General features: G+C 43.7%; 2 protein-coding genes across 2 annotated transcripts; both read right to left on the bottom strand.

The window, feature by feature from the left end:
• Nucleotides 1-4487: 4487 nt before the first annotated feature.
• Nucleotides 4488-34490, bottom strand: LOC142193686 (Krueppel-like factor 15). The gene is made up of 3 exons (XM_075262678.1): nucleotides 34418-34490; nucleotides 9298-10354; nucleotides 4488-5078 (listed from the first exon to the last, which is right to left on the bottom strand). Exons 2-3 carry the CDS (start codon nucleotides 10239-10241, stop codon nucleotides 4904-4906), a joined length of 1119 nt encoding a protein of 372 aa, XP_075118779.1. The 5' UTR covers nucleotides 10242-10354; nucleotides 34418-34490; the 3' UTR covers nucleotides 4488-4903.
• Nucleotides 34491-53641: 19151 nt separating this feature from the next.
• On the bottom strand, nucleotides 53642-102063 carry SLC45A3 (solute carrier family 45 member 3). The gene is made up of 5 exons (XM_075264161.1): nucleotides 101977-102063; nucleotides 66601-67016; nucleotides 64981-65799; nucleotides 64624-64889; nucleotides 53642-54065 (listed from the first exon to the last, which is right to left on the bottom strand). The coding sequence occupies exons 2-5, from the start codon at nucleotides 66767-66769 to the stop codon at nucleotides 53670-53672; spliced, it is 1650 nt and encodes a 549-aa protein (XP_075120262.1). The 5' UTR covers nucleotides 66770-67016; nucleotides 101977-102063; the 3' UTR covers nucleotides 53642-53669.
• Nucleotides 102064-144179: the final 42116 nt, after the last annotated feature.

A 144179-nucleotide genomic window follows, 5' to 3' on the forward strand; every position in this document is an offset into this window, starting at 1 on the left:
CCCTTTAAACAAGTTTGCCTATAAGGTTACAACAATTATCAGCTTGGACTTGCCTCAACCAATGGCAGAAAACAATGAAGCGGAGAATGTAGAAGAACATGTAGCACAAAGCAGTGGTTCTTAGATTTTCAGTCGATGTTTCAGCAGCATACAATTGTATTTGATCATCCGTTACAGGCCAATGACATTTTACAAAACCATTGTACAGAATAATCATGTCATCCCTCCTATGAGAATATCAGCTTAATAGGGTATAAGGATCTGAAAAACATACCTGCTTTTTTTTCCCCAAAAACAGCACCACACCTGTCTACAGGTTGTTAGTGGTACTGAAGCTAACAGTGCATCGGGGCAGTGTCCTGGGGCAGATCTTTATCTCACTCAACACCCCTCCCAAACTAAAGGAAGATCTTGCTGCGATGCTCAGCCGCTCCAGAACATTCCTCCGATGCACCCTTAGTTCATTTGTATAGGAATAAGAAGCAGGGTTGGTGGTTGTTGTTGTTTTTTTTTTTAGACAAAGCACTATAACGGTACAGGGGCTTGGATTAATAACATTTTTTGGTGCTGACAGACTCCCTTTAATAAAGGCAATACCTTTCTGCTACAAAATAGCAGAATCTCTTACAACTAGCGTAAACTTAAAACTGGAAGTGTCAGTGTGTGAAAATGAATATTCTATTAAACCCTCTGTGTTCCAGCACTCATAACTTTCTACAATTCTCCTCAGGGTAGCTCTATGAGACCCTATATATTGTTGATACATATACAGTGTATTGAATCATTTTTTTTATTTATTTTTATGACATACACAGACCAGTATAAATAATGTCATCACTAATCATTGTGACCCTAAAATAACATCAATACCAAATTTAAAATTATTTTTCAGTACTTTTGCAAAACATTTAGATTTTTTTTTTTGTTAACGTGGTTGTGTGAGGGCTTGAGATATATATATATATATATATATATATATATATATATATTCTTGAGCGGCTTCGCGTTTCTAACATGTGAGATGAACAGAGAACAGCAGTTCTGTTGTGTTATGGGCTTATCACACAGGATAAATAACATCCCAATTTTACTTTATGGGTCATTACAGACACTGATTATACGATTTTTTTTTCCATTTTTGACTTTTTTTTCTTTTTTTTTTAACAAAATGAAGGGGGAAGAGGGAAGAAGTCTTTTTACTTTTCCCTTAAAACTACTTAGGTGCCATGGTTAACATTGAATACAGCATCTAAGGAGTTAAATGGCCAGGCTGTGGGGGCAGCAAACAGCCTAACTAGGCACAAAATCATGCTAAAAGTAAGACCCCCAATATCCTCACAGAACATCCCCCAATATCCTCACAGAAGTATGCTCTCTGATGGGAAGGGTGGGAAAAGGGGGTGATATAATGACCGTTATAATGAGTTCGTGGTACCTACACCTTCCTGAAGTCACAGGGAAAAAAAGAATAAGAATCCATTCCACCTTCCTTGCATGCTGTCTGTAGTATGTGCTCTCCTGCACACAGGCTGAAGTGAGACCCCCAGTGCAGGCAGCTCCCACTTCAGCCAGTGCTAGCTATGGTTCTCATCAAACTACAGGTGGGATTCTTTGCTTCAAAATCAGACAGAAATCACATTTCTAACCCTGTGAGGCCTGGCTCACATCTGAATTCGGTATTCCGTTCGGGGGGCGGAGGAGGGTCCCCAAGTGGACTCCCCAAATTGAATACCAAACACATAACAAGCGGTGAGCACACACATGGTCTCTGCGGAGTTATGCGGAGACAACAGTACTTCATGAACTAGTCTCCTCTCCGCATTACTCGTGCGGAGACCGCACTGAAACACACAGATCCCATTATAGTCTATGGGGTCCGTGTGCTTTCATAAGCTCACCGCTTGTCATGTGTTTGGTATTCCTCAAGCGGACTCCCCGAACTGAATACTGAACGCAGAAGTGAACCAGGCCTGACTCCAGCACTATACCCTGTGAGGCTACTTTTCCCTCTGCAGTTTCACTGCCCGACTTCTGTATAAACTGTTAGGTACTTTGGGCTGTAGAGGGGGAGGGGGTTAAGGAAATGCAATTAAATAAAGTTTAATAATTAAGTACAATATTTTAAAATAATATTTCCTGTTATTGTTGCCACCAAATAGGGGCACGTCAGCGCGTTAATGAAACAGTTACACTATCTCAGTGATCGGCTGGCACAGGAAAATGAACTACTGTGGTAGTGGCTAAATATATATTAAAGAGGGAGCCCACAACAGATACCCTCACGCTTTTAGATCACAAAAGAGAGCTGAAATGGTTAAAATTAAGCCCCCATTTAAAGCTAGTAAAAGGAATAAGTACTGCGTGTCATTTCCCAAAAACATGGTAAATATATTTAAATTCCACATAAGGCTTCCCCTTTGGGGTTCTTGAGAACATGCCATCTTGTAGAACATACCACTTTACAGCTGGGAACCTACTGAAACATCCCCTTTAAGTGCAGTTTGCCCAGTATGCCCAACTAACAAGAGGCAACATTGTTCAGACATAGCTTAGTGCATAGGGCAACTATATAACAATGTCATGAATTTGGCATTTCAAAACAATGCCACTTTTTTTTTTTTTTTGAACCAACAACATATCCCCTTTGTTCCATTACCACATAATTTAGTGGTAATAACTTAACGTAATACGTTTAACGAGTAAGTGCCAATAGAAGTGTTGAAGTATTTTCTGGAAGCTATGCTGCACTATGCACGATCAAGCTCACAGAACAGACTGGAAATGCGTTACCCGTAACAGAAGTGCCAATGAAAGAGTGTGTGTGTGTGTGTGTATATATATATATATATATATATATATATATATATATATATATATATATATATATATATTAATGTTCAAACTCCCTATGCATGAAACAAATACAAATGTTCCCTCCCTGGTCCTCAGGGAAAAACCCAATATTTAAACTGGATACACTGAAAATGACGCAATTCGGGCTACCTTATTTGAGGTGGGGAAAGGGGGAACTCTGAGGAGTATTAGACACCCTTTGGAAGACTGATTATTTTCTAAGACCTAAATCCCCCAAAAAAGGCAAAACCCCAGCACTGACACCCAAGGAGTATGCAGCGCCACTGCAGTATTCTGTCTACTGTCCGAACTGTACAACATATCAGTAGGGACATTATGGAAGACAAAACCTAAAGTCCTCATGTTTTATATACACTGAGCTTCAGGCAACATTCATAGATATATGGACAATAGTTTGTAACTTGTTTTTCGCATACAATGATCTGATACTGTAGATCCTGTGTCAGTCAACTAACAGGAGACTTGTAGAATTATTCAAGGAGATCTGAGGAACAAAGTTACATAAGTTTAACATTGAACTCAGTCATGGTACAAAAACACTGTATTATTAGATTTGGTTTTCATAGTGGATGGAATTCAGCTTGTCCTGATAGTAATACTTGAACATTATATACATGGAATAGACATGGAACGCAAATACCTGAAGAAGACCTGTTACAATGGGAGGACTTCATTCTATAGTCACAAATATGACCCATTGCTGCCCCTCAATGTGCAGATCTAGACATTGGGGTGTTCAGATGTTATCAAACCTTAATGTGTCACTTTATCTGAACACAAAGGGACGTGCTTAATAGAGAGGGCACAACTGTCTGTATGGTTAAGGATCAATCTACATGTTGCGGATTTATACCAATTTTGCATTGATTTTTGAAAAAAATCTGACATGTGGTTCACATCTGCGTTCGGTATTATGTTTGGAATACCAAACGCATTAAAAAGCGATGAATGAAAGCACACAGACCCCATAGACTATAATGGGGTCCATGTGTTTTCCGCACAGTGTCCGCACGAATCATGAGGAGTGAAAAGTAGTTCTTGAAGTACTTTTCTCTCCGCAAGATTCATGCGGACAACACACGGATCCCATTATAATTTACTTCATTCCCCATCGCTTTTTAATGTGTTCAGTATTGCCTTCGGGAAAAATCCCCAAGCCGACTTCCCGAACAGAATAGCGAATGCAGATGTGAACCAGGCCTTACCCATACAAGGGAAGATCTATAGTACCATCCAGACATATTCCATTGATAAAAGAAGCTATCCCACTATGACAGACCTTATTTAAGATTGTAGATAAGTAACAAGATTGAAATTATACTGTAGCAGTAAGGACATCTCCTTCACATGGGAAAAAAAGAAAAATTTAGTGTTACAACTTTTAAAGTGAAACTTTTTGTAACAGATTCCAGTGTGTATGGTGCAGCCGCTGGGTTGAAACAGTATACAGAGGCAAGTGTATGTTATCGTATACAGTATTGTGTATTGTAAGTGCGCAGGCATACATTGTACACACATTCTCTTATGTGATAACTTGATGCCCATCTTAATAATGAAGAAAAAAAATGAATGCAACAGCTGCTTTCACAAAACAGTGTCATAAAAGTAACAGCCTCTAAAATGTGTAAAATCTGTACAAAATTACAGATGCTTATGGCATTGTATATGAACAGACTACTTGGCAAGGTCTGTAAGTTAACCCATCAAAACAAGTAACAGTCAAACGAGAGAGGTAGGGCCATATTCACAGGGACTCATTGCAAAAGCCTCTATCCATAGATAAACTAGTGAATAGATGCAGAAATCGAAAACAGCCAAGTAAAACATAGCACAGCGACTTGGCTGGAAGTTATCGCCACAATCTGTGGGACTGAAAAAGAAATCACTTGTAGGCCCATATGATTCGGCATGGGTTCATCCAGTTTTTCCCACTGGTGTGTTACTCCATTCCTTCTTGAAGTTCACATCATAGACTAAGGGTTTGTTTTTTTTAAAGCAGCAACTTATTTCACTCTGACCAGCTAGAAGGTTAAGTGCTGGCTCGCGGTGTCCGACATCCACCAACTCTCTGACTTCGATGTATCTTCATGTGTTTGGACAGATGGTCACTGCGAGCAAACTTCTTGTCACACACTGTACACTGGTACGGCTTTACTCCCGAATGGGATCTCTTGTGCCTTGACAGCTCATCAGACCGAGAAAACCTAGAGACAAACAGAATGCTCAATAGCCTATCATTTCATAACAATCCTCCATGGATACATGTAGCCCACTAACACTGCACATCTCAACATTTACAGGTCTACACCTTTCTACCAATGCTAAACCTTGCTCAGGTTTACTTTTATTCATAACTGCAGTATAAACAATATTACAGAAGCACCTTAAGAAATGCCATCAACTGAAGATCAGTGGAGTCCAACACCCAAGACTCCCGTGGATCAGCTGGGGTGCCACTTCACTGTCCATGTCACATAGTCCGTTTGCCTCGGTCCCATTCATGAAAATAAACTGAACTGCGATACCAGGGCCAGCCACTACACAAACGTAAAGCTGTGAAGAAGCCGGAGTGCTCAACCAAACTCTGCAGCTGATTGGTGGGTGCGCCAGGTGTCAAACAACCCTCTGAAATTCAAGGATAGGTCATCAACAAAGCCTGGAAAAACCCTTTAAAGCTAGATATTTACATAACTTCCTCTCATGGTCTATACATACTGTGTTTGTGGTGTTCATTTGGCTGTATGTGCTAGAATTTTTGGCATCCATTGGAATGGCGCAGTTTGTTGTGCTATTCCATACAGAGTCAGTAACAAAGCCCTTGCATGCTCAAACAATATTATATGTCAGTAGTATATGCTGGAAAGTCTCCTGACATATACCGCTCACGTACGAGGCAAATATGGTGTAATAGATCATTATTTATTACTGCAGCCTAGACTCTGAATACACCAACCCAGATCACACTTTTTCCTAGAAAGATATCACCTTTATAAAACAGTGGAAGTCTGCACAACCTTAGTACGGGTAGGGGGCCACACGGTGGCTCAGAGTTAGCACTGCAGCCTTGCAGCGTTTGAATCCTGGTGTTCAAATCCCGCCAAGGGCAAAAAAAACCATCTGTAAGGAATTTGTAGGTTCTCCTCATGTTTGCATGGATTTCCATCCCATGTTCCCATACTGAGGGAAAAATGTACATTGTGAGCTCTATATGGGGCTCACAATCTACATATATTATATATACATATATAGATAGACATAAAAAACACACCTTACTACAAGTGAAGAGATTGTGATGCAAAGTCTTAAATTCAAGATAAAATCATAAAAGCCAGAAGTTTCTCTACTTTGTTGTGACTAAATACCACAATAAAATGAGAAACCAAAATGCAAAAGATCACTTTATACCTGGTTCACATCTGTGTTTGGTATTCCATTCGGGTAATCTGCTTGGGGACCCCCCAAACGGAATACCAAACGCATTGACAAGCGGTGAGCAATGAAAGCACATGGACACCATAGACTACAATGGGGTCTGTATGCTTTCCGCATGAATCATGCAGAGAGGAAAGTAATTAATGAAGTATTTACCTCTCTGCATGTTCCGCGTGGAAAACACACGGACCCCATTATAGTCTATGGGGTCCATGTGCTTTCATTGCTCACCACTTGCCAATGCATTCGGTATTCCATTCAGGGGGTCCCCATGCGGACTACCGAACGGAATACTGAACGCAGATGTGAACCAGCCCTAAGCAAAAATGCTCAGCATGGAAAAACAAACAACTTCAAAGAATGATCGTTTAAAAAAAATATAACAGACATATAAAATCAAACAAACAATCTTTTGTAACACTTGAGGTGAGGACATGGGCTTTAATTTACGGTAAATATAAAGCACAAAACATACTGTGTCTTTATCAGACAACTTTGGGAGTGTCTGCACCCTAGGACTTTATAATAGGGTTCACCAGGTGTCCGCTGTTTTTATATTGAAACTATTCGGCACTTTTCTCTCTGCCGATTTCTGCGGTGGAGTCTCCAACACTTTTTGCAAATACAATTACATATTTTGCGGGGCTTTTAAGACTTTCTCTAACCATGTTACAGTCTATTATCTTCATAGGTTGTAAAATAGATAAGGGTATTTTTGCGAGAACTTTTCATGGTCGAGTACTTGTCAGAAATCTAGTCACGAGTTCCTTATTGCGGACAGTTTATTTTCTTGTGCACATGGGATCCCTGTCTGAGAACCCAGCCACAATAAGGAAACCATTGCTGGTTTTTTGATGATTGTCAGACCATAGAAACTTCCAGAATTCATGGTACTATCCACAGGAAACCAATCATAAGACTTTCACCACTAAGTTGGTTAGAGAAAACCTTTAAAATGCTCAATTTTTAATTATTTATATTTGCAAATATGTTTAGCTTGTAATAACTACAAATTTAAATAGGGTTATGTTTAGGAAATTTTTTGATGTTACCCTTTGAGGTTGAGGTTACATGCTTGAAAGGGAATGGGAAAGCCAACTTTGCTGTAGGCTACAGGTTCTATGGTGGGGATGGACTGCACCTCAATGGGGAGGGGGGGGGAGGTAGGGTAACAGATGTAGAGGTCAAGATGGTGTACATATGGAAAGAGGGCTAAATACTTTATTCGGGGGAGGGGGGAGTTAGAATAGTCAGCAGGCAGTGGAAGAGTAGGGATAAAGATAAACCCATAAAATGCATGTAAAATGACAAGAACATAGTAATGCCTCTATACAAATTACTGGTACAGCCACAAAGACTATTGTGTGCAATATTGGGCCCCAGCTTACAAGGACATAACTGAAATAGAGAAAGTGCAGAGAAGGGCAACCAAAATTATTAAAGGGGCTCTATCACCTGGAAAAGTCATTTTTAACTAATCACATCCTTGCACAGGCTTTAGAAATGCTATTCCACATCTATCTTTAGTATGTAGATTGGCTCAGTGGTTTCTGAATAAGTCTGTTTTTATTCATATGCTAGTGAGCCTCCAGCCGGCACAGGAAGTTCCCAGCAGCCTCCTCTCTCCCATTATCTTCTATGTGTGTGCAAACAGGAATCTGAGTCATCAGCAGCAGCCTCCTATAGGAAACAATAGGAGAGGAGTGCACCATGTATCGTGCACCAGTCTAATTAGTATATGAATAAAAACGGACTTATTCAGAAACCACTGAGGCAATCTACATGCTAAAGGTAGGTGTGAAATAGCATTTCTAAAGGCTATGCAAGGATGTGATTAGCTAAAAATGACTTTTCCCGATGATAGAGCCCCTTTAAGGAATGAGTGGATGGAAGTACAATGATAGATTGAATAATTAACCCCAAGTATATCAGTTTAGAAAAGAGATGTTTATAGGGAAGCCTAATAACAATGTACAAATACATGAAGGGACAACACAAAGAACTTTCCAAGGATCTTTTTACTCCTAGGCCAGTGACATTGACAAGAGGACATCCTCTACGTCTGGAGGAGGGAAAGTGTCACCAGAAACATAGAAGGGGATTCTTCACAGTAAGAACAACGAGGCTCTGGAACTCTCTGCCCCAGGAAGTGGTGATGGTGGATTTATTGTGCAAGCTCAGAGAGTGCCTGGATGCCTTTCTCAAAGAGAACAATATTACGGGTTATGGGTTCTAGGTTTTCTTAAAGACTGACTGACTGCCAGATTGGAGTCGAGAAGGAATTTTTTTTCCCTGACATGGGGCAATTGGCATGAGCCTCATGGGGTTTTTTGCCTTTCTTTGAATAAACACTGTAGGGATTGTAGGGTTATAGGTTGGACTTGATGGACTGATGTCTTCATTCAACCTCATCTACTAGAGTACATATCTATGAAATATAAAAGAAAACCTTACACTCCTTTCTGCTGTAACCACTCAAAGCCTTGCCTCAAAACTGCAGCAAAACAAAAGCTTTTGGCCTGATTTGGCCTCAGTCCGTCGGGGTTTATCATTATTTTGTCAATAGTCCTCCTATTCATCAAGAGTAAGAGGGTTTTTCAACTGCAAATATATATATATATATATATATATATATATATATATATATATATATATATATATTTAAATGCCCTTACTACAGTGTCAAGTAGAGAACCACTGCAAAGTTAACATGGGGTAAATATGTGTTTACCCACCACCACCACTGTTTGTGCATACATAAGGAAAATGTTTGTTTTTGTACCGTGTTAGCCAGTGGGTATGAAATATAAAACACATAATGCATACATAGTGTACTCGTATTCTATAGGAAGGGCTGGTGGCACATATAGGTTTGGGTGATAGGAGGAAAAAAAAAAAAAAACAGAATAGGGTCATACACTGGATCTTTACAGACTTTGACCAAAATAAGTTACAATATACATTTTATTTGCACTTGTAAGGCTTTCTTACCTCCATCCACACTCTGGCCATGTGCAGACATAAGGCTTCTCCCCTGTATGGCGCCGAAAGTGGGCTTTAAGATGCGAGCTTTTGGTGTACATCTTGTTACAGCCAGGGTGACTGCACTTATGTACTCGGATCACAGCTGGAGCACCCTTTTGGATTTTTTGCTGCCCGTCACTAACAAATACACCTCCTAATGTCAATGGTCGGACAGCCACTGGTAAAGGAGCAATTCTAACGTACTTTTGGTCCCCAGGTGAAGTCGGCCCTGGGACTGGAGCCAGCGCCAGGTTTTGGCCTTGTACACTGATGACAAGTTGTGTGAGACGGACACCACCTGTAGAGCTCTGTGCCAAAGAAGCAGCACCAGGCACAGGTTGGATTTGGAGGATGACGGGAATACTGCCCGTTGTGGAAGGTGGACTGGCTGAAGTATCAGGAGTTAGTGGAGTTGAAACATTCTCAGTTGGTTGTGTAGTTTCAGTGTCTGAAGTTTGCTCATTGCAATTCTGACCACGTGTTCCAGGCACAGGCTGCTTGTCAGCCAGCTCTTCTCGGAGAAAATCCATATTATCTATTAAAAACTCCTCAATATCTTCGAGTGTAGGGCTGAAGTCCCCAGAAATCTGGGCACAAAAATCTGGCAATTTTAACTGTGCCATAGGGGTAGCCTCCTTTGGATCCTCTATAGCTTTTACCAATTGAGATAAAATGAGTCCTTCCACTTCTTTAAGGCCACCCTCATCTACACCTTTGTTCTGTATAGACACAGTATGGTTATCAAGCTGTTCTGCCACAGAAGGAGAGGAAGGACTGGCATCATCCTGCAGAAGGTTGAGCACCGATACATCTCCAGAATGTGGTATAGTCATGTTTTGCCCACACGGAGAAGTGGCATTAGAGAGAAGATCCGAGGCAGAGAGTGGCTCACTGCAGATTAGAGAGACCATTTTCCAGGCAGATTATCCCCCAAACCCCTAATCAAGTTGGGGTGGGGGATGGTCAAAAAAAAAAAAAAAAAAAAAGCTGTAAATTTTCTTTAACCGTGATGGTGTTCAGTGATCTGTAGACAAATAAAAACTCATTAGACTGAAAGTGTTATTATAAATACAAAAATGTCTCATCTTTACCATCTTTACCAGTGCCCAGTGCAACAGCAGTCTAGCAGTCAAGTTCTATTCGAAACGGCAGTTTCGAATAGCACGCACCCATAGGACTGAATGGAAGCGGCCGGCATGCAGACTTTGCATGCTGCTTAACCCCCTGCGTGCCGGCTGTGTCCATTCATTCCTATGGGTGCATGCTATTCGAAACGGGAGCTTCGAATAGAACTCACTCATCTCTAGACTCTTTACAACATGCACCAGAACATGACATCATACCACACAAATTAACACATGCTTAAAGTCCATGCCTAGCTTTGCAATAATATGTTCAAATACAGCTAATACAGAAAAAAAGCAATTTTGCAAAAAAAAAGTGCTAAAAACAAAAAAAACTTTCTACTATCGAATCTCCAGGCTAGCAGACTACAAGCAAAGTTTTTTCATACCCATGTCACTTCTTCTTACTATAAACCTAACAAATATGTATTAGCAAGATGTGAGATTTATTGGAATATGATTGCAATATCAGACTGCTTATGATTTGATTAAGTTAGCAGGTTACCCTGGAGACACGCAGGCCCTCATAAGACCTTTATGACATTTTCAATTTTATTGGCAATGATACATCATTTTATTTTAGGGCTATAAATAAATGGTTGCTAAAGTGAACATAGCCTTTAACCCTTTCAAGGCCAAGGATCTATGTAAACACATTAGGTTATCTAAGGCAGTGATTTTCAACCAGTGTGCCGCGGCACACTAGTGTGCCGTGACACATGGTCAGGTGTGCCGCGGGGAAAGTTCCCCAGACGCGTGCTAAGATTGGCACGGGAGACCTATTTTGCTGGCACAGCAGCCAGTCCCCGTGTAAATGTAGACGGAGCGTCCCTTCACTGCTCTGCTAGAGCTGAGGTGTAGGACACGCCCCCTTCTCTCCCTGCCCACCAATCAGAGGTGAGCCTCTCACTGCACAGGATAAGGGCTCCTTGGACCTGCTGTTACACGTGAGGAGGAGCTCCTGCCGTCTGCAGCCCTGAATAGGAGAGGAGGAGAGGAAGCTGAACAAAGTGAAAGTAAAAGAAAACACCAGGTTAGTAACTATTCTCATTAATGTCAGGCATTTGGGGTTATTACTTTAGTTTTAGTAACTCCATGTGCCTCACATTAATAGCAATTAACCCCATCATGTCCCTCATATTAACTCCTGTGTGGCTCACATAAGAGTTAATAACATGTGTGACATATGGGGGTACTATATAATGAAGATATTTACTTAATTATCACCTCCATATGTCTCACATATCAGTATCCCTTATGTAAAGCACACAGGGGGTTAATGTGAGGGACAGGATGGGGTTCACTGCTATTAATATGAGGCACATTGAGTTGTAACCTGTAATATACATGACCAGACTTTTTATACACAACTGTGGATAAGAGTACAGACCTATACATTTCTAAGGACCCATATATACAGCCATTCTTTTTGTGGCTGTGTATCTGGGCCAAATTGAAGAGCTGAAAATTATAGAGCAGGTCCTATATCTGTCCTATACTACCCTATATCTGTCCTATACCTACCCTATATCTGTCCTATACATACCCTATATCTGTCTGCATTTGTGGCCCTGTCAATTAATTTTTAATGTTTATATCAGTGAAAACCACATGCGTGCCACTTGTATGCAGAAGGCGTAAGGCTGAGGCCCCACGTTGCATAAACGCAGCGTTTTTGTTGCAGATTTTGCGGCAGTTTATTTCAACCAAAGAATCAACCATTTAGAATCTATATTATTAACTACACTCACCGGCCACTTTATTAGGTACACCTGTCCAACTGCTCGTTAACACTTAATTTCTAATCAGCCAATCACACGGCGGCAACTCAGTGCATTTAGGCATGTAGACATGGTCAAGACAATCTCCTGCAGTTCAAACCGAGCATCAGTATGGGGAAGAAAGGTGATTTGAGTGCCTTTGAACGTGGCATGGTTGTTGGTGCCAGAAGGGCTGGTCTGAGTATTTCAGAAACTGCTGATCTACTGGGATTTTCACGCACAACCATCTCTAGGGTTTACAGAGAATGGTCCGAAAAAGAAAAAACATCCAGTGAGCGGCAGTTCTGTGGGTGGAAATGCGTTGTTGATGCCAGAGGTCAGAGGAGAATGGCCAGACTGGTTCGAGCTGATAGAAAGGCAACAGTGACTCAAATAGCCACCCGTTACAACCAAGGTAGCCAGAAGAGCATCTCTGAACGCACAGTACGTCGAACTTTGAGGCAGATGGGCTACAGCAGCAGAAGACCACACCGGGTGCCACTCCTTTCAGCTAAGAACAGGAAACTGAGGCTACAATTTGCACAAGCTCATCGAAATTGGACAATTGAAGATTGGAAAAACGTTGCCTGGTCTGATGATTCTCGATTTCTGCTGCGACATTCGGATGGTAGGGTCAGAATTTGGCGTCAACAACATGAAAGCATGGATCCATCCTGCCTTGTATCAACGGTTCAGGCTGGTGGTGGTGGTGTCATGGTGTGGGGAATATTTTCTTGGCACTCTTTGGGCCCCTTGGTACCAATTGAGCATCGTTGCAACGCCAAAGCCTACCTGAGTATTGTTGCTGACCATGTCCATCCCTTTATGACCACAATGTACCCAACATCTGATGGCTACTTTCAGTAGGATAATGCGCCATGTCATAAAGCTGGAATCATCTCAGACTGGTTTCTTGAACATGACAATGAGTTCACTGTACTCCAATGGCCTCCACAGTCACCAGATCTCAATCCAATAGAGCATCTTTGGGATGTGGTGGAACGGGAGATTCGCATCATGGATGTGCAGCCGACAAATCTGCGGCAACTGTGTGATGCCATCATGTCAATATGGACCAAAATCTCTGAGGAATGCTTCCAGCACCTTGTTGAATCTATGCCACGAAGAATTGAGGCAGTTCTGAAGGCAAAAGGGGGTCCAACCCGTTACTAGCATGGTGTACCTAATAAAGTGGCCGGTGAGTGTACATGTATAATATGTACTGTTTTAGTGTCATTTTGTGCCATTTTGGTTGGTGGTGTGCCCCGGGATTTTTTTAAGTGTAAAAAGTGTGCCGCGGCTCAAAAAAGGTTGAAAATCACTGATCTACGGGGTAGAGCAGGGGTAGGGAACGTACGGCTCTCCAGCTGTTGCAAAACTACAACTCCCATCATGCATACTTACTCTGCTGTTCTTGGAACTCCCATGGAAGTGAGTGGAGCATGATGGGAGTTGTAGTTTCACAGCAGCTGGAGAGCCAAAGGTTCCCTATCCCTGGGGTAGAGCCTAAACTTGTGCATCTCAGGCCCTGCTTTCCATGGATTTTAAGCCACAAGTATGACTTTGCAGCGCATTTATTAGGTAAATTTCACATTTCCACCATTTAGTCTGTTGTTTTGATCTGTCATAGAATCAGAACAGCAGAATGAAAAAGTAATACAATTGTGGATGCAGATGGTGCACATTCTGTCTGCATCCGCAATCGACTTTAACGTTAAAAACAAGACGGAAGCTTTTTTTGGTTTTGTTTACTCACTTGTCAAATGTAAAAGAAAGTCCTGCTTGCATGAAGAAGCCTGTAATTATAACGTTATGGGATTTTTACAATATACCAGCTGTCTACTTCCAGAAAAGACACAGGCCTGGGGATATCATTTTTATTTTATATATTCGAGTTCTATTTCTGCTTTTTAAAAATGTCTGAACATTGAAAGGGTCAATTCTTGGGGGGGGGGGGGGGTGTCACAGATCATTCAATTCACTTATATTTCTAACAGCTGTTTGGACTAATTTACGGTTTGATACAAGCAACTATATATACATATATGCGTTCATCCAATATGAAGTCAGTAGTTGATGGTTAAAGACAGATGTTACATACATCAGTTGCATGTAATGCAGTCTTTTCAGGGGGCCTCATCCAAGTCCAGTATCTGTTACAAATGCTTCCCTAACACCACAGGGTATATATCATGTTAACAGAAATAAGCCATTGCCAATACTTTGTACTCATTCAGTCAAGCTCTTCTACCTTTATGTGTGTACTGTATTTTCTATAGGATTTCACTAATAATATGTTTAGTCTAGTTAAAGGGACTTGGATTGTCCGAAGGACCACTCCCTAAATATTAACAGATGTCTGTTCACAGAGTCTTTTATCTTTTTCAATAAGTCATATGATCAAAGTGTGACCCTTTCTTTCTAGCATAGGTTGTTATACAAACAGAAGAATTGCCTTTGCTGCCTGTAGATATTACTGAGGGGGCATTCACACTTACGCCCGGTGTCTGCCCTGTGTCACTGTCACTCTGCCGGGTTTCTGTACTCAGCCCCGAGAAACTGGACTGGAAACGGTCAGCTTTAAAACCCATTCATTTGAATGGGTTTGTAAAGGTGACCACGGGATCCGCCTGCAGCCTCTCTGCGGGTAAACAGTTTTTTGGTTTTTTTTTGGCTGGACACAAAGTCGTACATGGAGGATTTTCTGTCTGGCCAAAAAAACTGTTTCCTCGCAGGCGGACACCCACGGTCACCTTTCAAATTAATGAGTTTTAAAGCTGACCTACGGAAAGCCGTCCCCGGTCCAGTTTCTCGGGGCTGAGGACGGAAACCTGACAGAGAGGCACAGCGTGGACACCGGGCGCAAGTGTGAACGCCCCCTGAGCGGTACCATGTTGTCTCAGACTCATCAAAAAAGAAACAAGACAAAAAAATAAAATAAATCACACCCATTATCTTTTCCTCTACCCCATCTGTGAAAATTCCCTCTACATATCCTGCTCCCTAGAGCCCCCCTCCCCCCACTGCCCATATCCCCCCTCTCTCAGTCAGGTCACCATGCACCCATTTCCTTCCACAGTGTTATCAGTAGCGCTTGGTGCAGCTTTACAAGGACTTTTGGAGACATCTGCATAGTCTAAGCTCAAAAAAGGTCAACTTTAGTATTAGCTCGGCAGCGTTTTGCAGAAACCGGAAATTTACTACACATGAACAGATACTAGACATTGGTGACAGCATCAGCATATGATGAATTTACTTTTAGGACTATCTTGCTATTCAAAAATAAGCAAAAATACAGGGATGTCACAGCAGAAAACTTTTAACTAGCCCCACTTTATATATAAACGTATTCATGTTCTCATGGGTGCTCACTTGGCTACAGGTAATTTTTTTTGCCACAAAGTCAGGCAACAAAAAAAGTTAGCCAGAAGCGTCTTATGATGCATCAGGTTTATCATGAATCCTGGAATTTGCCTTACACAAACCGTATTTTCTGGACTGAAAAATTGTGTGTGCTGCGGGCCTTACAAGGTTTATAAATCTGATCCATTGTGTTTTCATATGTAAATGTGTATTTATATGTTGACAGAGGAACGCAGACAAGGATAACGCTTCAGAGGGTGCAAAATGTACTAGAAGAGCACCAAAACGTCCCGCCATACAATAGTGTGTATCTATCCTTCATGGGCCAAGACCAGGACCAACTCCTAATCCAGCAGACTAAATCTGGTCATACACATTAAAAGTTTGCCAAACCCCGCTAGCAATCAAAGATGTACGGAAACGTGGAATAAGAATCGCAGTCGCAGCATGCACTTATATTTTCTGTTTTGCACCCATGCAAGCGTGCAGTCTGTGTTTACATCGGACTGTATGTGTTTTTTAAGAACTGTGTGTGACCTTAGCCAATAGATAACGTCTTGACAAGAAGTGACAGGAGGTTGTGGGTTGACACTAGACGATCAGATAAATAAAAATGAATAAAACTTACCATGCTAAATACTGCATTCTATTCAGAAACACGTTGCATAACTACATTATAGAATTTGCTACGTCTTTAAGATGATTCAGCTGAACTGAAGTAACCCCCAAACTGAAAGCATTAATACTAGATGACATGTAAGAATCATCTGTTCTGCTGGGTTTGTCAGCCGTCCACCTGCATGGCCTCAGCATGTCAAGAGTTATATTCTAACATCCTGGAAGCTCAGGAAGTGGCTCCAGAAATGTGTGCTCAAGAAACAGCTGCTTAACCCTTGTAATAAAACTCGGAGATTTCATCAGCTGCCCCATAATAACTACAGCACTAGTCACATATGACCACCTTTTGTTTTAGCTTGATCACACGTCCAGGGCAAGGCATTAAACTGTGTCAAACTAAGGGGGCGTTCAAACTTGCCCTTTTTTTTGGCCGGACACAGTCAGACATGCAGAACTATGTGTGAATGGGTTTTAAAACTGACCACCGGGAAGACGTCCCCGATACAGTTTCGCCGGGGCTTAGGACAGAAACCTGACGGTATGATATAGAGTGCACAGGGGCGCAAGTGTGAACGCCCCCTTAGAATATAAAAAGGTCCCTATTCAAGAAAAAATTCCAGACGATCACAATACCGTGGTCATATCACAGCCATTGCTGGACTGACGCCATAAGAGGCTGCTTAAACCATAGCAGAGCCCAATGAGGCCCAGCAAGACATGACTCAAGAGCAGCAGATTACTTGTTGCTGGAGCTCATCACTGCTTTTTTTTAGTTTTCACACCAACATGTAATACGCTAAATAAATCATTTGCATAAGAAAACCATTCCTTCACACAAACACCACATACAGGAGCAGACAGAACATCTCAAAATAGCCAGCAGACATATGTAGGACTGTGGCAAAGTGCCCACTTTATGCTTATGATGAAACTCCGTACACGTTGCAATGCCACACACAAATTGCTCTGTGGGCAGAAATGGCGAGCTTAGTACTGTAGTCCCTATACAGAAAAGTGAACGGTTATTGCTTTTTTTAAATAAACGCAGTATACATTATAAAGTCATTTTGCGGCTTGTTAAAAGCTATACACCTAGCAGAATATGTTTTTATTTCTTAATAAAGTAAAGCACATGCTTTTACTTGTAGCTGTAATATATGATAGAGAGACATTTCAGGTAGAATAATTGTGTGCTTTTCCCTATACAGTGCGTAGGTTTTCAACATTTCTTTTTCTTGGCACTAAAAAGAGTCAGTGTGAACATACCCTTAAAGGGGTTGTCCCGTCACAAGGATCCTATCTATACTGCTTGTAAATGTGGATGTAAGACTTTTCCTAAATACATTGCTTCAGCAAAACTGCTTTGTTTGGCCACTATCTCACTTTATTCATTTTTTTGTGGCCACATCCCTGACCTAGCTGCTCCTGAGTCAAGTGATGTGTCTGCCTGCTCTCAGGGGGGAGGGAGGAGGGGCTAAGTGCACGGGAGCCAGCCTGGAGGGGGAAAGGGGGGGTAGTTTACCCTTTGGGGGACAGGTGAAGCCAGCAACAGCTATGCTTCTGCCCTGCATGAAGACAGCAGCGGCAGAAGCGATGCTGCTATTCCCGGGGGGGGGGGGCGGAGGAGCGGAATAACAGCATCGCTGCTGGCTTCATGCAGGGCAGAAGCATAGAGATGTTGCTGGCTCACCTGTGCCGGCATCTAACTCCCCGGCATCCGATGTAATAGGCGGATGCTGGGGACTGTTAGACGCCGGCACAGGCACATCGCTATGCTTCTGCCCTGCATGAAGACAGCAGCGGCAGAAGCGATGCTGCTATTCCGGGGCGGGAGGGCGGAGGAGCGGAATAACAGCATCGCTTCTGCCGCTGCTGTCTTCATGCAGGGCAGAAGCATAGCGATGTTGCTGGCTTCACCTGTGCCGGCATCTAACTCCCCGGCATCCGATGTAATAGGCGGATGCTGGGGACTGTTAGACGCCGGCACAGGCACATCGCTATGCTTCTGCCCTGCATGAAGACAGCAGCGGCAGAAGCGATGCTGTTCCGCTCCGGGGTCACATGCAAAGCCAAGCGGCGAGATGCTGCCGGCCCAAGCTCATACACCAGTCTAGCCTTCACAATGCTAATACAGACCCGCAGGGTGTCGGGTCTGTATTTGCATTGTGAAGGCTAGACTGGTGTATGAGCGCGCACGCAGGGCCGGCGGCATCTCGCCGCTTGGCTTTGCATATGTGACCCCGCCCACCAATGACGAGACAAAGCCGGAAGACAGAAGATTTTAGAGGAACGAAGATGGGTAAGTATGCGACGTGGGAGTACCCCTTTAAAGCAGATTTTGCTTTTTTTTTTTTTTTTTTTTTTTGAGCCAAAGCCAAGAATGGCTTCTAACAGAATGGGAAATATATAGACTAGGGTTAGGCAACCTTTTTCTTTAATCGGGTATGCAGACTGGTTTCCAGAGTGCCGCGCAATAATTGTAAGTCTGAGGGCCCCTACACTATAGTAATATAGCACAAACCATAACATAGGGGGGCTGCCATACTGCACTCCCAGCCACATGCGTTTACCACTATTTGCCTTGATACATCAGTACTTTCCATTAGAAGTGATGTAAACACATGTGTAACCCATGATTGGTGGTAAATGTATGCCACTGGTAGCAGAGTGAGGTAACACCTGTAGAGCAGTGACACACAATGTACCTGGATGCTACAACCACTCCCGGGTCGCCAGTACCTTCACTTTTCTGTAAGTGACGCTGATTAATTTCAGCCACATTTAATTCCTGGTGCGGTAAAAGCAAAAGCACAGCCAGGAATTAATGGGTGTCAGACTTTCCCCAAAAGTGACCGTACTGGTGCCCAGGGACTGGATTTGTTTCTAGCCGCATCTGGGTACATACTGCGTTATCAACCTAAAAAATTAATGCAGTCAAGTTTTCAGTGTTGAATGCAGGATCAAACAAATGCTCGCTGATGGTAACAGTCACATTGACAGCAATGAGGTAAAATAAAATCCACCCTGTTATCTTAAAATATTCCACAGCTATGTATTGTAATGTATGTATGCTATGTAAAGAAAATCCTGCCACTTTGGCAAATCTTGCCATTTACTTAAAGTTCCCACTTAACTCATCAAAGGAATGTAAAATACAAGTAACTTAAGAGCAAAGAGCTCAGATTACTAAAGTGTAGCCTGCGGTGTGTGCAGAGTCAAGTCTTCATGTGGGTACGTGCACAGACTAAAACCTAGCCGCTAATTTTGACTCAAGCAGGTTTCTTGTAACCGCCATGTGACTAGAGTACAGGCTTCCCCTCATTCACAGCAGCTGCTTACTGGATGGCATATACTACATGACACAGCTCTGTTCTATTATTGGGATAGTCAGGGCAACGAGACTGGATGTGACTCAACAAAATGAGATGACAGACATAAAATGCCAAACAAGAACATTTCATACACTGATCAGCTGGGACATAAAATCCACTGAGAGGTGAAGAGAATGTCATGGATTATCTTATTACAGGGGTTTCTGGAAGTAGATTAGTTGGAAGAAAATTAAAAAAAATAATAAAATAAAATTGGAAATGGGTAAATATAAGGATCTGATTCACTATGAAAAGTTCTAATGACTTGATGTCTGGATCACAACATCTCAAAAATGGCAGGTCTTGTGCAGTTCCCAATATGCAGTGGCAAATACCTGTCGGCAGAAGACGGAAACCCACAAAGCAGAGAATGGGCGCAGGTGTGAACCCGCCCTTAAGGGTAGGAAACCTTTTTTTGTTCAGCGTGCCGATTTAAATTTAAAAAAAAAAAAAAAAAATCAAAGTTGAGGTCCTCGGAGTACCAGGCAATAATCATAAGGCTGACGACACCTACACTAAAGTCACATAGCACAAACCACAACATAGAGGTGCTGTCATACTGCACTCCAAGCCACATGCGCTTACCGCTATTTGCCTGGATACACTTGTACTTTCCCATTACAAGCAAAGTAAGTACATGTGTAACCCACAATTAGTGGTAATGTATGTGACTGGGAGCAGAGTGAGGTAACACTGGTAGGGGGCAACACACAATGTACCTGGAAGCTGCATCCAGTCCCCGGCCGTTAGTAACTTGAGTTTTCTGTAAGTGAAATGCGGATTAATTTCAGCCACTTTTAATTCCTGGCGGTGCAGTAACAGCAAAACCACAGTCAGAAATTAATGAGTGTCACACTTACCCCAAGTGACTGGTGCCTGAGAAGTGGATTTGGCTAGAACTGTACCTAGGTATAGCGTCACCACCCAATAGAATCACACTAAGGCTGAGGCCCCACGTTGCAAAAACTCAGCTTTTTTGTTGAAGATTTTGCTGCAGTTTTTTTTCCCCGTTAAAGCCAAGAATGACTACAAAAGGAATGGGAAATATATAGGAAGCTCTTGTACTTCTATTTTCTGCTCAATCCTCTCCTGGCTTTGGCTCAAAAAAAAAACAAAAAACACAACAAAATCTGCAAAAAAATTAGAAATAAAAAAAGCTGTGTTTCTGCAACATGAGGTTTGTACTAATATCCTCAGTTGTGGATAAAAAGTCTGGTCATGTGCATTACAGTTTAGTAACTCCATGGGCCTCATATTAATAGCAGTTATCTCCATCATGTCCCTCACATTAACCTATGTGCCTCACATAAGGGATACTGATATGTGAGACATATGGAGGTAATAATTCTCATATCAGTAACCCTTATATGGGGCACACTGGGGTTAATGTGAGGGACATTATGGAGTTGATTGCAATTAATGAAAGGCACATGGAGTTACTAAAACTAAATTAATAACCCCAAATGCCTGACATTACTAGGAATAGTTAGTAACCCAACATGTACCTGTGTGTTTGTTTGTTTTTTACTTCAACTTTTCTCAATGGAGCTTCCTCACTTCCTCAGGGCTGCAGATTGCAGGAGCTCCTCACGTGTAGCCGCAAGGTCCAGGGAGCCCTTATCCTGTACAGTGACAGGCTCACCTCTGATTGGTGGGCTGGGAGAGAAGGGGGCGTGTCCTACACCTCGGCTCTAGCAGAGCACTGAAGGGACGCTCCCTCATTTACTACACGAATGTGCCAGCACAGTATGCCTCTCGTGCCAGTCTTGGTACGTGTGCCATGGGTTGCCGACCCCTGGTCTAGGTTATGTAGTGCTGGAGAACCTTGGATCCTGGCATGCATGTGGAATCTTCCTTTCATTTATACCACCTTTCTAATCCAAACTATCAAAATCTCAATCCAATCAAATATCTATGGGATGTGTTGGAGAAAAGTCAGACCAGAGAGGCCTCACCTTGTAGCCTTCAGGACTTAACAAATCTGCCCTGTGGTATTTGGTCTTGGTTGCAGATGCCACAGGACACCTTCAGACATCTTGTGGCTGCAAACCATTTGCCTCTCATCCTGTCACCATGTTCTCTCCTACATCCGAGGACTGATGAAGGTCAGAATGTACTGACCAAAACGTTTCATCTTTAATTATACGGATGTAATAAAACTGGAACATTTGCACAACTAATAGAGTGTCAGAGTTGCCTGCTTTATTTACTGTATGGCTGAATAATCCTCTCTGAGCGCCATTTCTTGTGACCCACCTAGTGCCGCATCATTACTACTTAGGGCGGGTTCACATCTGTGCCCGGTCTCCGCTTTGTGGGGTTCCATCTTCTGCCGACAGTAGACGGACACTTGGTAGTCAGTGTCTGCCCGTGAACGACTTTTGGTCTCTGCGGTGAAACGGTTTTGTTTTGTTTGTTTTTTTTTAACCGGACACAAAATCCTGCATGTACAACTTTGTGTCCTGTTAAAAAAAAAAAACGGTTTTGCCGCGGAGACAGTGGACACTTTGCAAATCCATTCAAATGAATGGGTTTGAAAACTGACTGCCGGTTTCCGTCTCCTGCCCAGTGTCTCGGGCAGCAGATGGAAACCTGAAAGTGGGGATTGGGCGCAGGTGTGAAGCCACTCTTATGGATAAGTACTGTCAGGGGGAAGGAGGGTTCCTCATAGCCCAGCTAGATTGTCAGAAACGCCCTTCTGACAGTGGTCAGAGATCAGTGCCAAAACTAACAGCACCGAGGCACATAATGGGAAAGTCAAAGGTGCACTGAATACAGTGCACTGTTGGCTTTCTAGCGGTATATAAAACCGCATGTGCCCGAGGACATGAAAGCTCTTCTTTAACACAGCCTATTTACAGTTGTGCAGCACCTGATTTTATGAATCCCTCATAAATCTGAATCCATGATACACAGCCAAAAATAGGATCTGTCCTACCTTTTGTGGGCCTGTGTTCACAGCCTGTGAAATACATTTAAATACAGATATTGCTTCCAAAACAATGAGAGCGGGTATATTCAATGCATCTTTCCTGCTGTGCAAATAGCATAGGTGTGAGCTACCTAATATTAGGCAGGATTTAATGTTACTGCCAGTCCCAAAAACTGGGGTGACCCCCTGCAGAAAGTAGTAGGAAAATTCTCTGCTGGGGTTTGTTCCTACTACTTATAAACTAGAATACACTGAAGAAAGAGTTCTTGTTTCCGCCCATATGACAGTCAGCAAACTTACAGTAGCTTTGATGTTTTGTTCATGTGTCAATCACTGCACATTTTACCAATATTTTAGGGGCCATACCAATCTGTTTGAGGGGTCCCTGATAACCTAATCAAAATAGTAGATATTGCCAAGAGAAGCAACTGGTTAGTCTTCATTGAACTTTAAGTAACAACATTAATGGGGCATTTATGGCAAACACAAAAAGAACCACAGTCTCATGGTTGTCTACTTTAGCGTGTGAACATGCCCATTGCCTTTCTCATAAACAGCAGATATAACAAAGGGTCACAAAGCCGCACTCATTGGTTAATGTTTGGTCCTGCACAGTAAATACAGAGGTTTCAGTTGCTCCTCAGTACAAGATGTTATATAACAGAATACACTCACTAGTTTTGTCGTGAAATTGCCTCAGACCTACACAGAAAATGCTTCTGCAGTCGTGAAACATTTCATATGTCCAAGGAAGCAATGGTACCCATTTCATTCATTTATCCCCCAAATGAAAACCAGTCGGGTGAGGAGTAATTTTGGGATTACAAGATGGTACATACCAGATATCCATGGTTGCCTAAAGTTGTGAACTTAAAGGGAATCTACCAGTATGGAAATGCATTGTAATCTGCAGGCAGCATGTAGCAGAGCAGATTGATTTATAGTTTTATCAGAAAAGATCCAGTATAACCTGTCATTTATCTAGTTCATTGTCTAATTGTTCTATGCTTAGAAGGTGTAATGGGGTCCAGTGGGTGTCTCTAGCAGTGACTGACCGAGATCTCAGTATGCGCACCCAGATAGGAGACTGTCAATTGCTGTTGAAACCATGCACTGGACTCAATTACACCATATTGTAGAAATAAATAGATGAATGACAGGTTATTCTGAATTTATATATTAATCTGCTCAGTTCAGCCCGCTCTATAACATGATTCCTGCATATTAGATAACATTTATAGGGGCACCCGATGCCATGAAAATACAAACCGTGCAGTGGGCAGATAAGGCCACAATGAGAAAATTAGTGGTCATATTATCCAAACAAATGACTCTCACCATATGAAAATCTTTAAAATGATGCAAAATTGTAGTTATTTATATTTGTAGAAATGTCTAAGGCTCCATGCACACAAATGTGTGCGCCGCCTGTGGACTCCATGGACTCGTAGTTTTCATTAATCAGCTTGGGCCATAAAACAGACTTGTCCTGAGCTCACAACCCCTTACACAGGCCCATGACAATACACAGGCATATGTGTGGGGCCACACGAATAGAATTGGTCTGTATGTTGGTTGTTAAACACACATGTAGTGCAGTGACCCAGAGCGGCCACTGATAGTGAGTTAGGGCCCTTGTGCGCCTGTGGCCAGTAGCTTACTCCTGGGCACTGCTCCCCAGCACCTCTGTGGCACCCCTGTCAGTATTTAGGCAGATGTATCTCTCTTTTATATAGGTTCTGATGTACTCTGCATTATAAATGTATTGTTATGTACTGTCACTTTAAGTTTCCTGTGTCTGCTAAACATGTGAGTTGTGAGCACCAATCCCTATCCAGTCCTCTCCCTGGGAGGAGCTTCCTTCCTCTCAGGCCTGCAGTCTAGACCTAGAGTCTAGGGAAGGCAGACATCCCTGCCACCAGCTCTTAGCTCCTGTGTAGGCCTCAAGCCTGAGGTCTATACACACTTGTTTTCTCTGAAGTTGCAGTGAGACTGCAGGTCTCAGCCGAGACTCCTGACAAGCTGAAATCCGGGTCTGGAAGATATAGCCCGCCGGTACAGCTGGGCTGAAGTGCCTGCACCCCTGAAATCAACTCCTGCACCTTCTACCTCTCCGGACAGAGCCCCGCGAGCTGCGGAAACTCTTCAAGGTCTCCTACCTCCCTAAAGTATTGTGCATACTGTTTGCCAGGAGGGGCAACTACTTCAAGGACCCTCCTGCCTTGCTAGTGGCCTTTCATCGGTCCCCGAGCCACTGCACCCCGACATCACCAAACGTGAGTCTTTATCCGTAACGAGCCAAGTTACGAAGCCGCAGTTCTCGTTGTCTCCCCCAAGGGCCGGCCTGTCCTATCATCTACTCTCCTACTGTATTTGTACACCTTCACATTGCTAATAGCAACCGTCCTCCCAACTGCTGCTAAGGGACATAAGGATTGGTGATTGGTGCCTCACTTAACTCTTCAGTGCCTGTACTGGACTCTGTCACATTGCACTGTGAACCTGCTGCTGCAAAGCGCTGTAAGACTGTCGGTTTCTTCAGTAAAGTTAACCTGTTCACCCTAACCCTGTGTGGTCGACTGTTATCCTGCACATCGCACCTGGGTGAATGGAAGAGTGGAAAGGGTTGTGGATAATCAGGGATACACCGGGACCCCACTCTGCCCAAACGTGACAACACTACATTGCCCGTTGCCCCTGGTTACCACAAGACCCCTTTTTCTGGCGTCACGAACAGGATTTGAACTTTGTGAAAATTGGGCCCCAATTTATTGCTGGACATTATACTCCATCATCGCTACCCCTCCTGTGGACTACCAGCCATCTCAGAGTGAGTAACGAACTGTTGTGTATAAAGGGGTACTGTGCTTTAAAACCGCCGCCATTGGTGTGTGGCCGGTGTGTCTGTGGACTGTATTGCCGCGGGCGCCAAAATCCTCAGGCTGCGCCAGAACCGCCCCCTGGATTGGCGCCAAAAGCCCCGGAGTGTCGCCGCCCCCTCCACAGACTGTGTACTTGCTTTCTGCTGACTCCTCCTCTTGTGGCCTCCGCTCCGGCCGCCCTCTTGCTGAAGCCCTGGGCTTCCCCTCTAGTGTTGGGAGGCGTGCCTCCATCTCAGCTCGCCATAGTGCACTCCTGGGAAAGGAGTAACGTCACGCCCAGCCGCGCAGTGAGTAAGCCAACAGCGCTGGCGAGAGAGAGAAAGCGTAAATTGATTGACCACCCGGCGCAGCGCCGCAAGCACGAGAAAAATTTAAAGAGACAGTACCACATTATCCTACTATCATGTCTGACGCGGACAATGCTCAATTAAATGTTATTCCTGATGATGGACCAGCTGCTGCAGCTACCAGAGTGAACATTCTTCTGGGGGCTCCGCACCTACCCAGTTATCGGGGGGACCCCCACACTTTAACAGACTTTAAGGAACAAATACTCCGGGCTTTTCACTTGTTACCTTTATCCCCAGTGCAGCAGGTGAACGTACTGCTGGGCCAGCTGGAAGGAGTCGCCTTCCAAGAAGCTCGCTCCTGGCCCACAGCTGATAAAGACTCTGTTGAAAAGATCTTCACCCGGCTCAAGCGGGAATTTGAACCAAAATCTTCTACAGAGGTGAGACTGGGATTCTTCAATAGAAGACAACAACCAGGTGAGACATTGAGAGACTATGCCTTAGCCCTGCAAACTGCTTTCCGGGCTGTACAGCAAATTGATTCCATTAGTGCGGTTGAAGCTGATAAGATGCTCAAGGACAGATTTATTGAAGGCGTAGACTCCCGGCTAGTGCAAAGCCAACTCCGCATGCTAGCGGTGCAGAATCAGGACGTTTCATTTGCAGATTTCAAGTCGCTAGCCATCCAAGTCTTAGGGACCGAGTCACCTTACAGCCCCCTCCTGTACTCTCACCCTTCCAACTTAGAAAGTGGACCGGTTGTCGCACCTACACCTCTGTTACCTGCTGCTCCAGCTGTTCCTGCTGTTACTCAGGCTGCCCAAGTTTCTACACCTGATCTGGTGGCCTGTCTGAAAGATTGCATGGACAGAATAGTTGAAAGTGCTGTTAAAAAATTAGAGGGACTGACAGTGCAAGCCGTGCCTCCCTCTAGGGAGCCTTCCCTGTCCCGCTCTTCCTCACCTGAGCCACGACAGTACTATCCACGTCCCAGGCGTCCTCCACCTGACAGGCCACCACCTGCTAATAGAACTGTTTGCTCTTATTGTAAGAAATTTGGCCACCATCGCAACCAATGCTTTCAGTTAAACGGGATGCCCCCGAGGCAGAGGACCAACCCTCGGGAGGAATATACAGAGGTCCCTCCAAGGCGCCCAAATTCATTGCGCCCTGTCCGTACATCACTGTCCGAATCAATGGAGTCCCATTCGAGGCCCTTATAGACACTGGCTCTCAAGTCACTACCCTAAAGAAGTTTGCTTATGTTCAACACTGGGACCTCAGAGACCTATCCAAAGACATTGGCAGCCAAGGATTTGATCTCTTAGCAAGTAACGGTCAGCCTATTCCTCAAGTGGGTTATTGGGAACCCACCATCCAGATTGGCGACTGCCGTCTCCCTCAACAAGGTGTCATTGTCACAGGGGTAGAAGAAGAGGGCTCCGCTGCTTTAGTGCTAGGCATGAATGTCCTTAAGAACTGTTTTGATGAAATAATCAGTGCCTTGCACGTGTCTCTCTCCACTGCTGCTTCTTCCCACAGGAAAGCCATACAACACCATGTCAAGGTGCTGGTGGCACATCAACGGTTCGCTAACCGCAACGGAGAGATCTGCCGTGTCCGGATCCGGGACACTCACCCTGTGACTCTGTCTGCCAACTCTGAGACGATCGTCTGGTGCCACGCACGCCCTGGTGTAAAGAACGAAGATTATCAGGCTCTTCTGGAACCCATCCAGCTGGAGACTCAACCTCTGGTTAAAGCTGCACGCAGTCTTGTGACTGTCACCAACGGTAAGATTCCAGTACGCCTCATCAACATGAGTGACACACCTGTGAGCCTTTACAAATTCACACCGGTTGGCCAATTGCACCAGCTGTGCCCTGCAGATATCCTTGCTGACACAGCTACGGCAAAACAACGGGCTGCTACCACCACACCTTACACAGATAGGACCAGCCCTTCACCCTGGTGGATGGAGCTTAACGTGGGGGACGCTAACACACCTCCAGAATACATCAATGGTGTCATCAACCTGGCCAAACGTCATCACCACGCTTTCAGCAAACACCCCTCTGATTATGGAAAGACCTCCTTAATTCAGCATCGCATCATCACTGGCGATCATCCTCCCATCAAAGAGAGGCACCGGCCTGTTCCTCCTGCAATGTACCAACCTGTCAAGCAGCTGTTGCGGGAAATGAAAGAGGCCAATGTCATCCGAGAAAGTCAGAGCCCCTGGGCCGCTCCTCTTGTGCTAGTCAAAAAGAAGGATGGGACTATCCGATTTTGTGTGGACTATAGAAAATTGAATGCTGTGACCCACAAAGATGCGTACCCTCTGCCACGTATAGAGGAATCCTTGACTGCACTGGGCTCTGCTGCTTACTTTTCCACTCTGGACTTGACAAGTGGCTACTGGCAGGTCCCCATGGCTCCGGAGGACCGCGAAAAGACTGCCTTTACTACTCCCATGGGCCTGTATGAGTTTAATAGCATGCCATTCGGGCTTTGCAACGCACCAGCCACCTTCCAGAGACTGATGGAGAGATGCTTAGGGCATGTGAACTTCCAACATGTGTTGCTCTACTTGGATGACGTCATCATCTATTCCAAGTCTTACAAAGACCATCTACACCACCTTGCTGAAGTGTTCCACGTGCTCACAGAGCACGGTCTCAAGATCAAACCCTCCAAGTGTCACCTCCTGAAACCTCGTGTCAATTACCTAGGCCATATCGTCAGCGCAGAAGGCGTATCACCTGACCCGGACAAAGTCTCCGCTGTCACGGATTGGAAGACACCCTCTACTGTCAAAGAAGTCAGAAGTTTTCTGGGTTTCGCTGGCTATTATCGCCGCTTCATCCCCCACTTCGCACAGATTGTTGAGCCTCTGACAGAACTGCTTCGGGGGTGCCCAAAAGAAAGTTACAACAGAAAGCTGCCAGTAGAGTGGTCCCAGAGACAAGAAACCGCCTTCCAGGCGCTGAAGGCCTTGCTCACCCAGCCTCCTATCCTAGCTTACCCGGACTACAGTCAACCCTTCCGGCTGTATACTGATGCTAGTTTCCAAGGACTTGGTGCTGTGCTGTCTCAGGTGCAAGACAACAGTGAAAGGGTGATCGGCTATGCCAGTCGAAGTCTCCGAGGAGCTGAGAAAAACGATAACAATTATAGCTCCTTCAAGCTCGAACTCCTGGCTCTTGTGTGGGCTATCACTGAAAAATTCAAGGACTATCTTGCTGCATCGTCCTTCGTAGTCTACACTGACAACAATCCCCTGGCGCACCTGAACACCGCACGGCTGGGTGCACTTGAACAAAGATGGGCCTCTAGGCTGGCGAACTACTCCTTCACTATAAAATATAGAAGCGGAAAGACGAACACAAACGCAGATGCCCTGTCACGACTCCAAAATGGAGAAGAGTCTGCTGTCCCAGATGAATGGGAAGAAGTCGAGATGCCGCCTTTCTATAACAGATTTGCCCAGCAAAACGTCATTACCGCTGCTGTAGAAGCAGAAACGTCACCATCTAACTCAATTGATCCTCTACAGGAACCTTCCAAGTGGCTGCTGTTGCAGCAAGAGAGCCGCAGCCTAGGTGAGATACACGACTACCTACTCACCGGAAGAACTCCTGTCCGCCTACGTCAATCTTGTCCAGACCTCGAACTCCTTCGTTTGTGGCGGCAAAGAAAGCGTCTCTTCCTCCAAAAGGGGCTGATCCTCCGAAACACCCTAGATCCAGTATCCAACCAACGACTTCATCAAATTATTATCCCCAGGAGAGACGCCAACATGGTGCTGGATGCCTACCATGACCAGTCTGGTCACTTCGGGGTCTATAAGACCGAAGCTACAATCCGCCGCCGATTCTATTGGATTGGGATGAGATTCGACATCGAGAAGTGGTGCCAGGAGTGCACCGCCTGCAACTTGACCAAGGCAGGAAGAAGAGACCAGCGTGCACCACTTCACCCCATCCAGACTCAAAGGCCTAATGAACTTGTTGCCCTGGACCATGTAAAATTGGCCCCTACTAGGTCTGGCTACTCCTACGCTCTCACAATGGTAGACCACTTCTCCAAATGGACTGCAGTTGTCCCTGTCAAAGACCTTACCGCCCGCACAACAGCTGCTGTCTTCTACCATGAGTACGTGAAGCACTATGGCTGCCCGGAGAAAGTCCTGACAGATCGTGGTTCTGCCTTCGAATCCCAGCTGTTCCAGGAGTTATGCCAGTACCATGAGTGCAAGAAGTTGCGGACAACTGCCTACCATCCCCAAGGCAATGGGCTGTGCGAAAAGGTTAACCAGGTGTTCATCAACATGCTGCGCACTGCCTCAGTGGCGAAACAACAAGAGTGGCCTAATCTCCTTGCTGAGCTGGTGGAAATCTATAACAACACCATCCACTGTTCCACTGGCTTCACACCCTTCTACCTGATGTTCGGGCGACAAGGACAACTCCCAAAAGACCGAGCTCTTGGGATACAGATACCCAACTCTACAAATCCCCTGCCAAGGGATGACTGGGTTACGGAACATCAGAGGAGAATAACAGAGGCACAAGAAATTGTTAATCTCCGAATGGAAGAAGCTCGCCGACGTCAGGAGGAAGATTTCAACCAGCGAGCGTATGCTGTTCCCCTCCAGATTGGAGACAAGGTCTGGCTGAAGAAGGAGCACCGTAGCCACAAGCTAGAACCTCTGTGGGAACCAGAACCATATATCCTCACAGCTGTGCCTTACCCTGATGTATGTGAGATCTTTAAAGAAGGAAGAGCTCCCCAAGTCGTTCACCGAAACCGGCTAAAGCCCTGTCACAGGGAAGAACTGTACATTGCACCGGTGCTGCCACCGAGTGAAGCTCCTATCAGGTACCCTCTTCCTGCTCCAGAGGTACCTCCTCCTCATCCTCCTTCTACCGCCTTCAGAACTATCATTCCCATCAGTGAACTGTGTCAGGAAACCCCTTTTCTCCTGACAGGGTACTACCCATCTGCTCTACAGCCTGCAGCCATGCCTCCGGCTGCACCAACCTTGCCGGCTACACAGCCACTTCTGCCTGCTGCAGAACCTCACGGACTTCCCCCTGCTGCGGAGATTGCTCTCAGGAGGTCTGAGAGAAGCACAAGAGGTGTGCCTCCTGCCCGCTACAAGGATTAAATTCTTTATCTCCTGCATGGACTCTAATGCATCTGAGCCTGCAAAGACTTGCACTTGTTATGGACTGTTTCTTTGTTATGCAACGTTTAAGCTGTGTGCCTGACTCTGCCATGAACGTTATAAATTTACTTACCTTGCCCCCTTTTACACGGGCTCTAAAGACTATGAGCCCCCTTGGATTAGCACTTTGATTTTTATGCTTTTATGTATTTTTCTACTGTTTACACATCTATGCCAATATGTATATTTTTGATATTTAAAGATGTATACCTTGTTTGCACTACAACTGTTTACATGTATTGGAGTGCCTAACTTCTTCCCTCCTCAGGTTCTCTTAGGCCTAGCCTGCAGGACCCCTAGGGGCCTGATGGTTGCAGTAAATCCTGAGCCGAGGTGACCCAGAACCCCTGCCTTCTAGTTTGGGGACTAGACTGTCCACCAGTCGCCCTCGAGCCCTGCGCCGAGGCCGGCTTTTGTCAAAGCCCGGGGGTGTGCAGTGACCCAGAGCGGCCACTGATAGTGAGTTAGGGCCCTTGTGCGCCTGTGGCCAGTAGCTTACTCCTGGGCACTGCTCCCCAGCACCTCTGTGGCACCCCTGTCAGTATTTAGGCAGATGTATCTCTCTTTTATATAGGTTCTGATGTACTCTGCATTATAAATGTATTGTTATGTACTGTCACTTTAAGTTTCCTGTGTCTGCTAAACATGTGAGTTGTGAGCACCAATCCCTATCCAGTCCTCTCCCTGGGAGGAGCTTCCTTCCTCTCAGGCCTGCAGTCTAGACCTAGAGTCTAGGGAAGGCAGACATCCCTGCCACCAGCTCTTAGCTCCTGTGTAGGCCTCAAGCCTGAGGTCTATACACACTTGTTTTCTCTGAAGTTGCAGTGAGACTGCAGGTCTCAGCCGAGACTCCTGACAAGCTGAAATCCGGGTCTGGAAGATATAGCCCGCCGGTACAGCTGGGCTGAAGTGCCTGCACCCCTGAAATCAACTCCTGCACCTTCTACCTCTCCGGACAGAGCCCCGCGAGCTGCGGAAACTCTTCAAGGTCTCCTACCTCCCTAAAGTATTGTGCATACTGTTTGCCAGGAGGGGCAACTACTTCAAGGACCCTCCTGCCTTGCTAGTGGCCTTTCATCGGTCCCCAAGCCACTGCACCCCGACATCACCAAACGTGAGTCTTTATCCGTAACGAGCCAAGTTACGAAGCCGCAGTTCTCGTTGTCTCCCCCAAGGGCCGGCCTGTCCTATCATCTACTCTCCTACTGTATTTGTACACCTTCACATTGCTAATAGCAACCGTCCTCCCAACTGCTGCTAAGGGACATAAGGATTGGTGATTGGTGCCTCACTTAACTCTTCAGTGCCTGTACTGGACTCTGTCACATTGCACTGTGAACCTGCTGCTGCAAAGCGCTGTAAGACTGTCGGTTTCTTCAGTAAAGTTAACCTGTTCACCCTAACCCTGTGTGGTCGACTGTTATCCTGCACATCGCACCTGGGTGAATGGAAGAGTGGAAAGGGTTGTGGATAATCAGGGATACACCGGGACCCCACTCTGCCCAAACGTGACAACACTACATTGCCCGTTGCCCCTGGTTACCACAGTAGCCTAACAATTTCTACAGGCTAAAAGGGGTTTCACGGAGACAGAACAATATTTTAAAGTAACATCCCTGGTGATCTGTTAGAAAGATTGCCCACAAAATCAATTTACCCTGTAATTCTCAGGATAAGTTGCAGATGACCACTTTACACCCCAATCTAAATGAAGCAGCCGCCAGGCAGTCAATTGGGTGATCCATTCATTTTGGTGCAACAGCTGGAGATAGCCAAAGTACTGTACAGCACTTGACATCTACAGTGGTTCTATTGAAATTAATGTGGCCAATCCATGTGCTGCCTGACCACCACATCATTTAGAGACCCCAACTGTAGATGATCTCGAAGCAAATTCCTTTAATTATTTTAGGCTAGATCTCACACACCCACACATCTATATAAGGCTATGTTCACATATGTGTCAGAGTTTTCATTCTGAGCCTTTTGGTCAAAATTCACAAATGAAAAAGTCCTGCAAGAACAACTTTTTTTTTGTCTGGAGGGTCAGAGAAAAGAAAAAAATATATATGTCTAAGTGACCCTATTATCAATAGGCTCCCTTGGGATCAGTTTTTGACTGACATGGAATAGAGTCTATATTGTATAATCCGTCCCTACAATGGAACTGAAAAGTGGATTAAAGAAAGCAAGTGTAAAAGCTTCCTTCTATAGACCATATTATAGCTGTAAATCCCCCTCACCAACAGCTGGAACAAGCTGCATCATAGGGATATTGGAGGTTGTAAATTTATTGTAGCAGATCCTAAATAGGATGAGATTTGCAGATGTAAAGCGGTCTATGTAATATGAAAATGTTATGATTGTGTGAATCCAACCCATTCCCAAAAACACAGACACAGAAGACTACTAGTATAAATGTAAGGCAATCATGGGATGACATAAGGACAAAATAATTCTCTACTGTGCAGCCCAACATGTATCGTGCCATTTATATGGTGTTCATAAATTATGTAACAATATCCGCAGACTGTGGCTGGGAATTATGGAATGTTTACGCCTGAGGCTACACGATGACATTCTCTGTGTGACATCATCACGAGTTCATGCTGCTAAGTCGCAACTACTGAAGGTGAATGTGGTGCAAGTTAAAGGAACCAAGACTTTACAGTCTATACACACACACGCCTGGATTTCAATGTGATTGCATTCTGAATCCTTAGTTGCAATTCAGCACCGTGATTATAAGGTTGTGTGGTCAAAGTTGCTGTGAACCTAATCTTACCTTACCAGACAAGTTCCCCAGAAGGGGTGAAAGCGAGGTACAAGGTTCCCACTATGGGATCACTGCATCTAACCATACAAAGTATTGGCACCAATATTCTAATGGATGATTTCATTGACAGGGCAGTACTGAGCCAGGATCAGACAATCTGGGACCTGCCTGGGTGTACATTAAGCTGTAGTTTGTTCCTACAGTATATAGATCACTACCTATTATGCATACAGGTCACTACCTATTATGTATACAGCTCTCTGTCACAACTATTGTGCAGATTGCATGAGGCCAACCCCTGCCTCTAAAGCAGCTGAGGAGTGTAAAGTGTGGGGACACACCCACCTCCTCCGGGTGACAGCACAAGTGTAAGGTCAGCTCCAGGCAGCAGACAGCCCACTCCTCAGGCCTGCCAGTCCTCTCTGGGACTCTTGGTGCCCACTGAATAAGACATAGTAACGCCGCCTGTACGATCCCCTCCTCGTACAAACGTCCCACCACAACCTGCACCTCGCAGATCCTCCGTGTACAGGCCACAAGCTCAGCGCACTCCAGGTGCACTCACACAGACTCATGTATGGCCGCCGTGGGCGCGTACATGCATGCACAACGTAACATGTCAACACGTCAACTTTGCTCACACAAGGAAACTTTACAAATCCCCAAGCGCTGAAGCCAAGTGCCGTATACACGTCTGCAGACGCATCCAGGGTGACTGAGGGCTAAGACAAAGCGTCTCACCTGTCCTACAGCGCGGTCCCCCCGTGTTACCCAAGGGCCCGCATGGCGCTGCCGCAGCTCCTGCCTTCCATGCTGGCATTCAGCACTCACATGACTAGGGGAGGCTCGAGCAGCAGCCGTGTGCACCCATTGGACAGCATCAGGGAGGCTCGGCTGCAAAGTCTGCTTCTGATTGGTCCTCGTATTAAAAGGGCTCGGCTCTGGCCTGCAATGTGACGTCACAGTAGAGGTGGTGGGGGGCGAGTCTCGTGTCAGGGCGCTCTGTTTATATCGTGAATAGGACGCGTCCCCTGGGGTCGCCGTGTAGCTGCGTCTGATCGCGTGTCCATGCAACGGCGCAAAGGCAACAACAAAGTAGTGCGCGGCGTAATGACAGGGCGTGGACCAGAGAGCAGAGTCCGTGCATGTTTCTTATCAGGGGGCGTGTCCTCAGGGGCTTTAACGCGTCCTACTCCAGTGAAGAGTTAAAAGCCGCACTCCCCGGGCCTACAGCGTGTTCTTTGTGTATCAATCCAAGAGCCACGTGGCTCACCGAGCTATGACCTCATCTGCTCACGGATGATGACGACATAGTTGTCTCCACTGTCACCCTTAGTCTCCACATTGCTAGTAAAAGGCCAGAAATGTTACCAGGACAGTGATACCCTAATAGGATTTCTCCCATCGTTTACATGAATTTCACAGAACAGCATCCTTAATGTTTGGTTCCCAGTCTTACACTAAAGGTGCTGAGGTCAGGGCTACTTGGTATCTTGTACAACATAAATTCACAATCTTGAGCTACAATGTGCCTGATAGTTAAAAGAAGCTCTACAGTAAGAAATACTTGTCTAGTGCAATGAAAAACTTACACTAGGGCAGTGGTTCCCTAACTTTCTGAAGGTGAGATCCACTTTTGGATGAGAATTTACCTGTAAAATGTGTGTGCCCCCCTCCTCCCCGATGTATTTAACGGTTTCCTGTCTTGTGGCCCCAGTGACACAGTATAAAGTGCTCCACAATGTCTCCACATAATACTCCAGAGCAGCCCCCACACAGTATAGTATTCCACAGTGGACCCAGACATTATAATTCTCCAGAGTGCCCCACACATTTTTAATGCCCCACACAGTATAAAGCTTCGGGCCTCTTCATTAGTAGAGATGAGTGAGCCTCTCAAAATTCATTTCAACAAATATTTGTGAACTTACATAGTAAGTATGGTTGAAAACAGACATATGGCCATCAAGTTCAACCAAGGGATGGAAAAGGGCATGACAGTCTATACGTTTCCATAAGAATCAATATTATTTTGCTCTAAAAAAGCATCTGATACTTTTTAGAAGCTGTCAACTATGACTGCTGTGACCAGTTTCTGGGGTAGGCTATTCCACAGATTCACAGTCCTTACAGTATAGAACCAGCTCATGGGATAGGCTATTCCACAGATTTGCAATCCTTACAGTTAAGAAGCCGTGTCTACTCTTGAGAATAAACCTTTTTTCTCCAGACAGAGGGAGTGCCCCCTTGTATTTTCAAGGGATTATACACAGAACCTCTTTTCCCTGTATTTCTTGAATGGGCCATTTATATACTTATATAGGTTTATCTCCCCTTAAACAACTCTTCTGCAGACTAAACACATTTAACTCCTTTAGGCCGGGGCCCCACTGGCTGGAAACTCCACGATTTGGCTGCAGTTGATACGTCGTGGGAAAAAAATCGCAGCATTTTACAGTACTTGCAAAGTGGATGGTATTCATGGGAGTCCCATGCCCACTTTGTGGAAAAAATCGCAGAGCGGACACGCTGCCATTTTCAAAACCATTGCGGTTTTGAAAATCGCAGCATGTCAATTATATCTACGGAAACTCCGTCGGCTTTCCTATAGATATAAATGTAACAGAAAGTACACGGAGGAAAACTCTGTAAACTTTCTGTTGAAAGTGCTTCAGCCCTATCTTATTCACTTGTGGCTATGAATGGGGTCCCTTTCTCAAGATAGATTCAGGTCCCATAGGTGGAACCCACATCTATCAAGCATTGATGGTATATAGTTTGGATATAGCCCATTGCCAACCACAATGTGTTCATGCCGCGGTTCTTCCCGCAGCGCTTTAAGCGCTGCGTTTCCACTCAGTGGGGCCTTAGCCTTAGACTATGGGCCCACGTTGCGGAAAGCTGCTTTTTTTGGTGCAGATTTTGCTGCTTTTTTGAGTGAGAGCCAAGAATGTGTATAAAAGGAATCATAAAAATATAGCAGAGCCGACTGCGTATGCCTAGAAGATTGAAACCCAGGACGGAAGAAGTCTGAAAAAAAGGGTATCCCATGATAGGATCCCTTTAACCTTAGAGTGAGTGGAGGTGGAGAAAGTTCCTCCTTAAGCAGTCAGGAAGTAGCAAGGAAGATCTCTCATGGAGACTGCCAATCACATACCTCCCAACTTTTGAAGAACCGAAAGAGGGACAAAATGTGCGGCGCGCCGCGGCAAATTTGGCCCCGCCCACTTTTGTGTTGACTCCACCCACTCGTTAATTTTTCATGTGCCCGCACACAGTATAATCCTCCTACAGTCACCCGTAAATTATATGTCCCCCCTCTATCTCTCCCCCAGTTTCATATACACCCTTCATCTGCCCCCAGATTAATGTCCTCTCCATCTCTGCCCCCAGATTCATGTCCCTCCATCTCTGCCCCCAGATTCATGTCCCCACATCTCTGCACCCAGATTCATGTTCCTCCATCTCTGCCCCCAGATTCATGTCCTCTCCATCTCTGTCCCCAGATTCCTGTCCCTCCATCTCTGCCCCCAGATTCATGTCCCTCCATCTCTGCCCCCAGATTCATGTCCCCCATCTCTTCCCCCAGATTCATGTCCCCCCATCTCTGCCCCCAGATTCATGTCCCCCATCTCTGCCCCCAGATTCATGTCCCCCCCATCTCTGCCCCTAGATTCATGTCCCCACATCTCTGCCCCCATTTTCATGTCCCCCCATCTCTGCCCACAGATTCCTGTCCCTCCATCTCTGCCCCCAGATTCATGTCCCCCATCTCTTCCCCCAGATTCATGTCCCTCCATCTCTGCCCCCAGATTCATGTCCCCCCATCTCTGCCCCTAGATTCATGTCCCCACATCTCTGCCCCCAGTTTCATGTCCCCCCATCTCTGCCCACAGATTCCTGTCCCTCCATCTCTGCCCCCAGATTCATGTCCCCCATCTCTTCCCCCAGATTCATGTCCCTCCATCTCTGCCCCCAGATTCATGTCCCCCCATCTCTGCCCACAGATTCCTGTCCCTCCATCTCTGCCCCCAGATTCATGTCCCCCATCTCTTCCCCCAGATTCATGTCCCTCCATCTCTGCCCCCATTTTCATGTCCCCCCATCTCTGCCCACAGATTCCTGTCCCTCCATCTCTGCCCCCAGATTCATGTCCCCCATCTCTTCCCCCAGATTCATGTCCCTCCATCTCTGCCCCCAGATTCATGTCCCCCCATCTCTGCCCCTAGATTCATGTCCCCACATCTCTGCCCCCAGTTTCATGTCCCCCCATCTCTGCCCACAGATTCCTGTCCCTCCATCTCTGCCCCCAGATTCATGTCCCCCATCTCTTCCCCCAGATTCCTGTCCCTCCATCTCTGCCCCCAGATTCATGTCCTCTCCATCTCTGCCCCCAGATTCATGTCCCCACATCTCTGCCCCCAGTGTCATGCCGTCCTCTCCATCTCTGCCCCCACTGTCATACCGTCCTCTCCTTCATCTGCCCCCAGATTTACGTTCCACCTCCACATTAAACTTACCTTCTCCTCCGCTCCCTCGCCGCTCTCTGCCCGCCTCTCTCGCTGACACATGCGGCTGAAGGAAGGAGCTGACACAGGTCAGCTCCTCGCTTCGCCGGTGCCGCGTCTCTCCCTGACACATACGGCTGAAGCTGCTCGCGTGCTCGCTTCGCCGCTGCGTGTCTCTCTCGCTGACACATGCGGCTGAAGCGAGGAGCTGACCTGTGTCAGCTCCTCGCTTCGCCGCTGCCGCCGGCTCCTGGCTTGTCACATCGCGTCTACAAGCCAGGAGCCGGCAGCAGCGAAGCGAGGAGCTGACCTGTGTCAGCTCCTTCCTTCAGCCGCATATGTGTTCAACTCAGATCTGCGTCCTCTGGACGCAGATCTGAGTTGAGATCGGGACATACCTCCCTCCAACCGGGACCGCGGGACATGTCACCCAAATCGTGACTGTCCCGCGGAAATCGGGACGGTTGGGAGGTATGCAATCACCTGGATAATAAAGATATGCTCTTGTCTTCCCATGCAATTTTCATAAAAAAAGACCTTTCACGTCCTTCACATGTGGTGTAATACACTCCTAGAAAGCCAAAAATGTGCTGAATTCGGCTTTCCCGTTCTGAGCTCTCACTGAAGAGCTATCAGTGCCAATACCGTAGTTCTTCAGTGTCAGAAAAGCGTTTCTGACAGTCTGTCAGGAAGGCCCCTCCTGACAGTAGCATCTATTGTGTTGTACTGTGAGAGGGGGAGCGTTCCTTACTGCCCAGCCATGACACTGAGCAGTGAGGAACGCCTCCCCTACTCCTGACAGTACACGTCCATATTTCAAGTGACCAATCCTTTGGCACTACACAGTGAATATGGTATGGGTATCCCTGCCAACACTTAGTGTTGCTTGGGAGGAATTTAGAGCCTGATTTCTACTAATAGGAAGTAAAAATAATTGATAACGTATGTTACAAAAATGGTTCCAGGGAACTGCAGTATTACTTCTGTTCCTTGAATAGGAGCGTTGCTGCACATCCACTAGCAGCATCGACTACCTGGAGGTTGCTAGAACAGCTGATTCGTGCGGGTGTCAGATCCATGAAAGAACAAATATTGATAACTTGACCTGTGGATATGTCATCAGTATGAAAAAATCAGTTTGCGGATGGAAAACCCTTTACACTCAAAGCTGAATTGGCACTGGGCTGACAGTAGAGAAAGTGAAAAGGAGCCTGGCAGTAAGGAATAAATGAGTAATAAGCGTAGACATGTTGAAATATGATAACATTAAACAAAGTGGGCAGATTTACTAATACTGAATAACTGTTACTGTGTAAACATAGATTAGACAGTCCTTAAAGTGGACCATTCATGGATTTGGGCACATGCAGTGTTATATACCGCTGGAAAGCCGACAGTGCGCTGAATTCAGCGCACTGTCGGCTTTCTCGATCCGTACCCCGGGTGAAGAACTATTGGTACTGGTACCATACCTCTTCATAGTCAGAAGGGCGTTTCTGACACTCTGTCAGGAACATCCTTCTGCACAGCAGCGCCTATAGCGCTGTACTGTGTGAGCGGGGAGGAATGCCCCCTCCCCCTACTCACAGTGTTCATCCATAGACGAGCATTATCAGGGGTGGAGGGGGCATTCCTCCCCACTCAAACAGCACAGCGCTATAGGCGCTGCTTTGCAGAAGGACGTATCTGACAGAGTGTCAGAAACGCCCTTCTGACTGTAAAGAGCTACGGTACCGACACCGATAGCTCTACACCCGGGGCACAGATCATAGCATTATATAAGGCCGGGTTCACACGGAGTATTCTGGCTCGTCATTTGGTACGTAGACGCCGTATACGCTCCTATTGTTTTCAATGGGATCCGGTACCGTACACGCGGCGCTATTTTGCGGCCGCCGCAAAAATCACAGCTGCAAAATAGCGCCGCGTGTACGGTACCGGCTCCCATTGAAAACAATGGAAGCGTATACAGCTCGCAAATCCTCCCGCGGCGTCTACGTACCAAATGACGAGCCAGAATACTCTGTGTGAACCCGGCCTAACACTGCATGTGCCCAAATCTATGAAAGGTCCTCTTTAACTGCGCCAGAGAGGCTGATGCCAGACGATATATCTGCTGCATGTTTTGACAGTTTAGTCTAACTTTACATTATCTATAGTATTTGTTGGCTTAGTTCACTCCAAAAACGGCTCCAAAATTCACTTGAACGAGACTTCCAAAAATAGCTGAGGCTGCCTGTTTGGCTATTTTTGGAAGTTCCATACAAATGAATGGAGAAACATGTTTATTCGTGGCCCTGTCTTATTCACCTGTGGCTATGCATGGAGCCCCTTTCTCAAGATAGATTCAGGTCCCATAGGTGGAACCCACATCTATCAAGCATCGATGGTATATAGTCTGGATATAGTGAAGATCTCTTTAAGTTATTTAAAACCTTGAATAGAAATGGGGGTTTATTTAATCGTCTAGTCGTCTAGTATGCAATAATAAAAGATGGAAAACTATGGAAAAGGATGAAAAAGAGATGCTAGTGGCAATAAGACAACGGTATGTAGACAGTACATAGGCAGGTAAGCTGGTGACTAATATGCAGTATAACTGAATCCAAACTCCGGAGGCCTCACAAAGCTCCCATTGACTCCATGTGCTTTTGATATTATTGTTTCTATCATTATTGTCTGCTCCAGGATCCTTCATGCGAATAATACAATTAACCTCATTAACCCTCTCCCAGAAGCAATGAGAAGGCCTCCAACTGCTCTGAATGAAAGGTCTCTGTGTCTGTCTCAGAAGAGTAAGACAGTGAGAGACCCTACACTTTTAGGCCTCATTTGCATGACATGGGTCTGTGGTTGAATGACATGGATGGCACATAGATGACATCTATATGTTGCCTGTGCCTCCACAGCCCCCCATTCACTGCTCTAAGCCTGGGCAGCAAAACAGACAGGAATAGAACCTATCCTGAATTTTGCCCTGGGATCATGGCCCCATAAATGGGACTGTAATAATTCATGGTTGTGTGTATGGGGCCAGAGATATTAATGGGTAAGTGGGCTAGCCAAGATAAACATGGCTAGCACACTGACAATACATGTGGTGCGCATGAGGCTTTAATAGTATATCAGTTGGAAAGGGGGGATTATTGTCCACTTCTTTCTAAGAGACTGCTCAAAATCCAGCCTAGCACCTTCTATGATATAAAATTACAGGTAAACCATATGTCAACATTATTGGTAGTTGTGTACTGTTAGTGCTGGGCATCTGCTGCTAAGACAAATCTGATAATGGGAGACATAAAAAGTGATGCATATGTACATAATGATAACATACCATAGTTTTACTTTTATATATATTACTAGTGTAATCAGGATTACAGGTTGAAGGAAGTCTATTCGGCAATCCTCAAACATATTCAGCTGTCACCGCTGTGTAATAGAGCACCTTACAGTGATAAGCCACACACCTTTGTCATGTTTGTCACCTTTGTACATTAAAAAACAACAATGAGGCAATCGGGGCGGCCTTTAGCTCCCTGCTCTTGCTCCTCAGACTCCTACCACCTTCTGTTTGCACTACCCCATGCAGTGAGAATTAATCTTCCAACTGTTAAGATACCATCCATCCTGCTTAAGAAGTAGCAGGGGCGTAACTACTGTAGAGGCAGCGGAGGCGGCTGCCACTGGGCCCGGGCCATTAGGGGGCAAGTGACACCGCGGGCCCCACAAATACTATCATTATACTCGGGGGTCTTTGCAGACCCCCGAGTATAATGATCGGAGGCCAGGGATAGGTAAGGGAACGTAACAAACACAGGTACTTACCTCTCCACGATCCTGCCAGGCCCCCTTCCTGACATCTCTGACGTCACATGAACCCGGCCTGCGTCGGGGTCATGTGACGTCTGACGTCATTTCAGAAGGACGGCACCGGAGAAGACAGCGTAGGAGCCAGGGGAAGGTAAGAAACAGTAATTTTTTATGTTTTTATTCCCCCGAGTCTCCGATTATTATACTCTGGGGTCTGAAAAGAGGTGACATCTGGTCCAATAATGCAGATGGCCGAAATCAGTTGGCAGTGCGCCAGAGCCATTGAGAGGTAAGTAATATTATTTATTACATTTGTATCCCGCGGTCTCTGATCATTATACTCTGGGGTTTGAAAAGACCCTAGAGTATAATAGTTCACGGGTGGTCCACAATGGGGCATAATAATATGTGCAGGGGCCACTATGAGGTATAATACTGTGTTCATTGGCCATTATGGGGCATAATACTGTGTTCAGGGGCCACTATAGGTCATAATACTGTGTGCAGGGGCCACTATGGGGCACGGAGAAGAGGAGCCGGCTCCCACATTGGAAGCTAGGTAAGTATGATGCTATGGGATGGGGGGAGGGGGGCTATCAGTGGGCAGGATAGCCTAGCTTAGCATAGCTAGGGAGGGAAGGAGAAGGGGCTAGAAGTGGGCGGGATAGCTTAGTGTAATTTAGCTAGGGAGATAGTGAAGGGGTGTAACACAGTGAGAGAAGAGGGGGAAGCAGTGACAGGTACACAGGAAGTTACATAGAAGGAAGCTACACATATAAACAAATGCAGAACATACCACAGACACCTAGAAATCACTCAAAACACTGCTAAAAGTATATGGGTGCACTTTTAACCCATTAATAACTCTAACAGACCTTTTTGTAAAGGAAAACCCTTTTTTTGTTATTTTCATTCAACTCCTGCAATTGGTCAAATATTATTATACCTTGGACAAATTATTTAAACAGGAGAAATTATTACACAAAATATTTTAGAAAATTGTATTTCTAATATGTTTTATTTGGTGCAACTAAAATACCCTTGTAGTGTAAGGGTAATATGCATGGTGGACTCCTGACTGGCATTTCTTATATCTGATGGGCGTTGATATGAGAGATAATGGAAGATGTCTGGCAATAGCTTATTCCCTCATCTCCACCTCTCCTCATTGAAGCTAAAATGCAAATCCAGCCGTACGCATGAGATAAACATTTCATTCAATTATTGCTTAAAAAATTACCGGATGTGCAACAGCTTCTGTCTGCCAAAAAAAACTGTGTTCTGTTGGAACATCTGTGCCATAGCCAAACACATAAGTCTAATGACATTTTAGTGGCTTCTATTTGAGATATACCGTAAGGTTTTAGAGGAGGAAAATAGGGAAAAAAAAATTTTAAGGAAAAAAAAATTGGTGAAATATTTAATAACCTAATAATATAATATTTCACCAATGTAAATAGAACCGGGGGCTTTCGGACACAGGGATACCAAATGTGTATGTGTTTCACAGTAATGTTTTTGTTTTATATGTATTCTAGGGATATGGGGGTGATTTGAACATATCTATCTAATCTATCTATCTGTCTATCTGTCTGTCTGTCTATCTATCTATCTATCTATCTATCTATCTATCTATCTATCTATCTAATCTCATCCATGGATGGAAAGAGACACCCTGCAGTGAAGCTATGCAAGAAGAGAAAAAGGGGCAGGCCAGACGGGTGAAGGAGGTGTGGTTTTCTAAGCAAACTTGAAAACACGCCTCCTTCTCCCGTCTGGCCCGCCCCTCCTTCACTGCCTCTCAGATCTGGCTCCTGCAATGAAGCCACACAGACAGGGAAGTAGGGGCGGGCCAGACGGGTGAAGGAGGCGTGGTTTCAAGCTTGCCGAGAAAACCACGCCTCCTCCCCCCCATTTGGCCCGCCCCTCCTTCCCTGTCTGTGTGGCATCATTGCAGGAGCCAGATCTGAGAGGCAGTGAAGGAGGGGCGGGCCAGACGGGAGAAGGAGGCGTGGTTTTCTCGGCAAGCTTGAAACCACGCTTCCTTCACCTGTCTGGCCCGCCCTTACTTCCCTGCCTCTCATATCTCGCTCCTGCAAACATGCGACACAGACAGGGAAGGAGGGGCAGAGCAGGCAGGCACCGTGCTGCTCTCCTTTTGATTCTCACAGACGGGACACAGACGCTGCACACGCTGCATTCGGACTATAAGACGCACACACATTTTCCTCCCATATTGGGAGGAAAAAAAGTGCGTCTTATAGTCCGAAAAATACGGTATGTATGAATATGTTGACGATAGGATAGTTGGTACAAATGATATCACTATTGATTGATTGGCAGCGCCATGGCTCATAAGTGGCACCATGCATGATTATAGGAAAACTAGGAGAGATGCTGTAACTTGCTCACATCTATCTCATGTCTATGACCAGCTTTAGATGATGAGCTGATCCCATTGAAAGATACATTTATTATTTATTCGGCAAAAATATTTCCAACAGCAATTTACTGATAAAGCTGTCAATTTACACCGTTTTATTATACTTCAAAACTGAAATCCAGATTTCCAGCATTTGTAGCTCTGTACAGTAGTTAAGTTGTTCTACAAGCACATTGAATTTCATGACAAGTCAAATGTGACAACATGAAACAATATCTGTGCTCTGTTATTTATAGTTTTCTGTCATTTAACATCTAAATATACAGAAAACCTATTATAATACAGGACTCCAAACAATGAAACTTTTTCTAGGTATACTGCATAGTAGATTATTCTAAATAGATTCCCAGACCGATCTCAATCTGCATTTTTTATTGCTCATATTATGCACCAGAAAGACAAAGCAATCCTGCTCTACCTCCTAGACTTCCATATACAGAATGGGAGATAGTGCTGCACAATGTAATATAACGTAGCCACTTTAACACACTTTTGATTAGGTGTATACATATAGCTTACAAATCCACTTATGAATCCTTTATTGCCACCTAGTGGTAAACATTGTATATACACAACGCATTTTATTAAATGACAAGCTCTATACATGTCAGTACCTGTAATATGGAACAATAAGCTGAATAATGGTTAATTCTCCCATGGCTGTAGAACTACTAATTACTATCTAATTAGTTGCATCTAATTACAGAATACCCATGGCCCTGCTTGCCAGTATGGCCACACTAATGTACTTTATGTAAGTAAATTTGCAGTTATCCTAAAATAAATGTATTTTATTCAATTAGAGCCATAAAAACCAATATGTCATAATGTATACATTACAGTTGTAAGAGAACCCTATGGAATTACCAATGGAATGTAGTCTGAGCGTTTCTCTAGCTCACAGTTATAGACATGAACAGCACAACTGCTGGTATCTTACTAGGGTCTAGGGTGCTCACATTTTGTTAGTTCTGATGACTCCAAAGGATTCACTTACTTTTTCTTCCAACAGAATGCGTATGTCATATCAGTTTTTTATGTTGCCAATAATGACATTATAACTGCAGCACTTGTGGTCTATGGAAATGGATTATAAACTAGTTAGGGTGGGTTCACACCAGCGCCTGGTCTCTGATTTGCAGGTTTCTGTCTTCTGCCCGAGAAACTGGACAGGAGACGGAAACCTGGCGGTCAGTTTTCAAACCCGTGGCGAAACTGTTTTTTTTTTAGCCGGACACAAAGTCCTGCATGTCCGACTGTGTCTGGTTAAAAAAAACAGTTTCGCGGAGGAAAGGCACAAGATATTGTACCAAGATATTGGCATTAGTAGGGTGGATGTATTAGCTACGTCTTCTACTACAGAAGTGCCACCCCGGGAGGACCTAGAGCTACGTCCTCGGCAAGAAAAAGGTTAAATGGGTTGTCCAGTTTTGCCTAGACAATCCCTTTAATGCACTGCGATCAGTGCAGGCATTGCCGCCAGTTCTCAGCAGCTATGGTGGCCACTTGGTTCCTGAGTGACCACCATATTTAAATACTAGACACTCACCATACTATTACAATGGTTATTGGAAAAGGGTTAATCAATGAAATTATCATTGAAAAACTGCATTTTGCATTCACTCAGGTTATCTTTGTCTGATACTGAAATGTGTTTGATAATCTGAAAAATGTAAGTATGTCAACAAAGCAAAAAGAAAATAAATGTATAGGAAGGGGGTGAATAGGTTTCCTGTTCACTAGAACCTGCAAAAGTTGTGCTTATTTGTTGTTCCATTTGACTATCTGCATTTGACCCCAGCTTGTTTCCTGACCTCATTTCTGCCTCTTGATTCTAGGTCTGCACAAACTTTGCCATGGTTTACTATAGTGTGTCACCAAACTGCTAGACAATGTTTCCAGGTTAGAAAGTTAGCAAAGAGAAATGTCATTTGCAGAGTATAACATGTCGCTGCTATTCTGTGCTATTAGCGACTGTTCATATAAAACTTTAATAATGATCAGACATATAAAATACATCTGATCAGTGTAACACAACTATACTTTATGTATAGTATTATGTATTAGGGCCTAATCCGGAGCGGAAAGCCGCGACGGAATGCGTTCACGTGTAGCCCCGTGTGAACTAGCCCTTAGGTTATCAGTTCTGTTTAGTTAGCGCTCAGACGAGCAGGTATTTATTTTGTTTATGTTGAAGTTAAGGCTGTATTTTGTTTTGCTTATTTTCTGCCTAAAGTGAAGGTTTATTTATTTTCCTTTTTTTTTCTAAATAAACCAGTTTGCTGCATATTTTGTGTCCGTGTCTTGACTGGGTCCGCACCACTGCTTCTACCGAAATAACTTCCCCACAGTACTCAGCAGTATTCCTACTTGAGAGAAATAATGAACTAAGTGAACTAATCTCCAAAATGAACTAGACTTCCCATCACTACTTTGAAAGCATTTTTTGGTTCTATAGTTTTAGAAAAATGCACCATCAAATGGTATTGATTAAAAATAGCCTACCATTGTTTATCAACAGCTCCAGTTATTTATCATATGTTGTATATTATTGTATCTTAAAAGCCTGTATAGTCTGATCATGCAGTTATAATCTTCCTTTATATCATCTACTTCCTGCTAATGTACCAATTGTATGTGTATGTACACACAACCATATTCACTGAAAGTATACCAAAGTATCCCATAAAGATTCTGCATAAGATACTAGCTAACCACATACATACACGGATGTTTATGTTCAGAAACCTACAGGCATAGCACAACAACTATGAAAACTTACCATATATACTCGAGTATAAGCCGACCCGAATGTAAGGCGAGGCCCATAATTTTACCACAAAAAACTGGGAAAATTTATTGACTCGAGTATAAGATAAGATAAGATAATCCTTTAATAGTCCCACATTGGGGAAATTTCATAAGCCTAGGGGGGAATGCAATTTTTGGGTGCAGTAGATGCTGGGAAAGGGGAGGGGGTGTTTTGGTTGTCTGTCTGCCCCTTCCCTGAGCTTGAGGACTGGGTTTTTTTCTTCCTCCACTTGGAATTCAGTCTGGCTGAATATAGGGTATCTGCAGTGTTCCTATTAACCCCTTCCCGACGGAACAGGAGCACTGCAGATCCTATATTCAGTAGACCGGGCACTTCCAGACACAGGGATACCTAATGTGTATGTGCCCACAGTAATTTTCTACTTTTGTATGTATTCTAGGGAAAGGAGCGATTTAGAACTTTTATTTTTTTATATTTTTTTAAATCATCTTCTTTTGTGGCTGGTCATAGACCCCCCCCCCACACACACACACACACACACTAAAAAAAAAACAAAAAAAAACAAAACATTTTTTTTTTTTTTTGCTGCCTCGAGTATAAGCCAAGGGGGGCTTTTTCAGCACAAAAACTGGGCTGAAAAATTTGGCTTATACTCGAGTATATACTTATTTTATCTGAAGACACCTTCCTCTGGTGGGAATTGAATTGTTTGCCTTTATCTTATTTTGCCAATCACTTATTTTTGGATATGGTTTCACATTAATGGCAGGGCTTTAACAAAGAATGATTTACAATCTTGCTGGAGTTCAGCCACTATAGAGAAACTTTCTGAAATATTAAGTCCTTATTCACAATAGACATAAAGGTGCATTCATCTAGGACAATAGGCAGGTATATTTAGGATGATATGTAGTAGTAACTGTGGGTAACAAATTGTCTATATCACCTCCCCGTACAATTAGGCCAAATGGGTCTAGATCCTGTTGATAGTAAAACATGATCCATTTTCACAGCATTGAACAAACTGTGACTTAGGCTAAAGCCCCACATAGCGAGTCACTGCAGAAAAAACGGCATCAGAAACACGTGTTTTCCACCACAGCGTTTCTCACAGAAAATCTGCAGAATTTTTCCTCTGCAGACTTTCTGCTTCTATTATAACTATACAGAAGATGCCAGCATTTCCGTAGGTATAATTGACAAGCTGCAATTTACAAGAATGAAGCATTTCCGCTATAGATATTTTTCTGCAATGTGTAGATGGAATTAGCCAGACCCCCATCCACTTTGCAGGTACTGTAAAACGCTGTGTTTTTTGCAGCAGTATTTCCGCAATGGCCAAAACGCTGCATTTTTGCAATGTGGAGCCCTGGCTTTAAAAAGTCTTTCCAGGTAGTGTGACATTTGCAGCAAGGTGAATGAGCATCCTTATTGTCTAGTGACGGTTTTCATGAGAATTGTGTACTGTGCCATGCCTTGTGTAAATGTCAATATAGCTAAGAGCAGCAACAATCCTTAATATAATATGTAAATCTAACTAAGAGTAGTATTTACATTTACAGATCCTACAAACAATAATGATCATTTCAAACAGTGGAACAATGTATCACTTATGTGATGATACTTGGCTCTGTATTCTAGAACAGTGAAACTTCTTTGAACTGACCATGTGAAGTTGTACAGAAGGGGTCTTTTATATGGGTCATCTGCTCAAAGAAAAAGTATACAGAATGCAGGTTAAGAGTCTAATGGAGGTCAACAAACATTACACAGAACCAGATATTACATCAACGTATTACACGAAACCAAGACTAGCCTGGGGCTAATAAAACAGCCGTGGTACTGTACACAAGGGTGCCCTAACTTTTCCTTACTCCCCTGGTGACCTTCACATCTCCTAATTCAAGATGGCCCCATCATTCTTGCCCTCATGATGGAATCTTTGTAAATCTTGATCTTTCCTTTCCTTCCTAGTGGCCAGCATGGCTCCCCCTTTCATTCCTGATCTTCAGCATGAGTCCTCTCTCATTCTTAGTCCCCTGCATAATATCCCCCTCTAGGGCCCCATTATGGCTATTCCTCTCACTCCTGGTTCCTAGCATGGTTCTCCTCTCATTCCTACATCCCCATCATAGCATCCTTTCTAATGTCTTTATTCTGACTAAGTTCCCAAAATGGTCCTGCAAAATTAGGCCTGTTAACATGTATGCTTGGCACCTCAGTGGCAGATTGCTTTCAGCTCTTGGCTCCAGTGTGATGCTGCCGTCTTTTTTCTCCTGATGTCCCAGTCCAGTGACCATATTGGCCTTACAATGTATACAAGTCCAGTGTGTGGTATTTCAATGGGATTCCTACTGAATAATTTGAGCATTTGAGAATCTGTTATGGCTTCTTGACAATAAATAGTCACATCCAAAATAATAGTAGCGAACATTGCTGTATATAGGCATGTAGGAAATATGTTTTAGAATGTAATGTGCTTAAATGATCTGTCCATGATTTTCTTATTTATGGCTTATCCATAGGATAGGCCATAACTATCTGATCGTGGCAGCCAGCCCCTGCATGAATCAGCTGTTTAGAGGGGCCTCCAGTCTGCACTATACAGTGTGGTAGCTGGAAACAGTTGGCTTCATGCCCTGTAAAGTGGCTGGCAGGGAATGAGTTCAACTACTTCCAGCTCCATGCACTGTGTAGTACACGGAGTGGAGGCACCTCTGAACAGCTTAGGCCCTTTACTTTTCTCACTTCTACTCTTGGCCTCCTATCCTCGAAGTGGCTTCACTATCAGCAGGTGGTTCACCTGGTTCGCACACTCTTTGTATCGCTCACAGTCTCCCAACTCTCTCAGTTTGAGAAGCTTTGCCGGGCTGGTACATTTACTAAGGAGGTGTTAGGATGGAGTCCTGCTGGTTTCCCGTACAGCGCACAGCGCCACCTGCGGGCCAATGCAACCCTCGCCCTCGGCGTTGTGCAGTGAGCTGCATGTCCAGCTTTCTGCCTACTGAGCATGCTCGGACCTTTTGGAGGCGCTCAGAGTCTAAGTCCTGTTCTTCCCCTACTGAGCGTGCTCAGACCCTTTGGAAGCGCTCAGAGGCTAAGTCCCGTTCTTCCCCTACTGAGCGTGCTCAGACCTTTTTGGAGGCGCTCAGGGGCTAAGTCCCATTCTGCCCATACTGAGCATGTCCGGTGAAGTTATGCCACCGCCCTTGTGGCCGGGGACTTGCCTTTATATAGTGTGAGCCGACGCCCACTGGGTGCTCACACTTTGACTAAATTACTTGAGACAGGAGGTCAGGGCTAGGTTCCTGTTGTCAGTTCAGGGGTTCTAGTATAGGATTCCTTGGTACTGCTGCTAGGGACCTGAATAACCAGTTGAACTGTCCATTGATATTGTTGCTCCAAAGCTGTTGTGGAGCCCTTTGTGTTACTGACCAGGGGTGACATTTAACCCCTGGCAGCCTTCCCTGTGTAGCAGGGTGAAGCATGTGCTAGAGTCTAGCTCTCTGCTGATAGTTTGCAGATCACTATTGCAAGGCCTTAATTGGCTTCACCCAGCAGTTATACACAGGTGCGCTCTCCCAGTGAAGTTAACTGGTGAGAGTTTGTTGCACTCAGTTCACACCAGAACTGCACAAACACCACTGCCAGTGCAGTTAACTGGTAGTTCCCTTTGCAGACGGCTGCCCTCCTGGGGGGCCTGTGGACCTCACTGCAGTGTCTTGCAGCCTAGCGGTTCTGTCGACATTAAAATATTATTTTCATATATATAGACAGAACCGTAACAGGAGGGTACGACTAAGGAACATCTCTTCTGAAACGCGTCAGCCAGGACGCTATTTTTATTCCATGGGAATTACTTTTTGCCATCTTAATATAATTCTGTTCAATTTTTACATGGATTAAATAAAATTAGGAGTTTATACTCGTGGCTGCTGGACCATACTTCGCGTTTTCCATCTAGTAGTATAGACTTTGTTTCATTCCACAGTCTAGATATGTATGTCTTACTACTTGCATAGGTTTTAATTTGTAGAGAGAAGTCAGTATCAATAATAATCTGATATAAAATGATCTAATAGCACTTTCCAATTCACCAGTAATAAGAATCAGCAGTTGCTGTATTCACAGGACTGGACAAGAGAATAGATTAACATAAGATTCTTATTACTGGCATCACAAATAAGGTTTGATGAATAAGTAACCCGAAAACCATAAAAATTAAACAACTTTGCAAATACTTTGCTTTATTTTGTATTGATTTCAAATTAGATCATACATTACAGTCAAACTCTCTCGAGCTACAATTCTGCAAGTCTTTGAGCTCAAATTACCCAGCATGCCTTCCTTGTTCAGTGTCTGTACCAAATTTGATATGGAAATTTTGCATTCTGGAAATGGCCATCTTTAAACAAAACACTGTACACTATCACATGTAAACTTTTCCAGAATGCAGAGTACCTTAGGCCAACTACATTAAGGGGGCGTTCACACTTGCGTCCCTGTGCGCCCTGTGTCATTCCGCCGGGTTTCCATCCTAAGCCCCGGAGAAACTGGATGGGGGACGGTTTCCCAGCGGTCAGTTTTAAAACCCTTTCATTTGAATAGGTTTTAAAAGCAAATCGTCGGTGTCCGTATGCGGCCTCTCTGCTGGGAAACCGTTTATTTTTGGCCGTAACACAAAGTCAGACATGTAGGACTTTGTGTCCGGCCAAAAAAAAACGGTTTTCCCACGGAGAGGCGGAATGACACAGGGCGCACAGGGGTGTGAGCGTCCCCTAAGCAAGCTTAGTAACGCTTACTGGGGTGTCTTATTTTAGAAGTAGCCAACCCAAATCTGATTGCAGCTCTGGGCTGTGAAATGTGCTGTAATGCCAGCCTATAAGTAATGGGATATACTACAAAGATACTGAAGTATTTATGCAGACTTTACCTAGATGTAAGTATAACAATGACATTCGTACATGTACATTTTGTACAGACACATCAGCATAAGTTTTCTTCGGATTTGCTGGCATTAATAAATTCTACAAAAATTTCACTAACAATATACCTTTTAAAACTCTTGTGTATATACATATTAAATAACCTTCAAATGTAATATCTTTACAAGAAAAATATCTGTAGAAAATACATCAAACATTTTAACAAGGTTGTATACCACAGTCAAATAATTTACTGGAATTAAGTACAATCTTCAAGTTCACTTTGAGGTAATGTAACTTAATAAATAACTTCCAGAGATTTACATATCTTCTGCAAAGTGCAAAGCCTTTGGAAAAACACATATAACATATATATATATATATATATATATATATATATATATATATATATATATATACAAAACACATATTTTATGTCCTTCATTTACATATATTTTAGAATGTCATTTTAATTTTACTATTATTTTTACTACTATAGATGGATGTCAGCCTCTCAATATATTTTTTCACAATATATCATGACAGTTTAAGCAATACTTCTTTTTGAGGTATTGGCAAACTAGGAAAATTCTGTACCCATCAAAGATATCTTAGGGGGCATTCCCGCGGCACCGATTCTGGCATGATAACTCGCGTAAGAATCAACGCTGCAAAACAGAATCCCATTGACTTCAATGGGTTCCGTTTAGTGCACGTAACACATTGAAATCAATGGGAGGCTTTTTTACCTATTGCTTTCAATGTGATATGCATGTATGCCAGCACTCATAGAAATCAATGGGATCAGGGGCCACACGGTGGCTCAGTGGTTAGCACTGCAGCCTTGCAATGCTGGAGTCCACGGTTCGAATCCTGCCAAGGGCAAAAAACCATCTGCAAGGAGTTTGTATGCTCTCCCCATGTCTGCATGGATTTCCATCCCATACTCCAAAAAGACATACTGATAGGGAAAAATGTACATTGTGAGCTCTATGTGGGGCTCACAATCCACATTTAAAAAAAAAAAAAGAAAAAAAAAAGAAATCAATGGGATCTGTTGTAACTCCGCTCATTCGGAACGAGTTTACGTTCAGAATGAGCGGAGCGTAAACTCTGTGTGAAGGTTCGCTTAGGGCGCTTTTAAGTTAAGTATTCACACCAACATATCTATCATCTTAGCCCAAAACTTGATGTTCCACATAGCAGCAGAGATGCATCTGGTGTCTAATCTTAACTACAATAGTAAATTTGGGCCATAATGTTTTGTATGTTGTTGCAGAATTTCTGAGCAAATTCTGCCAAATCTGAACCTGGCCTTAATGTGACATTAAACATATAGAATATACAACCAAAACTAGGCCTTATAGTTAATATAAAAAATTCAACACAAATAAGTGCTCAAGAACTAGGTGTAACTAGAGAAGATTTTGGAATGGTGTAATTGGTAAAAAAAAAAATTCCAGTGGAAAATAAAGTGATTTCACTTAAAAAATAAATAATGTACCTGACATCACACATTGAGACCTTCATGGTTCTATAGAGGTGTAATCTTCACCATATCACTTTTATCAAAGACAACTTTGTTGGAGAAATATATCGCTATCAAACCAAAAGCTGCAGCAGATGCAACGTAGGCTGTAACGGTTTGTGTCATCTGTACAATGAAGCCCATAACAAGGGAGGGGAGCACCTGAGACAACAGACAAGCACTGTCTAGTATAGCCATGTCCAGACATATCCCATTGTTTGGGGTAGTGGGTTCTCCCATCATGACAGGGTTGTCACAAGAAGGACCAATACACAAAGATGGAGAGTGTGACGAGAACAACGGTGCCCCATTATTATTCTGCACCTCTTTCATTAATCCGGGCTTTCTCTCTTTTTCCTGTATCTCATGTTCAGCCACATCTTTATATTTTGGCAGAAATACCTGTTGAAGAGAGAAACCAATTTTGATGTGAGAAATGTAACCATTGCAAGTTTCTGCACAAAACTGAGACATTACCTAAAAGCAACGAATCTAAATAGCACAATAGTGAGTATATAATAATTATAAATATAATAGTGATAAATATATATGTACAAATATATATGCAGAAGGAGCAAGAGGTGAAAAACTTACAGAACAGAAGAAATGTTTTCTGTAGTCCATGAGCAGATGAGCATCCAAGGTAAGCAAGATAGAAAAGAAGAACCATTCAGAAGGCAAGAAAACAGACATAAGATAAAGAAATACATTCAAAAAGAGAGTAAATGGAGGCAAATGGCAAAAATGTTGTACAACATTTATCTAAATTTCTGGTCATCCACTGGTAACAAAACTCAAACCATAAAATGCCTGATATGTATATGATTTCACGTACTGCAGGTAAACAAATTATAATTCCCTTTTCACAAATCTGTCACATATTGTGGTTCCAGGGTCCAACCACTGGGACTTAGGTCAGTAAATTTTATAAGAACTCTTTACATTTTCTAAATGATTTGCTTTTACCGTGCTGGTTTATGTAATTATGTTATTTTATTATGTAGATATCACCATTACTAAACATGTAAGTTCCAGTCTTATCCAACCCAGATTCTCTTCCCCAGGAGAGCTAAGACAAGGCTGGACAACCCCATTATCATTAATCATTTGGACAATATGCAGAGGTTGCGTTTCAAAGAACCTGAGGAAGTGAAGACTTACACTACGTTGACACTAGCATCGCTTCTCCATTGTTCGAGTCCGTTAGGGAAACCGACCAGAGAGGCAGACTGCTAAAACTGTGGTCACACACAGAGCCTGGAGGACCCCATTGACTATAATGGGATAGGTGTGTTGTCTATCGTTTTTAAAATGATTTTCGGCAGACACTATGAAGCAGTCTTCAACGGAGGGAGACTCTGGCGCAGATGTGAACATAGTTTTACATGCTACACTCTTTAAAAACAGAACTCTAAAGCAAGTGGCCAGTAGGGCATTTACTTTATTACAGATTCAGTTCTGATGTTCTCTACTGCAGAACTCCACACCTTTGTCTATTACAGGACTCTCCTCTGCTTTCACTGCACTCTGGTCCCAAAATGAGCACTTACAGAAGAACATTTGACCAGACCTGTCCATTACCGACTCATCTATCAACCGCCAACATTGAATAGTCATGCACTTTGTACTGAAAACTAGGGTATAGCTGTATTCTGCTATTAAATATTTCATGCACTGGCGGAAACGCATCGCAGATTTTCCCCACAACGCAGAATTTTCCTCTGCGAACTTTCTGTTTCCATTATACCTATACGGAAACCGCCAGCGTTTCCATAGTGTGCGAAGGTGACAGGTGCTGGATTTTATTTGAAATAAACTTGTTTGCTATGGTTTTGTGTCCCTGTCTCTGACTGGTTGGGTCTACACCAATGTTGCTTCCGAGCTACATTCCCCACAATTGGTATAATTGACGATTTACAAGTCGCAGCATGCCCATTGCGGATATTTATCTGCACTTTGCAGGTACTGTAAAATGCTGAAAATGTAAGAAGAAATGGCCTGCCACGCTCCGGAACTACAAAATTACTTCTTTATTTAGTCCATTAAAAACAGATCCACATAGAAGACATCAGAAAAAGATAGAAAAGATACACATGGTGCTGTAAAAATCGCTTACGCGTTTCGGGGGTAAGAAGACCCCCTTAATCATAGCATGCAACATATTCAGACTGGACTTCTTTATATAGTCTACTGACCAGTACCCAACTCATTGGGTTTACCTAATTGATCACATTAGTCACAGCTGCAATTTCGTTGTTAGTTTCTGTCTATAATAAAGTTGTGCTGTTCAAAAACATACATGGAGTTTAGTAAATACTCGATTTATATCTTAAAGGAACCATAACATTCATGGAGTTTAACAAAGATTTATACCTTGAATCTTTAAATATGTAAAAGATTTGAAAGATTTAAAGGGTAAATACGAACCAAAAGAAGATGCGGATAAATACTATTCAACATGTGAACAATTGAATATAATTCCGATTAGGAGGAGACTTTTCAGTAACTAGAACGGAGGAAATAACTCCCATATAGATAAAGATAGAAATAAAGAAGCCAAATCAAAAACTACCTTATGGTTTTATGGCCGATCCATTGATGCTAAACGATAAGCTGCATTGTCAGGCCGGATATGTGTATAAATCCATGAATGGATATGCAGTTCCGCCTCCTGGGTCACGTGGTACAAAAGAACCAATCAGCTGCTGTTAAATCAGTTGACATACTGATATAGCGAACGGAGTAAAACCTTCTGACATAGCGGAGTGATGTTATAATAATAAGTTAATATCTCTATCTATATGGGAATTACAAGGGAAGAAAAAGGATGGGTAGATTACATTGGATGCACATCTCGTAATGTAAAAACAAGAATTATCGAACACATTAGAGATGGTAATAAAGTTGACAATACAAACATGTCTGGAGTTTCTAGACATTTCGCCATATACCATGGCGGCAGTATTCAGACACTGCGTTTTTCTGGAATAGAGAAAGTTAATACATCCACAAGGGGCGGTGACTCTAAGGCTCTATTGTTTAAGAGGGAAGCTTGGTTTATTCACAAGTTTAACAGCAGGGCCCCACAAGGATTAAACATTAGAACTGATCTTTCATATATTTATTAATATACACACTAAGTGTTCTCCTTTTTCTTCCCTTGTAATTCCCATATAGATAGAGATATTAACTTATTATTATAACATCACTCCGCTATGTCAGAAGGTTTTACTCCGTTCGCTATATCAGTATGTCAACTGATTTAACAGCAGCTGATTGGTTCTTTTGTACCACGTGACCCGGGAGGCGGAACTGCATATCCATTCATGGATTTATACACATATCCGGCCTGACAATGCAGCTTATCGTTTAGCATCAATGGATCGGCCATAAAACCATAAGGTAGTTTTTGATTTGGCTTCTTTATTTCTATCTTTATCTATATGGGAGTTATTTCCTCCGTTCTAGTTACTGAAAAGTCTCCTCCTAATCGGAATTATATTCAATTGTTCACATGTTGAATAGTATTTATCCGCATCTTCTTTTGGTTCGTATTTACCCTTTAAATCTTTCAAATCTTTTACATATTTAAAGATTCAAGGTATAAATCTTTGTTAAACTCCATGAATGTTATGGTTCCTTTAAGATATAAATCGAGTATTTACTAAACTCCATGTATGTTTTTGAACAGCACAACTTTTTTATAGACAGAAACTAACAACGAAATTGCAGCTGTGACTAATGTGATCAATTAGGTAAACCCAATGAGTTGGGTACTGGTCAGTAGACTATATAAAGAAGTCCAGTCTGAATATGTTGCATGCTATGATTAAGGGGGTCTTCTTACCCCCGAAACGCGTAAGCGATTTTTACAGCACCATGTGTATCTTTTCTATCTTTTTCTGATGTCTTCTATGTGGATCTGTTTTTAATGGACTAAATAAAGAAGTAATTTTGTAGTTCCGGAGCGTGGCAGGCCATTTCTTCTTACATTTTCTCCATTGTGGACGTCCTCGTTGGTCCAGAGGCTGGTCTAGCACCCCGCAACACTACAACTTAGTGGTAAGAAGCAATCAATTTTTCTATCACTGTAAAATGCTGCAGTTTTTGACGTGTTGCTTACATTATGCGAGGCACAGGCTTAAAGTGGACAAACCCTTTAGGATTCAGTTTTTATAAAGCATAAAAGTACGTAGATTATGAGCCTTCTCTCCTTCAGCTTCTTTAAAAATTAGGTTTACTACACCTTAATGTTACTAAACTATGAAGGTTGATGTGCAGTTTATAAGCATTTTTATTGTGATTCATGATAACACATACAGATCTAGCAATTTCACGGCCACAAAATAGCGCCGTGTATACGATCCCGGCTCCCATTGAAATCAATGGGAGCGTATATGGCTCGCAAAAGCTCACGCGGCGTATACGTGCCACATGATGCGGCACTTTACTCCGTGTGAACTCACCCTTACATTCTCCACCTATAAATAATTGTACATCAACAAACTCTTAAAGCGGTTGTCCAGGATATTTTTTTTAGATTAGGCCGCATGTCTCCCACGAAGAAACAAAACAAAATAAGGTAAATGAAGCGCTCATTTTGTTTCGCACTTGTTTTATTTAGTTGTTTCTAAGTAAAGTGTTAAGGTATCAGCACGCCCATGAAGGGGTTATGGTTCGATATATATGGGGAATCCACTACCCTGGTTCTTTGTGAGTTAAAATTTTCCCCATCCATGCAATGTTTCTGGTTTTCATGTCTCCCACGAAGTCCAGTTCTGCTGCTCTGGTGTTTTCTTGTGGCAGAAGACCCCGCCACACTATGACGTCCCTTACCTTAGCCACTGTTGGTCCTGAGGCACTGCTGAACTCAATCCATGGCCTCAAAAAAAGGACATGGGACGTTACAGGTAGTGACGTTCTGTGTCCTTTGCTGAGGCCGCTGATTGGCCTCAATGATTACGTGTGGCAGACACTTCCACTGGAACAGAAAGCAGGACCGGACTGTGCTGGGAGACACGGGGACAGGTGAGTATTTTTTTTTTTCTTTTTCTCCATTCCCGGCCAAACATAAAAAAAAAAAAAAGCTTTATCCTGCACGACCCTTTTAATTTCAAGAGCAAGGCAGAACCCTTCTGCTCAGAACATTGTGTGTCATCATGCAATACTCTGTTGTGTGATGTATGTCAGGGATATTGTCCCCTTAATGCAGTGTGAGAACAGGAGTCCCACTTCAAATCCCCATTTAAAATTTAAAGGACTGATAGAGATAACTTTTTGCATCTGACCTAACTTATCTTGTATCCCAATGAAGTAGCAAAATGTTTCTTACTAGTTTTCTGTACTATTGTTTAAAGGGACTCTACCAATAGAAAGGTTATTCTTCTCCTACCTTTCCTTTTCTGATTCACGCCACCATTCCTGAGAATTTTCTTTTTCATCCTTATGCAAATGAGTCTTCACAAAACACAGGGGGCACATGTCTCTTCGGCCATTTTCCTGTGGCCTCTTGCACAAGTGTCCGTTTGGCCACAGGAAAATGGCCAAAAGGACATGCGCAGTCAGATGTGCCGGCTGATGACGCGGTGGAGAGGCGTCGGCAAAAGAAGACAGAGACGTCGCTGGAGCATCTTCGGTGAGCACAGTGGACGCCCCTTGTGCTTTCTGAATTTAATTTGCATAAGAAATAAAAAAGAAAATTCTCAGGAACGGCGACGTGGATCAGAAAAAGAAAGGTAGGAGAAGAATATGCTTTCAAAAGGCTATTCCAACGTGGTCTTTGTAGAAAAAGGAATTCTAATGATAGAATCCTTTTACGGGGATATATAGCAAACTTTTTTTGCAATATATGTCATTATCCTAATTTACTGCCTTTTACTTAACAAACATGCTCTAAAGTTCTCCTTAGCAATGATCTAAGTCCGTGGTCTCCAACCTTTTTTGCAGCAAGGACCAATTTCATTCAAAAATGTTTCCATGGCCTAGCAGGGGAGTTAGTGCTGATTGGAGGTGGAGTTTGAAAAGGGTTGGAGGTGGAGGTTGGGCTGCACTGCCAACACACAGGTAATAGTGCCCCCCATCATAGATAATAGCTCCTCCACATTAGTAATGCGATCACCACTTTTTTTGGTTGTTCACAACTTTCCTCTTTTTGATCTTGTCTTCCCCCGACTAAATTTACTAACTCTTCTCTGCTACGCTCTCATTATAACCTTCTGTCTCTCAGTTTACATGCTATTAACACCCAGGACCTCTCAGACACTCTACAGTCCTTACGTTCCCTTATTTCTTCACTCTCCTGTGCGAATCTGGTCACCAGTCACTATAATGAAACACTTAAAAGTGCACTGGATGAGGTGTCTCCCTCCTCCACTCAAAAATGTTGACACACCACAGATGAGTTTTCTTCAGGTGAGCTGAACATCTGTGGAGAAAATACACCTTCAGACTTTGTCCACTTCGAGTTTATGCTCAAAACCTATAGCTCTGCCCTTCACCTCGCCAAACTAGCCTATTTCTCCGCTCTCATCTCTTCTCTCTTCTTTAACCTTAGAGAACTCTTTGAAACATTTTACTCCTTACTCACTTCTAGGGTGCAGGCACCAGTCACAGACCTCAATGCTGAAGACCTGACCACTCATATCCATGGCAAAATTGATAAGATCTGTCAGGAAATAATTGCCCAATGCCCAGACAGTATTGAACCCCTCATCTACCACACCTTGTCCTGTTCATTCTCATCTTTTGAACCAATTACAGAAGAGGACGTCTCCCAGCTCCTCTCTTCTTCTTGCCCTACAACCTGCAGTAGTGACCCTTTCCCATTACACCTTCTCCAGTCTCTGTCACCTACAGAAAGTACTTACTTTACTAAAATATGGAACCTCTCTCTCTCTTCTGGAATATTTTCCTCCTTTTTCAAACACGCTGTCATAACTCTTCTACTGCTATCTTTCCGCTAACTCTCTTCTTGACTCCTTTAAATCTGACTTCCGCACTTAGCCTAACGGCTAAATCTAATGGTGATTTCTCTCTTCTTATTCTTCTGGATGTGTCAGCAGCATTTGACACTGTTGACCACCTACTCCTTCTCACTATGATCCGTTCTGTCGGCCTCATGGACTCCACACTCTTTTTGTTCTCCTTTAATCAATCAGTGTCCTTTCAGTGTATCCTTTGAGGACTCTGTTTCTTCCCCTTGCCATTGGGTTTCCTCAAGGCTAGGCCCCCTGCTCCTCTCTTTACACAGCCCCTATTGGACACCATCAGCAGATTTGGCTTTCAATATCATCTTTATGCTGATGACACCCACTATATACCTCATCACCTGACATCACCCCTGCACTAATACAGAACACCAGCGACTGTCTTTCTGCTGTCTCAAATATCATGTCTTTTCTTTATTTGAAACTCAATCTCTCAAAGACTGAACTAGTACTGTTTCCACTATCTAACAGACCTAACCCTGATATCTACATTTCAATCTCTGGCCTTAACATTAGAGATGAGCGAACAGTGTTCTATCGAACACATGTTCGATCGGATATCAGGGTGTTCGCCATGTTCGAATCGAATCGAACACCACGTGGTAAAGTGCGCCAAAATTCGATTCCCCTCCCACCTTCCCTGGCGCCTTTTTTGCACCAATAACAGCGCAGGGGAGGTGGGACAGGAACTACGACACCGGGGGCATTGAAAAAAATTGGAAAAAGTCATTGGCTGCCGAAATCAGGTGACCTCCATTTTAGACGAATAGTGGATTTCAAATCCGGGTCATATGAGAATGTGAACTTTGTGACTATGAGACAGGGATAGCTGTACAGGCAGGGATAGCTAGGGATAACCTTTATTTAGGGGGGAATGTTATTAAAAATAACTTTTTGGGGCTCTATCGGGTGTGTAATTGTGATTTTTGTGAGATAAACTTTTTCCCATAGGGATGCATTGGCCAGCGCTGATTGGCCGAATTCCGTACTCTGGCCAATCAGTGCTGGCCAATGCATTCTATTAGCTTGATGAAGCAGAGTGTGCACAAGGGTTCAAGCGCACCCTCGGCTCTGATGTAGCAGAGCCGAGGCTGCACAAGGGTTCAAGCGCACCCTCGGCTCTGATGTAGGAGAGCCGAGGGTGCACTTGAACCCTTGTGCACCCTCAGCTCTGCTACATCAGAGCCGAGGGTGCGCTTGAACCCTTGTGCACACTCTGCTTCATCAAGCTAATAGAATGCATTGGCCAGCGCTGATTGGCCAATGTATTCTATTAGCCTGATGAAGTAGAGCTGAATGTGTGTGCTAAGCACACACATTCAGCTCTACTTCATCGGGCTAATAGAATGCATTGGCCAGCGCTGATTGGCCAGAGTACGGAACTCGACCAATCAGCGCTGGCTCTGCTGGAGGAGGCGGAGTCTAAGATCGCTCCACACCAGTCTCCATTCAGGTCCGACCTTAGACTCCGCCTCCTCCGGCAGAGCCAGCGCTGATTGGCCGAAGGCTGGCCAATGCATTCCTATGCGAATGCAGACTTAGCAGTGCTGAGTCAGTTTTGCTCAACTACACATCTGATGCACACTCGGCACTGCTACATCAGATGTAGCAATCTGATGTAGCAGAGCCGAGGGTGCACTAGAACCCCTGTGCAAACTCAGTTCACGCTAATAGAATGCATTGGCCAGCGCTGATTGGCCAATGCATTCTATTAGCCCGATGAAGTAGAGCTGAATGTGTGTGCTAAGCACACACATTCAGCACTGCTTCATCACGCCAATACAATGCATTAGCCAGTGCTGATTGGCCAGAGTACGGAATTCGGCCAATCAGCGCTGGCTCTGCTGGAGGAGGCGGAGTCTAAGGTCGGACCTGAATGGAGACTGGTGTGGAGCGATCTTAGACTCCGCCTCCTCCAGCAGAGCCAGCGCTGATTGGTCGAGTTCCGTACTCTGGCCAATCAGCGCTGGCCAATGCATTCTATTAGCCCGATGAAGTAGAGCTGAATGTGTGTGCTTAGCACACACATTCAGCTCTACTTCATCAGGGTAATAGAATACATTGGCCAATCAGCGCTGGCCAATGCATTCTATTAGCTTGATGAAGCAGAGTGTGCACAAGGGTTCAAGCGCACCCTCGGCTCTGATGTAGCAGAGCTGAGGGTGCACAAGGGTTCAAGTGCACCCTCGGCTCTCCTACATCAGAGCCGAGGGTGCGCTTGAACCCTTGTGCAGCCTCAGCTCTGCTACATCAGAGCCGAGGGTGCGCTTGAACCCTTGTGCACACTCTGCTTCATCAAGCTAATAGAATGCATTGGCCAGCGCTGATTGGCCAGAGTACGGAATTCGGCCAATCAGCGCTGGCTCTGCTGGAGGAGGCGGAGTCTAAGATCGCTCCACACCAGTCTCCATTCAGGTCCGACCTTAGACTCCGCCTCCTCCAGCAGAGCCAGCGCTGATTGGCCGAATTCCGTACTCTGGCCAATCAGCACTGGCTAATGCATTGTATTGGCGTGATGAAGCAGTGCTGAATGTGTGTGCTTAGCACACACATTCAGCTCTACTTCATCGGGCTAATAGAATGCATTGGCCAATCAGCGCTGGCCAATGCATTCTATTAGCGTGAACTGAGTTTGTACAGGGGTTCTAGTGCACCCTCGGCTCTGCTACATCAGATTGCTACATCTGATGTAGCAGTGCCGAGTGTGCATCAGATGTGTAGTTGAGCAAAACTGACTCAGCACTGCTAAGTCTGCATTCGCATAGGAATGCATTGGCCAGCCTTCGGCCAATCAGCGCTGGCTCTGCCGGAGGAGGCGGAGTCTAAGGTCGGACCTGAATGGAGACTGGTGTGGAGCTATCTTAGACTCCGCCTCCTCCAGCAGAGCCAGCGCTGATTGGTCGAGTTCCGTACTCTGGCCAATCAGCACTGGCCAATGCATTTCTATGGGGAAAAGTTAGCTTGCGAAAATCGCAAACTGACAGGGATTTCCATGAAATAAAGTGACTTTTATGCCCCCAGACATGCTTCCCCTGCTGTCCCAGTGTCATTCCAGGGTGTTGGTATCATTTCCTGGGGTGTCATAGTGGACTTGGTGACCCTCCAGACACGAATTTGGGTTTCCCCCTTAACGAGTTTATGTTCCCCATAGACTATAATGGGGTTCGAAACCCATTCGAACACTCGAACAGTGAGCGGCTGTTCGAATCGAATTTCGAACCTCGAACATTTTAGTGTTCGCTCATCTCTACTTAACATAACTCCTAGACAGTATGCCCATTTCCTCGTGGTTATGTTTGACCCAGAATTTTCCTTCACCCCTACATCCAAACACTTATACACTCATGTCAGGTCCACCTCAAAAACATGTCTAGAATCCGCAGATACATTAAAGACCCTTATTGTCTCTGATTCATTCTCGCCCTGACTACTGTAACTCCTTACTAATCGGTCTTCCCCTCACTAAACTCTCCCCTCTACAATCTATTCTGAATGCAGCGGCCAGGCTCATCTATCAGTCTAGACGCTACAGCGATGCCTCTGGTCTGTGCCAGTCACTGCATTAGCTGCCTATTCAATCCTAACACTAGGGGAGATTTACAGGCAGAATCCGTTCCATACACACCATGTATTTCCTCTATGTATAGATGTAGCAGTTGTCAAAGTTAAGCATTGCTAGGGAGAACTTTACAGTACTTTACAGAGTTTTCTACAAAAAGTCAGTAAAATAGTTTAATAAAGTATATTACAAGAATATTCACTAAACAACCCTACACAATAGTAAAAAAAATTGTTACACCTTAATATAAACAAGGTATTGTACCTTGCTATATATTTTTTGTCTCTTTTGAAAAAAAATGGCAAAAGTTTACAGAGAACATGAATACAGTATTTTAAGTGTTTTGCATTGTTGTATTACAAATTTTTCATCTAAATTATAAAAGATTAGTGACTTTGCCAATGCGATAACCTACCTGCCGGTTATGATGATAAAGTGAGGTAAGAGTGTATGGCAGAATCTGCAGTACAGAAAATGTAATTCCTGTCATAGCAGCCGATGCTGTTACCAATATAATATTATGGGATAAGCATGTGATTATTGCAGCAATAGGAAGGCAGGAAACCGCAACCAGGTAGACAAAGCGCGTTCCAAATGTCTTAACCAGGTAATCCATGGAGGAGGAAACCACTATTGATGTCACAGACTGAAGGAAGAGGCCCAAGCTTCCCATCCGGACTCCTAAAGAAAATGTAAAAGAAAAGGTTAGAATGGAAAACATAACATCCTACTAGCTATTAAAGTATCATCATGTATATACACTGTGACTGACCTTCATCATATCGTAATCTAGCTTCAGTACCTGGTTCCGCTATTGGCACACCCTGATAAAGTCCTTCCCCAACAAAGTCAGTGTAAAAAAGAATAAAGGTCATAAGGCCCATCCATGAGCATAGCTGGGCCACAAACAAGCGCCACAGAGCAAAAGGGACTCTGCAACAAAATGTCCTGAATCGTGATACCAAGCCGCACAAACTTCGGAGTGCCAAGGCCATTCGCCAAACCCTGTGTGGTAAAGCCCAAAGATGACATATCCTTATGCAATTCCATCCCTTGCCTGGTGAGTCTAAACATATATCCGACTGTACAGCATTAATCCAGACCTCTTCTGAAACAAAGAATGTAGCAAAGATGCATCCAGAAAATATAATAAGTAGGAGTGTGAAAAGGCATTTTTCTTGACCACCCAACAGTTGTGCAAGCCAGCTGTCACTCCAGTCCACTGAAGGAAGTAAGTAGCCAATGCATGCTCCTATTCCAACAGTTAAGGCATACACTGAGAAAGCCTTTCTGCAGGCCTCTCCTTCTGGGAACAGATCAGAGAGCAGCGCTTCTACAGGAGTGAAACAAACCTGTCCACAGGAGTCTAGCAGCCCAATACCCAATATAAGGAAGAAAACTTCCAATCCAGCATGATGATGACCGGCTAAACTGGCCAAATATTTGGCATAAGGAATGATAATGAGGCTCAGCATTACTCCAAAACATAAAAGCCAGATGAAGGGTCTTCGACGGCCAAATCTGCTACTCCAACGGTCACTTGCAGAGCCTATTAGGTGGACAACGAAAAGGCCAAGGATAGGGCCAATACCTAGAAATAAAGGAATAATCTTAAATTAACAAAAAAGGGTCTAATATACATGTTACAAACATAAAATATACATGTTACAAACATAAAAACTACAAATAATAATAGTTATATAAGAAAGTGATGTATTTAAGTGAATATTCCTCACGCTTAATGAGGACCTTTCACCAGACATCAGTATTAGATCAGCAAGGGTCTCATCCCCACAGATCAGCTGTTCAGGGACAGAACAGTTCTAGGTTCTGTTAACATGCTGGTAGCTGTGCTGCTCATTCATTGTACTATGTGACGTGACGTGTTTTGGTATTGTAGCACTGTCCATCGACTTCACTGGGAGCAATGCTGTCCCTGAAATGTGTTCTATGGAGTGAAGAATTACACTGCTCCACAAGGCAGTCTAATGTGATGAGTCTGGGTTTGGTGAATACCAGGAGATAGTTACCCATCCATCTGCATTGTGCCAAGAGTAAAATTTGCTGAAGGGGGGACATTTTGCACAATTGTATGCTTGCAACTTTGCAGCAACAATTTGGGAAAGGCCCTTTTCTGTTCCAGTATGACTGTGTAAGTGTGCCTAGGTTTAATCGCCAGGGACACAGGACAGCGGCTATATGGCTGCTCCACTGTGGCTGGTTCTGCACTCCCCCATGGCCTGCCTTATCCTCCTGAGCTGATAAGATACTTTTAAAAGTGGAAAGTTTAGCCATGTCTCCACTGCTATACTGATAACTGTTAATACAAGTCAGGGATATGAAATGCCAATGTAATAATTATTTAAAATCACCAGTTTGCATATTTACCTACCTAGTACCATAGTCATGAATTTTTCTTCCACTCCGGCCTCTAGAAGCAAAGGTGGAACAAAGGTGACCCCTGCTGCTAGACAAACTTCAAGGCCACATGTCAGAGAATTAACTAGTAGGAGCTGTCCCCTAGGACTGTGAATGTATTCGTGGATCCCCGACTTCTGCATTGTAAAACTGTAATTTATGCACCTTGATTATTCTATGACCTGTTGAGAATCATGTGGTGCAATCTAGGACTGCCACTCTGTAAGGGCTGGCAGTAACCCATTGTTCCTGAAAGAGTCTTGGTAATACGTGGCAGCTCTAACTGGGAAGCTTCTGCATGCTATGAAGATGAAAGGTGATGAACTGAGGCAGTGGAGTTGTGACTGCACTTTCCATGAAGTTAAATCCACCATGTCAATATCATATCACCTGTAAACAAAAAAGGGAGAAGTTAGCAAATAATATACACTTATGTATATGTGGCTATAATAGACCATTCAATTCCATATATTATACTTAGAGATAGTGTATAAGGCCGAGATGCCAAAATTAAAAAAAAACTATTCCCAATTAAGAGATCAGTCAAGTGAAAACACAGAAAAAAGTGAAGCTTACACTATGTAAAGGATGTCATCACCGAATGTTTCCTTGTTATGAAAAGGAGTCTGTCAGCAGTAAATTGGTAAATAACCCTAATCGCAGTACCTTGTACACAGGATTCTACAGTTTCCAAATATGTTTTTATTATTATTATTATTATTATTATATTATTATATTTTATTATTGTCATGTAAATCAGTGTTTTATGTATATGCAAATGAAGGGAAACATGTTTTGCCCAGAAATTTAAAACTAAGACTAAAGCCCAGACAAGATCAAACCCTAAAGTACTTTTCCCTTATTTGCATATGAATAAGACTGTGATTTAAATGAAAATGTCTATAAAGCTGAAAAGGCACCGATTTACTGCTGACAGACTCCCTTTATAAGGATATCCTATTAATATTATAAATGTGAAAGTTTGTGGGTTTGTGAGTTTGTGTGTTGTTTGGATGTTCGGATGTTTGTTCCTCAATCACGCAAAACCCGCTCGACCGATTTGGCTGAAAGTTTCCACAAACATAGTTAATACACCCGATTGCGCAATAGGCTACTTTTCGTCACAATAGCGCACAAACGTTTGTGCCAAGACCCCCACAAAACCCAAATTCACACCACCATCTCTGCAATCTCACACACTTTGGACCATAGCAAGCCACAAAATTCATATTGCCCTCTACAGCCTCGCCCCTAACCCCACACAATCTCATACACATATACTTTACCACTTTGCCCCTCACCTTAACGATACTCCAGGAGGCGCTCTATAACGCTCCGGAGCAGCCATGTTTGCCAACCCCCACTGCTCTGACAATCCGCGACACCGCCCACCCATGTCAATACCCCTAGGCGGTCTAATAAATGCAAAAAAAAAAGTTTAAAACAAAAATATATATATATAAAAACAAATAAAAAGGATTAAAAATTCAAATCACCCCCCTTTCCCTAGAACACAAATAAAAGTAGTTAAAAACTGTGAAACACATACATGTTAGGTATCCCCGCGTCCGAAATCGCCCGCTCTACAAAGCTATACAAATATTTTTCCTGTTCGGTAAACGTCATAGCGGGAAAAATGGTCAAAAGTGCCAAACCGCCGTTTTTTCACTGTTTTGATTCTGATGAAAATTTGAATAAAAAGTGATCAAAGCAATAACATTTCCCGAAAATGGTAGAACTACAAAGTACACCCGTTCCTGCAAAAAAAGACACCCTATGCATCCCCGTACACTTACGTATAAAAAAGTTACGGCTGTCGGAATATGGCGACTTTTCAAAAAAAAATTTTTTAACATAGTTTTGGATTTTTTTAAGGGGTCAAAATGTAAATAAAACCATATAAATTTGGTATCCCCGGAATCTTAACGAAACACAGAATACAGGGGACATGTAATTTTGGTTGCACAGTGAACGCCGTAAAACCAAAGCCCGTAAGAAAGTCGCAGAAATGCATTTTTTCTTCAAATACACCCCATTCTGAATTTTTTCCCTGCTTCCCAGTACATTATATAGAATAAATAATGGTGGCATCATAAAGAAAAATTTGTCCCAAAAAAATTAAGACCTCATATGACTGTGGGAGCGGAGAAATAAAAAAGGTATGGGGTTTAGAAGGAGGGGAGTCAAAAACGAAAAACCAAATAAAAAAATGCCATTGGCAGGAAAGGGTTAACTTCAAATACTTCTGTCCCAAAGTCACTATGTAAAGTTTCTCACAACACCGTATATATAGCAGCTCAAATACAAATTAACTTCAACACAAAAGTCTCACGTATTCTCTGAATTACAGCAAGTTACATTTCATATCCCATACCTTCTACACACTACTAAAACCTTACCCATGCCTGTATATACCCACTTCTACAATCACCGCAGACGAAGTCGCGGGTACCAGCTAGTGTCAAATAAAAATCAGTTATTAATAACGTGGAAAATGCCGATTGCTGACAAAAGTTATTTACAATGTATTCTTATAGGACAGCAAACTAAAAGATTAAGGTAAAGCGAACGTGACATAAACAGCTTTCTCTGTGAACACAGTCTAATTTAGTTCTACAAAATGAAGGCAATTTCATACATCAGATTGCCAAGAAACTACATATAGGTGCTTGAAATAGGAGAGAGAAACAGATCTTACAAGAATAGAAAAAGAGGAGAAAGTTCAATTGCACCACTGCACAAGAGCAATGGGCCCCAACCTACTATACGCTACTCCTGGGTACACCCTGCAGTCCCTAGTAATTAAAAACCACTGTCTTACTCTCTCTTGTTACCCCCCCCCCCCCCCAGCCTTGGGAACCCCTGCCTCTTCCTCTTGTTTTCCCTTTGGCATCTGTGTGTCACCCGATGTCTCTTTTTCCCTTCCTCCCCTCCTTCCTTTTTTTCTTCCCCTGTTCTTCTCCTCCCTTACCCGTTTCTGGGCTTGTACGTCCCTCAGCATGCATGCTGCTGTGATGTTTATATTATCGCTTGTTTCTTGTTCTATGTGTTCTCTTACGAAAATTCAATAACAATTGATTACACCTAAAAACCACTGCCTTCCCCTCCCTCTGTCCAGTATGTGGGGGCCATTATATAACAGTTAGGAGCACCGAGGGTCCTTTCTACTAAGTGTGGAGACAATTATAATACATGTGGGGGCACTAAGGAGCTCATTATACTACATCTGGGGGCACTGAAAAGGTCATGCTACTGGATATGGGGGTCATTATACTACATGGTAGGGGCACTGAAGGTGCTAATATGCTAGATCAGGCATGTCAAACATGCGGCCCTTTACAGGCATATCTGCGGCCCGCACAAAAGTTTCAAACTTTGTCTCTTTAAGAGACAAAGTTTGAGACTTTTGTGCGGGCCGCAGAGGTGCAATACTTTCGCGGCTATTCGCTACTTACACGCTGCTGGTGTAGACGTGATGTGACGTGATGACGTCACATCGCGTCTCAGGCCGAAGCTGTGCGGGTTGAGCCGCGCGGCTTCCGCCCCCGGCAGCACCCTCCTATGTCGGCTCATTCATTTGAGGGGAAAGCAGGCGGGTTTTGACCAGAGTCTCTCTCGGTGTCAAAACCCGCACGGGCAGTTCACGTGTGAACTAGCCCGAGAGAGAGAGAGAGAGTGCGGCGGGGGAGCGAGGACTCGGAGTCGTCAGAGAAGGTAAGTTTAATGTGTGTATGCATAGAGGTGGAACGTGAAACAGGGCAGATGAAGGAGGGGACAGACATGACACTGGGGGCAGAGATGGAGAGGACGGCACTGGGGGCAGAGATGGGGGGACATGACACTGGGGGCAGAGATGGAGGACATGAATCTGGGGGCAAAGATGGAGGGGTCACATGAATCTGGGGGCAGAGATGGAGGGGACATTAATCTGGGGGCAGAGATGGAGGGGACATGAATCTGGGGGCAAAGATGGAGGGGTCACATGAATCTGGGGGCAGAGATGGAGGGGGGACATGAATCTGGGGGCAGAGATGGAGGGACATGAATCTGGGGGCAGAGATGGCGGACATGAATCTGGGGGCAGAGATGGAGGGGACATGAATCTGGGGGCAGAGATGGGGGGGACATGAATCTGGGGGCAAAGATGTGGAGACATGAATCTGGGGGCAGAGATGGGGGGCATGAATCTGGGGGCAGAGATGGGGGGGACATGAATCTGGGGGCAGAGATGGGGGGACATGATTCTGGGGGCAGAGATGTGGAGACATGAATCTGGGGGCAGAGATGGGGGGGCATGAATCTGGGGGCAGAGATAGGGGGAAATGAATCTGGGGGGCAGAGATGGAGGGGACATGAATCTGGGGGCAGATGAAGGGTGTATATGTAAATAGATAATTTTCTTTTATGAAACTAACAAAATCTTCTCAGAGAACAAGGCTGACTGAAAGATTGAAAAAAATGATAACAAATAAATGTTTAGTTTTTATTTGCTGTATTTTTGTTAAATATATATGTTGCTGTTACATATTACTACTTCATATCTTGTTTTCATGACTGCTGTTAAAATACGTGTGTGACATTAGCTGCTGTGTGCAGCCCTCGCAACAACTTCTTGTTACTCATGTGGCCCTCGGGGTACCCTGAGTTTGACATGCCTGTGCTAGATTATATCACATGTGGGAGCACTGAGAGGGCCATTCTGATTGTTATGGCTATTATACTACACGTAGGGGCACTAAGAGGCCATTATAGAACATGTGGGGGCACCATTATACTGCATGTGGGGACACTGAGGGGTCATTATATAACTGTTGATGGAAGCTCTGAACAAAGTCTTATTTTGTTATCTACTTTGGAACTACATGGTTGGGATATTTTCTCACTAGTCACTTTGCCTGAAAAGGTGGAGAAACACTGTGACAACATCACAGAATCCTAAACTATCTGTCTGCAGGGTCAAGTTGATATGCTGGCTTCTGGTGACAAATTCCCTTTAAAACTCTTTAGTCTAAATTTGCACTAGCTAAGAATTAGACAGGTTTAATAAATCTGTCCCTATGGTTTCTCTAAAACATACATACGGTATATTAAAGCTTTCTATTATGGCTCAAGGTGAAGCAAATCAGGGGCAATATCTCAGGTGATAATATATCAGCTAGGTGCAACACTGCACCAAATTTATAGCAGTTTACCGTGTGGAAATGGTCTGTATTTTAAGCAGCCAGTCCCATTATTGCAAGATATTCCTGCTAATTCTTGAGGTGCACATCTATCTCTGCCAAAGTATGATAATATTACATGAGGAAATAACCAAAATACAGAAATTTCAAACAAAGCAATCACAATTTGTATGTTTCTTTGTGTCTAAGAGAGTCATGTCAGGGCGCACCTCAAAGATGACGACTTAGAAACTCATAATAATACCTATATCATAAAAGCACATCTACTTTCAATCATATGGAGTTGGGAGTAGCATTAGCGTTAAAGGAGTAAAATCTTGATAAACCAGATGGACCAGAAACTTCGGCATGGGGAATAGAGTCTTGTAATACTGGCAAGTCTTGAAGGGAATATATCACCTAGAATTTTTTTTGTCTATTTATTTCCTTCACGCTGCAGCTGTTTTTCAATATTCATTTTTGACTCTCCACCTTCCAAACGACATAAGTTTTATATTTTTTCATTCTGGGAGCCGTATGAGGGATTCATTTTTTTAGGACAAAGTATACAATTTAACATTTTGTACGATGTGGTGGGAAGCTGGAAAAAAAATCAGAATGGAGTAGAATTGGAAAAAAAACTGTTTGTGTGACTTTCTTGCAGGTTTTGTTGTCATGGTAAGTTCATTTCAGGATTAATACATTTTATTACCATACTAAAACAAAAACAACAGCTTATCTACTTACTAGGTGGAAGTCATAAACCCCTGAAGAAGCACGAGCTAAACGTACATTGGGGCTAAGGTGGAAGTTGCGGACCAGCACACAGTATGCCTTATGTCTTTGTGCCTATTTGGAGATATATATATACTGTACCTTTACTGTGTATGTAATAATACTTGTGGTAAAACTGTGATTACTCACTTGGCTTACATTGTCCACTTGCAATAATAGGGCTGACTACTTAAAATACAAACCATTTCCACATGGTGAACTAATTTACATTTGGTGCAGTGGTATTGCACCTAGTTGATATATTATCTACATATTATTTATTATTATTTTATAGGGTTATATCCATTTTTGGATCTTATATTGCATCCGCACCTGACAGTCAATAAGTTAAATTGCACATTAATTATTCCTTGCAGATCCAGTGTATTATATGTAGAACTACTTATATACATACGTTTATAATTTACATCAGCACTTGGCACTTTTTTAATATATTTTTCCATTTACTGTAATTTATAAATGTATATTAAAATGTTTTGATCATTTTGGAATATATGTTTGGAATCTGTATAGTAGCACCTGTTGAAAGATGTAAAGAGTTGGAGTTGTTAGAGGTGGCGAAAGGTGCTCTTTATGGAAGGTAAAAGGTGACTCATGGGGGAACTCCGGTAAAAGTGTGTCATGGTTATGATGCTGCTAAACAAAAGCAGGAACTAGCTGATAACAGCGAGCAGTAGAATCAGCACAGCACTGCAAGCCAAGACACATGCCCAGATGACTATACCAGCATTAACTGAGAGGTCAGTTGGATTTTGTTGTATGCCTGAATCTTAACTCCCCCCAAACAGTAACTGCACAAATAATAAATGAAATGGCAAGCTGATATAAACACAAAACCCACTAATGACTTACACAGCAGACTAGGAGAAGGTGAACAGTAGTACAGGCATGGGTCAGATCCAGGAGAGGAAATCAGAGGTAAAATCAGAAGACAGAGGTGATATCCAAAAGCAAATTAATGGTCAAATTCCAAGCAGGCAGGTCACAGGCACAATCACAGGCAATAGAGTATCCAAAAACAAGCCAAGGGTCTGTACAAAACAAATGTGAACACAAATAGGAATCACAACCAAACTAGGAAGAGAACAACAACCACCCGACACCAATTTCAAGAGAGAGGGATCTTATATAGGACTCTAATAGTTGCCAATCAGACCAACCCAGGAAACCTCAAAACTGCAGAAGCTTCCCAGGCCGATACAGCAACCCCAAAGGGAAAACAGCAGGATCAAGAATCCTGACAATGTGCCTGTCAGCATGTGTAAAATATACAAGAAACTATTGACAAAAAAGGAGTGTATTGACAGAAGTCAACAACCAGTAAACAGTTCATATAGTGCATGCAAGCGCACCAGAAGAGCAACAAATTTTCATGTGAAATCTGATGATTTTTTTCTATTCACCTCTGCTAAAAGTCAGTTGTGTCACTGCTCACATCTACATCAATATGTATCTGTAACATCTCTGCCTGTTCAGGTCACTGCGCCACCCTCTGCTCGCATGCGGCGGTGCAGGAGGCATGTGCAGTTTAGTTTCTTGCTTAGAGTTTTTGGTTGCACTGTGTAAACACGGCTCTAGTTCTGTAATTGAATTTGCACCACACCCGTCTTCTGCCCTTGTCTGCCTCTGTCCATGAAGTAGTTAAATTTGGTCTTGCCCTGTGATTGACAGCCTGCCTTCCTGTCAGGTCCAGGGCGGGTTCATCCTCCCTATTCACACTGGTGCCTGTTATTGCCTCGTGCTTGCTGGCTTTCTCTTGCTGTTAATTTACTTGTATTCTTAATCCTGACTTCTGGCTTTTCCTATTGACTATTCTTTTGGACTTCGATTTGGCACTGCATTGCTTGACTGTTACTGAACCCTGGCTAGCTGACCTCTCTTTGTTGTTGCTTGTCTTGTCTGCATTTTGTGTTTCACGTATATAGGAAGGGATCGTCTCAAAGTTGCCACCTATTACCTAGGATAGGACCGGCAAGAGGAAGGGACAGTGGGGGGCTTCAGCTTAGGGCTGTCTGCTATTTGGTGGTTTTATTGAAAAATTTTCTATTAATTTCCTTTCATCTTCTACGTGTACACTTGAACTCTGTAAACAAAGCACTGTATATTTTGGAAAGTTGCTCCTATTTAATCTATTTTGCACAGTACCCTTAGTCACAGTTTTATAGAGAAGCCTACAAGGAAGTAACTGAATTGGCTTCACACATTTAACTACTAATACAGACATACAAGTCAACAGTCCTCAGCTAGACAAGACTGACTGAATTTTCAGTAACAAACCTGATTAATTTGGTGCGTCATTGGGGTCTTGTACTGCACTGTACAATAATGGAGTCAACCTTGTGTGCCATCCAGTGAAGCACATCCTGGGACATTAGATAACTATAATAGCTAACAGTAAGGCCAAGGCATAAGTGGCTTAAAAGCTGCAGTTTGGCCGCAGCATTTTACAGTCCCTGCAAAGAGACACATTGATGAAAAATACGCTCAGTGGGTACGCTGCCATTTCCAAAACTGTTGCAATTTTTGAAATTGTAGTATGCCAATTATGCCTATAGAAACGCTGGCCATTTCCTCTATAGGCCGTTTCCCTATTGGTATAATGTAAGCATGTGAAAAACTCTGCAGGAAAAAACGCGATGTGTTGGGACCTTAGCCTAAAACAGCTTTTTACTGTCCTTCAGAGAGGCGATACTAGATGGCCAATAAGTACATGCACTTCAGTAATATAGTCCCACAAGCTCACTCTACTTGCTCCCAATGTGATGAGGAAATTTATAGGCAATTTACCAATAAAGTATACTATATACATTGTATGGCTGGATCTTTAATCCAGTCATTATAGCCGCAGATTGTGCCATTGTCATTGTGTTGTTGTCACCTTAAGTAATGAAAATCCAAGAACGGCCACTGTACTTTGAAATAATTACAACCTTAGGGGCCACAGTACATGAATATGTGAGGTGAAGCAGACACACACCTTGAACTTATGGCCTGTTGCATGGGAAGGGAATGGTGGGAGTGAAATGTTAACAGATTTCAATGTGGCATATGGGCGCACAGAAGGTTTATTGTTGTACAATGACCTGCATTAAACTGTATATTGTGTTACATGCTCAGGTCACTCTAACAGGTGCAGGTCATTGCACGGTTCTGGAATCTGAGGTCTTTAATGAAGAGTGGGCAGTTTAGCTGATTCACAGGGGTTGTGTGGAGTGTTGGCTGTGAAACTGTACCACCAGTCACAGCAAAATTCTATTGTCTCTGCCCTGGTGCTGGTTGCAACTTGATATAGTTGGTAGGATCCACAAGGTCACAGAAGTGTGCAGCCAACCAAAGATGATATTCTCAGCTATGAAGAATGTGATAACTCGGTACTGGATCCGAGCAAAAGAGTATGAATAGGAGAAGTTAGCCCAAAACAGGTGACTATTCTATGAGGAATAGGCGAGTGGCCTGATAGATCACCAGAGGTAGAAGAAGTTAAACTAGATCTAGATTATGGTGGCTAACCATAACAAGACTAAGGGTTGCTATGGGTCCCCCTTTCTGGAAAAGTGATATGTCCATGGTGCCCAAAGACTTGGAGTTTGACAGCAATCTAGATTACTGGTGAAGGATGTGTCCTCATGGATAATATAGCAATCGAGAAGGTGAGTATCTGGGAGGAGGACCAACAATTGGTTCTTTTGAGGACTGCAGCCGCATCTGGCCCAAATGGAGGCCAGGGTGCAGTGAGAGTCTTGATAGGAGGTGGAACCTTGAGAGAAGGCATCTGGGCTGACTGGCCTGTTTAGGGAGATTCTTTGCTGATGGTAGACTTCTGATGCTATAGCCATTATGCAGCTGATGAGCCCTATGTGGAAGAGCCAATGACAGTGAAGGTCCCCAGAATGCAGAAGCGCCCGACCTTGGCTGGTGTCAAGGAAGTTGATGACCAGGAGGAGTAAGATGGGATTAATGGGAGGAAAGTGACTGAGGAAACTTCTTGGTCAAGCACCAAAGTCAGAACCTTTTCAGCAGTAGATTGAGGTAGCTTTGTTCTGTAGTAGGGGGTGCAGCTTGGGTCAGGCCTGTTGTTAACTAGGCATCAGCCCCTAATGGAGAGCTGATCCCGCTGTCCCCAGGCCTGGCGCTCTGTCTTCTGGATGCTGATCTCCTTCCACGTGGCATGGAGGTTGTCCTGGGACAAATCATCCTAGCCACCAGAGCTATGACTGTGCGTCAGTGAAAGAGTGTGTTCTGCTTGACAGAGGCTTAACTCATATAACATGTTAATCTGTCCTTCACTTTAGAAAATATTTCTGGCATGTAAAGGTCATAGGTTTCCACTCCAAATAGGCGCAGTGGTCTGATTATATGGATAATATGGGAAATCCTCCTTGCAATCGATTTGGCCCTCTCCCGCAGTGCCTCTCCTGAGCCTGTCTTTAACCCGATGCCAATGCGTACACGTGGGCTATTTCCTTAAATCAGCTATGTGAGCTATGTGATGTTTTGATTTGTTTTTTATTTGATCCGTTCTGTTATTTTGACTGGATCTATTGTGATGTTTTAATTTTCTGTTTTCCATGTCCCCCCCCTCCTCTCCTACCCCCAACCTGACAGCTCTAGATCTTTTGCAGATACTGTGAATCTTCTGCTGTTTGTCATTTTATCATATGAATGTAACCTACTGATTTTTGTTTTCCCCAAATCCCTTCTTTCCTTTTGTTCCCTACCTGTTAAAAAAATGTACTTATTAATAAAAATATAAATATAAAAAAGTAAATAAAAATTCCTAGGATAGACTGTGCCCAAGGTTGACAAGGTGAATAATTTTTCCTCTGCAGACTTTCGGCCCCTATTATACCTAAACGAAGAAAGACAGCGTTTCTGTAGGTATAATTGATATGCTGCGATTTTCCAAAACTGAAGCGTTTTTGAAATTCCAGGATTTCCGCTGCAGATTTTTTTCTGCAATCCCATCTACTTTGCAGGTAATGTAAGAAGCTGTGTTTTTGTAATGTGGAGCCTCAGCCTTAGGCCCCTTGCAGACGACCGTAGTGTACTATTCGGGTTTTACCCGGATAGCACACTGACCCATTCACTTCTGTCGGTCCATGCACAAGACTGTGAATTACACAGTCCCCTGTGTGGGCCAACAGTCTGGGCTTGTTACACGTACAGGGTTCAATCCCTGTCTTGACTGCACACACAGATATGGCAGGGGAACAGTGCTAGCCAAGTTCAGCATATATATCATATATTGCGAATGACTTTATTCAAATGTATATTCTATATGCTCACGTCACGTTACCTGGTGTAGGTCATTGCACAATGTTCTAGTTCTTTCTGTAAACTATGTCACGTATTTACTCTCTAGAGGCAGAAGGAAGAATGAAGCCGTGCCTAACAGTTGTAAAACAGAAGTTGTTGCTTACCCGTAAAGTTACTCAATGGAGTAAATAGTTATCTGGCATCGAAGGAATAAAAAGTAGCAATTTTTTGCAAAAAAAATTGTGCCCCTTTTTTTGTTTAGCACCCGATTCATGAAGGAGACGTGTATGGTAAAACTTAGCAGTTGTGTGCTCAGCTTGACAGTAAAATAAATGTCTGCAGTGACCCAGGATTTGTTGCTCCTGTTCACACTGTACTCGGTAAACACAATGAATAGCTTATCTCCTTTTAAACAATTGTGCATTAATTTACCTCCACTTCTGGAAAATAGAAAGGCTCAAGAGCATGTCAGCAGCAAGTTCTACTGGTGTGTACTGTAGATGACAAAGAAACTGACATGGTGCAGGGAGGGAGTTCTATTCTTCTTCAGAGCAGGTATTTCTACATTCCTCTGCTTTGCACACTTGTCACAGTCAGATGTGTAACCCAGTCATAGCTAGACATGCCGCATCTGTATATACATCATATATGATTAACTTGCTGATCCCTGTATACCAATCTCACAGCACTGACATCATAAGGCAGCATTAAATTAAATATCTGTGAATGGGGGCTAGTCATATGACCGATATTTAGTGGACTGTCAAAATATAGAGATGAGCGAACAGTGTTCTATCGAACACATGTTCGATCGGATATCAGGGTGTTCGCCATGTTCGAATCGAATCGAACACCACGTGGTAAAGTGCGCCAAAATTCGATTCCCCTCCCACCTTCCCTGGCGCCTTTTTTGCACCAATAACAGCGCAGGGGAGGTGGGACAGGAACTACGACACTGGGGGCATTGAAAAAAATTGGAAAAAGTCATTGGCTGCCGAAATCAGGTGACCTCCATTTTAGACGAATAGTGGATTTCAAATCCGGGTCATATGAGAATGTGAACTTTGTGACTATGAGACAGGGATAGCTGTACAGGCAGGGATAGCTAGGGATAACCTTTATTTAGGGGGGAATGTTATTAAAAATAACTTTTTGGGGCTCTATCGGGTGTGTAATTGTGATTTTTGTGAGATAAACTTTTTCCCATAGGGATGCATTGGCCAGCGCTGATTGGCCGAATTCCGTACTCTGGCCAATCAGTGCTGGCCAATGCATTCTATTAGCTTGATGAAGCAGAGTGTGCACAAGGGTTCAAGCGCACCCTCGGCTCTGATGTAGCAGAGCCGAGGCTGCACAAGGGTTCAAGCGCACCCTCGGCTCTGATGTAGGAGAGCCGAGGGTGCACTTGAACCCTTGTGCACCCTCAGCTCTGCTACATCAGAGCCGAGGGTGCGCTTGAACCCTTGTGCACACTCTGCTTCATCAAGCTAATAGAATGCATTGGCCAGCGCTGATTGGCCAATGTATTCTATTAGCCTGATGAAGTAGAGCTGAATGTGTGTGCTAAGCACACACATTCAGCTCTACTTCATCGGGCTAATAGAATGCATTGGCCAGCGCTGATTGGCCAGAGTACGGAACTCGACCAATCAGCGCTGGCTCTGCTGGAGGAGGCGGAGTCTAAGATCGCTCCACACCAGTCTCCATTCAGGTCCGACCTTAGACTCCGCCTCCTCCGGCAGAGCCAGCGCTGATTGGCCGAAGGCTGGCCAATGCATTCCTATGCGAATGCAGAGACTTAGCAGTGCTGAGTCAGTTTTGCTCAACTACACATCTGATGCACACTCGGCACTGCTACATCAGATGTAGCAATCTGATGTAGCAGAGCCGAGGGTGCACTAGAACCCCTGTGCAAACTCAGTTCACGCTAATAGAATGCATTGGCCAGCGCTGATTGGCCAATGCATTCTATTAGCCCGATGAAGTAGAGCTGAATGTGTGTGCTAAGCACACACATTCAGCACTGCTTCATCACGCCAATACAATGCATTAGCCAGTGCTGATTGGCCAGAGTACGGAATTCGGCCAATCAGCGCTGGCTCTGCTGGAGGAGGCGGAGTCTAAGGTCGGACCTGAATGGAGACTGGTGTGGAGCGATCTTAGACTCCGCCTCCTCCAGCAGAGCCAGCGCTGATTGGTCGAGTTCCGTACTCTGGCCAATCAGCGCTGGCCAATGCATTCTATTAGCCCGATGAAGTAGAGCTGAATGTGTGTGCTTAGCACACACATTCAGCTCTACTTCATCAGGCTAATAGAATACATTGGCCAATCAGCGCTGGCCAATGCATTCTATTAGCTTGATGAAGCAGAGTGTGCACAAGGGTTCAAGCGCACCCTCGGCTCTGATGTAGCAGAGCCGAGGCTGCACAAGGGTTCAAGTGCACCCTCGGCTCTCCTACATCAGAGCCGAGGGTGCGCTTGAACCCTTGTGCAGCCTCGGCTCTGCTACATCAGAGCCGAGGGTGCGCTTGAACCCTTGTGCACACTCTGCTTCATCAAGCTAATAGAATGCATTGGCCAGCACTGATTGGCCAGAGTACGGAATTCGGCCAATCAGCGCTGGCCAATGCATTCTATTAGCCCGATGAAGTAGAGCTGAATGTGTGTGCTAAGCACACACATTCAGCACTGCTTCATCACGCCAATACAATGCATTAGCCAGTGCTGATTGGCCAGAGTACGGAATTCGGCCAATCAGCGCTGGCTCTGCTGGAGGAGGCGGAGTCTAAGATCGCTCCACACCAGTCTCCATTCAGGTCCGACCTTAGACTCCGCCTCCTCCAGCAGAGCCAGCGCTGATTGGCCGAATTCCGTACTCTGGCCAATCAGCACTGGCTAATGCATTGTATTGGCTTGATGAAGCAGTGCTGAATGTGTGTGCTTAGCACACACATTCAGCTCTACTTCATCGGGCTAATAGAATGCATTGGCCAGCGCTGATTGGCCGAATTCCGTACTCTGGCCAATCAGCACTGGCTAATGCATTGTATTGGCTTGATGAAGCAGTGCTGAATGTGTGTGCTTAGCACACACATTCAGCTCTACTTCATCGGGCTAATAGAATGCATTGGCCAATCAGCGCTGGCCAATGCATTCTATTAGCGTGAACTGAGTTTGCACAGGGGTTCTAGTGCACCCTCGGCTCTGCTACATCAGATTGCTACATCTGATGTAGCAGTGCCGAGTGTGCATCAGATGTGTAGTTGAGCAAAACTGACTCAGCACTGCTAAGTCTGCATTCGCATAGGAATGCATTGGCCAGCCTTCGGCCAATCAGCGCTGGCTCTGCCGGAGGAGGCGGAGTCTAAGGTCGGACCTGAATGGAGACTGGTGTGGAGCGATCTTAGACTCCGCCTCCTCCAGCAGAGCCAGCGCTGATTGGCCGAATTCCGTACTCTGGCCAATCAGCACTGGCTAATGCATTGTATTGGCTTGATGAAGCAGTGCTGAATGTGTGTGCTTAGCACACACATTCAGCTCTACTTCATCGGGCTAATAGAATGCATTGGCCAGCGCTGATTGGCCGAATTCCGTACTCTGGCCAATCAGCACTGGCTAATGCATTGTATTGGCTTGATGAAGCAGTGCTGAATGTGTGTGCTTAGCACACACATTCAGCTCTACTTCATCGGGCTAATAGAATGCATTGGCCAATCAGCGCTGGCCAATGCATTCTATTAGCGTGAACTGAGTTTGCACAGGGGTTCTAGTGCACCCTCGGCTCTGCTACATCAGATTGCTACATCTGATGTAGCAGTGCCGAGTGTGCATCAAATGTGTAGTTGAGCAAAACTGACTCAGCACTGCTAAGTCTGCATTCGCATAGGAATGCATTGGCCAGCCTTCGGCCAATCAGCACTGGCTCTGCCGGAGGAGGCGGAGTCTAAGGTCGGACCTGAATGGAGACTGGTGTGGAGCTATCTTAGACTCCGCCTCCTCCAGCAGAGCCAGCGCTGATTGGTCGAGTTCCGTACTCTGGCCAATCAGCACTGGCCAATGCATTTCTATGGGGAAAAGTTAGCTTGCGAAAATCGCAAACTGACAGGGATTTCCATGAAATAAAGTGACTTTTATGCCCCCAGACATGCTTCCCCTGCTGTCCCAGTGTCATTCCAGGGTGTTGGTATCATTTCCTGGGGTGTCATAGTGGACTTGGTGACCCTCCAGACACGAATTTGGGTTTCCCCCTTAACGAGTTTATGTTCCCCATAGACTATAATGGGGTTCGAAACCCATTCGAACACTCGAACAGTGAGCGGCTGTTCGAATCGAATTTCGAACCTCGAACATTTTAGTGTTCGCTCATCTCTATCAAAATATAAGTCATATCCTATTTTTGTCTGTTTTCACGGTTCCTTCTGTGTACTCAAAGATATGGAGGATTCTTGAACACGGGTGCTCCTCTTGTGCAAGATGGCTGAGAAAAATGGACGTTTTTTACGGCCCGTAGAATTATTTCACAGTAAATTAACTGCAATATTTTTCACCTAACTATTTTATACACTGTCTCTCACCAAGTCACACCCACAGCCTATCACAAGAGCATGAGAACACATCAGGAAATAGCAAGATAATAGTAGAACACAATATGTACATTCAGAATTAAATGTGTGAACGCTGCACAAAAACAGCAAGGTGGAAGTGAACAGCTGCAGCAGGTGCCAACTTAGGCCAGTGACATACACAGTCAATATCTGCCATATGTTACACCATGGCAAAATCCACCGACTCAGCTGCAGATTTCTCTCCGTGTCCCTGCAAAATTTAACCATTGCATTGCTAAGGGTAAACTGGAGCAATAATTGACAAAATGCTAATTATTTTGTGCTGTGGGTTTTAGTTACAGCTTGTTGATAAAATTTGCTAAATGACAGCACATTGCTGCTGCTGTACATTGTACAAGGTTAGCTGCTAGCTAGTTCATTGCCCGGGCAGTCTCAGTCTAGTGCCAAATGATTAATTGAACTTATTTTAAAAACTGAACAATGTCTATAAAATAAGTTGAACCTGAGCAGATAATATCTAGCAAGTACAACTGGAAGTAATTTGAGTTGGGTCTTTTATATATATACAATACACAGTGAAAAATGTTGAGTTTATGGTAATTTAACTGTTACTTTTCTGTTCACAAAGTTCAACCACATACTGGCAAATGTGGATATGGCTGGTTAATCCTAATTGGGCTCTTTTTGAATTCATAATCAGATTAGCACTAGCTCCGCCCCTTCACAATTCTCCCTATGCCTTATCACTGCTTTATTTGCTGAAGCAAAGTTCATAGCAGCTAGATACAAAAGATTCCCAGGTAGCAATGGTGAAAGAGATAAACTAGTTAAAAGCTACCTACATTCACACCAACGTCATAAACAGCCATGACATTGCTTTCAAAGGCTTGGTTCACATCAGTATTTAGCTCTCTGTGTGAAAGCTTTTGAAACCGTCTCAAATCCTCAAAAACTGTTTTTGAACAATAGGTTGTTGTAAGGATCATCCGCAGTTGTGCATTTGGAGCATTTCCGTTGGTGGCCATCTAGTATTGGGCTTTACATATTTACATATTATATCAAGATGGCGCCGCATTGAGTGGCTGCCTTGATACAGAGCTCCAAGCTGAGAGCAACCTTTATCTTCCTTTTCACTCTTTTTGTCTGTATCTTCAAGAATCCTCTAACAAAGCAAACTAGCACTATGAATTAGCAACTATAAATCGAATGGAAGACCCTGTGGAGTATTTTTTCCTTTTGTTTCTATTGTTAAAGCATGGACAAGACTCAAGACCTGATTCAGCTGGAGCTTTGCTGTTTGCACATGTGCTACCATCCCCCCAGGAGCTAAGGACAGCATGGTCACCATGCAGCATGGATGAGAAACCTGAATGGAAGTGCAGACTTCTTCTTTCAAGGAGATGATTTTTGTCGTCTATTGCTGATGTGTGAAGATACCTACAGCTGACTGGTATTTCTTTCTTTTACTGTGGACATGTGGGACTCTGTTACAGCCTGGGAACCTACCATCACCCACATACCCCATGAGTTTATGGAAGCTTGGCAAGAGAGAAGCACCCTGTCTACCTGGATGGCTTCAGACTTCTTTGGGCAGTAGAACACAGTGGTAAGAAGAAAGGAAGAGGAGGAGGAGGAGGAGGAGGAGGAGGAGGAGGAGGGCTTGTGATGAAGGACATTTGGGGCATTTTTTGTGGTTAATGGACAAGAGCTCTGATGCAAGATACCGAACTATCAGCTGTGAGCATGAGATCTCACCACCTACTAAAGAACTACCACGTGTTATCATGCTAGCTGCCTATGTCCCCACCTCTGCAAAATGTTTCGGGCTGTTATATCTACATGCTGTGACCCCTCCTCGTGTCCTCCAACCATGGTTGGGCTGTATTATTAACATCACTCCGCACAGAGAACTAAATGATCCTGCAGTGTGTCTGTGTTTCTTTCTTTTTAGTTGCTATGATTCCTAGGATTTCTCTATCTGCGATTAGCTTGTATGTGTTTTCTCTCTTGTTATATACTACTGTACCATCTATGAAACTGTATCACTGAAATTTCCCCATTGTGGGACTATTAAAGGATTATCTTATCTTATCTTACTATCTGCTGCTGCTAATTGCTGCTCAGCTCAGCCCTGTCCATTTCTGATGATGTCACACTGCACCGGAAAGAGAAAGGAAGCTGGCTTCAGTTGCCCCCATCTCAAGCCAGCTTCCTTCACTTCTAGGTGCAGTGTTTGATCATCAGACATTCACAGTACAGTTAGTGGGCTGAGCTAAGCAGCAGATAGTGAGGCCCATTGATGGAAAACAACGCCGCTAAAGCCCTTTTCTGCTCATTTGCATATGGTTTATAGGATGATAAAAGGACAAGAATGGAGTGGCGGGCCTAAATAAGAAATACATCATTGTAAACTGTACCAACAGCCCTACAAGGTACTGGGATTAGTTTGTGCCTTTTACAGCATCCCAGACCAGAGCTTTCAGACTTCAGACAACCTCTTTGGCCAATCTTTTTCATTTCTTTCACGGTATATATGTTACTTTCATGTGTCTAGTGCAACTCATTAATGGCTGCCTGAAACACAGCTCTAGATCCATATATATATATATATATATATATATATATATATATATATATATATATATATATATATATATAATGCCACCTAACACTTTTTTCATAGAAAACAGGAAAAAATTAATTCCCAAGCTACCCAGCATCATTAAAGAGTTAAAATAGTTAATCATTTTATTTTGAAGCTAGAGTTGGTAACTGTTTTTCCATCTCCAATTCCATCCAAAATTGGTCTGACTCTGTGACGCAAACTTCACAGCCATGTGAAAAGGTGTCGAAAATTACAAATTCATGATGAATTTTGCCAACCATAATTGATTATTTGTCGTTCTGAACTTGCTCAATATAATATTTGCTACATTTGTGTGAAACCAGGTCAGTGATGATGTAAATTTAATGCAGTACAGATAAAGACGGTCCAAGTAATCCAGTCATAATACAGAACACTAAAAAGCAGCCGCCTTATGTATCATGCACACTGCTATTCATATTCTATTTACAAGGGATACACAAAATATTAATACAAAAGTTACACACGCATACATGTAATAAAGTAATAATTCTGAAGACAAAGTATTTTATAAAAAATTTGTATAGTCAGAAATGAAATCTGAGTGCAAAGAAACAATTAGGCTGGGGCCTCACGTTGCAAACAAACAGCATTTTCTGGGTAATCCCACCTACACATTGTAGAAAAAAAACCACAGCAAAAATGCTGCGATTTCAAAAAGACCACATTTTTTTTGCAAATCACAGCATATCAATTGTACCTACAGAAACCTGGCATTTTCTGTATAGGTATGACAGAAGCAGAAAGTCAAAAACAAAATTCGGACTTTCTGTGGAAACCACTGTGGAATAAACCACAATGCATTTCCGCAGCAGTTTATTCCACAGCGTTTTTGCCAGCATTTCCCTGCATGGGGCCTTAGCCTATAAAAGAAAATAACATCCTGGAAAGTCTGTGTATTGACAAAGAGAGGGTGTGTTCCATGACTAAGACTCAGTATTCATTTGTTCGCTTTCTTGCTTTCTTTTTATATTGCTCAACATAGTGGCTAGTCCCTCTATACAGAAAATGAAAAATGGAGAAAAAGGAAGTTTTTTTTTTTTTTAATGCAACCTTTAATAAGAAAAGAAGCAACTTACTATATACTTTGTGTAATAATTTGTACAGCTGGTATACAAAGCTCATAAATGTCATCCATGTGAGATGACCAGATGTCTAAATCATACATATGTTTGCATAGTGTGGGTCACATAAAGTAATATTGTCTTACTTAATGCAAACATAGACTAGACAGTGTTAGGCTAAGGCCCCACTGGGCCTTGGGAAGAACCGTGGCATGAACGCATTGCGGTTCTTTCCGCAGCACATTCAACAGAAAGTTTGCAGAGTTTTCCTCCGCAGACTTTCTGTTACAATTATATATATAAAAAAGCCGCTGGCGTTTCCCTAGATATAATTGACATGCTCCGATTTTCAAAACTGCGATGGTTTTGGAAATTGCAGCATGTACACGATTTTCCGCAAAGTGGGCATGGGATTCACATGAATCCCATCCACTTTGCAAGTACTGTAAAACGCAGCAATTTTTGCCATGGCGTTTCTGCCGCGGCCAAATTGCGGCGCTTCCAGCCAGTAGGGCCCCAACCTTAAACTACACAAAATTCTCTATCCAATGCTGTTTGAAAATCTGGCATATGTTTAAACTCTCTAACTTTACACTACTCATAAATTGCCTTAGTTTTCATTTTAAAAAACTGAACCAACATTTTGGAGCATTTTTTGGCACATGGTTTGACATATTAAACCTTTGAGGACCAAACGTCACCGATATCCCAATGCCCAGGCCAAATTTTGTATGCATTGCTTTACACAGCAATATCTTTTTAATGCCTTTGAATATCCCAACTAGTTTTATGCTGGGTTCAGACAGGGTTTTTTGGATTGGAATCTGATGCGGAGGCAGTGCACCGGCATCCAGATTAGGCCCAAATGAATGGGTCTATTTAGGAGGGAAGTTTTGCGAGGCGGAAGTCCGCGGCTGAATGAGCCGCAGAATCCGCCTGAAGAAAGGGCATGTCGCTTCTTTTTTCCGCGAGCTCTCATTGACTTCAATGGTTTCCTTTTTCTGCTAGCATTGAAGTCAATGGGAGGCTTTTTTTATCAGCGTTGAAATTCCACACCAAATTCCTCACCATTTTCCTCCGTGTGAATGGACCCTAACTGAGATATAAAAGTAGCAGTTAGGCCAGTTGCAGACGACCGCGCTGCAACCAGCTGGCCGTGAATTAAAAGCATAAACACCACATGGGGATGTCCCCAAAAGACCCCGTTGATTTTGTCTGTCTGATTTTCAGAGTTTTGTGTAAAAATATGTCCAATTTTCCTTTTTCTAAAACAAACAAACAAAAAAAAAAAAGAAATAAACATGTACAACAAAATGTGTAATTGCAATAATTTTCTGGAAAAAATTTAGGGGTGACAATACTTACGGCCATGACAATACATAGCTGGGTTATCCTTAGAATAACATAATCAACAAACAAAAATAATTTAAAATCTTTTTCTCAGATACATATCCACAAATACTATCATGTAGCTGGATAGCTGCTGCTAGTGATTTTATGCACATTACAAATATTAGGGGTAAGAGGTAGCTAGAGGAGTGGAGTCCCTGCAGGGTCTGTATAAAGGTGTCCATCAGTCCAAATAGTTAAGAGTTTTAAGCATGAATAGTTAAAGAAGGCAATCAAACCCTTTTTTGGCATCACGGCATGATATTAGAGATTTTCTCTTTAAATGATTTGCCCTTCTCCCAAACTGGAGACCATGGCTATTAATATTACAAGTTTATAAGACATTGTCGGAAACAGCTGTATTTTGGGATGGGGGGTATATTTAAGATGCCTAGTAAGCTTATCATAGAAGAACATGTGAAGATGGGGTGGATAGGAATGCTGATCTTCACGTAACACTAGATCTGTCTTACAGTCATGTGAAGGTGTGGTCAAAGGCTCCTTTGTCCATGCAAAGGCATTTTCTTAGCATTCAAAGAAACCTCTTGTATTAGATTTAGAAGATTCTCTCTTTAAGGCCTTACCTCTAGAGCTGCATTGGATTTTAGCAAGTAAAATTCCTTCCTCTTGTTGGTCAGTGCTATTTCTATACATTATTCTAGTTTGTAACGTTTGGATGTGAATCCCAAAGACATATCACAGAAAAACTAATACAAGAGAAGAGTGCCCAAACTGCAACCTACAACCCACTAAATTATCACAAAGTGCCAACATGGCAATTTAACCTTAAAACTGTGCGGATCCACAAATGCAGACAGTTATGGACCCACAAATAACCGTTGTGTGAATGGGGTTTTACAGAACTTGTACTGAAAGGTAAAGCTCTCTGCATTTGGTACTTTTGAACAAATTAATGTTCACTACTTACATCACACAGGATCTGTTTTATAGTGACTGTGCAATGTTATTATAGACTGTACTAATATCATGTCTGCTATAAAACAGATACTGTGTGATATAAATAGTGAGGTTACCCCATACAGTACAATCTGCCCCACAGTGCCCCCCCCACACACACACATTATTATATGCTCTACGGTCGCCGCCACACAGTATTATATGCTCCACAGTGGCCCCCAGACAGTATTATATGCTCCACTTTAGGTCCCCAGAACTATAGTATTATATGCTCCACAGTAGGCCACCAATACAGTATTATATGCTCCCCAGTAGCCCCCACACAGTATTATATATTCCACAGTACGCCCCCACCACACAGTATTATATGCTCCATGGTTCGTCCCACACACAGGGCCGCCGATAGGGCAGTACTACTGGTACTGGCGTCAGGGGCCCGGCCAAATTGAAAAATGGGGGGGCCCGGTTTTGGCCCGCTACCGTGTGCCGGCCCCCTGGCGCCCATAGCAGTTATTGTGTATGTCCTATTTCAACTCAGATCTGCATCCAGAGGACGCAGATCTGAGTTGAAGACATACGCGGCTGAAGCAAGGAGCTGACACAGGTCAGCTCCTTGCTTCGCCGCTGCGTGCCTCTCTCACTGACACATATGCGGCTGAAGCGAGGAGCTGACATGTGTCAGCTCCTCGCTTCGCCGCCTCCGCTACTGGCTTGTAGACGCGATGTGATCACATCGCTTCTACAGTAGCCGGCGGCAGCAGCGAAGCGAGGAGCTGACACAGGTCAGCTCCTCGTTTCAGCCATCGCGTCTACAAGCAAGTAGCCGGCGGCGAAGCGAGGAGCTGACACAGATCAGCTCCTTGCTTCGCCGCTGTGCGCCTCTCTCGCTGTCACATATGCGGCTGAAGCGAGGAGCTGATCTGTGTCAGCTCCTCGCTTCGCCGCCTCCGCTACTGGCTTGTAGACGCGATGTGATGACGTCACATCGCGTCTATAACTGTGCGCCAGTGGCAGTGAGAGAGGCGCGCAGAGAGCTGCGAGGGAACGAAGGAGAAGGTAAGTCAGTCAGTGTAATGTGGAATGCGAAACGGGGGCAGAGAGAGGACGGCATGACACTGGGGGCAGAGATGGAGAGGACGGCATGACAATGGGGGCAGAGATGGAGAGGACGGCATGACAATGGGGGCAGAGATGGAGGGACATGAATATGGGGGCAGAGATGGAGGGACATGAATATGGGGGCAGAGATGGAGGGACATGAATATGGGAGCAGAGATGGAGGGACATGAATATGGGAGCAGAGATGGGGGGACATGAATATGGGGGCAGAGATGGAGGGGACATGAATCTGGGGGTAGAGATGGGGGACATGAAACAGGACAGAGATGGAGGGGACATGAAACTGGGGGCAGAGATGGAGGGGGGACATGAAACTGGGGGCAGAAATGGATGGGCGGACATGAATCTGGGGGCAGAGATTGGGTGGGAGACTTGAAACTGGGGCAGATGAAGGGTGTATATGAAGCTGGGGAAGAGATAGAGGGGGGACATATAATGTACGGGTGACTATAGGAGGATTATACTGTGTGCGGGCACATGAAAAATTAATGAGAATGGGTGGAGTCAACAAAACAGCACATTTTGTCCCTCTTGTGGTTCTTCAAAAGTTGGGAGGTATGGGTACAGGGGGCAATGGAAAGATGTTAGAAGGTGGACGTGGGGGAAGGGGGATTGTTGGGGCATCGGGTGTGCAGCACTGCGGAGAGGGAACTGGGGCAATAATATATAAGTTTTTAGCTGGAGAACTACAAAGCACACAATAGCTCCAAAGCTATGTGTGCTTTGTATTAATAATGATGTAGGCTGCTATGCTACTAGCATAGCAGCCTGTTTGGGGGTGGGACTTTTACTTTAAAGGAGTGTTCACATTGCGTTTTTCACCTCCCTTGCCGGGATACGTTGGTAACCAGTCACAATCAGCTCCCCACTTATCCCTGCACGGAGAACTGCAGGCCCCCCTTTTTTGCAGGGATAAGTTGACAGCTGATTCTGACTGGTTACCAACGTATCCCGGCAAGGGAGGCCAAAAACGCAATGTGAAAAAGCCCTGAGGATTTATTAGGAGGGCTCTTATAGATGGTGTTGGCTCTCTATAGGCGCTGTCACACGTAGCAGATTTTACCTGAAAATAGAATCTGATTAAGCCTTGTAAAGCTGCTAAATAAAGGGAAATGTAATACAGAATTGGTATGTCGCAAAATAAAGTAGTTTTAAAATGGCGGCGGGGGGGGGGGGCAGACACTTAGGCTGTATGGGGCCCCAAAATTCCTGATGGCGGCCCTGCCCACACACACAGTATTATATGTTCCACAGTATGCCCGCCCCCACACAGTATTATAACTTCCACAGTATTCTCCCCCCACAGTATTATATGTTCCACAGTATGCCCCCCCCACACTGAATTATATGCTCCACAATAGCCCTCTCCCACCACACAGTATTATATGCTCCACAGAAGAAATTGCCTGGAATTAATCAGTATGTGACTTATTAGTATCAACACCTATGACCCCCAGAGTCCTGTTATAACTATATCCAGGTACATAGTGTGTCACCCCCTCAGTAATGAGAAATATCCTAGAATAAATCAATGTGTCACTTACTTATTAGTGATGGTACCTGTGACCCCAGAACAGAGTGCAAATATAACTACATCCAGGTACATAGTGTGTCACCCCCTCAGTAATGAGAAATAGGCTGGAATTAATCAGTGTGTCACTTACTTATTAGTGATGCCCCCTGTGGCTCCAGTTATAACTACATCCAGGTTAAATTGGTCACTGGGTAATCAGTGGCAGGACAAAAAAATTTCACTGTTCGCTGGTAGCATTTTCCGTGTGCTACTGACAAACAATGAACTGAGGGAGCCATCACTTTAGTGATAGTTCCTCCTGCACGTGCTCTGCACTGGCCTATGTATTTAGGCTGGTGCAGAACAAGCACTGAGTGACAGATTTTACAGCCAATCAATGCTCATTCAGAAAGATCATTTAGCCTAATACGACCCCAGGGCTATATGATAAACCAGCTTTATAACACAGGACTGAGTCACAATAATGTAGCAATACAGAAGAGTTGGAGTAAATTGCCAGAAGAAGGGCACACTGAACATGTAGCAATCTTTAATTTTATCTCTCTATGTATAGGCCCTGGCTCCGTGAAGGGCAAATCAGTGACACCCTAATGCGCGGTACACCCACCTGCATGAATAGCAATTCTCTGTGCTTGCTAACACAACCAATCAGTACTGAATAGGCGTCATCTCAAAAAAAACCTAACCGATGCATAATAAGCTTTAGCTTAGGCTGGAATCACACATTCAGTTTTTAGAGCTAAATGCAGGAGTGGATCTAAAAGCAAGAGTGAGTACTGAATACTGTAACAGGTTTACATGTAGGGTTCACTTTTGGCTTTGGCTTGAAAAGCTGCATCACAAACTAAACCAAAATCTACATCAAAGTAGCATATTTGGTTCTAGCCTTATTCTCCTATAAGCATACAAGGGACACACTAAACCTAATCCTATACTGGATGACACACCACATCCTGTATGATGGCACAGCGAGGCGCCTGAAGGTGTAAAGGGAACAGTTACTTCTCAATAAATATGAAGGAAATGTGATACCAGTTAATGATTAACCAATTTGTGTTGGCTGTACATCAGGCTATTACTGGTGGTATACACAGTGAGACAATACAGGGTGGGGGCTCATTCATCACGACTGGTCCTACTGATACCTGAGCCACTGGAGGATTATCTTGATTTTGACAAGGTGAAGGTTCCCTCAAATATCAGGCACATCTTCCCCCTGAGCTATCCGCCTTACTGAACCAGCCCAAACTTATAGATTCTAGGCATCTTTTATGCCAATGAGAAATGACTGTGCATTGGGCCTTTCCATGTGTTTAAACATTACATTGTTATTTTTGTTGCACTAAAATTGAATGCTACTTTCACTCTCGATACAGTACATGTGTTAGGATGAGTTCCCGCAGGTTTGCCTTCAGGCGTACAGCGCCACCTGCGGGCCAACCCAAATCTTGCCCTTGATGCATGCTCACACATTTCAGAGTCGCTCAGAGGTTAAGTCCCATCGTGGCCCTACTGAGCATGACCGATCAGGTCATGGCCACCTCCCCTGCTGGGCGGGGACTTCCCTTTATATGGTGTGAGTCAACACCCACCCGGTGCTCACACTTTCCCCAAAAACACTTGAGACAGGAGGTTAGGACAGTAGCTCCAGGCTGCTTCCAGTAGTTAGGCAGGTTGCTAGGCTGGGCCTCTGTGTGGGGTTACCTTAGCTTCTCCTGGCACTGTAAAGACCTATAAGTCCTGAACTGGCAGCTCTACACTACGGCTCGGTGCAGTGGACTCTGTACCAGCTGGTGGGGCTTCCAGCAGGTTTGGTCTCTTAGCTAGCCTATCTGTCACTGTCTACTTGTGTTGTAGCTCCTAGCTGTGCGGAGCCATTTGTGTTGCTGACAGGGGTGACATTTAACCCCTGACAGCCTCTGTTGCAGCCTATTCACACGGTAGCTGCACAAACCATTTACCCAGTGAGGTCAACTGGTGTAAATCTCCATTGCAGTTTATTCACACGATAACTGCACAAACCTTTTACCCAGTGAGGTTAACTGGAGTAATCTCCATTGCAGCCTGTTCACACGGCAGCTGCACAAACATAGTTACCCAGTGAAGTTAACTGGTGTAAAACTTTATTGCAGCCTGTTCACACTGAAGCTGCACAAAGCTATCGTCCCAGTGAAGTCAACGGGTACAAACCTCATCATAGCCTGTTCACATTGTAGCTGCTCTAACTCATTCACCCCGTGAAGTAAACTGGTGCATGTTTATTACCCCCTGTTCAGCCATACTGCTGCCTGGTACTGGCACGCGGCCGCCCATCTGGGCCTGTGGACCTCACTGCAGTGTCCTGCAGTCTGGCCGTTCTATAGTTGCAAAAAAACATTATTTTTATACACACACATAATCGTAACAACATGTATCCTACAATTCCTGGCCAGTAAGACACTCCACCCACACAAACAAGTCCTCCTACAGTTATATTTAGTGTTACCTTTTCCCTTCTGAATGACGTCATACCTTGTAATATTTGTAGATAAGTAGATTTGCACATGCCACATTTTATTGCTTTCATAAGCAGACGTGTCTTCCTGTTTTCTTTTCCTTATAATGCAGCAATAGAAGAATCTACATTTCACAACTTCCAAAAATCACACAAGAAGTTTATTCCCTAATTCAGCATAAAAGACATTATTAAAAGAACTGCTAGAGATCCACCTGCAAACTGGTGAGGTGACACATTGGCACATCGTATTCCTGTTTTTATGCCCTATGATACCTTTTTGTTACATGAATGTATCCGTAAGTTACACTGCTCAAATAAATAAAGGGAATATTTAAGCAACACAATGTAACTCCAAGCAACACTGACTGACAATCAAATTCACGTGCTGTTGTGCAAATGGAATAGACAGCAGATGGAAATTATTGGCAATTATCGAGACACTCAATAAAGGAGTGGTTCTGCAGGTGGGGACCACAGACCACATCTCAGTACCAAGGCTTTCTGGCTGATGTTTTGGTCACTTTTGAATGTTGGTTGTGCTTTCACACTGGTGGTAGCATGAGATGGAATCTACAACCCACACAAGTGGCCCAGGCAGTGCAGCTCATGCAGGATGGCACATCAATGCAAGCTGTGACAAGAAGGTTTGCTGTGTCTGTCAGCGTAGTGTCCAGAGGCTGGAGGCGCTACCAGGAGACAGACCAGTACACCAGGAGACGTGGAGGGGACTGTAGGAGGGCAACAACCCAGCAGCAGGACCGCTACCTCCGCCTTTCAGCAAGGAGGAACAGGAGGAGCACTGCCAGAGCCCTGCAAAATGACCTCCAGCAGGTCACAAATGTGCATGTGTCTGCACAAACCGACTCCATGAAGATGGTATGAGGGCCAGACGTCCACAGATGGTTGTTGTGCTCACAGCCCAACACCGTGCAGGACACTTGGCATTTGCCACAAAACACCAGGAGTGGCAACCTCTCCACTAGCAGTGGAGAGAGATCTGCTGCCTGCAACATCCTTCAGCATGACCGGTTTGGCAGTGGGTCAGTAATGGTGTGGGGTGGCAATTCTTTGAAGGGCCACACAGCCCTCCATGTGCTCGCCAGAGGTGGCCTGACTGCCATTAGGTACCGAGATAAGATCCTCAGACCCTTTGTGAGAACATATGCTGGTGCAGTTGGCCATGGGTTCCTCCTAATGCAGGACAATGCCACACCTCATGTGGCTGGAGTGTGCCAGCAGTTCCTGCAAGATGAAGGCATTGAAGCTATGGACTGGCCCACCCATTCCCCAGACCTGAATCTGATTGAGCACATCTGGGACATCATGTCTCGCCCCATCCACCAATGTCACCAATGTCAATGTTGCACCACAGAACCCCAGACTGTCCAGGAGTTGGCGGATACTTTAGTCCAGGTCTGGGAGGAGATCCCTCAGGAGACCATCCGCAACCTCATCAGGAGCATGCCCACACATTGTAGGGAGGTCATACAGGCACATGGAGGCCACACACACTACTGAGACTCATTTTGACATGTTTTGAGGACAATACATCAAAGTTGGATCAGCCTGTAGTGTGTTTTTTCCACTTTAATTTTGGGGGTGACTCCAAATCCAGGTCTCCATTGGTTAATAAATTTTATTTCCATTGATGATTTTTGTGTGATTTTGTTGTCATCACATTCAACTTTGTACAGAACAAAAAGTATTTAATGAGAATATTTCATTAATTCAGATCTAGGATGTGTTACTTGAGTATTCCCTTCATTTTTTTGAGCAGTGTATTTAATATTTGAACGTATACTTTTTACATGTGCAAAGCCTGACGCCGCAAAACTGAGTTCAGCAATACTTTATTCTCTGTTTTCTTACACTACAATGATGTATACCAATCCTCTTGACTGAATATCATTTTGTACTTAATATTCAATTGATGAATTGACTACAACATATGGAACACTGTATTGTATAATATATGGACTAAGCAAAGACTCTCCCTGTTGGGTGAGCAACGAAAAAATCTGATTGAGCATCAATCTGATTCAGCAAGGGATACCAACATAGTGCTCTGCAGTAGCTGACAGATATTAACAGGAGAAATAGAAGCATTGAAGGGGTCTGCCATTATGTTTTTCAACACTAGTCACCAGTTTTCATCATTATTTTTAAAGAATATAAATAAAATTTACGTCTTTAGGGTTCTGGACAAATGGATCTTTGCTTGGCTAAAGTCATTTTGTTTATGTACAGGACACAGAAAAGTGCACAGACTTATTAAAAGGAACTCAGGGTTGGTTCACATTAGCGTATGTATTACGTCCAGTTAGAGTCCACATGGAGACCCCCCAGACAGAATACAATCGTAATTGCAAGCGCTGTGTTGTAAAAGCACACGGACCCCATAGACTATAATGTGGTCCGTGTGCTTGCCGTGCACTGCCTGCACAAATGATTTGTGATGGAATACATAAGCTAATGTGAACCAGGGGTCAGAGATCAAAAGAGCATAATAGCAATGGTGGATTGAAGAGCTGAACATAGACCTATTAATGACTTCCTCTTATCAAAAGAACATAGTGGCAATCATTGGAGAGGAGTTGATCATTAATGGGATCCCCAAAGATCAGGAGAGCATAGTGACAATGGTTGCTGAGAAGTCCAACATAGACCTTTAATGATTTCCACTTATCAGATGGACATTGTGACGATGGTTGTAGAGGAGTTAAGGTCCTATTAGACAGGGAGTTGTAGTACTGCTCATACAGTATCTCCTATCAATGATTTTCCAGGAAAAAAGCATCTATTTTGAAATGCACAGAACATTTATGGTTGTATCATAAATGTGATATACAGTACTTAATGTCTAAGACTGGCTACACCCACACAGATTTATTTTGTGAAAAACACCATGAAATCTATACCTTTTCTCAAAAGAGTATTTCATTGTGATTGTTTCGGTAATACATTTTTTTAACATTCATATTTTAGGCTTTTTTGTTCCTATAAAGTTTATGGAAAAACATCTACAGCATTTTGCTTTTTGAACAAAAATGCTAATGTCCCAAAATATATGACTGTAGAGCATTTCATAATTTCCTACTGTCTTTAAACTTACATCCGGCTGTGGAAATTTGTCATACAAATGGCAAAAAATTGTGGAAAATCTGGCAAAAAATGCAGTGCTTTTTTCTAAACAAAACTATATGTGCTACCACCCTTAGCCTTATTCACACTACGGTGAAAAAAAGCCATGTGTCAATGCAAGTAAGGCTAGGTTCACACTAGTGCTTGCTATACATTAGGGGTTTCCATCCCCGAACCTGCTTAAAATAATGCACATTTAAAAAAAAAAAAAAAAAAAAAAGTGCATTTTTCAGGCGGAAACCAAGCGGAAAACTGGCAGACCCAATTATAGTCTATGGCGTCCGTACGTAACCACTTTTTAAGCGGGTTAGCTTTCCATTTATTGGGTTCACAAGCAGATCCAAAGAAGGGAAAGCTGAATGCTAGTGTGAACCTAGCATTAAATGAATTGACATCTGTTAGAAAAGGATCAGTGGGTTGAGACAAAAATGAGATCAATGAAATATATCAAATTTTTATTTAACGGAGTGTTAGAAAGAGATGCCAAACAGAACACTCGGCCGCCAAAAAGGGAGAAACAGATTGGAACGGATGCAAAACTACTGTCAAAAGCAGACAAAAGTCTGTTTAGGGTCCATTTACACAGAGTGTTTTGGCAAGGATTTTGGCGCTGAATCTGTGTCAAAATCCACATGGAAAAAGGCTAGCAGAACACATTGAAATCAATGGGAGGCTTTTTTTCAGTGTGCAAAATTCCACTAGCGGAAAAAAAATCTTCCTTCAGGCGGATTCCACCTGCAAAAACCAGAGCAGTGAATGGGAGGCGGAAAATCCATGTGGACTTGAAGTATGGAAAAACCGCTAGCAGTTTTTCAAGGTCCATACATTGTGCTGGAGGAAAAACACATTTCCTAATTCCTGAAGCGGATTTTTTTCTCACAAAAAAACTGTAAGGGTGCATGCACATGGACGAAAATGGCGCTGAATTTGGTGTGGAATCCGCGTCAGATTCAGCACTGAAAATAAAGCCTGCCATTGACATCAATAGGTTCTTTTTAAGGAACCCATTGAAGTCAATGGAAGGCAATGGGAGGCTGAGTGTTCTGTTTGGCATCTCTTTCTAACCCTCCGTTAAATAAAAGTTTGATGAATTTCATTGATTTTTTTTGTCTCAACCAACTGATCCTTTTCTAACAGCTGTCAATCCATTTGATGCTAGGTTCACACTAGCGTGCAGCTTTCCCTTCTTCGAATCCGCTTGTGGACCCAATAAACAGAAAGCTAATCCACTTAAAAAGTGGTTACCCATGGACACCATAGACTATAACTGGGTCTGCCAGGTTTCCACTTGGTTTCCGCCTGAAAAGTACAGATTTATTTTTTTTAAAAAAGCGCATTTTTTAAGCAAGTTCGGGGATGGGAACCCCTAATGGGTTTTAAGAAACCCATTGAAGTCAATGGGAGGCCTTTTTTTAGCGCTGAATCTGACACGGATTCCACATCAAATTCAGCGCCATTTTCCTCTGTATGAACGCACCCTTAAATCCATCATAAGCAGAACAGTCCTGTGAATAAGGCTATCTTAACTGGGCTCAAGGGTGCAGCAGTTTCATTTGTTTAGTAAGATTGTATTTGCTGATAGGACATAAGGGTCTCTAAAGTATTAGTTGTTTCCATACTTCAAGCAGGCAAACCTCTAGCAGCGTACGGTATATACATGGATAGAATGTGCTGTTTATAACTTGATTCCTGCATTGCAGGAATTGTGATTTCCTTTCAGATAAGAAGTGAAAGGACAACTAGTGAAGTATTCATTAGATGCTGCTATATACAGTAGTTAGAGTTACAGGTCATTTGATCTATGAGTAACAATGCCAGCAATAGGGATATAGAGTGTATACGCTGTACAATGTGAAGAAGCACAGCACAATAAAACACTTTGTTTTTCCTTAATGTTTGATGATATTATATTTTTTGATGGCATTTAAATGGTTTTGGATGGAGGACTCTACGTCCACTAGGCTTCGGCGCCCCTGTGAACTCAATTTCAAAGTGTCAATGTCTTTACATGCCTTCATTGCCTCTAGCATGTCCTAATACACTGCCTGACAGTCTGCCACCGACAATATAATACAATGCACTACATAGGTAGTGCAATGTATTATATAAGCAATCAGAAGATAGCAAGTTCAAGTGTCCTAGAGGAACCCAATAATAATGCTAAAAAATTGACAAAAAACACAAGTTATACAATTATAAGGCAGATAGATAGATAGATAGATAGATAGATAGATAGATAGATAGATAGGGGTTTTCCAATCTAAAATTTTATTTTTTTAATTAGGCAGGGGGAGGTGAAAAAAATGAATTAAAAAAATATATATTCACCTGTCCCCGATGCTCCAATGCCTCCCAGCACAGTGCAGCAGCTCTGTGGTTTTCTTATGGTGAAAGCCCTGCCACACATGAAAGCCAATGGACACGGGACGGCTCTACCTGTCTCGTCCCCGGGTCCCTTCCTCAGGCCACTTATTGACCTTCTCCAGTCATGTGAACGCAGAGGCCAATGGGCGGCCTCAGCAGAAGGGACTGGGAGGTCACAGCTGGTGAGGACTTCAGCAAAAGAAGACAGCCGAGCAGCAGGACTGGACCGCACTGGGAGGACACCGGAGACAGGTGAGTATGTTTTTGGTTTTTTCAACATCTAATTAAGAAAAACATCACGTTACACATATTCTGTGGGTTGGTATAGTTTTTGTAACATTTTAACACCCTAAAAAAATCCCAAATTTTCAAAAAAAAATTTAAATTCTCAGAGTCACCATATTCTGACACCCTGTATTCAGGGTTGTGTCCTTTTTTGTAAAGCCAGATGCATGTTTTATTTATACCACTCTGAGAACTGTCGGAAACTTTGATCACTTTTTAGTCAAATTTTTACGGAAGCTAAACCAACAAAAAAATGGTGGTTCAGCTCTTTTGATCTTTTTTTCTCACTACGGCATTCACTGTCTGAAAAATATATTTTTATATTTGTAGATTAGGCATCTGTAGATTTAATTGACATGCTGCGATTTCCAAAACTGTAACAATTTTGTAAATTGCAGCATTTCCATTGCATGTATTTTTTGCCAAATTCCATCCACTTTGCAGTGAGTGTAAAACACCACGACGTTTCTGCTGCAGCTAAACTTAACCCCATGTGGGGCACTGGCATTGGCTCCAGCTGTCATGGTAAAGACCTGACATTCACCGCAATAGTACGGCAGATGTTGGTAAGGGGTTAAGCTGTATGCTGAATGGTGCAAAATTTGTAGCATAAAAAGGCAATGGCAAAAATGCAGGATTTTTTGTGCCCTCATAGAAAAAGTTAATCAAATGAGACATAGCTACCCCAAATAAATGGGTTATAACAGGAATAGAGATGAGCGAGTACTGTTCAGATCAGCCGATCCGAACAGCACGCTCGCATAGAAATGAATGGACGTAGCCGGCATGCGGGGGGTTAAGCGCGCTGGCTACGTCCAAGCGGAAGTACCAGGTGCATCCATTCATTTCTATGGAGCGTGCTGTTCGGATCGGCTGATCCGACCAGGGGTTTCCATCCTAAACCCTGGAGAAACTGGACAGGGGACGGCTTGCCGGCGGTCAGCTTAAAAACCCATTCATTTGAATGGGTTTTTAAAGATGACCGCAGGTGTCGGTATGCAGCCTTTCCACCTGGAAAAAGTTTTTTTTGCACGGACACAAAGTGGTACATGCAGGGCTTTGTGTCTGTGCAAAAAAACCCCAAAACAAAACGGTTTCCAGGCGGAGAGGCCGCATATGACACTGGCAGTTTAAATGAATGGGGTTTAAAGCTAACCACCAGCAAGCCGTCCCCTGTCCATTTTCTCTAGGGTTTAGGACGGAAACCCCTGGGTGGAAAGTGGCGGTAGTGTGAACACCCCCTTAATTGCTGATCAATGAGGGTCTACTGAAAATAGCACTGTTTTACCCCCTCCCCACTGTAAATTCAGGTTAACTCAATGTAAGTACTGAAGTGAAGCACTGTACTTGGTTATCTCTGGCGCACTACAAATACAGGAGCACGGATGAGTCCGGAGATAGCTGAGTGCTTCACTTCACTTCAATGGGAGCACAGATGTGTCCTGTCCAGCAGAGCAGACATTCAGCCCAGCTGCAGTCAGGCTGAGTTCACAATGGAGGTAAAACATCCATGTTCTCAGAATGTTATCAGATATTTATTTTCTATTCGTAGAATAGAGGATAAATATCCCCTTCAAACACGACAACTTGTCCCACCAAAAAACAAGCAATCATACAGTTACACTGATGGAAAAAGAAAAAAAATGATACCTCTTGGTACATGACAGTGGGCTATTAAGGCCTAAAACAGTCAAGTCACTAAAGGGTTAATATTAAAGTCAATCGGGACAGATACCAACAAAAAGTCTTCCATCCGTATTCGCCAATCTGGTACACGTCAATGCCCGCCTTTCTACTTCTCTAACAAATTGGAACAATGGACAGTCCAACAGCAGCGTGAACCTGGCCTTAGGTATCAAGTGGCTGTGCAGGGTCAGTATACATTTGTATATACTGATATAAATGTATACATTTATATACATGTATACATTTATAAAGCAAGTGAAGTATAAGGAAAAAGAACTAGTCCAAGTGTGGCTGAAAAGCTCTCTTACATTATAAAGAAAACGTCGCAGTACTTTATATTTTTTTTAGTATAAAAATGTCCTTTTATCACAGGTTTATACATTGCTATAGGACACTGGCAAGGCAGGGTTAATTCAGGGACAGGGAAGGGAAGTATCCAGGAGGTGGAAAGAGATGACAAAATAGCATTCTAAGTATTCATTTGATATGAGTCACAATCCTTACTCCGGAAGATCAGAAGGAAAAGCTGAGTTCTCCAGCTAAATCTAGGAATAGTGGGAAAGAGAAAAGGAGGGTGGAAGATGCAGCCAGAAGACAGATGGAGAGGGGCTGCTGCTGACCATGGGCAGTGAGGGGTTAAGCAGCTCTGCTTGTCACACACAAAACTATCATACGAGGGAAACCCTCTCATGCCTCTGCCCTGTGGTTATGAGGGACAGAGGTATTTAGGTTGCCCCTCTTTATCTCCAGCCCCCCACGGACCCAGACAATGAGCCCTAGTACATTAGAGGGATCCCTGCCAGGCGCAGCACAAAACTGCCTGGTGACAAAGTATCCGACACAGAACTTGTGCGAACTTCTTCTCCTGGGATGGCAGGGAGGATGGTACAAGTCTATGCATTGTATAATGAAACTCCTATAGGAAGTGTCTCACCTCGCTGCCGCCCGGCCTCCGGGATGTACCTGCGCCCCCCGTATCACCTTCCAGTGCGTGTCCTAGGCGACAGCTCGGCAACTTCTCCACCAGCTCTGCTGCAGTTTTAAATCTCAGAGTGCCTGCGCAGTGCTGAGCAGGGAGGGGAGGCTAGAAGACCTGTGTGGGAGGAGGTGTGACACCGGATTATGACAGTCACTTAGGGCTGTCACTTGTCAGACTCCACATGCAGTTGTCAGACAGGCAGTACAGGTGTCATATGCACAGTGGTGTAGTCAGAGAACTGCAGTGCTGCTCAGTGTGCTGTTACCTTGTGATAGGCATAATAGTATCTGTGTGTAGCGATAGAGATTCATAGCGAGAAAGCAGCAGATCGGGTCTGGCATGCTCAATGCACCACGCAATTGCTTGAAGAGCAATCCCATAAGATTGTGTTATCTCCCAATGACTGAAGGGCCCCCAAAGGGCTGCATAGCAGTTGGGGACACATTGTGGCAATGGACTACGAATGGGGAATTTTAGTTGTTAAATTATTTTATCAATTATTATTTTTATTAAAATTATTACTAAAATTTGAAATGGTTCAGCTCTGTCTCTGTTTTTTCCCTTTGAATGTATGTGGTGATCAAAATGGTGCTTACCTGGAGAGGTCAAAGCGAGGTAAGCTGTGGGTCCACGAGCAAGCTTCCAGATGCGCCGAGGAGCCATGGATCTAGCTGCTGTTGCAGCAAAGCTGAAGTAAGCCCGGGAGAAGAGGGGTGGCAGTGCCAGAGGTAGGGGTGAGGAGTGCCGGTCAGTCCAGCAGGGGCAGCGACGCGGCAGCTCAAGCTCGGAGGAGAGCCCTTATCAGGGTAATCCTTGTCTGGAGCCTGGGCAGAGCTTTAAAACCTGGGCACTGGCGGTGTGTGGCGCAAATATGCTGCTGCTCTGTGGGATGGATGGGGCTCTGAACCCTTCTCTGGTTGCGACAAGTTTGGAACAACCATTCTGTGGATTAGGATCTTCAGCTGATGGTTTTCAACAGGCTGGCTCTTCACGGGACAAGGCGACACCTAGTGGTGAGAACCCGTATGGGCAGCTTTTAAACTCCAATGTTTTACAGTTGATTCAGTGTTTGAATGAATTAGTTAAACCTGCTAGTGATTCTGTTGCTGGAGCTTGGTTTGATCCATCCAGCATTAATGTTAATAGTTCAAGGGTTAGTGCTAACGTTGATGTTTGTTCTTCAAATACGGTTCCTTTAGTGGATAAAGGTTTGGGAGTTACTGAAATTTGCGCTAAAGAAGCCATTACTTGCGAATTATCCCCGTTGGGTTTTCACTTACCGTTATCCACAAAGGAAAGGATTTGGAAGATGGAATTTGTGGATTTATTATCGTTATTACCTTCTGCTAAGGATCATTTAGTTAAACCTGAAAAGAAAGATGAAAAAGAAGAGGATAAGAGGCGTAGTATGCCGAGGTCTTTTAACAACTGGTTACAGGCCTTTTGTGTCTTGTGCATAGTGCGCATGCGCAAAATTTGTACAGATTACACAACATCACAATTATAGATGCCCTTCTTCGCAATGATATTTGACTACCTCACATGTAAAATTAATAAATTATATATTATATTAATAAATATCTTATACTCACCTCTACTCCTTCTTAGTTAAGCTTAGATCTTCACATCTTTTCAATCCTTTTGTGAGCAAATATTCCTTGTTCAAAAAGTGCAGCTTCGTAATAACATTCCATTGCGCATGCGCAGTTGACATAGTGCGCATGCGCAGAATTTGTACAAAACACACAATATTAGAGCTACATATGTCCCTCTCTGTGATAATATTCTGCTGCGCATGCGCAGTGATTTTAGTGCGCATGCGCGGAATTCGTGCTATACTCAGCACTTCGGAGTTTCTACATCCTGTCAGAGCGTGCTCTTTGTGTTGGTCGTACATTCATGGGACGTTCAAATGATGCAAGTACAAAAACTTGTATGATGATTTATTAATCCTCTGTATAGTATGTTTATCATCTTTTGTTCATATGCTTTTTTTATTTTTTCCATATATCATTTTTCAAATAATGATGAACAAACAAAGAGGATCGAAGATATTAATAATAGATCAGCTAATTATTGTTTCATTATGCACAATTGTTTAATCAACTAGCAGACTGTATCCTTCCCATGGTGTTTCACTTTCTCGCAGTTAAACAAGCTTGAATTGTATTTATTTGTAAATCAGTGCATGGATGGCTAATCAATGGCTAACTACAGTTTTCTTTGTGTTGTCTTTCACGAACGTCTATGTCAGGTGTAATTTAATTAAGATAATGAACGGATGTTTCGTTTCAATGCAGACGGGAGGGTTTCCGGTACTTTGTTTTTAAACAGTATATATATACATACATGCTTGTTAGTTTGTAAACCATGATTAAGAGGTGAAGCACCTCGAAACGCGTCGGTTTTTGCTACCTTACCGTCTGCATTACTACATGATATGTATACACCCAGATTTTAAAAGGAGCATGTCTCCGGAATAAAGTTTGTATTTTTTATACAAGAAGTCACGGAGTGCTGGATATTCATCTATTGCCATTCTTTTGTGTCTATGCCTCTGTACTGGGCGGAAAACACCCCAAGCTTTGTTCAGGTCTGTTCCAACATATTGATATAATACTTGAGGCTTATCATAATTTCGGTGGTTTAGCATGGTTTAATTATGATGAGCTATTCCGCCAAAAACTGGCGGTATACCCATCGTTGAAATGGGGTGTTAAGGACGTGGGCCTCTGGCTTAATCTGATGTTACTGCAGAGGTCCACGCCTACTAGATCAGCAAATGCTGGTCAAACTAACGTTAGAAAGGGTGTTTGCTTTGCGTTTAATGAAAACAGTAGCAAATGGTTTCAAAGCTGTCGATATAAACACGAGTGCTCGTTTTGTGGAGGAGCACATCCAATGTCAAAATGTTTTAAAAAACATGCACAAGTTACACAGCAGCAGTCTGGAATCAAGGAACAAATTTCTAAGAGCAAAAAATGTTGCCTTGGCTAGAACGCTACCCAAGCAAGTCGACAGCTAAATTTTTGCCTGAAGGTTTTAAGTATGGTTTTCACATGCCAGAATTTCAAAGTCGAGGCTTAAACAATCTTAAATCTTTAGATTTACATAAAGATATTGCTAGAGAAAAAATTTACAAAGAATTGTTGCGGGGGACAGGGCCGCCGATAGGGCAGTACTACTGGTACTGGCGTCAGGGGCCCGGCCAAATTGAAAAATGGGGGGGGCCCGGTTTTGGCCCGCCACCGTGTGCCGGCCCCCTGGCGCCCATAGCAGTCATTGTATATGTCCTATTTCAACTCAGATCTGCATCCAGAGGACGCAGATCTGAGTTGAAGACATACGCGGCTGAAGCAAGGAGCTGACACAGGTCAGCTTCTCGCTTCGCCGCTGCGTGCCTCTCTCCCTGACACATATGCAGCTGAAGCGAGGAGCTGACCTGTGTCAGCTCCTCGCTTCGCCGCCGCCGCCGCTGCTCGTGATCACATTGCGTCTAAAAGCCAGTAGCCGGCGGCAGCGGTGAAGCGAGGAGCTGACACAGGTCAGCTCCTCGCTTCAGCCATCGCGTCTACAAGCCAGTAGCCGGCGGCGAAGCGAGGAGCTGACACAGGTCAGCTCCTTGCTTCGCCGCTGCGTGCATCTCTCGCTGTCACATATGCGGCTTCGCCGCCTCCGCTACTGGCTTGTAGACGCGATGTGATGACGTCACATCGCGTCTATAACTGTGTGCCAGTGAGAGAGAGGCGCACAGAGAGCTGCGAGGGAACGAAGGAGAAGGTAAGTCAGTCAGTCAGTGTAATGTGGAACGTGAAACTGGGGGCAGAGAGAGGACGGCATGACACTGGGGGCAGAGATGGAGAGGACATGAATATGGGGGCAGAGATGGAGAGGACGACATGACAATGGGGGCAGAGATGGAGGGGACATGAATATGGGGGCAGAGATGGAGAGGACGACATGACAATGGGGGCAGAGATGGAGGGACATGAATATGGGGCAGAGATGGAGGGGACATGAATATGGGGGCAGAGATGGAGGGGACATGAATATGGGGGCAGAGATGGAGGGGACATGAATATGGGGACAGAGATGAAGGGACATGAATATGGGGACAGAGATGGAGGGACATGAATATGGGGGCAGAGATGGAGGGCATGAATCTTGGGGTAGAGATGGAGGGGACATGAAACTGGGGGCAGAGATGGAGGGGGGAACATGAAACTGGGGGCAGAAATGGATGGGCGGACATGAATCTGGGGGCAGAGATTGGGTGGGAGACATGAAACTGGGTGCAGATGAAGGGTGTATATGAAGCTGGGGGAGAGATAGAGGGGGGACATATAATGTACGGGTGACTATAGGAGGATTATACTGTGTGCGGGCACATGAAAAATTAATGGGGGGGGGGGGGGCCCAGACACTTAGGCTGTATGGGGCCCCAAAATTCCTGATGGCGGCCCTGGCGGGGGAGAATAGCCGGTGCATTTGCCGAGCCTCCTTTTATTAATTTCCGTTTATTCCCACTTGGAATCGTTCCTAAGAAAGAGCAGGGTGAATATCGTTTAATTCACCATCTGTCTTTTCGAATGAATGATTCATTGAACGTTGAATTGGATCGTAATGATTGTACTGTAGAATATGCTTGCTTTGATTGAGCGGTTCGTTTGTTGCAGCAGGCTGGATGTAGAGCCTTGTTGGCCAAAGCAGATATTAAGAGCGCTTTTAGGATTTTGCCAGTTAACCCTTCGGGTTTTCAGTTTGAAGGTCTGTTTTATTTTGATAAGTGTCTCCCTATGGGCTTTAGTTTGTCTTGCAAATATTTCGAAGCATTTTCTTGTTTTTTACAGTGAGTTGTTGAATCTAAAGTTGGTCAGGGTAAGATGTTAGATTATTTAGACGATTTTTTGTTTAGAATGAGTGAATCAGAATCCTCGGTTTGTAGTTTACTATTAAATACGTTTTTTGAAATCTGTAATCACTTTGGCGTGCCCCTTGCTGCTAAGAAGACTGTTTACCCTTGCTGTTCTTTAGAATTTCTGGGCATACAAATTGACTCAGTTAGGATGGAATTTCGGTTACCAATTGAAAAAGTCACTAGAATGAAGTCTCTGGTAATACAGTTTTTAGCTAAGTCAAAAGTAACTTTAAGGGAATTGCAGTCTTTATTGGGCCTATTGAATTTTGCAGGACGTGTGATCCCCATGGGTCGTATTTTCTCAAAACGTCTATTTTGCTACTAGAGGTCTTAAATCTCCTTACGCACACATTAGACTAACAAGATGTCTTAAGGAGGATTTAGGTATGTGGCTTGAGTTCCTGAGCAACTTTAATGGGTTGTCTTGTTGGCAATCGGAATTTCAAAGTAATGATGAGTTATGTTTATTTACTGATGCAGCTGGTAGCGTCGGGTATGGTGCCTTTTGGAAGGGTAGGTGGTCGGCTGAAAAATGGCTCGGGTCATGGACAGGGTCTGGTTTGACAAAAAAATATTGTGTTTTTGGAGCTGTTTCCAGTTTTCGTGTCCATGGTTATATGGGTTTTAGGAACAAACGGATTTTGATTAATTCTTACAACATGAGGGTGGTTTTTGCTCTTAATACTTTAGCGTCAAAATCTGATGCTGTAGATCAATTGCTTCGCCATTTGGTTTTATATTGCTTACAGACTAATATATGGTTAAAAGCTAAATATATTCCTGGAAATGTTAATTCAGTAGCTGATTCCCTATCTTGCCAGCAGTGGAACAGGTTTTTCAGCTTGGCTCCGGAAGCGGAAAGGAAGGGAACACCTTGCCCACAACACTTATGGGAAATTATTTGGGAATAATAACTCAGAATTAGAGATGAGCGAACAGCAAAATGTTCGAGATTCGATATTCGTTTCGAGTAGCCCCTCAATATTCGACTACTCGAATTGAATATCGAACCCTATTATAGTCTATGGGGGGAAAATGCTCGTTTCAGAGGTAGGCAACGTTCGATCAAATTATACTTACCAAGTCCACGAGTGAGGGTCGGGCCGGATCCTCCGAGAAGTCTTCTCCGTGCAGCGTCCCCGCGGCATCTTCCGGCTCTGAATTCACTCTGCCAGGCATCGGGCCTGGGTACAGCCGACTGCGCATGCCCACACTACAAGCGGGCATGTGCAGTCGGCTCTGCCCAGGCCCGATGTCTGGTAGAGTGAATTCAGAGCTGGAAGACGCCGCGGGGAAGCTGCACGGAGAAGACTTCTAAAGGTAGGAGAAGAACCAGCGTTGATTGGCCGACTATATAGCATTCGGCCAATCAATGCTGGTTCTGCATCGAACTTTTACATTCGGGTGATTGGTACATACGACAATCGTAATAGGGAAGTCAGAAACATTCTCAATAAATATTGGAGCATACTTCAAGCAGATTCTGATATTAACAAAATGCTCACACCACATCCATCTGTCACATACCGCAGGGGACGAAATTTACAGGATCGCCTAATACACAGCCATCTAGGGCCAGAAAATCATTCAACCTGGTTAAGTAAACATGTTCCCCTAGGAAACTTTCGCTGTGGACATTGCAAGGCCTGCGAATTTATTAAACCAGGGGCAGAATTTACAAGTACCTCTACTGGTATTACATATGAGATCCGCAGTTTTATTAACTGTCAGACGGCAGGTCTTGTATATATGGCAACCTGTGGCTGCCCCAAGGCATATGTGGGCAAGACAAGCCGTAAGTTTTGTAGACGTATCCTCGACCACATAGGGAACATCAGACGGAAGGACGATCGTCCATTGAGTAGGCATATGTGGGAATATCATGAGGGAAACCTACAAATACTTACTTTTCAGGGAATTGAGGTGGTGAGGGCAAGTCCAAGAGGTGGTGATTTAGATAAAAAAATATTACAGAAAGAAGCAGAGTGGACATATAGACTGAAAACACTTGCACCACTAGGACTTAATGAAAACATCAATTACAGTTGCTTTCTGTAAGAGTATCACCCCTATAAGATGGCATTATTTATGCTCCTGTGAAAGTCCACACAATGGATACATGACATAGTACGGGATCAACTATATGACTAGAATCATATTGTTTACTATGGAATAAGGTGCAAATATTGATTTATCATTAAGAGCACAACTATGTTAATAACTTTATCGACTCGCACATGTGTGAGGGGACGCTTATGGACTAACAAATTATTATTGTATTCAACGGATCATGTGTGGTTCGTATAATATCTCCTTAGACATGGTAATAAAAATCTGATGGACCTTAGGTTAATCCGTGTGGATCTATAAATGTATCTATTTGTGTTTCAAGGCATTGACTGTGACTTATCAGCAATAGTTCTATTAGAATTAAACCTTTGGGAATGAATAGACTTCCATATATATGCAAGATGTAGGCCTTACAAAAGGAATGGTTAATCACACAGACAAACATCTAGTCGTTTATAGCCTGGCTGGGACTTGAGGTTCTCCAGCCAGGCTAGATGGGTGGTTACTTTACTGATCATAGCCACGCCCACGGACATCACGTGACAACTACGTGGGTGTGCCCAATCAGCACACGCCATGTCACGGAGGGTAGTGCCTGGAGGTGTGGCTTGTGCCTTTAACTAGCCGGCGGTTGGGCGCGCACGCCGGCATAGCACATTACTGCTTCCTACCATCAAGGATGCAGGAACTGCAGTTTTAACTGAAAACAATAGCGGCTGTATATATTGAATATCGTCCTCCTGAGGAGCCATGCAATATACATTGGCGAAACGCGTAGAGGAGCTATGAGGAGTACATAGCCCACATTAGGTCAGAATAGGAGAGCAGTAATATCTACTTTATGCCAAATCCATATACCCTTTCCTTCCCCAAGTGTTTAGATAATCACAGGGGTTTAGAGTGACTGTTATAACCAGTACAGGTTAGGGTAGTATATATATATATATATATATATATATATATATATATATATATATATATATATATATGGATGACTGAGGGGCAGTTGCTCATGGCTCTCCTATCTACATTCTCCTAATTGGGTCACTATCCTTCTGTACAGTGACTACAGTTATGTATTGAGGAATTTATTAACGCACACGGACACCATCATTCCGTATAGTGTGTATCATTTCTCAATTTTTAGCGCACATTGGGGCTTTTTTTTGTTTTTGTTTTTTATCTTATATCTTGACAAAGTTAATAATTGAGTAAATTACCCGTCAGTGAATCTTTTGAGATTCGATATTCGTTTCGAGTAGCCCCTCAATATTCGACTACTCGAATTGAATATTGAACCCTATTATAGTCTATGGGGGGAAAATGCTCGTTTCAGGGGTAGGCAATGTTCGATCAAAATAAACATACCAAGTTCACGAGTGAGGGTCGGGCTGGATCCTCCGAGAAGTCTTCTCCATGCAGCGTCCCTGCGGCATCTTCCGGCTCTGAATTCACTCTGCCAGGCATCGGGCCTGGGCAAAGCCGACTGTGCATGTCCGCACTACAAGCGGACATGCGCAGTTGGCTCTGCCCAGGCCCGATGCCTGGCAGAGTGAATTCAGAGCCGGAAGACGCCGCGGGGAAGCTGCACGGAGAAGACTTCTAAAGGTAAGAGAAGAACCAGCGTTGATTGGCCAACTGTATAGCATTCGGCCAATCAATGCTGGTTCTGCATCGAACTTTTACATTCGAATAGCGAGTGGTACTCGATCGAGTACGAGTATTTCGAATACCGTAGTATTCAATCGAATACCTACTCGATCGAATACTACTCACTCATCTCTACTCAGAATGTGAAGGCTTCATTGGCACAGAGTACTTGGGCCGGCTACTCAGCAGCATGGAGAGACTGGCTGTTATTCTGCAACGCTTTGTAAGTTGAGTCGTTATCTTCTGATATTGGGTTAGCAATATTGTTTATAAGTGATTTAATACAAAAAGGTTTATCCTATTCATCAATTTGCAGAGCTGTGGCCGGTATATCTTTCTTTTTCAAGTTATCAGGTCGGCCACCATTTGCTTCTTCATTTCTTATTAAGCAATTACTAAAAGGGGTTCATAGGTCACGCATACCTCAGGTAAGGAGGATGCCGGTTTCTATTGATTTATTGTCTCATCTTTGGTCTATGTTGGTTAATGTGTGTTTTACTAACTATGAAGTTTGTTTATTTCGAGCCGCTTTTACAGCTATTCTCCTCTTGATTATGATGATATCCAGTTATCCGGTATCTCGTTATGGGTGAAGGTAAGGAGATCGAAAACGGACTAAATGGCGAAAGGTTCATTGTTGCACTCATATGCTTTAGAGGGAAGGAATATATGTCTGGTTCAAAACGTTAGATCCTTTTTGTATACTAGACATAGACATGCATTCTTAATGCATGTGAATTTGAGACCTTTGACCAGATTTCAGTTTAATTCAGTCTTGAAAAAATGTTTAGCTGAATTGCATTTATCAGATTATAAAATATCGGCACATTCATTTAGAATTGGTGCTGCTACCGAAGCAGCGCACCTTGGTTTGGATGATTCAGTGATTAAACGAATTGGGAGATGGGAGTCAAAGCGCTTTAAAATCTATGTCCGTCCAGAACTTTTAACTGTTTAATTTTAACTTTTTAGGTTCGCAGTTAATTGCATGGATTGTAGGACACTCGTTCGTGCATTGGGCCCAGAAGAGGGCACAAAGGCGAGTGTACAGTGAAAACCTTGGTTTTAATGTTGATTTTATTAATATTTTGTGGTTTGGCATGCGGGGTATGACATGGAAGATGCTGGTGGATGAAGTTAGGAAGTTAACTTATTATAACCCTCACCCCAATTTTCTTATTCCACTTGGGTGGTAATGATATTGGGAAAATAAAAACTACCAGTATGCTGTTTGAAATGAAAAGAGACTTTTCATTAATAAAATGTATGTTTCCCAATGCTGTCCTTATTTTTCTGAAATAGTTCCCAGAATGATTTGGTCAGCAAAGCAGGTTATTTTCCTGAATAAGTTCAGGTAAAGGATTTATAGGAATATGGAGCAATTTTTGCCTTGTTTAGGAGGATTTTCCTATAGACATCTGGATTTGGAGGGCTTTATTGCCGATCTCTACAGAGATGATGGGGTGCACCTCTCCGAAATAGACACGGATATTTTCAATACTGGGATGCAGAATGCTTTAGAGGTTGGCCTGCGGCATTTTTTTTTTGGGGGGGGCCTTGTCTGTTAAGCAGACAAGGCTTGTGGGGTTTTAAGTCTCCCTGCTTCTTGCAGGGGGGACTGCAGTTATGATAAATATGCTTCATTTTATGGTTGATTTATTATTGGTTTTATGAATTTTAAAATGGTTAGTTATTCTAGTGTTTTATGAACGAATTTTATTAAAATTTATTGAAAATATGAATTTCAAATTTAACCCCTTGGTAACCCTCAATAAAACAAAGCGGCCAAAATTTAACCAAAAACAAATGTTGTTGTGTTTTTATTTAATTATCGATTTTGGTGAGTTTATTTATCTTATTGAGTATGAGTTAGGTCATGTGCCACCATGTTAGCTGCAGAAACTTTCTAATATCACCCTGGCATTATAGAGCATATTGTATATCTACCTCTGTTATGGCTGTCACTTTTGTAGAATTGCAAAAAACTACTTTGAAGTCTTATGCAAATGAGACTGTTGGTACACTAGGGGCGGGACTTCATCTCCCTGGAGCACTGCTCTTGCTACTCAGATCCCTACTGACTCCATGCAGAATTGTTCCACCCACTGTGATGACATCTCCCATCCTACTTGACCACAAGAGCTGTGCTCACAGGGGTGCAGGCACACCCCCAGTGCACCAACTGTACCAGGATCAGGGCACAGTCTGGTGATGATTTTGCGGCGGAACGTACAGTATACTTTCCTCCATATAGTGGCCCTGATACAGTATACAGTACTTCATACAGTAATGTCCCCATATAGTGACCACTATACAGTATACTGACACCAAACAATGGCCTTCATAGAGTATATTTTCCCTCATATAGTTCCCCTATCCAGTATACTTGGATTGCTATACATAACAGTTATGTACATTTTTCCCAACATTTATTTATTTATTTTGCTTACTTGTATTTCACCACCATATTCACAGACATTGTCAGTCGGCTTCCAATCTAAATTCCTCACATACATAGATTTCTAAGGCTGTATTCCTGGGAAAGTTCCCCCTGAGGCTCATCTCACCTGATGGATGATGTGACCCTGCGTACATGCACACTTTATGTATATGTGCCCAACATTTGCCAGTTCTTCCAGGAAATCTCTTTTAGGCTAAGGCCCTACATTGTAGAAACGCAGCATTTTTTGTTGCAGATTTTGAAGCCTTTAGCGCCAAAGTGTGGAGTGGATTTAACAGAAGGGAAATGTAATTTGGCTCAAAAACCACAGCAAAATATGTAACAACAAATGCTATGTTTTTACAATGTAGGGCCTTAGGGCTAGTTCACACGTGAGTATAAGGGGAGGTTTTTGACAGCGGATTTCGCGTCCAAAACCTCCCCTTATAATGGCGGTCTATGGAGACCGCCGGGCTTCTTTTCTCCGCTAGCGGCGGGCTGCTGCTAGCGGAGAAAAGAAGCGACATGCTCTTTCTTCAGGCGGAAGCCGCGCGGGCTGCGCCGCACGGCTTCCGCCCGGCTGCAGCACCCTCCATGTTGGCTCATTCATTTGAGCCGACAGCGGAGGTGAAAGCCGCGACCGCAATGGTCGCGGCGGGCGGGTTTTGACAAGAGAGAGACGTGGCTCGCCGCGTCTCTCTCTGTGTCAAAACCCGCGCGGGCAGTTCACGTGTGAACTGACCCTTAGCCTCAAAGAGATTTCCTGGAACTGGCAAATGTTGGGTGTCATTGCAGGAAGAGGTAAGTATCTGAACATCTGGTCTGAGGTCTGTAAAAGGATGTTTCATCTAACTTTCTAAGTGTATCGTAAACTTGCTATCTAACAGGAGAGCCGCAGCGGGCAGACACGGATTGTTGAGCCAGGTTTCCCAAATTGTGTCATACCTGTGCAGTACCTTCGTTTTCAAGTAAATTCCTCTCTAATTTGGTCTTCAACTCAGGCTAAAGTCGGGGAACAGGGTATATCCAGCAAAATGTTAACAGCTTTTTAGTATGAAATAGTAAGCGCAGGTAGGGCCGGTTTTAGACAAAATGGGGCCCTGGGCAAAATGAAAAGTGGGGCCCCACTTGTACATACAACATATTCAAATTCTGTTAATTCGATGTGCTGCAGTGCCTCTCACTGGTACTTACAGGGTTGTTCATAATGTCTTTTAAGTGGTTGTTTGTATAATTGTAGAATTTTTTTTTTGCCTAGGCAAACTAGTTGCTTGTGAACCTTATCTTTAAAGTTCAGGTGCAAAAGTAACAAGGTACATGCCCTTCCCCACACTAAAAAATATTTATATACCGTATTTTTCGGACTATAAGATGCACTTTTTTTCCTCCAAATATGGGAGGAAAATGGGGGTGCGTCTTATAGTCCGAATGCGTCTGTGTCCCGTCCCTATCCTGTCTGTGCGAAGCAGAGAATGGCTACCTACAGATAGAGGGTACAGGTGGCGCAGGCAAGTTAGAAGAAAGCCTGCGGTGCCAGTACTTGTTTATCATGCCCCTTCCTGACATCTGTGAGGACGACGAGGCAAGTTCATGAGTAGATAAATACTACTGTATATTGACTTGTCTATCTACTAGACAAGTCAATGTACAGTAATATCTATCTTCTCGTGAACTTCGCTCAACTTACCTGCTCAGAAGTGCTTGCCACTGCCCTCTGCTGGTCCGGTCCTCTGTCCTTCATGTGGCTTCAGAGCGCCCTTGCCTCTGCCTCCCTAGACTAGTATTATAGAGAAGGCAGGGCTTAGGAGAGCGTGGGCGGGTACTGGGAGGGGAAACATGAGTGATGCACTCACGTCTCCCCGCTCACATCTCCAGCCGCACCAAGCCCCGCCTACTCCCTGCATCTCTACAATACTAGTCTAGGGAGGCGGGGGGGGGGGGGGGGGGGCTCAGGGCGCTGTGAAGACATGTGAAGGACAGAGGACTGGACCGGACCAAGAAGAATTGGATGCTGCAGCTGTGCAGGTAAGTGGACACCGGTGTATGTGTGTGTGTGTGTGTGGGGGGGGAATATTATATTATTATGTTATTAAATATTTTACAAATATTTACAAAATTTTTTTCCCCTATTTTCCTCTTCGAAAACTTTAGTGCATCTTATGGTCTGGTGCGTCTTACAGTCCTTAAAATACGGTACATACAGAGTTATCAAATAGGACCGCTATACCAGAACTAAATACTTTCACGTCACCCACTGAACGCTATACTAAGACTAAATACTGTCACGTCACCCGCTGACCGCTATACCAGGACTAAATACTGTTACATCACCTGCTGACCGCTATACCAGGACTAATTACTGTCAGGTCACCCGCTGACCACTATACCAGAACTAAATACTGTCACGTCACCCGCCTAGCGCTATACCAGGACTAAATACTGTCACGTCACCTGCTGACCGCTATACCAGGACTAAATACTGTCATGTCACACGCTGACCGCTATACTAGGACTAAATATTGTCACGTCACCCGCTGACCGCTATACCAGGACTAAATACTGTCACATCACCCACTGACCGCTATACCAGGACTAAATACTGTCACATCACCCGCTGACTGCTATACCAGGACTAAATACTGTCACATCACCCACTGACCACTATACCAGAACTAAATACTGCCACGTCACCTGCTGACCGCTATACCAGGACTAAATACTGTCACATCACCTGACTTCAATGGGTGCCGGTAACTTTTTTTCCACTAGCAGAATTTTCCGCTAGTGGAAAAAAAAGCTAGTGGAACCCATTGAATTCAATGGGAGGCTTTTTTTTCAGTGTGGAAAATTCAGTGCCAAATAAAGTGCCATTTTCCTCCATGTGAATGGAACCTAAGACCCGTTCTTCTGATAGTGGAGAGATATTGCTGCTGAAATTAATAGAACCAATATCTCCAGTACAGGGGCACATACCGTGAAAGCTGGCAGTGGAGTGAATTCAGTGCACTGCATCTTTCTAGTGGTATATAATACCACCCATCTCTGAGGACATGCAAGGTCTAGGTACACCTCTAGGACAGCTATAGGACCTGCTCCATAATTTGCAGTTCTTCAATTTGGTCCGGACACGTGGCCGCAAAAACAATGGCCGTATGTACGGGCCCATTGAAATATAATAGTCCATACTTACGTCTGGTCATGTGCATTTCAGTTTAGTAACTCCATGTGCCTCATATTAATAGCAGTTAACCCCATCAGGTCCCTCACATTAACCCCTGTGTGCCTCACATAAGAGTCACTGATAAGTGAGACATGGAGGTAATAATAAGGTATCTTCATTATTAGTACCTCCATGTGTCTTACATATCAGTAACCCTTATGAGGTACACAGGGGGTTAATGTGAGGGACCTGATGGGGTTAATTGCTATTAATGTGAGGCACATGGAGTTACTAACCTAAATTAATCCCTCCAAATGCCTGACATTTATAGGCATACAATAGTAACCACAGCATGTACCTGCAATTTTTTTACTTTCATTTTGTTCGCACCTCTCATCTGTTACTTCTCCTGTGTACAGGATGTAATGGCAAGAGCTCGGCAGGGTCCATCTTCTGTGTAGGGATAAGTCCGCCTCCTGGGCTCTCCTCACCTTTCTCATTGGTGGGCAGAGGGCAGCAAGAGAAGGGGGGTGGGGGGAAGCCTCCTGAGAGTGCAGAGTGGAGATTCCTCGATGAAACACTTTCAGCTCCTGCGCTGGCTACTCTGTATTAGCCGCAGCTGCAGCTACTGTCCTTCCGACATATACTTTCCCTATTAATAGGGAAAGTATTCCCCACCCCAACGCCGGCCCTGTGCACAGGCTTCCTAGGGCTACAGGGGATTTCATATCAATACTCTCTCCCAACAAACCCAATTAAGCCCCGTTCACACGGGGCAAGAGGAGGCGGATTTTGGCGCGGAATCCACGTCATAATCCACCCCCTCACATTGGTGGTCTATGCAGACTGTTAGCTTTCTCTTTTCTGCTAGCGGCATGTTGCTGCTAGTGGAAAAAAGAAATCAGCTGCCCTTTTTTCAGGCAGATTCCGCCTCATGACAGCACCCTCCGATCTAGGCCTGTTCATTTGGGCCTAATCCGGAGCGGAAAGCTGCGTGTGAACTAACCCTAAACCTAATGGTCACAGCGGGGATACTCTGCATCAGGGTGTAACCCTAATCTAAACAGCATATTAGGGTCATGAAAGACTGTATGTAACATGTATATATGAGTGACTCTCTGCGCCTCACAGAGTGACAGTTTTAGGATGAGCTCAAGAACCTTGTTCTATTTCTCTTCTGTAAATATTCCAACACCTTCCTCCCATCGGCACTCCTGTCTTTACATTCCACACCCGCTATTTACTGAAATTTTCTTTTTTGTTATTACATATCAGTGATCCTGAATCCATATTCATCATGTTGTACAAGCAGAGCACTCCTTGCCGAATGACTTCCGTTTGCGTTGAGTACTGTTTGTACTTCATCTTGCCGCTACTACACAATCTAAGAATTGTGTAAGGCCAGGGCCACAAGTGTCGTTTTATAGTCTCTGCATAGTGGATTGGATTCTAGCAAATTTCATCCACATATTGTGGAAAAATACATTCAACGGTTTCCCTATGGGTATAATTGAAGCACCTCTTCGGACTTTTTGTGAAAAGCGCTGCAGGAAAAACTGTGATGCGCTGCGGTTTTCCCACAGTGGCCCACTATGTGGGACCTTAGCCTAATACTGTATTTCGGGAGGAAGGGGCACACATTCCAGCCAGTCAATCTCATACTTTCTAAAATTAACTGACAAGTGACTTAATCCACAATTAATATGCTTATTTGATCCTTCTCGTTGGAATATGGAGGCAATTATCTTATTATAGGTCACTAAGGACATATCTTTTTTTTTTTTTTTTTTTTTTTTTAATGTAGATTGTGAGCCCCACATAGAGCTCACAATGTAAATTTTTCCCTATCAGTATGTCTTTTTTTTTGGAATATGGGATGGAAATCCATGCAAACACAGGGAGAACATACAAACTCCTTGCAGATGGTTTTATGCCCTTGGCAGGATTTGAACACCAGGACTCCAGCGCTGCAAGGCTGCAGTGCTAACCACTGAGCCACCATGTGGCCCCACTAAGGACATATCTAATATCTACTGTAGGACATGGAGCATGAGGACATGTCCTGTGGATATGGCAGAACTAACTATGTACATAGATTATTTAGGTTCTTAGTAGAGATGAGCGAACAGTGTTCTATCGAACTCATGTTCGATCGGATATTAGGCTGTTCGGCATGTTCGAATCGAATCGAACACCGCGTGGTAAAGTGCGCCATTACTCGATTCCCCTCCCACCTTCCCTGGCGCCTTTTTTGCTCCAATAACAGCGCAGGGTAGGTGGGACAGGAACTACGACACCGGTGACGTTGAAAAAAGTAGGCAAAACCCATTGGCTGCCGAAAACATGTGACCTCTAATTTAAAAGAACAGCGACGCCCAGCTTCGCGTCATTCTGAGCTTGCAATTCACCGGGGACGGAGGTTTCCGTCCAGTTAGCTAGGGGTTAGATTCTGGGTAGGCAGGGACAGGCTAGGATAGGAAGGAGAAGACAACCAACAGCTCTTATAAGAGCTAAATTCCAGGGAGAAGCTTGTCAGTGTAACGTGGCACTGACGGGCTCAATCGCAGCAACCCAGCTTTCCCAGGATCCTGAATGGAACACACTGACAGTGTATTCCCGTATACCCCATATATACACCCCAAATCCCCGTTCCAACGGTGTGCCTCCCCACCTTCACCTCAGAAATACCCTGCAAGTCCCCTAGCAATAGAATTGGGGCTATATACACCCACAATTTTTGCTACTGGTATATAGTGCCATTGTCTGACTGGGAATTCAAAGAATATATTGGGGTTACGTGCACCCACAATTTTTGCTACTGGTAGATAGTGCCATTGTCTCACTGGGAATTCAAAGAATATATGGGGGTTATGTGCACCCACAATTTTTGCTACTGGTATATAGTGCCATTGTCTGACTGGGAATTCAAAGAATATATTGGGGTTACGTGCACCCACAATTTTTGCTACTGGTATATAGTGCCATTGTCTCACTGGGAATTCAAAGAATATATGGGGGTTACGTGCACCCACAATTTTTGCTACTGCTATACAGTGCCATTGTCTCACTGGGAATTCAAAGAATATATTGGGGTTACGTGCACCCACAATTTTTGCTACTGCTATACAGTGCCATTGTCTCACTGGGAATTCAAAGAATATATGGGGGTTATGTGCACCCACAATTTTTGCTACTGGTATATAGTGCCATTGTCTGACTGGGAATTCAAAGAATATATTGGGGTTACGTGCACCCACAATTTTTGCTACTGCTATACAGTGCCATTGTCTCACTGGGAATTCAAAGAATATATTGGGGTTATGTGCACCCACAATTTTTGCTACTGGTATATAGTGCCAGTTTCTGACTGGGAATTCAAAGAATATATGGGGGTTACGTGCACCCACAATTTTTGTTACTGGTATATAGTGCCAGTTTCTGACTGGGAATTCAAAGAATATATGGGGGTTACGTGCACCCACAATTTTTGCTACTGCTATATAGTGCCATTGTCTCACTGGGAATTCAAAGAATATATGGGGGTTACATATAGCTTCAATTCCAGGGAGAAGCTTGTCAGTGTAACGTGGCACTGACGGGCTCAATCGCCGCAACCCAGCTTTCCCAGGATCCTGAATGGAACACACTGACAGTGTATTCCCGTATACCCCATATATACACCCCAAATCCCCGTTCCAACGGTGTGCCCCCCCACCTTCACCTCAGAAATACCCTGCAAGTCCCCTAGCAATAGAATTGGGGCTATATACACCCACAATTTTTGCTACTGGTATATAGTGCCATTGTCTGACTGGGAATTCAAAGAATATATGGGGGTTACGTGCACCCACAATTTTTGCTACTGCTATACAGTGCCATTGTCTCACTGGGAATTCAAAGAATATATTGGGGTTATGTGCACCCACAATTTTTGCTACTGGTATATAGTGCCATTGTCTGACTGGGAATTCAAAGAATATATTGGGGTTACGTGCACCCACAATTTTTACTACTGGTATATAGTGCCATTGTCTGACTGGGAATTCAAAGAATATATGGGGGTTACGTGCACCCACAATTTTTGCTACTGCTATACAGTGCCATTGTCTCACTGGGAATTCAAAGAATATATTGGGGTTATGTGCACCCACAATTTTTACTACTGGTATATAGTGCCATTGTCTGACTGGGAATTCAAAGAATATATGGGGGTTACGTCCACCCACAATTTTTGCTACTGCTATACAGTGCCATTGTCTCACTGGGAATTCCACAAATAATTTGGGGATTCATTCACCCTACATCTCAGGCTCTTGCCATATTCACCCAGGTTGTCAGTGCTGCACCAGCTCGTTCCCAGACAGCTCGGCCCGAAAAACACGTTACCTATATAGAGGATTTGGACAATGAAGACAACATGTTCTAAATCTAATGTCTGCACCTTCTCCAGAATTAAAATAAAGGCAGCGTTTAACTTTCAAATAGCACTGCACAAAGGAAGAGCTTATCAGCTTGTCTCATGACATGCTACTGAAAAGTGTCATTTGTGTATCTTAATGTAAATATAGTTGTATAAGCTTTTTGGGTTTTAGGCACTGCCAAGTTATTTATTACCACCCGCTCCCTTATAATGATGATGACGCCAAAGTCACTGTGGGTGTTCAGAGCTCACAGCTTTGGTTGACATTTGTCTTGCTCTCTGTCGGTACCAGCTGTCTTTTTGGATACCGTAAAGTTATGTTGACTTTATTAACAGCTATAGAAGCTTTAGCCAGGTTGTGACGGTGTTTAACCCTAACAACACTAAGTGGGATACACATTAATAGTCAGTCTATGTACGCTAAACGTATCACTGAAGTAATTTTTTTTCCCTCTCCCCTAATATAAGAAAGGAACAGACATTAGACCTAGACCGGGGTTCGAGGCTTGTAAAAATCCAGTATTATTTGTTCTTCATGATGTGAAATATGTGTTGAAAAGCAACCCAAGATGAAGTCAGCCATGTGTGCCAGTGTGTTACTTGGCATGCCTTTGCTGGCCCCAACTGTAAGGGTCACTCTCCATTTCCTCCATTTTCCACTCCCCTTCACATCATTTGTGGTGAAGCAATGAGATGCACTGAAGTGCACCCTCTAGCCTCGTGTGGGACAGGGACATCAGATGCCACTCCAACCCCCTCGTCTTCCTCCGCCAGCCAACGGTGCGAAGATGAGAGGAGTGTGCTCTGAATGTTTTCTGCCTAGCAGAGGCTAGTTCTCACTTACGAAAATGGCCCCACTTTGACCTGTATATCAGGCACAATGGTGTAGGTTTCAAAGAAACATGGCACCAACAAGTTGGAAAACGTGGGCCATGCGTGGACCGTGTTTGAGTCTGGCAAGCTCCAGATCTGCTACCAGGTTCCAGCCATTATCACAGGCGCAAAAATGCCAGGCCCCAGGTGTAGCAGGGAAAAAAAAATGCCATCTCAGTCAGGATGGCATCCCTGACCTCGGAGGCACTGTGCTGTCTGTCCCCCAAGCTGATCAGTTTCAGCACGGCCTGCTGACATCTCCCCATGCCAGTGTTACAGTGTTTTCCGCTAGTAGCTGGGGTGGAGGTTGCAGCTTCGTAGGGTTTCAGTCTACTCCTGCCATGAATTTTGGCCTGGGAGAGGAGATAGGCCACCCCAGTTTGCACCCGGGGAACAGACTCCACCACATTCACCCTGCCTGTCATTAAAGATAAGCAGCATCCCTGACCACAGGCGCTTGTCCATGTGTCGGTGGTCAAGTGGACCTTGCAGCAAAGCGCAGAGCTCTGGGCCCGACTGATGTTATGGGACACATGCAGGCGCAAGGCAGGGACAGCACACCAAGAGAAGTAGTAACGGCTAGGCCCAGCATAGGGAGGTGCCCCAGCTGCCATCTGCTGACGGAAGGCCTGGGTCTCCAGAAGCATAAACAAACACCAACATCTCCAGGGCCAGCAGTTTATCGATGAGGCTGTTAAAGGCTTGGGCATGGGGGTGGGTTGTGTTGTACTTCTGCCTGCAATGAAAAGCTTGGGAAATGTGGAGTGGCTGGGAAGAGGCGCATGATGGTGCAGGCCAAAAGGGCGCATGAGGGTGAACTCCCCAATGTGTCAGAGATAGGTGTGTAGGTGTCCTTGCATCATATACTTGCACCATATTTGGCTTTGGAAGTTAATTTTGTGCCAAAAAGTGGTTAAGACAGCGATCCCTCAGCTACTCCCGTTACACTGTCTAGTGAAATTACCATCTTTGGAAGTGGACCACCACTTGTAAGATCCCAAAGGAAGCAGGCAAGAGATGTGCAGTGCAGAAAAAAAGATGAGAAAATAAGTGTAGGCTGTAGAGCACAAAGGGATCGGAGAGGACAGAGCTGGTGTCGGCCAGGTATTCCCACAACATGCGCCTATACTTGTCCCTCCTGGTGACACTAGGCCCCTGAGTGGCAGTAATTTGTCCAGGGGGGCCATTAACGTGTTCCAGACCTAGGAATAAGTCTTCCAACAGGGTAGAGTTTTGCATGCCTTTGCTTCTACCCACTGTTTTTGCTGCTTAGCTTCCCTCCACATCTACACTGCTTTAGCCCCTAAACATCACCCCAGTTTATGCCTTTGCTTCTACCCTGTTTTTTTTGTTGAATTAGCTTCCCTCTACATCTACACTGCTTTAGCCCCTAGACATCACCCCTGTCCATGTGGGGTCGGTGGCCTCGTCATCCACCAACTCCTCTTCCAATTGCGCACTGGCCCCTTACTGCAAACCGCACATGACCACAGCTTGCCCTGATGGCAACTGTGTCTCATGATCCCCACATAGGTCCAGACAAGTCGGTGGCGGGTCCAAAACCCCAAAATTGGAAGGAAATGGCGGATGCTGCAGTATTTCTAACACCTGTTCCTGGTGCTCGGGCCTGGTCTGTGTTGTACCCTGCACCCTGCTTAACGCAGCTGCCATATCCGAAGTTGTGCTGAGCGCATGCTAATGTTTCGTGTCCAGTGCAATGGATGGGATGGGATTTCACATAAGTCTGCCACCCATGGCCACTCATGGTTGAGCAACTGAGGGAGTTGACTTTGACGAACCCGAGGGTTTTGGAGTTGGAACTACATCAAAGGTCTGTGCTGCTCACACACTCTGCTCAACACATGATATGTTTAGTGCCAGCAGTGTGGAGACGTCGCACAACAGCCGTTGTTCCAGCAGGTACAGGCGTTGTAGGAGTGCATAGAGGCTAGCAGCGGCAACTATACACTTTAAAAACTATCCGCACAAGCGCCACACTTTCACCAGTAGCTCAGGAACATTGGGGTATCTTTTTCAAAAGATTAGCAGCAATGAGTTAAAAACGTGGCCCAGGCATGGAATATGTTGCAGGCTGCCAAGCTACAGAGCCAATCCCAGGTTACGGCCATTATCACACATGACAACATGCCTGGGCCCAGGTGCAGTGGCAAAAACCACATTGCCGTCTCATCGAGGATGGCATGACTCACTTTGTAGGCAGTGTGCTGTCTGGCCCCCAAGCTGATGAGCTTCAGCACGGCCCGCTGACGTCTCCCCACACCAGTGTTGCAGCGTTTCCAGCTCGTAGCTGGGGTCAATTTAACAGCGGAGGAGGGTGGTGTTTCAGCCCTCCTCCCAGGAATGTTGTGTGGGGAGACAAGTCAGGCCACCACATTTTGCGACCCGGTCCACGCCTCAACTACATTCAACCACTGTGCCCAAATTGAAAGGTAGCGTCCCTGTCCGCATGCACTTGTCCATTCGTAACTGGTCACATGGAACTTTAGGGCTAAGCGCTGAATTTAGGGACCGCCTCATGTTTGGGGGAAAGTGCTGGTGTGGACGGCACAGTGCGGTGGCGCAGTAGACACTCTGCCCAAAAAGGATTCCACTCTGCCCAGCCGGGATTCCAACATCTCCTGGGCCAGATTTCTTGAGATGAGGCCGTTGAAGCCTTGGGCATGTGGGTGGGTTGCGCTGTACTTTAGCATGAAATTAAAGGCTTGGGAGATGGGGAGTTGCTGGGAAGAGGCGCATGATGGCGCGGGCAAAAGGAGAAATGGCAGGAAAAGGTGAGGATAAGGGTGAACTCCCCAAAGTGTCAGAGGCAGATGTGGAGGTGTCCTGGCTGCTGGTCTGGACTGCAGCGCCAGCCCTGTCAACAGTGGGAGAGGCAGTGGCCGCCAGGCCAAACGACGATTATCCTGCGCTTGCTCTCACCCACTGAGCCCAGGGCTTGCCTTCCAAATGATGGCACCCGCAAGAGGTGGTGAGATTCCTCTCCGCAGATCTCCAAACCATCTTGGACTTGCAAATTGCACTAAATTTGTCATGTAACTGACATGTATATGATGAGTCTATCCATTGTCTGTTCATTTTGGTGAAAGTCAGCCTGTCAGCTGACAGACAGCTGTGCTTGTCAGTGATGATGCCACCGGCTACTTGTACCCCCAGTTTTTGCTGCTTAGCTTGCCTCCACATACACACTGCTTTTGCCCCTAGACATCACCCTAGTCCATGCCTTAGCTTGTACCCCCAGTTTTTCCTGCTTAGCTTGCCTCCACATCCACACTGCTTTTGCCCCTAGACATCATCCCAGTCCATGCCTTAGCTTGTACCCCCAGTTTTTCCTGCTTAGCTTGCCTCCACATCCACACTGCTTTTGCCCCTAGACATCACCCTAGTCCATGCCTTAGCTTGTACCCCCAGTTTTTCCTGCTTAGCTTGCCTCCACATCCACACTGCTTTTGCCCCTAGACATCACCCCAGTCCATGCCTTAGCTTGTACCCCCAGTTTTTCCTGCTTAGCTTGCCTCCACATCCACACTGCTTTTGCCCCTAGACATCACCCCAGTCCATGCCTTAGCTTGTACCCCCAGTTTTTCCTGCTTAGCTTGCCTCCACATCCACACTGCTTTTGCCCCTAGACATCACCCCAGTCCATGCCTTAGCTTGTACCCCCAGTTTTTCCTGCTTAGCTTGCCTCCACATCCACACTGCTTTTGCCCCTAGACATCACCCCAGTCCATGCCTTAGCTTGTACCCCCAGTTTTTCCTGCTTAGCTTGCCTCCACATCCACACTGCTTTTGCCCCTAGACATCATCCCTATCCATGCCTCTGCCCCTAGCCATAACTCTGCCACCCCTGGAAACTCATGGTGCAGAAACTTTGGGAGCTGACTTTGAGGAACCCTTGGGTTTTGTAGATGGAACTCCATCAAAGGTCTGTGCAGCTCACACACCCTGCTCAAGATATGGTATTGTAGGGTTTCAGCATGTGTAAATGACAGACAACAGCCTGTGTTTGGACAGATGTAGGCCTTGCTAGAGTGTTTTTAGGCTAGCAGCGACTCCTGTGCACTTGCAAAAGTGGGCGCACAAGCGCCGCATTTTCAACAGTAGCTTCGGTACATTTGGGTATGTTTTAAAAAAACTTTGCACCACTAGGTTAGACGTGGGCCAAACATGGAACGTGTTGGAGGCTGGCAAGCTCCAGAGCCGCTACCAGGTTCCAGCCATTATCACAGGCGTAAAAATGCCAGGCCCCAGGTGTAGCAGGGAAAAAAAAATGCCATCTCAGCCAGGATGGCATCCCTGACCTCGGAGGCACTGTGCTGTCTGTCCCCCAAGCTGATGAGCTTCAGCACCGCCTGCTGACGTCTCCCCACACCAGTGTTTTAGCGTTTGCCGCTAGTAGCTGTGGTGGAGGTTGCAGCGTCGTAGGGTTTCAGTCTACTCCTGCCATGAATTTTGGCCTGGGAGAGGAGATTGGCCACCCCAGTTTGCACCCGGGGAACAGACTCCACCACATTCACCCTGCCTGTCATTAAAGATAAGCACTGCAGCATCCCTGACCACAGGCGCTTGTCCAAGTGTCGGTGGTCAAGTGGACCTTGCAGCAAAGCGCGGAACTAAGGGCCCACCTGATGTTGAGTGACACGTGCTGGTGCAAGGCGGGGACGCCACACCGGGAGAAGTTGAGACGGCTAGGGACGGCATAGTGAGGTGCCACAGTTGCCATCAGGTCCGGGAAGGCGGGAGTTTCAACAAGCCGGAACGCCAACCTCTCCTGGGCCAGCAGTTTAGCGATGTTAGCGTTCTAGGCTTGCGTGGGTGGGTGGTTAGCGGTGTATTTCTGCCGGCGTTCTAATGTCTGAGAGATGGTGGGTTGTTGTAAAGAAGCGCCTGATGGTGCCTTTGATGGTGCAGGAGAAGGAGATAAGACAGAAACAGGGGAGGATGAGGGAGAAGTCAACAAAGTGGCGGAGGCAGATGAAGTGATGTCCTGGCTCGTCCTCTGGAGTGCATCGCCAGCACTGTGAGCAGAGGCAGTGGCATGAACGGCGGGCGACGTTTGTCCTGCCGTTGCTGCCTGCCACTGATTCCATTGCTTGGATTCCAAATGACGGTGCATTGAAGTGGTGGACAGGTTGCTCTTCTCAGGGCCCCTACTCGATTTCGAGAGGCAAATTGTGTAGACGACACTATACTGTATCTGTCCTCGGCGCATTCCTTGAAAAAACTCTACACCTTCAAGAAACGTGCCCTCGATGGGGGAGTTTTTCTGGGTTGGGTACAAAAGGGAACATCTTCGGACATTCCGGGTCTGGCCTGGCTTCGGCAAAGCAGCTGACCTCTGCCTCTGGACATGTCTCTGCCTCTAGCTACCCTTTTTGGTGCTGCACCTGCCTCAACATCCACACTACTTTCCCAGCTTGACATCCGCCTTGTCCAGGTTGGGTCGGTGTCCTCGTCGTCCACCACCTCCTCTTCCAACTCCTGTCTCGCCTCCTCCTCCTGCACAATGCGCATGTCAACTGGCTGCCCTGACAGCAACTGCGTCTCATCGTCGTCGATGAGGGTGGGTTGCTGGTCATCCGCCACCAAATCGACCGGAGATGGAATGGAGGAGACTCTACTGTTTGAGCATCTGGACACAGATACTCGTCTGTTAGGTCCGTGGAATCGCGAAATAGAGGGGCAGGTTGCGGTACAGTCAAAGGAAGGGAGAACAGCTCTGGGGAGCAGGGACAGTTGGGGTTATTGTTCTGGGAAGATTGGGAATTTTGGGTGGAAGGAGGACAAGACTGTTGGGTAAGAAGAGGTAGAGGCTGCCTGGCTGGTGGACAATGTGCTTTAAGCGTTATCCGACAGCCATTGCAAGACCTGTTCCTGGTTCTCGGGCCTACTAATCTTTGTACCATTCAGCCTAGTTAATGTGGAACTTTTGTGCAAAGTGCAGAACTTAGGGCCCGCCTGATGTTAAGGGACACACGCTGGTACAAGGCTCAACTCACCCTAAGTGCCATAAACACTGCTGGTGCAAGGCTCTACTCATGCCAAAGGCCTCAATCTCTGCTGGTAGCTCAGCTTAAGGTCCTGTAACTTTGTTTGGAAGGGCTCATGTTAAGGGCTAGAAAAGTGAATTTTGGAAGGTCTTACCACATCACACACACACACACACACACACACACACACACACACACACACACTCAAAATGACAGTTAAGGGTGAGGGCTTTTGGAATTCCCATTGCCTATTCCATTTGTGGTTGTCATGGGGAACGTGATTTAAAGGGGTGGTTGTTACTGTTTGTTGAGCTTAATTTGGGGTTTGTGTCCATCCATTTGGGGAGTAAAGAAGGTTTCCAGGTATTTTCCCACTTTGATAGAGGTTTTTTTGAATGTGGAAAGTGTGTAGTTGTTAGGCAGTGATGTTGGGGTAATAGAGGGTCTTTGGTGTGTTAGATGCCCCCAGACATGCTTCCCCTGCTGTCCCAGTGTCATTCCAGAGGTGTTGGCATCATTTCCTGGAGTGTCATAGTGGACTTGGTGACCCTCCAGACACGAATTTGGGTTTCCCCCTTAACGAGTATCTGTTCCCCATAGACTATAATGGGGTTCGAAACCCGTTCGAACACACGAACATTGAGCGGCTGTTCGAATCGAATTTCAAACCTCGAACACTTTAGTGTTCGCTCATCTCTAGTTCTTAGGCATGCCTGGCCATATTATATTAAGCTACATGCACACAACAGTAAAAAATATGGACATTAAAATACGGATGACTGGTAGTTTTTAATATCCATTTTTGTAATAGGACATACTTTTCCATAAAATCAGACTTATTAATGTAATATGATAGGGTTAGTGTCCGACTTAGCAGTCTGTATTTATCTATGGATATCTTACTGATGTACGTCTGTAATTGTAATCTGTTACATTATACTTGATTTTAGGCTGCGGCTGCACTAGCATTAGGTGACACATTCCGCTTAAAATATGTGGAGAGAAAACTGCAAACAGGACTTTTCTCTTTGCCGATTTCGGGTGGACACCGGACAGACCCCATTATAGTCTATGGGATCTGTGACTTTCCACAGGTAACCACTTTTTAACCGGTTTTCACTTTTCGGATCCCCAAGCAGAACTGAAGAACGGAAAGCCGAATGCTAGTGTGAACCTAGCATCAGTGCTATTTTTCTCCTCTACTTAACAAAAGTTTCTTGTTTTGGTTATTCCACATTTTTGTACTATAAATGGTCACATACATCCAGGAAGCCTCCCACCCCCACCCCCGCACCCACAGGTACTACAAAACTGTATGGTCTATTGTGCTAATGACTTGATGATTTTGGTGCCCAGCGCCCTCTGGATGTCATTGAATGATGGGTGTATATCAGTGCATGATATAAAATAGGACTCCCCATCATCATATGATCTATTTTTGCAACATTTGTATCTGCAGTTAAGTATTATCTATTTTTATTGTATTAAATGTGATTATAGTCATTCTTAGAGTTAACCTGTTATAAAAAGCCAATTGCCTACAGTTCTATCAGTCACTTATTTTTTGTCACTTTTCAGGCTGTGTGTTAGATGTTAAGGGTCCATTCACACGGAGTAACGCGAGGAGTTTTTTGTGCTTATTTTGTGCTTATTTTTACGGCTGTAAAAAGACGTTTCCATTGAGTTCTATAGTAAAATACGCCTGTATTTTTACGTCCGTAATTTTACGTCCGTTATTTTACAATATATAAGGACATTATTGCATGGGGGCCAGTATATCGGGGACAGGATACTGTATGGGGGCCACTATATGGGAGACAGTATACTGTATGCTCCACCTCAAAATCAGCAACAAATTCCGTCCTGATTCTGCCTCTCATTGTTTTAGACTACTACCCCCATTTGGAAGCTGCATCATTTACAGTTGTTGAGTAAAGTTAATCCTGTTTCAATGGCAGTGATGCCTCCTGAGTCGTTCCTGCATTATTATTAGCCTATCATAAGGATAAATATTCATATATAAAGGTGGATAACCCATATCATTTATGGAGTTATAATTATCAAGACAGAGAACACTCTGGGTGACAGGAGGGACTGTAGGGGCATGGCTTTGTGCTAAAGGGGGCATGGCCTGAAAACTTTTGATTGTAGTGGCCACACAATTAACTGAAGATTGTCATGCTTTTGTTTTGTGATTGGTTCTATTGACCACACTATGACACGGCCTTCCAACAACTCTTGTATACGAATTATAGTATTTAATTATAATTAGTGATCACATTATGTTATTGTATTAAAGTTACTTAAAACGTAATTATTACATATGGGTTGTATGTGATTATATATTGCAACATCATATAAGATAAATGTAACACACGCTGACTATTTGTGTATATATGAGAGGCTTCAGATTTATAGCGGTGTGCGGCTTCCAGTGTGTAATCATCCAAGCCAGAACAAAGAACTGACCCCATTAGATGTTACATTGCAATTGTTTCCACCAATATTCATGCATTATTTTCTAAAATACGGTGTCAGATATCCCACTAGTTTTATGTCACCCTCTTTTCTTTTATTTGGGACCTGCTCAATCATTTTAAAAAACTCTTCAAATTCAAATAGGAGAAACTTTGTGAGGATTTTTTGCTTATCTGTAGTTCCAATGTGACTCAGAGATTCCAAAAGGTTCGTATCACTTTGAAACCAATCGTATCGTGCGTATCACTTTGAAACCAATAGGGAAAAAAGCAGCCCTTTCATTTCAATAGGGAGCGCTCATATGCCGGCTCCCATTGAAATTGTTGGGATCTGCTTTGTACACGCTGATTCTGAATGTGTTTTACGTTCAGAATCAGCTCAGCGTATACTCAATGTGAATGCACCCTAATTCCAGGTATCCATAACAACTGATCACAGGTTTTTCACTGATATCCAAAATGAGATACACATGATCACATGATGCTTATAGACATACACACAAACCACATACAAAATACACCAGTGCAAAATTGGACAATTCTTATGGGGCCACTACACAAACATAAACAGTAATATACCCGTGTGAAGCCGGGTCCTCCTGCTAGTATAGTATAAATATCATTCAAAAGAGTAAAAATGCAGTCACAAAGAGAAATAGGTGGGTTATCCCCACTACCAATTACAAAGGAATGAATAAAGATGAAATATCCAGCTCACCGTATTGCTTCAATACAATGTCCCTTGAAGAGCTCGGCAAACAGGTGGACTCGTCCTGTCAGTAACGATAGACTCCAAAACATAAAATGGGCCAGCTACATCCAAGATGACTTCAATCACTGCGGTACTCCAATCTTTAAAATATAACTTTTATTCCAGTTCCATTAAAACGTTACATAGTAACTACACGCATGTTCACAGAAGACGGCGACGCGTTTCGGGTATGTCACCCTTCTTCTCAGCTCACTCCTTCCACTAACTCACTCCATTATATACTACAAGATCCACATGAACACGCCTACCACATTTATATGATTAACCCATTACAAACCATATACAATAATCAACATATCTCAAATAACATTTAAACTTTTAAATAGTTAATAGGTCATCCATATACATATATAATACATATATCAAAAAACATTTGGAATATTTAACAACTTTATGACATCAAGTACCGCATCACTACCGCACATTATCTCCTCAGTACTGCCTCTACTAAACACTGCGTTTCCTCATATGCTATGTGTCCGTCCTTACCCCAAAACACACTTCCGCTAAAGACCACCATTGCATATTACACTCGTCAATGTCCTGGGATAAACGGACATGCGCAGATACACAAACCGATCACATGATCGGTCATGTGACACTCAACCCGGTAAAATTCAAAATCATAAGCTGCATTATCTATTACTTACATATTATAAACATAAATACCTCAGCATCAAAACCCATTTTCCATCACATAAGTCTATATAGTATTCTAAGCATTATTATCAGACTCATCTGGAGATGCACCACATTTTTAACCCTAACCTTGCCATACATGGTGATGCTAACTATATGATTGTATCTTAATAGATATATGCTAAATCTGACCGAACATTAAGACCATGAGGCTGACGTGTGTTCAGCCTCATGATCCAATAAGCTTCTCGTAAGAGGAGCTTCTTACGCCAATTACCCCCTCGCGGGGGACGGGTCACATGCTCTACCGCATAAAAACGTAAACTCCTAATATCTCCACCATGTACAGCTGAAAAATGACGTGACACCCCAGAGATATTATCACGATTGCCACTGCTTTGTGTGATATGCTCTGAGATTCTATTTTTCACCGGTCTTATTGTGCATCCAACATATAACAGATTGCATTGAGTGCATTCCACTACATATACAACGTGATCAGAGGCACAATTCAAAAATGATTTGATACAAAAATTTTCCATACCATCAGAACTATTAAATGTTTTCGTTTTATGGGCATACTGACACATATTACATCTCACTCCCCCACATTTGTAAAAACCATAGATGTTTAACCAGGTTGTAGCCTTCTTTTTACTTTCTCGATATAAACTAGGTGACAACCTGTTGCCCAGTGTGCAACCTCTTTTAGCCACTACTCGTATCCCTTCACTCAAAATGCTATATGTGATATTATCTTGTAGAAGAATAGGTAAATTCCGATAAAAAATGGACTTAATTTCCGCAAACTGTCTGCTGTAAGGTGTAGAAAACACCACTTGACTAGGTTTGTTCTTATTATTTCTATTTTTATTACCTTCTCTCAACAGAGAATCTCTGTCTCTAGCTTCCACTATTTTTTCTGCCCTTTTCACACTCCAGTCTTTCACACTCCGTCTGATTATTGTATATGGTTTGTAATGGGTTAATCATATAAATGTGGTAGGCGTGTTCATGTGGATCTTGTAGTATATAATGGAGTGAGTTAGTGGAAGGAGTGAGCTGAGAAGAAGGGTGACATACCCGAAACGCGTCGCCGTCTTCTGTGAACATGCGTGTAGTTACTATGTAACGTTTTAATGGAACTGGAATAAAAGTTATATTTTAAAGATTGGAGTACCGCAGTGATTGAAGTCATCTTGGATGTAGCTGGCCCATTTTATGTTTTGGAGTCTACAAAGGAATGACTTTTTTAATGTATTTTCTTTCTGTTACCATCTTTCATCACTTATCATATATATTTTCAATGATTCTTACAAATGGGGCATTGTGCATTGTTAATACATTACACAGCAGCTATGTCCTGCACAGGGGGCTTGTGGTATACAGCTTTCAAGTCTTCTATGTTAGCTCAATGAGCTCTTTCACTGACACACCTGTCGACATGGCTACACAAAAGATGAAGCTTGCTTTCAAAGAAACAATACAAGTAATTTGGGTCAACAGTATCTAACCTGGTCAATGTATTGCAATGATTTGCTAGAGGCATGTTTGTGGCATGTTTATGTCTTGCTAGTAACAAATCAGATATGACATCAAGCATTCTGACACATAAGATGCTTTGATATTTATCACATTTTGAAGATTTTTTCCATGATATGCCATACTTTTTAAAAGTTTTAGGCATGTACAGAAAAATGCCGTTATATAAAAAAGCTTTCAAAAGCAAAAATGTAATAATAGTTTGTTTTTTTTCCCATTAACAAAATGAAGTAAATGAACAAACGAGAACTCTAAATCCCATCAATGTTTGGTGCGACCTCTCTTTGGAGCAGGAGTCCTGGAAGTGATGATATGGCCTCCCTGATCTCAACATCACCTAATCTGTTTGGGATTATGTAAAGAGACAGAAGGATTTGAGAAGATCCGTGGTTAATTCTCCAAGATGTGTGCAACAACCTTACTGCTGAGTTCCCTCAAACACTGTCAGGATCCAGACCACTGAAGAGGCACCGCGCTTACTCCCAAAGTATTCAGTAAAATGTTGCTTTATTGTAATCGATAAATACACAATAAAGCAAAATTTTACTGAATACTTTGGGAGTAAGCGCGGTACCTCTTCAGTGGTCCGGATCCTGTCAATTCTTCGTCCCTTGTGGATGTTAAGGGCCCCAGCAGCTATATATTACTCCACTCCACTCTTCTACTGTTAAATATTATAATATTACAATATTCTCTAGCACACAAAGGGTTAAACTCTACTGACATCACACTTCTATATTTTGGGAACATGGGTGCAGTTAGAGTACACCATTTTAGAACTCTCCTTACATAGCAACAAGATGGAAGGCTACACCCCCTCTCATTAGTATAAATGAGTAAGAAATACACATGTCTAGGTCTCTCTTTGGGAAGACCAGAGTGGGTGGCCCTGACAGGTGGCCAGTCATGAAGGACGTTGTGACCAGCCCAAGTGAACCAACCAGATGGCAAGCATGAACCAAGCTGTAACTACAGGATATCCAGATGAAGAAATCTCACTTCTCTGAAGATGTAAACTATTGAGACATTGACTGATATTTCTGTTATTTTGGACATTTTTCCCTGTTCCTGTGTTTTCCCTCAAGATTTTAATTAAACTCTACATGTTTTCATAACGAGCTGACTCCTCCTATCATGATACGGTCTCACAACATGGGGTCACAAGTTTCACCGCAGTTACAGAATATTTCACATCTACGGAATCGCTTCCCAACAAAACACGGCTATCTAACTGTGCGCTCGGTACCCTCTACCTACATACCCTTAAAAATTGTGTCACATGTACCTAGAAGAACTGATGTTGTTTTGAAGGCAAAGGGTGATCACACCGAATATTGATTGAGGCTGGGGCCCCACAGGTCGTAAACAATGCAATTTGCTCGCGGGGAAACACTGTGGGAAAAATTGCAGCAATTAACAGTGAATGCAAAGTGGATGGGATTCTTGCGAATCCCATACCCGCTGTGTGGTAAAAACAGTGACGCGGATACACAGCGTTTTCCAAAACCGGAGCAGTTTTGGAAATCGCAGCATGTAATTATATCTACAGAAACGCCAGCAGTTTCCCCATAGATATAATTGTAACAGAAAGTCCGCAAAGGAAAACTCTGAGAACTTTCTTTTTAAAGAGCTGTGGGAAGAAACGTAATGCATTGGCGCCATGGGTTTTCTTGAAGCGCTTTATTGCTGCAGGTCTTCCCGTGGGGCCTTAGCCTTCTCTTTTGTTCATCACTTTGCATTTTTTTAGTTGACAAATATAAACTAACACTTATATTTTTGAAGGCATTCTTATTTTCAACCCTTCCTAAAACGTTTGTACAGTGTTGTATAACACAAATATAAAGACTAATGTGGCATTTGAAAAAGATAATACAGTATTAAAAACAACAATCATATTTTACCATATTTTTTCTGCATTTGGCTGTCTTGTAACATTCTTCATTGTAGTATTTTTCAGACTATAAGAATGGAAAAACCTTGCTAAAAAGTGCCTTTGTCTTATAGTCTAAAGCAGAGGTTCTCAAACTTATTTTGTCTACCGCCCACTTCGAGAATTAATTATTTTGTAGCGCCCCCCCAAATTTTTTCACTTTACTACATCTCAAGAATCACAATCGCAGTCATTATGTTAATAATTAAATTATGTGTGTCATGTGAAAATAAGACTTTCTGATGAGGGTAATGTAAAGAATCGAGTATTAAAAACTTGCTAATGACACCACTCACAGTATTCACCACCGCACGTACAGCATTTTACCTAGTCGCTAAATTCACTTGTTTTCGTAATATCGTCGAATGACATGACTGGCTGTGACATGATGGCGCGTGCGCTTTTATATGTGGCAGCGGGTGGGCCTAGTACTTTCGAGAATGGACTAGAAACTTCTCGCTTCGCATTGGCGCTTACCGCCATCTATGGTACAGTTTGACAACTTTTGGACAGGAAATAGTTACTGTCTAGTCCCCTAGATGGCGTTACACGAGGAAACGCGCGTTAAGCGTAAAGGAGCGGTAAAGTTTGTGTTAAAAGCAAAAAAACAATTTTAAAGGGGTAGCCTCATAAAGCTTGATCTGCCTTCTAAGCTGCCTAAAAATCTTCTTTCTTCCTGTTTGCTTGCGTCAATTAGCCCTGCCCCCAAATTAGTGTGTAGCTCCGCCCACCACATAGCGTGATCCTATGGGATGACTGAAGGGCCTGTGATGTCATCAAAAGGTCCTGTAGACTTGGATTTACCTTGTACGGAGTTTCCTAAAGGACCTGGCTCCTCTGCCCACTAGCAGCCTGCTCTATATAATAAAGCTTTATCCTAGTGAACAGAGAGACCAGGTCCTTTAGCCCAGTAGGATTTAGACTGCTTTATATAAGAAAGCAGCATTTATTCCACACACACCCCCTCCCTCTATCTCACAGCAGGGAGCTAGGTGATGTGTATGTGATGTGTATGTGTGGTGCAGACACAGGCTGGCTCCGTACACTCAGCCCCCCCCCTCTCTCCCCCCACACAGCAGGGAGCTATGTCATGTGGCTCCCTCAGCAATGAGCAGGGGGCCAGGTGCTAGTGTCTATAATGAAGTGAATAAAGTAAGATAGTGGACAAACAAAGCAGTTTTGCTGAAGCAGTGTATATAGGAAAAGTCTTAAATCCACATTAACAAGCAGTATAGATAGAATCATTGTTATGATACCACCCCTTTAAATTAGCCATCGCCCCCTAAACCGCTTCAACGCCCCCCAATCTTCTCTGTGCCCTTTACTGCCCCCCTATAGGCCTCCAGCGCCCACAAGGGGGCGTTATCGCCCACTTTGAGAAAGACTGGTCTAAAGATAGGGGGTCCAGCAGTGCAAGACCCCCTGACCACATCCTTAATGATCAGAAGAAGAGCTGACAAATCCGCGCAGTTTATTCCCTCTCTGCCAGATTGGTACAGGGCAGGAGAAATAAAGCTGTCCTCTCCTCCAGGATACTCAGTGGCGGACCGCAGTCCAAACCTGGACCACTGCCGCCAGCTGTCCGGACCCTTGCCTACTTTTCCCTTCAAAATAACTGCGGCTGGTAGAGAAAGTCATCTCTTGCGATTGTCAATTTATCCTTGATGTAGTACAATAATCCCTGATAATCATCCCTGTTATGTACTCAGGAGTAACATGGCCAAAATTGCTGATCCCTGCTGCCACTATTGTAATGTATCAGTGGTGAAAAGGCAGCAGTAAGTGGGTGAGTGTTTCTCCCACCCACTGTATGTGTAATTTAGCTCTGTCTGGGGGTATTCACAAGCATTATACTATGTGTGGGGCACCAATGGGGTGTTATACTCTTTGGGGGTATTAAGGAGAATTATACTGTGAGGAGGAACCAGCAGGTCATTATAACATGTTGTGGCCCCATTAGAGCCCCCACACAGTGTAACGCACCATTACTGCCCCCCTCCACAGAATATGAATCAATATTAAGACCAGACAAGATAGCAGAATAGTTCAGAAAATTATATTTCTACATAGCATTCTTTTTTCACCAGTAGACTACTGATAAGCTATTGCCAAATGATCAGTTAGCAAATGTCCATGTCATAAACTGCTGGGTACTTTTCCTATTACTTTCTTCTGTCTAGCTAATTCCTAGTTGCATATACATCCTCATTTGCAGTTTGACAAAATAAAACAGAAGTTTACATTGCTATATTAATATCATTTCCTAAAAAAAAATGGCCTATCTATAGTATAGTACATCAACATGTGATTGGTAGAGGTCAGATGTCCTGGACCCCAACAAAATGGTGGCCAAGGTGCTCTGTAGAGCACAGTAGCCCCTTCACTGTTTGTGCAGATATGATTCATTGTGTTCGCCTATTCTAAAGATATGTTATCAATGTTATATCCCAGAAAATACCCTTTAACTGACGCTGGGTTCACACCTGATGCTGACTGACGCTGGGTTCTGTAGGCAGAAGATGGAAACCTGTCAGACCGTGTCGGGCCGTGAGTGCCGGTGAGCTGCATGTCCGACTTTGTGTGTTATAAAAAAAACGGTTTTGCTGCAGAGAGCACAAAACGCTCACGGCCAGACACTTTTCAAACCCATTCATTTGAATGGGTTTGAAAAATGCCTGCAGGTTTCCGTCTCCTGCCCAGTTTCAGGCAGGAAACAGAAACCTGAAAGCGGAGACCGGGGCGCAGATGTGAACGAGCTTAAATGATTAAGCTTCTGCTTTTTGTGTGACTATATAAAGACATTTATTTTCATTCATTCATTTTCTAAAAATATGCCCTGAATGGTCTGTATTATGTGTTTATGTAATAATATGTATTATTCATCATTAAAATAAATCCTGCTGCATATTATACTTGCTTTCTGCCATTGATTAAAGGGGTTGTCCAGGCAAAACTTTTAAAGTTTATATAAGCTGGGGGAAGTGAGAAAAATAAAAAAAATACATACTCACCTGTCACCCGTTGCTCCAGTGTCGTCCAGCGCCTCCTGCTTCGTCTGCTCTCCCAATGTTGTGGTGAAGTAGTAACAGTAAAAAAAAGTGAAGCAGGAACTCCAGGGAAAATCAACTAAGGAGAGAGCTCTTGGGTTTCTGAATTTGTACCAGCTTTAGGAAGGACCTTGAAAGCTACTGACTAAATGAAAAACTGAAGCTTTCAGCAAAATAGAGCTAAGGGCCCCTTCACACGGCGTAAGCACGCCGCTCATTTAGACACGTATACACGTGTCTGAGCGCGGCGCTTCAAAACAGAGCCCATTGATTTCAATGGGAAGCGCGCGTATATGCCGATAATGTTGCAAAGAAAAGAAGCTTCTCTATATGTTAATATTTCTGATTATGTGTTTTTATCTTTGACAGATAAAGGATAGTTTTTCTTAGTACCCCACATATAAACTGCTCAAATAAAGTTAAACACATTCATATTAGGTATCTTTGAGTCTGAAAACACCAACTTTTATAAAAAAAAAATTAAAAAAATTCCCATGTGGTTAACACTGTAGTAGGAAAAATAATCAAAAGAGCCGAACCAGTTTTTTTTGCTGTTTCGCCTAAAAAGTTGATTAACAAGTGATCAAAGCAATAGATATTCCCCAAAATGTTATAAATAAAAAGTACATCTTCTCTGTAAAAAAAAAAAAAAAAAGTGTTATGCATCCTTGTAACCGGAATAAAAAAACATTTACAGTGTCAGAATGTGGTGACTCCAAGAATTTTTTTTAGCACAGATTTAGATTTTTTTTTTTCTCACAGGGTTTAAACCTTAAGAAATCTATATAAATTTGGTGTCTCCAGAATTATACTGACCCATAAAATACAGGTTAACTGTCATTTTGTCTGCATAATGAACACTGTAAAAACGAAGCACGCAAGAATGTCACTGAAATGCAGTTTTTCTCCAATTACACCATTAAAAGTGCCATTTATCCCACAAACATTAAACCCTCATATGGCTCTGTGAATGAAAAAATCAAAAAGTTATGGGGTTTAGAAGGAGGATAGTTAAAATCGAAAAAATGGCTGTGGTAGGAAGGGGTTAATAGTTAAGCACATGTATTGTCTTATTGTTTTACAGGATGACCATTGACATTGTTAACATGCCTTGTTGCTTCCTCATTTCTTGCAATCTCATAACACTCTGCATTCCATGTGAGATAATATAAGTTGACTGAAAACACAATGTTTGTAGAAAAAACAGTGACCTCATACAGACCATCAGAGTAGAAATGGATGAGACAGAAAGAGAAATCAGAACATGTTAAAGGAAACCTTAAGGAACTCTTCACCTGTATGGTTCTATTATGGATATTTGAAGGGACATCCTGAGTGTATTACCGGTAGTGTCCTCTCCATACAAGAATTTCATAAACTTCATTCATTGAGATTTTTATTGAGTTTTCCTCTGCAGACTTTCTGCCAATATTAAACCTGTAAAATAATTGATAATTTTTTTTTTTTGCCTGACTCGAGTATAAGCCGAGGGGGGCTTTTTGAGGACAAAAATTGTGCTGAAAAATTCGGCTTATACTCGAGTATATATGGTAATTGATATGCGATTTTCAAAAACATAGCTTTTCCACTGCAAATTGTTTTCTGCAATGTGTGGATGGGATTAGCTAGAAGCAGGTAATGTAAAACAGTACGTTTTCACAACCTGAGGCTTCAGCCTAAAGAGGTTTTATTGGTTCACAATATTAATGGCTAAGTTATCAATATCAGACAAGTGAGTGGGGTGGGGGGGAAGGACTGGCCATTCATGGCAGTAGAACTGTAGTGCCAGAACTCCAGCGTATCCAGGCCACATCATCCTGTTTTGCCTGACTCCTGCCACCAGGCGTTGACCTAGGCCGTGGCGGTATGTGCTATCTTCTAATAATATTATAACTAGTAGTTCAATTTTGCATTCACATAATTGATGCCTTATCTGTCAAATCAGATTGGTGAGTGTCTAACTGTACTCCCACAATCACCTGTGTAAATGGACTATAGTGGTTTGATGAGCACTGGAGACTCCAAAGGGTAAATTCAGGGTAGTTTTTTTGTCAGGATTTTGAGGCCGTATCCGCCGTCAGGAGTTTTTTCCAGGATCCGGCTTGTTCCGGCTCCCGGAAAAATAAGCGAGGTGCTCATTCTTCAGGCTGTTTTGCCTCACAATTTGGCCTGAAGACACACCCTCCTCTGGACTAGGCCCATTCATTGGGCCTTATCCGGAGCGGAGTGCGCGACTGGATGCCGGTGCAGTGCACCAGCATTCAGCCGCGACTACCCGTGTTTTGGTACGGAACCCTGAGGCAGCCTCCGTCTCAGGTTCTGGTCCATAAAATCCTGTCTGAACTTACCCTAATTGTTTAGATTACTCCGTACACCTGCACAAAATCCCCTACATAATGACTTTGCAGGGTGTTCAAGTGAATAAAACAAGTTTTGATACCTTACACAATCACTACTAAGTTGATGACATGCAGGCATAAGCAAAGTGGAACCCGTAAAGAAGTTCCTGCATTTGCATTAACAAACAGCTAATTAGCAGGGGCACCAAGAGTCAGACCCCATTTATCTGATATTATTATTATTATTTTTTATTATTATTATTATATAAAATTATATTATAAATGCATGCTAGTGGGACCATAGCATATGACAGTACCAAACATGGTTCAAAAAGGTAAGAAGGGGAGGGTTGGGTGAAACGTGTGTTAGGGGGGTCCGTGGCTTTGTTGGTAGGTTGGGCATGTGAGGTTGTTATTATTAATATTGTTTATTTATATATATAGCACCATTAATTCCATGGTGCTTTACATTTGGGGGTTACATAGAGTACACAAAATATACAGGTAGATATAAAACTAACAGTCACCGACTGGCACAATGGGATAGAGGGCCCTGCCCACAAGGGCTTACAATCTATCACGTGTTTCGAGGAACTTGTCCTCTTAGTCATTGAGCTAAGACTAAGAGTACAAGTTCCTCTAAACGCATCAGCTGATCTACTCCCTCTTGTACTTCCAGGGATGATACCTTTCATTTTATCATTATAAGTTTTATTTACAAGACCTGGGATGCTGGATCTATTTACTTTTTTTTGCCTATGGATTGTTTGCCCCGGCCGGAGGGGTTGTCCCACTGCATCCATTGCATTGTCTTCACAAGAGTGACCCAACCATTGAACATTGATAACATCCAAACGTGAGTGGACTGTACACAGTCCTTTGTATTTTGTTAAAAGCGCTTTTACCTAGCTCAGACACTGCGCGTTATTCAAGATGAACATATCGCTCCAGATATTATACCTGTTCCAAACTTTCCCGGTCACGATTCTTTCCTCCTTTTTTAAGACTATGGCATATATCCAGTCCTCATTTGTGTGGAGGAAACCAACACAGATTTGGTGGACGCACCTCACACAACAGAAACACAGATTAAGTATTACAACGTAACCCATCTGGACAACATCATCAACTGTTGCAAGCACACAACAGAGAGACCGTGGGTTCAAATAGAACAGAGTTTCACTTCAATCCCACTGGGGAGGACCCCATGGCCTTAGCACCTATAGCTTAAAGCCCTGTTAACACAACCGACTATTGGCCCTACATTGCAGGTATGTTCTCATAAGCTGGCTCACAACTACATACTTTCCGCTGACTCTACACTCTACCTAATTCTAGGCAACCCATCATTTCAACCATGGCTCATGGAAACATCCTTTTGCATGTACCTTCCAGCTGCAGAGATTTCTCCACTCACTGCCATCCCATGAGTGCCATGACAGTTGGAAGAATACAAAATGAAGTCCCTCCATCCATTTCATAGGCCAAGAGATGGGTGTCCAGGTAAAATATCGGAGTCAACAAATTGGCTCATCACAAAGTCTATCAGTTCTGGTGCATCAAACACGGTAGTGGAGGTGGCCCATATGTTTCATAATAATGAGATTACAAATGTCTATGAAAACACTGTGCAATAAGCGTTACACAAGTTTGGAGTGGTTGATCAAGAAATAGTGAGGTTTTTTTTTTTTAAGGAAACTGGACATATCCAGTGAATATCCTACAAGACAAGTTACTTCGTACACTCAAGTACTATGGGTATGAAAAACAATGACAGGACAATGGACAGGACAATGACCCGAAGTATACATCGAGATTAGTGAACAAATGGTTCAATGACAATAAAGTAGAGGTGCTAGATGGGTCCCCAGACCTCAACCCAATCATACACTTGTGGGTAAAATAGAAGAAAAAGCTGTATTTGTATACATGTGAGTCAACCAGTTTACAACAACATGGGATCAGATTTTAGTTGAGACATGCTTGAATCTGATGGAGAGCATGCCCAGAAGGATTCAGTCAAGGTTGAAAGCCAAAGTTAGATTTATAAAATTATAAATATTAAAATTTAGATTTTTTTGGAGCAAAACAGTAACAAAGCAGTTACATGACAAGAATCTGCACTACTACTCATATGATAAATTGTTGCAAGTCAAATTTATGTATGAAATAGCCAAGATTGTTGCCTATAAAATGATGGGAGTCTAACCTTTGAAACTGTAGTGCATTGTGAGATATGGAGCCTGAAAGTCAAAAGCTCAAAACACTGTTACTGTTACCATTTTACTCATCAGTGTACCTCTACGAGTCTACAAGCACCCCTTGTTGAGGTTTCTAGTGATAGCCTCTATACTAGATGTGAGCGAGTACTGTTCGGATCAGCCAATCTGAACAGCACGCTCGCATAGAAATTAATGGACGTAGCTGACACGTTGGGGGTTAAGCGGCCGGCCGCCATAAAAGCGGAAGTACCAGGTGCATCCATTAATTTCTATGGAGCGTGCTGTTCAGATCGGCTGATCCGAACAGTACTCGCTCATCACTACTCTATACCCTTGTTATGGAAGCAGACCAACCCACCAGTCATGTCCCTCAGGTATTTTGCAATGTATTAGCATTCCCTGGGGTTCAAGACCCCCCACTAGGGGGTCTAATAAATATGTAAAAAAAATATATATTTAAAAAAAATATATATATATAATATTTAAAAAAAAATTAAAAGTTCAAATCACCCCCCTTTCCCTAGAACACATATAAAAGTATTTAAACACTGTGAAACACACACACAGGTTAGATATCCCTGTGTCTGAAAATGCCCGGTCTACAAATCTATAAAAATATTTTTCCATACTGTAAACACTGTAGCAGGTAAAAAAATCAAAAGTGCTAAACTGCCAATTTTTGCAAAGACTTACAAAGCCATTTTTGCTGCACTGGGGGATTATGGGTGATATGCAAATCTGTTTTCCAGGATTTAATTAGGAAAACAATGCCTCTGACTTTTTCAACAAGCCTAAAATGAAGGTGCTCTCTCCTTATGTTGTGATATTATCCCCTGACCCTGGTCTAATAGTCTCTCATCTCAGCCAAACCAGTTTTCCCTACGCTGTGCTGATGAGATCCAACCAGATTGAAACAGCGCTGTCCACAACTGGGATTTTGTTCCTTTTGGAATAGATTTACTGGTTTGGTTAAACCTTGCATCATAGCATTTTAGACTTGTTGAAAAAGTCATATCCTGGAAAACAGATTTGCATATTTCCCAACAGATATATCGTCAGATAAATAGTAAGATACAGTAGAATCAATGTATACAGTATTTATTTAGACCTGCATATTCTGCAACGCTTTACAGATATTGTCAGTCACTGTCCCGTATAGGGCTCACAATCTACGGTCCCTATCAGTATGTCTTTGAAGTGTGGAAGGAAACCGGAGTACCCGGAGGAAACCCACGCAAACACGGGGAGAACATACAAACTCCTTGTACATGTTGTCCTTGGATGGATTCAAACTTAGGACTCCATCAACAGATGGCACAAAAGGATTTTTAAAATATCCCACAGCAAATAATATGTATGGAAAATAAAATAACAGTCATTTTAGATCCTCAGATTCAAGTTTGTTGTCATGTTCCAAAATTCACATCACAGTTTGATAATCCGTTTGGAGGATTAGTTTTACAGATGCCAAAAACTGATGCTAAAAACATATAGAAACTGATAACCATTGATTTACATAGAGTTAATTTTATAACATTGACTCTATGTAAACGGGTGGTCATCAGTTTCCATCCGTTTTTAGGGCTAGTTCACACGGGAGCAAAGAGGCTGATTATGACGGCGGATTTCACCTCAAAATCCACCTCCATAC

Source organism: Leptodactylus fuscus, chromosome 2, assembly GCF_031893055.1.
Source record: "Leptodactylus fuscus isolate aLepFus1 chromosome 2, aLepFus1.hap2, whole genome shotgun sequence".
Taxonomy (NCBI): domain Eukaryota; kingdom Metazoa; phylum Chordata; class Amphibia; order Anura; family Leptodactylidae; genus Leptodactylus; species Leptodactylus fuscus.

What these genes read in the sequence shown, in the direction of transcription:
- LOC142193686 (XM_075262678.1), bottom strand. Translation starts at nt 10,241, where the DNA reads ATGGTCTCTCTAATCTGCAGTGAGCCACTCTCTGCCTCGGATCTTCTC. An exon ending in TGGCCAGAGTGTGGATGGAG is followed by an intron (nt 5,079 to 9,297) that starts GTAAGAAAGCCT and finishes GTTTGTCTCTAG; the next exon opens with GTTTTCTCGGTCTGATGAGC.
- SLC45A3 (XM_075264161.1), bottom strand. Translation starts at nt 66,769, where the DNA reads ATGCAGAAGTCGGGGATCCACGAATACATTCACAGTCCTAGGGGACAG. An exon ending in ATTCATGACTATGGTACTAG is followed by an intron (nt 65,800 to 66,600) that starts GTAGGTAAATAT and finishes CTTTATTTCTAG; the next exon opens with GTATTGGCCCTATCCTTGGC. An exon ending in TAGATTACGATATGATGAAG is followed by an intron (nt 64,890 to 64,980) that starts GTCAGTCACAGT and finishes CATTTTCTTTAG; the next exon opens with GAGTCCGGATGGGAAGCTTG.